General features: G+C 43.5%; 1 protein-coding gene and 1 long non-coding RNA gene across 2 annotated transcripts; one reads left to right on the top strand and one right to left on the bottom strand.

The window, feature by feature from the left end:
- The first annotated feature begins 18,339 nt into the window (after positions 1 to 18,339).
- LOC130367901 (uncharacterized) lies at positions 18,340 to 38,814 on the top strand. Its single transcript, XR_008892211.1, has 3 exons — positions 18,340 to 18,419; positions 30,078 to 30,185; positions 38,724 to 38,814. It is a non-coding gene; the product is annotated as an uncharacterized LOC130367901 (long non-coding RNA).
- NOTCH3 (notch receptor 3) lies at positions 38,048 to 114,852 on the bottom strand. The gene is made up of 34 exons (XM_056570865.1): positions 114,679 to 114,852; positions 82,711 to 82,792; positions 74,511 to 74,653; positions 74,088 to 74,423; positions 73,873 to 73,995; positions 70,684 to 70,917; positions 70,271 to 70,426; positions 69,953 to 70,138; positions 69,548 to 69,661; positions 68,285 to 68,398; positions 67,584 to 67,817; positions 67,264 to 67,374; positions 54,337 to 54,529; positions 53,761 to 53,912; positions 53,454 to 53,567; positions 52,736 to 52,855; positions 52,172 to 52,324; positions 51,851 to 52,079; positions 50,004 to 50,205; positions 48,847 to 49,000; positions 48,570 to 48,754; positions 48,354 to 48,486; positions 47,548 to 47,799; positions 46,591 to 46,703; positions 45,181 to 45,737; positions 44,298 to 44,630; positions 44,047 to 44,210; positions 43,740 to 43,947; positions 43,575 to 43,659; positions 42,654 to 42,816; positions 42,108 to 42,406; positions 41,839 to 41,986; positions 41,637 to 41,734; positions 38,048 to 41,188 (listed from the first exon to the last, which is right to left on the bottom strand). The coding sequence occupies exons 1-34, from the start codon at positions 114,749 to 114,751 to the stop codon at positions 39,920 to 39,922; spliced, it is 7,230 nt and encodes a 2,409-aa protein (XP_056426840.1). The 5' UTR covers positions 114,752 to 114,852; the 3' UTR covers positions 38,048 to 39,919.
- Positions 114,853 to 137,194: the final 22,342 nt, after the last annotated feature.

Here is a 137,194-nt window from a genome sequence, read left to right as displayed (position 1 = left end):
AGCAGAATAGTGAGTACAGCTCTGGAGTATAATACAGGATATAACTCAGGATCAGTACAGGATAAGTAATGTAATGTATGTACACAGTGACTCCACCAGCAGAATAGTGAGTACAGCTCTGGAGTATAATACAGGATATAACTAAGGATCAGTACAGGATAAGTAATGTAATGTATGTACACAGTGACTCCATCAGCAGAATAGTGAGTGCAGCTCTGGAGTATAATAGAGGATATAACTCAGGATCAGTACAGGATAAGTGTCACGATGCCGGCTGGCAGGAGGTGGATCCTCTGTGCCAGAGAGGGATAGCGAGGACCGTGCTAGTGGACCGGTTCTAAGACACTACAGGTTTTCACCAGAGCCCGCCGCAAAGCGGGATGGTCTTGCTGCGGCGGTAGTGACCAGGTCGTATCCACTAGCAACGGCTCACCTCTCTGGCTGCTGAAGATAGGCGAGGTACAAGGGAGTAGGCAGAAGCAAAGTCGGACGTAGCAGAAGGTCGGGGGCAGGCGGCAAGGTTCGTAGTCAGGGGAGATAGCAAAGTTCTGGTACACAGGGTATAAACACACAAAAACGCTTTCACTAGGCTCTAGGGCAACAAGATCCGGCAAGGAAGTGCAAGGGAGGAGACTAGATATAGCCAGGAAACAGATGGGAACCAATTAAGCTAATTGGGCCAGGCACCAATCATTGGTGCACTGGCCCTTTAAGTCTCAGGGAGCTGGCGCGCGCGCGCCCTAGAGAGCGGAGCCGCGCGCGCCAGCACATGACCGCAGGAGACGGGAACGGGTAAGTGACCTGGGATGCGATTCGCGAGCGGGCGCGTCCCGCTGTGCGAATCGCATCCCCAACGGCCATGACAGGGCAGCGCTCCCGGTCAGCGCTGACCGGGGAGCTGCAGGGAGAAAGGCGCCGTGAGCGCTCCGGGGAGGAGCGGGGACCCGGAGCGCTAGGCGTAACAGTACCCCCCCCCTTAGGTCTCCCCTTCTCTTTATCGGGTAACTGCCTCCCCTGGGATGAGGACACCGGGAAAGGAAGGAGGGATTCCTCAACGGCAGGCAGAACCGCAGGAGTAGGAATGGGGAGAGAGGGCAGAGGGCGAGACCTGGCACGGGGCAGTGTGACACCAGGACGGGGGCCATGGGGTGGCACAGAGGCTTGCCTGACGGGACTGGGAGGGGGGGAGGGGCATTTCCTGTGGCAGGCAGAGTCCTTAATGACCTTAGGGGGACCGGAAACAGGAGGAACCACAGGGTCACGGCAGGGAGTACTGGGAACCGGTTTTAGACAGTTCTTGGAACAAGAGGACCCCCAACTCCTGATCTCCCCAGTGGACCAATCCAGGGTAGGGGAATGAAGTTGAAGCCAGGGAAGTCCAAGGAGAATTTCCGAGGTGCAATTGGGGAGGACCAAAAGTTCAATCCTCTCATGATGAGATCCGATGCTCATAAGAAGGGGCTCCGTGCGGAAACGTATGGTGCAATCCAACTTGGCTCCGTTGACCGCGGAAACGTGGAGTGGCTTGACAAGACGGGTCACCGGAATGCGAAATTTATTCACTAGGGACTCTCGAATAAAATTTCCAGAAGCTCCAGAGTCCAGGCAGGCCACGGCTGAGAGAGAAGAGCTGGCTGAAGCAGAAATCCGCACGGGTACCGTGAGACGTGGAGGAGCAGACTTGGAACCAAGAGACGCCACACCCACGTGAGCTGGGTGCGTGCGTGCGTTTCCCAGGCGTGGAGGACGGATAGGGCAATCCACCAAGAAATGCTCGGTACTGGCACAGTACAGACAAAGATTCTCTTCCTTACGGCGATTCCTCTCTTCCTGGGTCAGGCGAGACTTATCCACTTGCATGGCCTCCTCGGCGGGAGGCCCAGGCGTAGATTGCAACGGATACTGTGGGAGAGGTGCCCAGAGATCTAAGTCTTTTTCCTGGCGGAGCTCTTGGTGTCGCTCAGAAAAACGCATGTCAATGCGGGTAGCTAGATGGATGAGTTCTTGCAGATTGGCAGGAATCTCTCGTGCGGCCAGCACATCCTTGATGCGACTGGATAGGCCTTTTTTGAAGGTCGCGCAGAGTGCCTCATTATTCCAGGATAATTCTGAAGCAAGGGTACGGAACTGTACGGCATACTCGCCAACGGAAGAATTACCCTGGACCAGGTTCAACAGGGCAGTCTCAGCAGAAGAGGCTCGGGCAGGTTCCTCAAAGACACTTCGGATTTCCGAGAAGAAGGAGTGTACGGAGGCAGTGACGGGGTCATTGCGGTCCCAGAGCGGTGTGGCCCAAGACAGAGCTTTTCCAGACAGAAGGCTGACTACGAAAGCCACCTTAGACCTTTCAGTGGGAAACAGGTCCGACATCATCTCCAGGTGCAATGAACATTGCGAAAGAAAGCCACGGCAAAACTTAGAGTCCCCATTAAATTTGTCCGGCAAGGACAGGTGGAGGCTAGGAGTGGCCACTCGCAGCGGAGGAGGTGCAGGAGCTGGCGAAGGAGATGATTGCTGAAGAAGTTGCGAATGTTGGCGCACAATGGTGGACACTTCCGACAGCTGGTGGGTTAGATGGGCGATCTGTCGGGCGATATCAGAGACAACTGGCAGGGGAACCTCAGCGGGATCCATGGCCGGATCTACTGTCACGATGCCGGCTGGCAGGAGGTGGATCCTCTGTGCCAGAGAGGGATAGCGAGGACCGTGCTAGTGGACCGGTTCTAAGACACTACAGGTTTTCACCAGAGCCCGCCGCAAAGCGGGATGGTCTTGCTGCGGCGGTAGTGACCAGGTCGTATCCACTAGCAACGGCTCACCTCTCTGGCTGCTGAAGATAGGCGAGGTACAAGGGAGTAGGCAGAAGCAAAGTCGGACGTAGCAGAAGGTCGGGGGCAGGCGGCAAGGTTCGTAGTCAGGGGAGATAGCAAAGTTCTGGTACACAGGGTATAAACACACAAAAACGCTTTCACTAGGCTCTAGGGCAACAAGATCCGGCAAGGAAGTGCAAGGGAGGAGACTAGATATAGCCAGGAAACAGATGGGAACCAATTAAGCTAATTGGGCCAGGCACCAATCATTGGTGCACTGGCCCTTTAAGTCTCAGGGAGCTGGCGCGCGCGCGCCCTAGAGAGCGGAGCCGCGCGCGCCAGCACATGACCGCAGGAGACGGGAACGGGTAAGTGACCTGGGATGCGATTCGCGAGCGGGCGCGTCCCGCTGTGCGAATCGCATCCCCAACGGCCATGACAGGGCAGCGCTCCCGGTCAGCGCTGACCGGGGAGCTGCAGGGAGAAAGGCGCCGTGAGCGCTCCGGGGAGGAGCGGGGACCCGGAGCGCTAGGCGTAACAATAAGTAATGTAATGTATGTACGCAGTGACCTCACCAGCAGAATAGTGAGTACAGCTCTGGAGTATAATACAGGATATAACTCAGGATCAGTGCAGGATAAGTAATGTAATGTATGTACACAGTGACTGCACCAGCAGAATAGTGAGTACAGCTCTGGAGTATAATACAGGATATAACTCAGGATCAGTAGAGGATAAGTAATGTAATGTATGTACACAGTGACTTCACCAGCAGAATAGTGAGTACAGCTCTGGAGTATAATACAGGATATAACTCAGGATCAGTACAGGATAAGTAATGTAATGTATGTACACAGTGATCTCACCAGCAGAATAGTGAGTACAGCTCTGGAGTATAATACAGGATATAACTCAGGATCAGTACAGGATAAGTACTGTGACAGAGAGGTGATATCAGCTGACGTCACAGACATCAGCAGCGGAACCCCCTGGCATGCTGGGATTTGTAGTTTTGCAACATCTGAGACCACTGGTCTAAGTGACACATTTTTTTTCTGCAGCACATTGTACTGCTGTGGGGGTCTAAGTCAGTGGTCTCCAAACTGCGGCCTTCCAGATGTTGCAAAACTACAAAACTTTTTTTTCACTTTTTTTGTGGGGCCACTTGCAGTCTGTGGATGTTAAGTGCTCTGCAGGCGCACTACATTGCTCAAAAGAGAGGGAGCGCCATTGGGCTTTTGGAGAGAGAATATGGCTGGAATTGAAGGCCATGTGCGTTCACAAATCCCCCATGGTGCCAGAACAGTGGACCCTCCACATGTGACCCTATTTTGATGCCAGTCGGGTGTAAATACTCACTGCACCCCTTGTTAAATTCTGTAAGGGGTGTAGTTTCCGAAATGGCATCACATGTGGGGGGTCCACTGTTCTGGCAGCACGGGGGCTTTGTAAACACACATGGTCACTGACTTCTATTCCAACCGAATTCTCTCTCCAAAAGCCCAATGGTGCTCCATCTCTTCTAAAGCCCTGTAGTGCGCCCGTAGAACACTTTACATCCACATATGGGGTATTTCCATACTCATAAGAAATGGGGTTACAAATTTTTTTTGGGGGGGATATTTCTCCTATTCCCTTATAAAAATGAAAAATTTGGGGTAACACCAGTATTTTAGTGAAAAAAAGCTAATTTTTCATTTTCATGTCCTACTTTAACAAAAGTTTGTCAATCACCTGTAGGGTGTTAAGGCTCACTATACACCTTGTTACGTTCCTTGAGGGGTGTAGTTTCCCAAATAGTGTGCCATGTTTTTTTTTTTTGCTGTATGACACCATGGGGGCTTTCTAAATGCGACATGCCCCCAAAAAACATTTCAGTAAAATTCGCTCTCCAAAATCCCATTGTTGCTTCTTCCCTTCCCTTCTGAGCCCTGTAGTACGCTTGCAGACCACTTTACATTCACATATGAGGTATTTCCTTACTCAAGAGAAATTAGGTTACAAATTTTGGGGGGCTTTTTCTCCTTTAACCCTTTGTAAAAATGAAAAAAATGGGTCTACAAGAACATGTTAGTGTAAACATTTTCTCCTTCAACTTTGCTGCTATTCCTGTGAAACACCTAAAGGGTAAAAAAAACTTTCTGAATGTCATTTTGAATACTTTGAGGACTGCAATTTTCATGGGGTATTTCTAACATAAAGACCCTCAAATTCACTTCAAAACTGAACTGGTCCCTGAAAAATTAAGATTTTGACATTTTCGTTAAAAATTGGAAAATTGCTGCTGAACTTTGAAGCCCTCTGATGTCTTCAAAAAATAAAAATATGTCAACTTTATGATACAAACATAAAGAAGACCTATTGTATATGTGAATCAACATATTTATTTGGTATGTCCATTTTCCTTACAAGCAGAGAGCTTCAAAGTTAGAAAAATTTAAAAATGTCAAATTTTTCATGACATTTTGGAATTTTTCACCAAGAAATGTTGCACGTATTGACGAAAATTTACAACTAACATAAAGAAGAATATGTCACAAAAAAACAATCTCTGAATCAATTCATAAATAAAATCATCCCAGAGTAATTAATGCATAAAGTGACGGTAAGATTTGCAAAAAATGCTCTGGTCCTAAAGGTCAAAATGGGTTTGGTCCTTAAGGGGTTAAGTGAGTTCTTGAATACTGAACCAACCAGAATACACGCATCCACAGTGCCCATCTCAATGCAGTATTGTACCATGGTGCCAAATGGGCATTTACAGGGTTCTATTCCTTATAATTGAGCAGCCATACTTATATAAAGGATGCCAAGTTGTTCACATTGGGAATCCGTATGGGGGAAAGGAAAACCGAGCTCTCTAGTACCCAAGCCGGACCGGCCTCCTTCTCATTTATTTGAATTAGCCAACCTGAGTCACTGTTTGACTCCAGTCGGCTCATTCAAATGAATGTGAAGGGGTCCGGGTCCGGCTGGGGTACGGGAGAGCCTCGTTTTCCTGTCCCCCAGCCTGAGCCGGCAGCCATAGGCTGCAATCGGGATGTGAATGTAGCCTAATGTTGTACTTATTTGGTGGAAGTTTCTAAAACGTTACGACAGTAGACAGTGGGGGAATATGGATGAGGCTTCGGCTGCCGTAGAACAAAGCGGAATCAACACTACTCAAGCATAGTGCCACTTTGTCCCTTGGACTGTTGCATTGTCCACAAGTGACTATAAGGGCCAAACACGTGGCCTCCAGAAAAAGTTGACCACTGTGCCCCCCACCCCCCAACTATCAGACATTGATGCGATTTCCTATTTTCATGCTGCTAATGTCAGTCCTAAGATAACCTTTAGAGAAGAATGGAAAGTAATAATATATTCCTGGATCAAAGCCATAAGGGAATAAACTAGGTTCCTGTACTGAGTATGCAATACCAATCTCCATAACAATTATACACTGCTATGAACAAAACAATAATAACTTCACAGCGAATTCCAGAAATAATAACTGTATAATAAAAGATGAGACATGATATGTGAATAACCACGTGTCAGCAGACAGCTCAGTTGTCAGCCATCATTGACTAATATTCATGAATGTAACACAAAACAGCCAAGGCACCAGAATGCCATTCCATGTATCGGGGAACAGAATAAGCCATTGAGGGGCAACAAGTAATCAAGGGGATCTATCACCAAATGTAATGAGGGGCCCATCCGCCATTAAAGAAGGGAGTGAGTTCATGGTCCAATACACACACAAATGTGGTGGCCCAGTACAGAAGTGGCCCTTCTGAACACTATTGGTCCTATCAGGTGGACTCAGTCCCAGTCCCCGGGCCACCACACTCCTCAGGACTCTCATCACCCAGTCTGTCATGTAAAGATTTAGAAGGAGATTTATCAAGCTCCGTAGTAGATTTTTTTTGCGTAAAAAAGTTGCACGTACTTGCGAACGTGCGCCTTTTCCATACATGCTGTAACTTTTTAATTTTTTGATTATTCCAAAGCACATTTCTGAAATCTGCTCACATAGTAATTTTTTTTTTTACAGAAAGTACATCTCCAGAAAAGGACATTAACACACTTTAAAGGGGTAGTCCAGTGGTGAAAAACTTATCCCCTATCCTAAGGATAGGGGATAAGTTTGAGATCGCGGGGGGTCCGACCGCTGGGGCCCCCTGCGATCTCTCTGTACGGGGCCCCGGCTCTCCGCCGAGATAGCGGGTGTCGACCCCCGCACGAGGCGGCGGCCGACACGCCCCCTCAATACATCTCTATGGCAGAGCCGGAGATTGCCGAAGGCAGCGCTTCGGCTCTGCCATAGAGTTGTATTGAGAGGGCGTGTCGGCCGCCGCCTCGTGCGGAGGTCGACACGCCCCCTTCCAGCGGGCTGTCGGGGCTCCGTACAGGAGATCGCGGGGGGCCCCAGGGGTCGGACCCCCCGCGATCTGCAACTTATCCCCTATCCTTAGGATAGGGGATAAGTTGCTCACCACTGAATCACCACTGGACTACTCCTTTAACAACTGTTCTTGTTCTGCATCATGAAACAAAGCTACTACATTAATGTTAAAGGAGATCTGTAGTGCTCTAAACTTATCCCCTATCTGAAGGATAGGGGATAAGTTATAGATCACGGGGGGTCCGAGCACTGAGGCCCCCCGCGATCTCCTGTACGGGGCCGTGGCAATGTGCAGGAAAGGGGGCGTTCCATCCCCGCATGACGCGGCAGCTGGCATGCCCCTCCATGAATCCCATAGAGATACATGGAGGGGGCGTGCCGGCTGCCGCGTCATGCGGGGATGGAACGCCCCCTTTCCTGTACATTGCCGCAGCCCCATACAGGAGATTGCGGAAGACCCCAGCGCTCGGACCCCCCCTGCGCGATCTATAACTTATCCCCTTCAGATAGGGGATGAGTTCAGAGCACTACAGATCTCCTTTAATTATAGAAAAAATTTATTATACAACTAATAACTCTATAAATTTTAAGGTTCAAAATACACACTGCACACCTTGTTAATTTTGGAACACGGCATACCCACTAAATTTTAAAATTTTTGTTGTGTTAAAATAGGTGTGTAAAAATAATTGTGTAAGATTTTTTACAGACTACGTAAATAACCCATATGTGGCACTATAATTTTTCCTTAAAAAAAAGAAACATCCATACTAATATAGCTTAATGCACATTTTTGGGTGGGTAACGTACTGAGCCTCCAGAGTCCGGATATTCATGGTGTGGCAATGGCATAGTATGTTTTTAATATTTTTTAATTTCTGAGGAGGGTGGATGGGTTGTTGCAGGATAGTTGGAGTGCAGCTATTTAGTGCCAGGCAGGCCAATCAGGGTGTCACCCGATGCGGTATTCCCCCCCTTCCCTGTCACTCTCTAGCAACGCTACTGGTAATAAAGGGTAGGTAAAGAACTTCGGCTAGTAACATAAAGAAAAACTTTTCTGCTTTAAAAAAAATGCTTTTGTAAGCGGGCTTCCCGGGTTTTGCTTACGTGCAATTTATTTATCAAGGTCGTGTGACTATTTGATAAATAGGTCGCACGTAAGCAAAAGTACGTTAAAAAAAAATTGTCATATAAAAGCCATACTTTTGAAAAGAATGATAAATCTCCTTCTTAATGTATTATATTCATGTTAATGGGCCTTTAAATATTGTTGCTAAGCCTGTGTAACCAGGGAAGGTGTCAGTGACCAGGGGACTTGACTTATGGGAACCCTCCAAATTGCTCCCTTATATAGCAGGGAGGAGCTACCTTGTTCAGATGAGTTTTAGCTGAGCTACAGTCAAGTGAAGACCTGAGAGTGTCTGCTGTTCCTGGGGGAGACCAAGGCCTAACCACGCAGCCACACAGCCACTTTCTGTGGAAACCCATACAGGGTAAAGTCAAAGCCTGGTAAGCCTAAACACAGGGGAGAAGTGTAGTCAGCATAGTCAAGTCTGTCAAGTCTAAAGTCAGCGTGGGACTGCATAATCATGTCAGCGGCATCAGGAACCAGCGGCCATACCTCAGGTGGTGTGGAGGATAACCACTCCCTTGCATCACAAATACCAAGGGTTAACAACATCTGCCCTTCATCACACCCTGCACCACAACTTTTGGCGTCCTACGAACAGGATACAGGTGTGCCTCTTATGCGAGAAATCCACCAAGTCTGAACTGTGTCTGTATTGCCAAAAATTCACACGTCCATGCGAAAAGAAATTGCGCCAAAATTGTATGGGACTTTGTCTACGAAAACTTGTATGTTGAGAGGCGCTTGAGAAATAGAGGTAGAGGTGAAGAAACATTTATTGTCTGCCATTGTGAACAGTGTTGAAGTTGTGCCCGCCATGTGTAAGATCCGTACTGAAGCTATGATACGTTGTCAAAATATTTGCCGTACCTGAAGGGGTTAAAGCTGTAGAAGAAAAACGCGCGCAAAAAGTCCCGCGCAGGTCAGCATCCTGCCCTGGGCGTGGAAGTCAAGCTGCAGTTTTGAACCCGGAGTGGAACCAGAAAGGTCCGCCCCCTGTTGTCGGGGGAGCGGAAGTAAGGGACGCACCACTGGCGTACTTCCTACCAGTGGCCATCTTGCCGAAGCCAATATAAAAGGAGCATCGCCGTTGGACCTCTTCAGTCTGCAGGAAGTTGGAGAGCAGAGCAAGATGACGGAAGCACAGGAGAGTGCGAGGTCTGTGAGTCCCAAGATGGCACCCAGCGCCCGCAAAGTAGCAGCAGCTCAAGTGTTTCAAGAGCTGGCGGACCGGCTGCAGAAGTTATCGATCAGGGCTGAAGAGGCTTGCTTAAAAGTCCCACTGCTGGAAGATGATGAACAGTGGCCAGCGACTCCTGAGGGCGGAACGCCCACGTCATCCAGAGGAGCGTTGCCGGTGAGACTGTCTCCACACTATCCATCCTGGGGTTCCTGGGCCGAGATACCATCAGAGGAGTCTGATGTGAGTACTCTGGCGGAAGCCGCATTTTCTACCCCTTCCAGCCAGTCCAGCCCAGAGTCCACCCCCCAGGCCCAGAAGTCTATTGTATGCCTCAGATCACCCCCACTCCCAGAGTGGATGTTCAGCGATGAGCCGCAACTAGTAAGGTACATGCATCAGTACCTACTCCCTCTGCCCGGAAAAGAACACCCCCCTATCCCAGTCCGAGAGGGCCAGGTAGGAGGCCCAGATAGCTGCAGTCGTAGAAGAGATGAGGGCGCAGAGGAAGCATGAATATGGGCCAAAAGAGATGCAATATGAGGTGCAACAGGCACAGCAATCAGAGTGGTCCAACAAATTTGCATGTTGGACCACCCCAGAGCAGGAGAACCACCCCTTGAGAGGCGAAGAGCCACAGTAATTAAATTCGACAGAGTCCGGGGGTTCAGAACCTTAATGGACTGCTATCATTGGGGCACTGTCCTTGTGAATGATCGGGCAGTCAAGAGAAACTACCTCCATACGCCTTTACACTCCTTGGAGTCCGCACTGCAAGAAGAGAATGGGAGTCGGATCCCTTTGGCCTACGACCTCCACAAGTCAAAGGTCAAGTCATGGAGGAAGAGTTCCTGCCCGAGGTGCCCGTCATGGCACCCAAATACCATCCAGAAACAAAGAAGAAGCCATCTACAGTGGTTCCCAGGCCCACTCCTGGCATTGAGGTGGTTTGGCCTGCTCAACAGGCACCAACTAAAGTGCCTCAGCATACTCCTGTTGAGGAGGAGGTTTGGCCAGCCTAGCAGGCACCAACACTTTATCCCCCAGTGGCGCAAGATGCTGCAGTACAGATGGTGGTAAAAGTGAGCCCCACCAGCACTGATTCCAAGCTATCCAGGTGTCTTGGAACACCCGAGTCAGTACCTTGGAGGAGGCAGAGTCACGTGGTCCCCGCTACATGTCTCAGCCTAGAAAGAACCCTGATAGGTGAGGCTGAGATGGAAAGTTTCCAGGATGAGCTCACCTGTTCTATTATTGTTTTCCTACTATTCAGTTGTGATACTAACATTGTTTTGTGGAGTACCACTATTGTTTTGCAGGTTTCACTATAACGTTTAAGTGATGTGCCTGGTGGACTAGCCAAGAACTTCCTGTAACCAAAATGCGTAAGCTTATGTGCCCGGCTTAAGCCATGATCCTTTACTACAGACTCTTGAGTACCAGAACTGTAGGGCGGTACTATATATTGTTTACTGTTGTTGCACCAGTGTATGCAATACTAAATATAGATGTTAAGTTGATCTACTGGAACCACATAGTAATAAAGTGTACATAAGATGTTCGCACAATTGCCTATAGTGTCTAATGTTTTCTTCTAGCCATGGCAGTTGTACAGGAGGTATCCTGAACACTTCAGGAAAAGCATATCTATTTACCTCATTGCCATGAAATACACTAAGTTAGAGAAAATACAACCTGTATATGATAGTCAGTAGTCAAAAACGTATTGTTATTGTCTAGTGTTCAGCAATTGTTGTCCATTGTAGTTTCATATACAGATGGAAAGTCAGTATATATGTACACTGCTAAGTAATGTAAATATTGCATTTAATGTACAGAAGATAGTCATGTATAATATTCAGTTAGGACTGTAGCCTTATAGTTAGTGTATACTCAGTCCATAATAGTCTATAAAAATGTGGCATGTCTAATGCCTACTGTTTTCCTGCCCACTGTGCACAGGTCTCTTCTGTGGCCAGAGAGAGCACATGGAGAGTGTAAGTAGCACATCAAAGTGGCAGAGCTATTGTGTGTATATAAATTGTGGTAAAAAAAAATTTTCAATCTAACTGCTTGTCCATTGTTGCGGGGAGAAGTAGCACTCGATGGGCCTGTGAGCACAGGCATCAGGGTAGAGAGCCTCTGGCAGCCTGATTCACACTTACCTCCACTGAAGAAGTTGTAAAGTTGAAAGATATTATTCAGATTTTTGTTGATTTCACCTCAGTTTCAATACCCTGGTTATCTGGGTATGCAGGGATGTTGTTCAAAATGCCACATGAACTCTTTTCCCTAGTTATCAGCCCTGTGAAGGACATTGGTACAATGCCCCAGGAACTGTTAACCCTCATCTTGGGCCAGTGGCCTTGTTGTTCGTCCACCCTCAAGGACTGTACGCCGGGGACGGTTTTATTTAAGAGGGGAAGTTTGTGGTGGCCCAGTACAGAAGTGGCCCTTCTGTACACTATTGGTCCTATCAGGTGGACTCAGTCCCAGTCCCCTGGCCTCAACACTCCTCAGGACTCTCATCATCCAGTCTGTCATGTAAAGCGTTAATGTATTATATTCATATTAATGTGTCTTTATGTATTGTTGCTAAGCCTGTGTAACCAGGAAATGTGCGAGTGACCAGGTGACTTGCTGGTGACCTATGGGACCCCTCCAAATTGCTTAAGCAAATTGCTTAACCACGCAGCCATGCAACCAATATCTGTGGAACACCCTACAGGGGAAAGTCAAAGCCTGGTAAGCCTAAATACATGGGAGAAATGTAGTCAGCATAGTCAAGTCTAAAGTCAGCGTGTGACTGCATAATCAAGTCCAAGTCCAATACAAGTCCCAGTGAGCACACAAGTCTCCTAAAGTCACTGGTCATCTCCTTGGGTCTAAACTGAGCTGTAAAGACTTTAACATCTGTCTGCCTCAGTAAAGTTGCTGTTGTTCCATAACCTTGCATTGGCGTAATTATTTGCCCCGCTCCTGGTCCAGGAACCAGCGGCCATACCTCAGGTGGTGTAAAGGATAACCACACCTTGGCGTCACAAATACCAAGGGTTAACAACATCTGCCCTAAAGGTAATAACATCTCCCCATCATCACACCCCACATAACACAAACATGTACATATGTAAAAAATTTCTTGGTGGAGGATCAGAACAAATGCTTTGTTTCCTAAACTTACAATGGCCTCAGGTTACAATATTTTCAGCATGCAATAGTCTTTTCTGGACCATTATAACTTGAAACCAGACTCGGCATACAATGCTACAGACAGTCCAGATCTGTGAAACATGTCAATGGATGGAAGAACTGACCAATCAGAATGAGCATTCAATGGTAAACCCTGTATTGCTATAGTGCATTGTTACGCCGAGCGCTCCGGGTCCCCGCTCCTCCCCGGAGCGCTCGCAGCGTTTACCTGCTCGCAGCGCCCCGATCAGACCCGCTGACCGGGAGCGCTGCGATAGTCTCTCTAGCAGGCATGCGATCCGCGATGCGGGACGCGCCCGCTCACGGTTCGCATACCAGCCTGCTTACCAGTCCTGTCCTCTGTCCGTCCAGTCCCGGCGCGCGCGGCCCCGCTCCCTAGGGCGCGTGCGCGCCGGCTCGCTGCGATTTAAAGGGCCAGTGCGCCGCTGATTGGCGCCTGGTCCAAATTAGTGTTTTCACCTGTGCACTGGTCTATATTACCTCACTTCCCCTTCCCTATATTGCCGGATCTTGTTGCCATTGTGCCAGTGAAAGCGTTCCTTGTATGTCCCAAGGCAGTGTTCCAGACCTCCTGCCGTTGCCCCTGACTACGATCCTTGCTGCCTGCCCTGACCTTCTGCTACGTCCGACCTTGCTCTTGCCTAATCCCTTGTACCGCGCCTATCTCAGCAGTCATTCGGGGTTGAGTCGCTATCGGGTGGAACGACCTGGGGGTTACCTGTCGCAGCAAGTCCATCCCGCTTTGCGGCAGGCTCTGGTGAATACCAGTAACCCCTTAGACTCCGTTCCCCTGGTATGGCCCACGTCATCACCCCACTGACACAGAGGATCCACCACCAGTATCCTCTCAGTACCCGGATCCTGACATGCATGCATGCACTGACTGGTGTCTGGTGTCTGGTACCAGGGTTAGCTGCTCCTTTGGACACTAGGTGAGGGCGGCTCCATTTTACTTTTTTGGGACACTGTGTGTACTGTACAGGACCCTGAAGAAGCTCCTGTCCTCTACATAGACAGTGATTACAGCTCCCAGCAGATCTTTATTACTTTTATATGTAAGTACTGGCTTTTTCTTTAATCCTCCCTTTTTCCTATTTTTTGGATGATATTTGGGGGGCTTCAGAACCAGTTACCAGATTTTCATAGAGTTATGGTCTCAACATACACTGGTCGTCCTGGAACCGATTAATATTGTAACTTGAGGGACGACTGTATAGTGATCAAAAACAACATCTGGAATTGGTGTTTGGTTTTGAATGAAGGACTCCTGCTGGGAAGACTAAGACATACTTACAAAACAAAGAAGCTGCTGGTGTCTTCAGAACAATGGACCGCCCACCGAGGAGCCCAGACCTCATTGTAGATATTTGGGATTACTTGGCGCATGAGAAGAAAAAACTCCCAAAAAAACCTAAAGGGGTTTTTACATTATGAAGTGTCATCTTCCATGATTGTTTCGTTAGCTTTCTTAAAGGTTTATTTCCAACTCACAAAGTTATACCCAATCTTATATCTGAATGCAATTGTCAAACTGCTGGGCCCTCAAACAAGGCAAAAATCTTAGGGGGCTGCTCCATTCTTTCTTTATGTGAACCGTCAGAGATAGCCAAGTCGCCAAACTGAAAGCGGTCATCAGCGGTCAGGCTGGGACAGTCTCTTTTTAAAGAAGTGTAGCTATAAGGGATTTAGCCAGGGGTAGCAGTTGGCCCTGGAAACTGGGGGTCATAAACTCCCCTGCAACATAGGAATACACAGTATTGTAAATGGCACATGATAGGTAAGGAGGCCTTTGAGCTTCAAGATAAGCCTCTGGGAGGACATTGTTGTGGAACAGGGTTCACTGACACTTGTAGTCCCACTACGTCACTGATGAGTCACGGGTGACTAGAGTGGTTCAGTGAATCCCAGTGCCCCCTAAGAGTCCCTGCAAAATTATCAAGGGTGAGGGGCAGCACTGAGTATATAGTTTATATTTCCTGGGGCACTTCCTAGTGACGATATCCTGGCTGGCGGTGTGTGGAAGGCCTGTGATGTTATGTGAACCATATAAACCAAAACACCAGAGTATTTGGAGTTCTCTATGTAGAAGTTTGTACTGGTAAATGGGATCCTGATAAGCTTTAGCATCTATGTTCCGACTCCAGACAGTAAGGGTCTATTCACACGGCAAAATTTCCGCTTGTGGAATTCCGCCCTAAAATTAAAGCCCATAGACAACTATGGGATTCCGCACTCCCATTCACACTTCTGAATTTCTGCTTGCGGAATTCCGCTAGCAGAATTCCACAAGCAGAAATTCAGAAGTGTGAATGGGAGTGCGGAATTCCATAGAAGTCTGTGGGCTTTAATTTGAGGAGGATTTCTGCACCAATTCCGTTTACGCTTCCTTGGGTGGTTTCTGGCTTGTGCGGAACTGGTGCGGAAATTCTGCATGCGGAAATTCAGAAGTGTGAACAGGAGTGCGGAATCCCATAGAAGTCTCTGGGCTTTCATTTGAGGCGTAATTCCACAAGTGTAAATTCTGCTGTGTGAATATACCCTAAGACAAACAACATCAAATCAAATCTGTGGCCTAGAGACAAGGGCCCAGATTTATCAATCTGCGCAAGAGAAAAACTTTCTAGTTTTACCCATAACATCCAATCACAGCTTAGCTTTCATATCTTTACAAGCTCTGCTGAGGGGTGTGTGTGTAGCCTTATCCAATCATAGCTCAATTCACACTGAACTGCTCTGGGCTGTGAGAAGCAGAGTGAGGGAGGAAGTTCTCCCCTGTATGGCTTCAAATGATGTCACGCCTGCTGGGGAACGCCCCTTCCCAGTCTGTGATTCTAACTGAGACTGAGCAGAAAATTCCGAGCAATATCAAGGTAGAAAACTAAAAATTATAAAAATAAAGGCAGGGGGTGGTTTATCATGATGGGGGCAGTGAACGGGGAGGATTATAAATTTAACAACATCATGAGAGGTACTCTTTAAGTACAGTAATACTGTGCACCAGAGGGGGCAAAAGAGAGCTGAAAGTGGATGCAGATTAATGGGATTAACCCTATCTGCCATGATCTGGTAACATAGAAAAAGGGCTTAACAGTGTATTTTGCATAGAGTACAATTACTTCAAGGGATACTTCATATACTAGTGATGACTGGTAGGACTCACAACAACAAGATCCCTCCAAATTAATTCAAAGTAAAAAATTTAATTATCCAAAAGCATAGCTATAGGGGTCCAGGAGAAGCAGTGGCACCAGGGCCTGGTCTCTGAGGAGGCCCAAAGACATGAGTTAATAATTAGAATGGCATCTGGAGGACCCTGGTACAGATATTGCACTGGGGCCTGTAACACTGTTTATGTGAAGAGCAGGACTTAAGTGATATCCCCCTGGGCCTGTGATGTCACTTAATGTGAGATGCTAAACTGGCCGACCAGCTGAATGTCAAAAGCTGTCAGTGTAATGTGTTCTGCTCACAGCTCCAGGCCGAGGTCTAGTGCGAGGTTCAATGCCGGAGGAGAGACCCCGATCCCCCGGAGCTTAGGGCCTTAGGGAATTGCTCGATTGCCTGACCACACAGCCCATCCCTAGCTTCACCTTTAGCATCATCTAAATGCAGTGTTTTCTATGTCATATTCCATCTGAGCAGAAGAGAAGTGAAGGAACACTCTGGGCAAATCTGAGACACTTCTATACCTAAAACAAATAATAAGGAGGCGTTCATGACAGCAGGGTTCTCACTTTGGTGTGCTTTGTCTATTTGTGTCACGCTCCATATCTCAGACCCTGCACTAGGTATAACACAGTATAAATGTTTTATTCAGAGTAAAATATTTTGCCTTTCTACATCTCCAGACTATGATTTTATCTGGCATACTGAAGCTATAGCACTGAGTGCCCAAATGGCATGCTGTAAATGGCATGGGGATGGTGCAGGCACAGAAGCAGCGGATGTATTGTAATATACAGTATCTGAAACTCTGCGGCTACTGCCAGGATGGGAAAGAAGTTGGATCCTGGAGGTTTAACCACTGAGATGTCATAGTAAATAGTGACCTTGGCATCTAACAGTTAGAGAGGATAAGTGGGCATCAGCTTTCACTCCATTGGTGCAATATTGCTGATTGTGAGTGCACTGCTGATGACCTAACACTGGCCCACTGGGAAGAGAGTGGGTCTATGTTGGACCATGGCCTTTCATCCCCAGCGCATGTGCCACAATCCCGATGCACAGGATTCTGCCGGGCTCGGAGTACTCCATTATAGAGGAAGAGGGCTAGGAAAGAGAGTAGGGAGAGGTGTTGTAGCCTGGAGCTTGCAGCTAGTGCTGCCCCCCGGAAGGTGCCACCATAGGCAATGGCCCTCCAGCCCCTAGTGGTAAATACAGCCCTATGTGTGGGGGCACTGAGCATTGGGGTAGCATCATGATGGAGAGTTTGTGTGAAGAGATGAGTCATGACTGGAAAAGTGTTTATAATGGTCCATATAGAGAAGTAAAGGAGGAATAAACTACTCCTATCAAACAGGATGCCTCCCTTGTCAGAGCTTTATTGTATTCCCTTTTTACTGGAGTAGAACTAATATCTGACCATCATATGGTACTGAATTATTTAGAGTTATATTATCATTCATAGATCTGAGACATAAAGGTTGTTATATATATATATATATATATATATATATATATATATATATATACAGTGACCCCCCCGACCTACGATGGCCCCGACATACGATCCTTTCAAGATACGATGGCCTCTCAGAGGCATCAACATGAGATGCTTTTGAATGTCGGGGTAATCGCATAAACTGCTATCCGGCAGCGCAGACTGCTTCTGCCGTTTACGGTGCCCCGTGTGGTCCGCTGACGATCACTTACCTGTCCTCTGGGCTCCGGCGTGTCCTCTTCGGGATCCCCTCCATTGTCAGCGCTCTCCATCGTCGTCATCACGTCACGCTGTGCACGCCATCCCGTCATCCAATAGGAGCGGCATGCGTAGCGACGTGATGGCGGCGACAGAGAGTGAGGATGCCGGGGAAGCAGAGCGGCGACGGAGAGCGAGGATGCCGGGGAAGCAGAGCGGCGACGGAGAGCGAGGATGCCGGGGAAGCAGAGGCCTTGCCGGAGCGTCGGGGACACCCCTGGGACGCGGCGACAGCGATGGAAGGCGACATCCCAGGCAGCGGTGACGGTCCAGAGCGGCGGGGACAGGTGAGTACAACTTCCTCTACCAGTGGTCTTCAACCTGCGGACCTCCAGATGTTGCAAAACTACAACTCCCAGCATGCCCGGCTGAGTATAATTTCCAATACTAGCCAACGGCTGTCTGGGCATGCTGGGTGTTGTAGTTTTGCAACATCTGGAGGTCCGCAGGTTGTAGACCACTGTCCTATACTTTACACTGCACGGATCCCTCAACATACGATGGTTTCAACAAACGATGGTCCATTTGGAATGGATTACCATTGTATGTTGAGGGACCACTGTATATATGTGTATATATATATATATATATATATATATACACACACACATATATTTTATTTATTTATCTATCTGTGTGTGTGGTCATGCTGTCTCACATACCTACCTATATGTTGTATTTTATTTTTAAGAGAAGGGGGCACATGTGCCTCAGTCTTTTGAGGCTGATGAGTGGTCTTTTGACCAAAGCATGTGATGAAGATCCTAGTCTGAGCATAAAAGGTAAATGTTACTAAGTGTTACATTTTATATGCTTATGTGAGTGATGTGAGTGATGTGTATATGGTTGTATGTACAGTATATATAATCTGCATTGTGTGTATGAATGTATATGTGCTCATGCTTACATGTTTCATAATATAATTAATAAAATTTATATTATGAATACCATAATCATAATAAAATAAAAAATGTAATTGTCACATTTTGCAGTTATAATCATTTAACCTCTTAAGTACTTTTAAGGGTTTTTCCACTTTCGTTTTTTCCTCCTTACCTCTTAAAAATCATAATTCTTTCAATTTTGCACATAAAAATCCATATGATGGCTTATTTTTTGCGCCACCAATTCTACTTTGCAGTGACATCAGTCATTTTACCCAAATATCTACTGCAAACAGAAAAAAAAATAATTGTGCGACAAAATTGAAGAAAAAACGCCATTTTGTAACTTTTGGGGGCTTCCGTTTGTACGCAGTACATTTTTCGGTAAAAATTACACTTTATTTTTATTCTGTAGGTCCATACGATTAAAATGATACCCTACTTATATAGGTTTGATTTTGTTGTACTTCTGGAAAAAATCATAACTAAATGCACGAAAATGTATACATTTAAAATTGTCACTTTCTGACCCCTATAACTTTTTTATTTTTCCGCGTATGGGGTGGTATGAGGGTTCATTTTTTTACAAGTTTTTAGCGATACCATTTTGGGTTGGTGTCACCCGGTGCGGTAGAAAATGGTGTCACCCCCATACCTCCCCCCTCCCCCAGTAAGTTTTTAGCCTGTTGTGACAGACACCACTGTTGTAGCGCATTGTGAGAAATTCCAGTATAATAATCAGATATACCAGTTGCCACAGAATGGGAAAGTGTTAAAGAAGTTTTCACCATTTAAATATACAGCTCCCAGAATTACTTAAAGGGGTACTCCACTGGAAAACATTTACTTTTATATCAACTGGTGCCAGAAAGTTAAACAGATTTTTAAATTACTTCTATTTAAAATCTTAATCCTTACAGTACTTATAAGCTGGTGTATGCTCCACAGGAAGTTGCGTAGTTCTTTCCAATCTGACCACAGTGCTATTTGCTGACACAACTGTCCAGAGCAGGATAGGTTTGCTATGGGGATTTGCTCCTACTATGGACAGTTCTTGACATGGACAGAGGTGTCAGCACAGAGCACTGTGGTCAGACAGAAAATAAATTAAAAAAGAAAATAACTTCCTGTGAATCGCTTATACAGCAGCTAATAGGTACTGGAAGGATTAAGATTTTTAAATAGAAGTAATTTACAAATCTGTTTAACTTTGTAGCACCAGTTGATTAAAAAAATGTTTTCCAGTAGAGTACCCCTTTATGCAGTGGTGAGGTTATGCTGGGAGTTGTAGTTTCACTGACCATAACTGTAGAACTGACAAGCGACTACAGCTCTGATAGGACATAAAGAGGAGAATACACAATGATATCAGTGACTACAGGTGACGTCTTCTCTATAGTCTTCCCTTATCTAATTCAGATGATACATACCTCCAGGACTTGTTCCAGCTAAAACTTCTGTCTGTAGAATGTGACGCCCAGACATCTCCTCACTATGTCAGCGCATTCTCATCCTCTATATGAAAACAATTATTATTATAAACCTGCCAGACACTTTATCCTCTAAATATAATACTACTATACACTATACTCTTTGATTATAAACCTTCCATACACCATACCCACTGAATATAATACTACCACACACTGTACATTCTGAATATAATACCAACACATACTGTACCCTCTGAATATAAATCTGCCACATACTGTACCCCTGAATATAATACTATCACATACTGTACCCTCTGAATATAATACCAACACATACTGTACACTCTGAATATATTACTACCACCCACTGCGCCCTCTGAATATAATACTTAGAGATGAGCAAACTACAGTAAATTCAACTCGTCACAAACTTCTTGGCTCGGCAGTTGATGGCTTTTCCTGCATAAATTAGTTCAGCTTTCAGGTGCTCCCGTGGGCTGGAAAAGGTGGATATTGTCCTAGGAGAATCTTTCCTATGAATGTATCCACCTTTTCCAGCCCACCGGAGCACCTGAAGGCTGAACTAATTTACGCAGGATAAGTCATCAACTGCTGAGCCGACAAGTTCGTGACGAATCGAATTTACTGTAAGTTCGCTCATCTCTAATAATACTACCACAAACTGCGCCCTCTGAATATAATACTACCACCCACTGTGCCCTCTGAATATAACACTACCACAAACTGCGCCCTCTGAATATAACGTTGCCATACAGTGCACCCTCTGAATACAATACCACAACCGCAGTAACACCCCTCAACATCCGTTAGCTGATGCTATTACCACGGGAGGGGGGTATTGGTGGTGTTGCTAGTGGATGATCGGGGTGCTACTACTGGGGGGGGGGGGGTGTTGCTGAAGGATGATGAGGGTGCTACTGGCCATCCCCCCTGGCAGTATCACCCCCATCATCCATCGGCAGGATCATCCTCCTGGCAGGAGCACCGCCATCATCCACCATCAGGATCTGCTGATGGAGGTGCCGCTGGGGGGGGGGGGTAGTTGCTGGCGGATGATGAGGGTGCTACTGCCAGGGGGGGAGCATTAGGTAGGCAGCAGTTCCCCCACATTAGGTAGGTAGCAGTTTCCCCACATTAGGTAGCATCTTTTCCCCACATTAGGCAGCATAGATTCCCCACATTTGGTACCAGTTTCCCCACATTAGGTAGGTACCAGTTACCCCACATTAGGTAGCAATTTCCCCATATTAGGTAGCACAGATTCCCCACATTAGGTAGCAGTTTCCCCACATTCGGTAGTACAGATTCCCCACATTAGCTAGCATAGACCCCCACATTAGGTAGCATAGACTCCGCACATTAGGTATCATAGACTCCGCACATTAGGTAGCATATACTCCGCACATTAGGTAGCATAGACTCCCCACATTAGGTAGCATAGACTCCCCACATTAGGTAGCATAGGCTCCCCACATTAGGCCGCAGGTTCCCTTGCAGGTTCCCCACAATGCGTCAAAGTCTCCCCACACACACACACACGCACACACACACGCACACACACACAAAAAAAAAAACACATACAACACAACACAGAGAGACACACACACAAACACACACAGTCAGAGAGACACACACTCACAGACAGACACACAGAGTCACACAGTCACACACACACACTGAGTCACACACACACACACACACACACACACACGCACAGTCACACAAACACACAGTCACACACAGTCACACAAATACACAGAGTCACACACACACTCAGAGAGTCATACAAACACACACAGTCACACACACAAACATAGATAGAGACAGACATACACACTCACCCATCCAGCGCAGCGATCCTTCTCACCCGGCGCAATGCGAGTGACGTAACTGACGTCCCCCTGCACGGCCATGCGGTATGACGTCAGGCCGGCGCAGACGTGGGAGCGGAGGCCGGGCACAGTACTGGTGAAGGTGAGAGGGGGGGGGGGGGCATGATGACGGACGGGCGCACTGAAAGGGGGGGGTGGGGTTGCTAATGGACGGGCGCACCGCACACACAGCACAGGGGGGGTGTGCTGACGGATGGGAGGCCGGTCGGGCACATAGGGGGGTGTCAGTGTAGCTGGGGAGGGGGTGTGGGTGCTGCGGAGCGTCTTGGTGTCACCCGGTGCGGGCCGCACCCCCCGCACCCGGGTCGCAACGCACTGTGCCATAGGATAACATTGATCAATGATTCTGCCGCTTGACTGCTCATGCCTGGATCTCAGGCACTGAGCAGTCATTCGGCGATCGGACACATAGGAGGAAGGTATGGGCCCTTCTTGTGTGCTCCAGCTGTTCGGGATGCCGCAATTTCACCACGGTGGTCCCGAACAGCCCACTGAGCTAGCCGGGAGTAGTTTACTTTTTCCCTTTAGACGTGGCGATCAACTTTGAATGCCGCGTCTAAAGGGTTAATAGCATGCGGCACCACAATCAGTGCCGCATGCTATTAGCCACGGGTCCGACCCACTATGACACGGAACCACGCCGTGGCCCAGCGTTATAGAAAGGGAGCTGACTCAGGGCGTACAGGTACGCCCTGTGTCCTTAAGAGGTTAAAGTAATATATAATTATTTAAGTGTTTTGTATTATATTTTTGTGCCTTTTATATTACTCTATAGCAGCAGCCAGAGGGGTAGAGGGAGTTCTCAGATGTTCAAAGCTCTGCATATCAATCAAGGGAGGGCCGGGAGGTGAGGGCAGGTGGGGAGACATGCAGGCAGTGGCACTTGAGCAGCTTGCCTCCGCCTCCCAGACACTTGGCTGAGAAATAAGAAGGCGATATTATAAGTTTGTCAACCACCATCTGTTCCTATGAAAGGTACAGTTTGCTTTCCTACCCTAACAGATTCCGTTTAAGGGTCTATTCACACATACAGTATTCTGCGTAGATTTGATGCGCAGTATTTGAAGCTGTGTTAAGTCATTTAGTTTACAATGAAATGTGCAGCAGAAAATCCTGCGCATCAAATCTGCGCAGAATACTATATGTGTGAATAGACCATAAAATAAGTAATTTTTTTTCCAGCAACATTCCCATTCTGCCCCTTATCTAAAAAAAAAAAAAAAAAAAAAACTTATCTACTTACCTCCTGCCGCACACGGGTTCCTCCATTGTCCTGCTGTTGTGGTCTACGATGCTCTCCTCTTCCTGGTTTTCTTTGGTCAATACATCATTCTGCGGCTCAGTGAATTACCGGGCACAGTGATGTCAGGCCTCGCCCAGTGATAGAGCAGCAATGTGACGTATTGGCCACAGGGAACACGGAAGAGGAGGCCACAGCGGAGTGCAGCGGCACAACAGAGGCACCAGGGGAATGATGGGAGTTGTTATTATAACAGAATGGGAATGCTGCTGAAACACATGCCCCCATCTCAGAGAACTCCTTTAAAAAGTTCTTTCTCAGAAAGTAGTGATATAAAGTAAAAAATAGCCATAAAATAACTGCATCTTTGAGGGGTTTAATGTTTTTCCGTGAAAGAACATAATGCCTATTTTTACTACAAGTGTTACTTTGTGTTTCTCACACAAGTGGAGGAATGTGTGATTCTGTGCACTTTGTGACTGTTCACTGTGGATCCCATAAGGGTTTGTCTTTGGTCTGATTCCAGTAATTTACAATAAGTCATCATCCTCCAGAGCAAATAACTGGGTAATGATGACTAAATGAGCAACATCTCAAGGAGGGATCATTGCGCATACATTTCAATTCTGGCATGGTGTAGCATTTTTTTAATTTTATTTTGACCAAAACTAAGCTCAGATGGCTTTCCTCAGGTGTCAGATCTGTTGATCAAAAGAGACATTTGAAGACCAAAAAGGGGCAAAGGGGTTTGGGTCAAAAACCAAGAGACTATGCTCTCAAAAATAGTACATTGGGAACTCATACTTGATGGGGCCTGCTTGGGCCCATAGTGGTGCCGATACATACTTGCCAACATTTTCATTGTAAAAATAAGAAAAACCTTAATAAGAAAATGACCTACCCCCAGGAGATACTTAAACTGTCCACTTTGGGGCAGAGTTCACATAATCCTGCCCGTTTGGTAATCCAGTTAATGGGATTGTTCTGAGAAATAAGGACAGTTTTCCAGAGACACAGGTGAGATATATACCACAAGGATACTCTAACCTGTAAATTACAGAACCTACTTGCAGTCCCCAGTTGATCGATTTTTAGTGGAGCCACTGATCAGATTGTGAGCTACAGAGTCACTGTCTTCCCATTAGGCTACAAACATAAGTAAGGCCTTATAAGAAGATCGGAATATGGAATCTTTTTGGTATGGTTTTCCTCTTCTGGATCTCCTCCTTTGGGATTAGCTGCACTTTGTGTAGAATGTAAATTAAAGGGATAATTTCTCCTTAATAATTGGTCAATTTCCATTGACAAACATTGGTTTGGAATAAAAATTATAATCAAGGACATATGTATCATTTGTGGTGACAATTTGGTGCCTGAAGTTATAGACCCAGTCTGGGCCTACTGGAATTTAATGGTGAACTAATGGAGAAGCGTAGAGGTAAGGCCTCTTTCACATTGCAGTTGGACTCCACTATATGTAGCTCTGTCTGCAATTCTATCGTAATGATGGAAGTTTAGCAGAGAAAAATGGGATTCGTCAGGACCCAGTTGTGATCTGGTGGAGTAAGTCGTGCTCTGACCCATTTTGTGACTGTTTGGCACAAAAAAAGAGGCAAGCAGGACTAAGCACAATGGCAATCTAAACATAGCTAAACATTATTTCTATTTAAATTATTATGTAAATTATTTATATTTAAAAATCTTAATCCTTCCAGTACTTATCAGCTGATGAATACTACAGAGAAACTTCTTTTCTTTTTGAATTTCTTTTCTGTCTGACCACAGTGCTCTCTGCTGACACCTCTGTCTATGTCAGGAACTGTCCAGAGTACGAGAAAATCTCCATATCAAACTTCTCCTGCTCCGGACAGTTGCTGGCATGGACAGAGGTGTCAGCAGAGAGCACTGTGGACAGACAGAAAAGAAATTCAAAAAGAAAAGAACTTCCTCTGGAGTATACAGCAGCTGATAAGTGCTGGAAGCATTAAGATTTTTATATAGAAGTAATTTACAAATCTGTTTAACTTTCTGGCACCAGTTGATTTAAAAAAAAGAAAAGAAATTCCACCGGAGTACCCCTTTAAAGCCCTGGGTTGGGTGATGACAGCCTGTCCACATAAGGTGAGGCCACCTCAGCACTAGTTGCGAATTTAGCCCCACAGTATATGCAGGAGGTGGTGGTGTGTATTTACTCATGAGTAAGATATAACCAGGTCATCTGTAGTGATATACTCCCTCTGCTGGAAGCTGTGATATGTAGAAGAGCAGATGGAGAAATTCTGAAGCCGAAATAAAGAGCAGGGACTCATGAGTGATGAAGCTTCTGATATGGCAAGGATCCATTAAACCTAAAGTCCACATCCTATAAAAATGTGCGTTGTAGGACAAGTTGCTAGTAGTACACAGATGTATTTGCGGTGGCCCAGTACGGGAGATGTTACCCCATACCCTTGTTGCCCTGTCCGACAGCCTCCATTCAGTGTCCCAGGGCCCCTTGCACCTGTTTCCCCCTGTACATATGTTCTACAGTGTATTGTATTATAAAATGTGTTGTATCTGTAAGAGTTATGTCATGTGATTGTTACCCATGAGGTATCAGTGACCAGGTGATCCCAAAACTGACCTATGGGCTCCCTGCTAGTCTCCCCCATTTAAGTCCTGGGTGGAGCTTCTCTCTCTTGCTTCCTGCTGAGGTCCAGTGCAGTCGCCTAGTGTTTGTGTCCAGAGTGTTAGATGCCTCAAAGTCCAGTCCTGCAGCCACCATCAATTCAAGTAAGATAAAGTCTCAGCTTTATGAGTCAAGTCAAGTCAGTCCCTGCCATCTGTCAAGTCAACGTGGTCTGCATTCAATTGTCCAGTCCTACTACAACTCCCAGCAAGCCCTTAAGGTCTGAGTCACTGGTCACCTCCTTGGGCCCTGGCTGAACTGTATAGACTTTACCATCTGTCTACCCTCAGTAAAGCTACCGTTGTCCGTAACTTGGCATCAGAGTCTTTATTGCCCCCGTGCCTAGCCCAGGATCCAGCGGTATACCTTTGGGTGGTTTTTGGCTAAACCATGCCCTGGCATCACGAATACAAGGGGTTAATGCCATCTGCCCCTAGGGTAACAACATCTGCTCTCATCACACCCCGCTACCACATATTGAACAATGTTAAGCTGGCCATACACTTTGGAGAGCCGACTGCCGAATTCTTGTTCCACCAGTAGCTATCTCTTCTCTGAACACACTTGGCTGGTTAAGTTTGCAATGTGTTCCTAATGGGGGAAAAGATGCTGCCAGAATCCTAAGAGTTCTTCTTGAGAACACTAGGAACTGGTTAAAATCGAATGTGTCGCTCGTGACATCACGGCCATGCCCCCTCCCATAGACTTGCATTGTGATGTCACGAGCCTCAGGCGCTGCACCTGCTGCTCTAAACAAACACAAGGTGCAGCAGGGAGATTGCAGGCATTCCCAGCGGTGGGACCCCCGCGATCAGACATCTTATCCCCTATCATATGGATAGGGGATAAGATGTCTAGCGGTGGAGTACCCCTTTAAGGTGGATATGTAGGTAGACCATTGGAGGCAGCAGTAAACCACCAATAGTGATACAACTCTACCAGGTAAACAGAAGAAGAAAAAAAAACAATGGTCACTGTTACTAGTCTGGAGACACTGCAGCCAGAAATGTTATATTTCCAAAAGCATAAGGGTGGGGGTGTAAGTTTAAACAAATCCATTGTGGACATGGATCAGAGCACAGGAAGTCACCTCAGTTATTATTTTTACAATACCCTTGGTTCCAGGCCACTGTATATATGATAACTTGTGACAGTCTCCACCTTCTCCCCAGCGTCGGTTCACGTCAGCTTTTTACAGGCGACTATGGGACCAGCCACTTAAAAGGGAAATAAAATCTCGGTTCGTATATTTGCCAGGAAGTAATATCAGGTATAGGACAATAAGGGGAAACTAGTTGTAATAAGTAGGGACGCTGACAGGAAGTTATATTCTGGATGAAGGAAACAACAGGAACTAATAAAAAAAGGGGACAGGAAAAATTACAGGGACAGTGAAGCGGCGGCAACACAAGTCCGGAGAGAGCTCAGTGCTACGGGAAGAAGCTGTGTCTAGAATAGTTACAGAATACATTTCAATCCCTGGTAGGTTTCAACACAGAATCATGTCATAATTTTGCGTTTTTTTTCCCCACTTTGGATAATCCCTACTTTTTAAAAGTTTTACTAAATAATATGCAAAGCAAATAGAACCACCATACTGGGACCCCCTGTAGTCAGCCGTGATCTTTGGCAATAACTCTCAGTAAGTGTTTTATTTCTCAGAAGCTCCACCGCATAAAATCCATTTGAAACAATGGTCTGTCTATGTAATCCAGTACAAGCCCTTCAGAGAGAGATTTATGCTCTTCATAACCACTCTGGCTAAGAATAATGAACAGAGGACCCCCTCCTTACTATCACAGAATTGCATTATACAGCAATATGGCAATTATTTAATCTGGGAAAACCCCTTTAGGCCATGTTGACACGTACAGGATCTTGCCCAGATTTGATGCGCAGGATTTTTAACTGCAGATTAGAAGCTGTTTTTAGTCATTTAGTTTACATTGAAATCTGCAGCAGAAAATCCTGTGCATCAAATCTGCGTATGTGTGAATGTTCCCTTAAGAGGAATATATTGCCTAGATTTTTTTTTTCTGATTAAAAGTCAGTTACTAAAACATGACTTTTTTCTAATCTGTCACTATTTTCTGATTGACAGGAGCACTCCCATTGACATGAATGGGAAAGGTGTCTGGACATGCTCTGTGACCTTTACAGAGCTTATTCTAGAGGGAGGGGGAGGCGGAGCCGTGAGCAACAGCTATAGTGTGTACCCCTGTTATCTGCTACAGATCACCTGCTGGAAAGTGATCTGTACAGAACAGGAAGTTTACGCTTAGATTTAGGCCTAGTGGCCAGAATAAAAACTGCAGGATTTCAGGTTTTAAATTTTTTTTAATAAGCACACAATAAAAAATAAATAGTAAAATAAAAAAAAGTGTCAAATATGCTGCAGATGTGCCCTGTGAGACCCTGCCCTTTAAGGTGAACTCCAGCCAAATGAAATTACCTTTATATAGATAGCTGCACATGGTAAAGTTATATAACTTTGCAATGTTAAGTGTAATCTTTGAGCATATACCCTGTTTCTCTCCAGGCAGGAAGTCCAGGAGATCTTATCACATTGAGGACTTGTGTCTACTGTAGACAACACTTCACACTCCCTTCTCCCCAGTTCGGAGAGTGTGCAGTGTTTGAGTGTCTCTGATTGGCTAGAGTGCAACACCGCCCCCCCCCCCTGCTCACTCTCACACCAGCCCCTCCATGAAACAAGCCCAGTGTGTGGAATTATTATTTTTTTTACAGACACAGCAGGATTTTCAAAGGCTGTTTATGGGGGCTATGGGGTCTGATTTTTAAACAAATCAGCTGGGATGCCTTGTGGAGTCATTGTGAGCATATATATGTATGTATTGACTCCATCTGTGAAGCTATAATGCTAATTCTTAATAATATTTATTTTTTGCTTTGAAGATCAATGGTACTGGCAAAAATCCGGCTGTGCCATGGGCTCACCTATGTCGTGCACTTATGCGAATCTGTTTCTGGTGATTATGGAAAAAGAATATATCTACACTATCAAGAATCATTTTGTGTGTAAAATCTAAACTTATCATCGCTATATAGATGACGTGCTAATTGTCTGGGAAGGATCTCAGCAAGATTTCATTCTTTTTGTTGATTCAACAGAGAAAATAAAGTGAATATGATTTTTACCTATGTCTATGGGAATAAAGAATTAGAGTTTCTCAATTTAAAGCTAATAGCAGAAGATCATTATTTATTAATTCAGGGCTATAGAAAGCCTATACAAAAAACTGCTACTACATTATTCGAGCTCACATCCCCTACATGTTCGTAATGGAATTCCTCTTAGCCAATTTCTCCGCCTGAAAAGAAATAACAGTAACAATGAGCAGTATTTAATCCAAGCCAAAAATGTAAAAGAACGTTTGAAACAGAGAGGAGATCCTTTATATGTAATTGATGCTGCCAATGATAAAGTTAATAAAATGTCAAGGTTAGATTTATTGAAGGGTTCGAAGAGGAAGCAGAAAAAGTTCGAAAAAAGGTTTGTCTTCTCGTTTAAGAACACACAAATGAATGCCTGTGTGAATGCAGCCATTAGAAAACATTGTATATGATCCTGAATTGAAGGAAGTAGCAGATAGGAAGCCTATAGTAACCTACAGAAGAAATAAAACGATTGAAGACTACATAAATAAATAAAAAAACTCAAAAAGAAAATTGGTTAACCAAAGGTTTTCCTAAAGGAAACAAAAAATGTGGTCACTGCAAATGTTGCCGCTTTAATGTGAACGAGAAAATATGCACCTTAGGGGGTTACCACCATGAAGTCCGGGAACTTATCACTTGCAAGTCTACTTCATATGCCCATGTCAAAGATATTATATTGTAAAAACTAATTAGCAGTTCGATTCAGAGAACACATGTATTCTGTTAAGACAGGCAGCGGTGCAGTAAGACTTATCGATCACATCCGAAATGAACATGGCGGTAACACTGATGTTATGAAGTTCGGTGGCTTGGAGAGAGTTAGAGTGCCCCCTAGTGGTGATCGGCATAGCCTCCTGCTAGAACGGGAGGAGCTGGATCCTACAGGTGGATGCACAGGGCCCCGCAGGTCTTAACGATAGGATTGACCTTATGCCTTTTCTTTAACTCTCCTGTCCTAGGAGATTCAGCATGATTTTGCTTTTTTATATATTTTTTTTAGTGTTTTTCTTTATATATATATATATATATATATATATATACATATTTAATAAAGTTTTTTTTCTCCCATTTTTTGACCTGGATGATGATTGCTCCAAACCGGATATATTCGACGAAGCGCAGTGATGCAAGTGAGGCCTGAAGAAGCACACGGCTGTTTGCCTCTGAGCACTCTCATCTAATGTCTCCCTGCCACACAGAGGACCCGTGATTTCTTTGAATACATGGACGGTGAGTGCAGGTTCACCCCCTGTCTCTTTCATTTTTTGTGTGTATATATATATATATATATATATATATATATATATATATGCATAGGGTAACCTCTAGATGATGCTTAAGGATTAGGGGTGCAAGCAGAAAAATGCGGGGTCCCACGTCCATAGATATAATGCAAATAGAGGCAGCAGCACACCCAAGCAGTATTCAGGGAAAATCTCAGAGCTTTATTTGCCCATGTTCATAGTGCAACGCTTCTTGATAAAGACGGTGGGATATCGTTGAAGCGTTGCATTGTGAACATGGGCAAATAAAGCTCTGAGATTTTCCCTGAATACTGCTTGAGTGTGCTGCTGCCTCTTTTTGCATTATATATATACTAGCTGAATACCTGCGTTGCCCGGTTTTTCCTTCCTAATCCTTGTTGGGGAGGAAAATAAACAAAGGAGGAAGCTTTTGACTTCATATCCCGTCGTCATATATTGTTGTCATATCCCAACCCCATATCCTGTCCTCATATCCTGACCTCTTATCCCGTCATCATATCCCAACCCCATATCTCGTCCTCATATCCTGACCTCCTATCCCGAACTCTTATCCCGACCTCCTATCCCGTCCTCCTATCTTGACCTCCTATCCCGTCCTCCTATCTCGATCCCCTATCCCGTCCTCCTATCTCGACCCCCTATCCCGTCCTCCTATCTCGACCCCCTATCCCGTCCTCCTATCTCGACCCCCTATCCCGTCCTCCTATCTCGACCCCCTATCCCGACCTCCTATCTCGACCCCCCTATCCCGACCTCCTATCTCCACCTCTTATCCCGTCCTCCTATCTTGACCTCCTATCCCGACCCGTAATATGTGTACCAGGTAATGAAATATCTCCGGCCGTACAGAAGTTATGTGGGAACATACATTTCCCAATGATCTGCATGGGACTTTAAACAAAAACCCCGACCCTCACAAATGGGAGTAGTTAAGGGTTAAATTAACAATCCTATATTTTAAGTGGACATATAAGTAACATGTGACCAAGTATTATCGAAATATCTCCAGCCGTTTGGAAGTTATGCAGTAACATATATTTCCCATAGACTTGTATAGGACTTTAAACATAAACCCCGCCCCTGGCAAATGGGGGTGAGTAAGGGTTAAATCACCTATCCCATGTTTGTTGTTGACATATAAGTAACATGTGTGCCAAGTTTCATGTTAATATCTTTAGATGTTTGGAAGTTTTTGTGGAACATACACACACCCGTTGAGTTTATATATATATTACACACACACACACACAGTATAACTAAAGTGTTTGTTTTTTTTCTAATCACTTTTGGCTGGATATCGCCTTTAGTATCCACTCACACATACAGGATCCTGCGCAGATTTGATGCGCAGGATTTGTAACTGCAGATTTGAAGCTGTGCTCAGTCATTTAGTTTACATTGAAACCTGCAGCAGAAAATCCTCTGCATCAAATCTGTGTACGTGTGAACGTACCCTTAATAGGATTTCTTGTTAAGGTTCCTTTGTATAGCATCACGCAGAAGATATATCAATGAGGATTATGTAATACATAGAAGAATAATAATCTACTATAAGGGGGGGGTGGTACAAGCTTGGCACATTACTGGCTGACATAGACCTCCATCTGTATACAGTCATCCATCATCTGCGTATGGTATAATGTAGGTTTATCTGAATGAGCTAATACTACATTTTCTGTATATTGGCGACATCCAGCTATGAACGTTTTCATATCCTACCACTATAATTTATATATATAAAGCTTCTAGGGGCTTCTATAGGTCTTTTCTTCTTACTAGCAGGGTGCAAAAGTGCACAAACGTTTTAAAAGGGAATCGGACAGCACTGAACCATATACACAGGGTTATGGTGCAGGTGAACAGGAGTAAAAAAATGTACACTCACCCAGATCGGTGGTCCCATTAGAAAGCTCCATTGCTAACATGCAAATTAGCTCTTTCACACAATTGATGCGGGAATAGGGGAGAAGAGGGGACAGAAGCAGGGATGCTCTCAAGGCCAACTCCCGTCTCAATTGCGCAAAAGAGCTCATTTGCTTATTAGCAATGGGGGGTCTCTTACTAACAGGACCACTGATCGAGGTGAATAAAGCATAGTTTTAATCATGTTAGCAAACAAGAAGTAGCTGGGGCGGCGGCAATACTTCGGATATAACTGAATACACACCTCCTGCCTGCCAGTTGAGACCACCTCTTTTTTGTTGACTGAATACACACTGCTAGGACTTCACTGCCGACAGACCCGTTTCCTGATATGGGGTGCGGAGAGACAGATCTAGTGTAGCATAAATACATGAAGAAGGAAGAACTGCACTCACCAATCCGGGGAACACAAGCAGCTTTATTCTGGAAAATGCAGACATCATGCAGGAATCATTCCAAACAGCGCTGGGTCAGGAAAGCGGGCAAGTGCAACACAGGTGTGGGGCGTGTGCAGTAGGGCAACGTATCGTTTCACGTCATAGTTGACGCTTCATCCAGCCTCCAGGCCGGATGAAGCGTCACCTATGACGTGAAACGATTCGTACTCCAGAGAAACACATTTTTCTAAATCAACTGGTGCCAGAAAGTTAAACGGATTTGTAAATTACTTCTATTTAAAAATCTTAACCCTTCCAGTACTTAGCTGCTGTATTCTCCAGAGGAAGTTGTGTAGTTCTTTCCAGTCTGACCACAGTGCTCTCTGCTGACACCTCTGTGCCAGAAACTTCCAAATCCCCATAGCAAACCTCTCCTGCTCTGGACAGTTCCTGACATGGACAAAGGTGGCAGTAGAGAGCACTGTGGTCAGACTTTAAAGAACTACACAACTTTCTCTGGAGAATACAGCAGCTGATAAATACTGGAAGGCTTCATATTTTTAGATAGAAGTAATTAGCAAATCTGCATAGGTTTCTGAAACCTGTTGGATTACATAGGATATAAACCCTAGTGGGAAAGGACTTACTCCATAGTAGAGAGAGCCTGTATGGGGAGAAAAAAAAAAGAGACCAGAGAGGGCGCCTCGTGTGATACCGTTGGGTGGTAGAGGGAAGAGGAAGGGAAGTAGGTGCGGGGCTTGCAGGCCCCTTAGGCAGTAATTGCTCACCTTAGAGTAAGTATTAAACTTGCATATCAACCCAATGTACGGGTTACAAGATAGCCGGAACCGCTGCTGAGCCTGAGGTAACAGGTGAGGTAAAACAGTCTCCTGGAAAGAGTAGGTGATCATAAAAGAGCAAAATGACCTCGCAAATGGCGCTGCTGGTTCCGTGGGGATGTAGGAATAAACCAAAATCCAAGGTAGAATATTGTAAAAGCTTGTGGATTTTATTGCAAATGAATAAAATCAATAAAAAGCGATACAAGTTGAGATTACGCGTTTCGGGGGAGCCACCCCCTTCTTCAGATGAGTATCAGTATCTGAAGGGGGGTGGCTCCCCCGAAATGCGTAATCTCAATTTGTATCGCCTTTTTATTGCTTTTATTGATTTTATTCATTTGCAATAAAATCCACAAGCTTTTACAATATTCTACCTTGGATTTTGGTTTATTCCTACATCCCCACGGAACCATTTACCATTCCTACATCCCCACAGCACCATTTGCGAGGTCATTTTATTCCATAGTGAGCTCCAAATGGTATGGTCATCTGCTGGATCTTTGGTGGGAGTCACTTTTTATGGCAGAACCTGGACCCACCTAAGGCTTCTCTGCTTACCCAGTCCAAGAATGTTGACATTGTATTATAAAAAAAAACCTGACCCAGACAGTCAAGTAGGACCACCTAAATATACAATGATTGTGTTGATCCTCATCATAAACATGAAATTTGGACTGATTAATCTTACTGCTTTTGGACAAACTCATGTCTATGAGGACAGCCTGCTTGACCATAGATGTCTGCTGAAATGGTATCTGACAGGTTGACTCTAAACTTGGCCCATGCTACCATTTTCCTTACAAAGCTAAGAGACTGTACCCACTGTATAAGGTGGGGAGCGGCATATACAGTGGCCTCAGATTATAATAGTTTCATCATACAATGGTCTTTTCTGGACCAATGTAACTTGAAACCAGACTCAACATACAATGCTACAGACAGTCCAGATCTGTGAAACGTGTCAATGGCTGGAAGAACCGACCAATCAGAATGGACATTCACTGGTAAACCCCTGTATTACTGTAGCGCATGCACTGACTGGTGTCTGGTAGCGCCCCCTACAGTACAGGGAGGTATTACATATTCTGTCCTCTTTACCTGTGCCAGGGTTAGCTGCTCCTTTGGACACCAGGTGAGGGCGGCTCCATGTTACTTTTTTAGGGCATTGTGTGTATTGTACAAGACCCTGAAGAAGCTCCTGTCCTCTACATAGACAGTGATTACAGCTCCCAGAAGATCTTTCTTACTATTATATGTAAGGTCTTGCCTTATCTGTATTAGTCATCTATTTATTTTTCGTTAATCCACTTCTTCCTATTTTTGAATGAGATTTTGGAGCTTGAGAACCAGTTTCCAGGTTTCTATGAGTTATGGTCTCAGCAGACAATGGTTTCAACATACAATGGTCGTCCTGGAACCGATTAATATTGTAACCTGAGGAACTACTATGTGGCCTACACTTACAGTCATGGCCATAAGTGTTGGCACCCCTGAAATTTTGCAAGTATTTCTCACAGAAAAGGATTGCAGTAACACATGTTTTTCTATACACATGTTTATTCCCTTTGTGTGTATTGGAACTAAACCCAAAAAAAAAGGGAGGAAAAAAAAGCAAATTGGACATTATGTCACACCAAACTCCAGAAATGGGCTGGACAAAATTGGCACCCTTAATTTAATATTTGGTTGCACACCCTTTGGAAAAAATAACTGAAAATCAGTCACTTCCTATAATCATCAACAAGCTTCTTACGCCTCTCAGCCGGAATGTTGGACCACTCTTCCTTTGCAAACTGCTCCAGGTCTCTCTTATTGGAACACGCCTTTTCCCAACAGCAATTTTAAGATCTCTCCACAGGTGTTCAATGGGATTTAGATCTGGACTCATTGCTGCCACTTTAGAACTCTCCAGCACTTTGTTGCCATCCATTTCTGGGTGCTTTTTAACGTATGTTTGGGGTCATTGTCCTGCTGGAAGACTCAAGATCTTGGACACAAACCCAGCTTTCTGACACTGGTCTGTACAGTGCGACCCAAAATCCGTTGGTAATCCTCAGATTTCATGATGCTTTGTACACATTCAAGGCACCCAGTGCCAGCAAAACAACCCCAAATCATCATTGAACCTCTGCCATATTTCACTGTAGGTACTGGATTTTCTTTGTAGGAATCATTCTGTTTTCGGTAAACCGTAGAATGATTTGCTTTACCAAAAAGCTCTATCTTGGTCTCATCTGTCCACAAGACGTTTTCCCAGAAGGGTTTTGGCTTACTCAAGTTCATTTTGGCAAAATGCAGTCTTGCTTTTTTTTTATGTGTGTCAGCAGTGGGGTCCTCCTGGATCTCCGGGGATAGCGTTTCGTATCATTTAAATGTCGACGGATAGTTCGCGCTGACACTGATGCTCCCTGAGCCTGCAGGACAGCTTGAATATCTTTGGAACTTGTTTGGGGCTGCTTATCCACCATCCGGACTATCCTGCGTTGACACCTTTCATCAATTTTTCTCTTCTGTCCATGCCCAGGAAGATTAGCTACAGTGCCATGGGTTGTAAACTTCTTGATAATGTTGCGCACTGTGGACAAAGGCAAATCTAGAACTCTGGAGATGGACTTGTAACCTTGAGATTGTTGATATTTTTCCACAATTTTGGTTCTCAAGTCCTCAGACAGTTCTCTTCTCCTCTTTCTGTTGTCCATGCTTAGTGTGGCACACACAGACAATGCAAAGACTAAGTGAACTTCTCTCCTTTTTATCTGCTTTCAGGTGTGATTTGTATATTGCCCACACCTGTTACTTGCTCCATGTGAGTTTAAAGAAGCATCACATGCTTGAAACAATATTATTTATCCACAATTTTGAAAGGGTGCCAATAATTTTGTCCAGCCCATTTTTGGAGTTTGGTGTGACATTATGTCCAATTAGCTTTTTTTCTCACCCTTATTTGGTTTAGTTCCAATACACACAAAAGGTATAAACATGTGTATAGCAAAATAGGTGTTACTGCAATCCTTTTCTGTGAGAAATACTTAATTTTCTTGAAATTTCAGGGGTGCCAACAGTTACGGCCATGACTGTATATGGGCAACAACACAGTATAATAGCTGCTAACTGAGGGTACTTATAGCTTCTGAATGACAGCTATTATGCCCCACTAGGCAAAAAGATGACAACCTCTGGTCTTTAATTTGTTATAGTCACAAGTCTGTGTGCTGAAATATTAAAAGGGAACCTGTAACTATGAAAATGCAATCCAAGTTGCAGGCATCATATTCTAGAGCAGGAGGAGCTGAGCAGATTTATATATAGTTTAGGGTGAAAATATTCAGGATAACTTATTTTATTCATGTATATCTCTGCTCATCCTGGGCTATGTAGTCATGTGGGCGGTCCTAATCAGTGATTAACAGCTATCTGTGTAGAAGCATGTAGTGCTGTGTAATTAATTTAGCCTGTAACTTTTCTATCAAAACTATATATCAATATACTCTACTCATCTTGCTTGATGACATGATGCTAATAGATTAGACAGTATTTTCAATACGACAAGTTTACTGGTGTATTATGGCTTTGTTTAATTTAGAGCTTGGTCCCTCTGAGGCCTTAGCTGCAACATAGGTGGGCAGAAGTCGACGTATTAGTTAAACTCATTTCTTAAAAAAACACCTACCGTATTTATCAGGGTATACCACGCACCGGCCTATAACACGCACCCTCATTTTTCCAAGGATATTTAGGTAAAAAAAGTTTACCCAAATATCCTTGGTAAAATGAGGGTCTGTGTGTGTGTGCACATGTGTATACCCTGATAAACTGTTTCTGACCCCGCAGAAGCCCCCAGGAAAGGCAGGGGGAGAGAGGCCATCGCTGCCCGCTTCTCTCCCCCTGCCTTTCCTGGGGTCTAGAGCCCTGCTGCTGCCGCTTCTCCCCCCCCCCGGCTATCCACAGACTGCAGCCGCCACTGCCCCATTACCTCCCCCATCCCCGGTTTTATAATTACCTGTTCCCGGGGTCGGCTCCACGCTGCTTCTGGCTCCGGAGGCTTCCTTAGCTGTCCCTGTGCGCCGGGCCACTGACTGACGTCGCGTTTAAGACGTCACTCGTAATTGTGCAGCGCATAGCAACGACGCAGGAGATTCCGGAGCCGGAAGCAGCGCGGACCCTGGGAACAGGCAATTATAAAACCGGGGATTGGGGAGGCAATGGGGCAGTGGCGGCGGCGGGCTCTGAACCCCAGGACAGAGAATCGGTCAGCGACGGCAGGTCTCTGGACCTGCAAAAGCCGCTGCATAAGCGCTTCGGAATCTGTAGGCGCTATATAAAAAAAAATTAAATCATTGAACTGCAGCGGCTTATCAGCGTATAACACGCAGATATAGTTACATAGTTAGTACGGTCGAAAAAAGACATATGTCCATCAAGTTCAACCAGGGAATTAAGGGGGTAGGGGTGTGAAATGTGTGAAAGATAGACTTTAGGCTAAAAATTTTTGCCTAAAAAATGCGTGTTATATGCCGATAAATACGGTAATTATATGGTTAAAAGTTTTTCACATTTCAAACAATTTTAATTATATCAATAAAAGCGGGAAAAAAAAGGATATTTTGATGACTACATTATTTCATTTTTATTGAATTAGGCACTTTACATGAAAAAAAAAAAAAAAATTCTGTACCAGTATATTTACAAAGTATAAAGCTACATTTTTTTTAATAACTTTTATTATTTCTTAAAAAAAGGGACATTATGTCAAGAGTAATAAAATATACATATTGATTATTAATAAAAAATATCTAACATGTTCTATTTATTAAAATGAGAAAAAAAAGTGTATAAAAAAAAAACTCCCTCAATGTTTTTCCGTAAAAATAAAAAAAATGCATATTTTTTTGGTCATGAAATATTTAAGACTGAGTGGTTATATAAAAAAAAAAAAATGAAAATAAAAAAAGGTAACCGGTGTTAGTGCACAACCCACATTTGCTCTGTAGCCTATGGTTTGCTGGCAGTGCCTGAATCGGTTAGCTGTCAAAATGACTTACTGGTTGTCATACCCTGGCATCAACTATTCCAATTTTTTAATTCATGGGCATCATGCTTTGAAATTTGTAAAATAAAAAAAAAATATATAAAAAATTCTGAAGAGGAACAACCCCCCCAGCGTCAAATGGTGCAGGCAGTTAGACTGTACTTAATGCATAAAAAAACAAAACAAAAACCATTCATAAGGCAGTGTAAAAAAAATTATACACAAATCATGACCTAGATGTGTGCATATTTATATATATATGTATTTATACCACAGTATAAATAATGTACAATTTTGTATATTAATAATATCCTCCTTGCTTGATTCAACAGGTTCCTTTACCGTGTCTATATCGCACATTTGCAAAAACAAAGAAAAAAAAGGTTAATTTCTTCTATGTATACCCAGTACACAAAAAATATATATATATATTTAAATATATATATATATATATATATATAGACATATATATGTGGCTACAGCCTAACATTATACAATTTAAGTATTACAATCTTGGTAACACCAAAAAGTCTTCTTTCCCCTATTAACCACAGGGCATTGTAAGCAAAAATGCATAAAAAAAATAAAAAATAAAATAAAATAAAAAAAGCTTCAGAGTGAAATTTGAAGCAATTCTTAAAAAATTTGAAAGCTGGCCAATATTAAAAAAAAAAAATTTTCTTTCAATTTCCTCCATTCCAACTTCCTTATAATTTTATTCTCATACGAGAACAACTACTTACAAATTAGGAGGAAACTACATTAGACCGATTTAAAACTGATGGCAAGCAAAAGCAATTTGCAGCCTTTACGCCCTTATGTTCAGAAGTTGTCAAAAATGTATATAGAATTTTTTTTCTTTTTCAACATCGAATAGTAAATTAGGTGGCAATTTTATTCTGACAAGAGAAGTAAAAGCTTAAAATCTTTTCTACAGACACTTCTTGCTAAATTCCGTACCGTTTTCATCTTTCGGACACAGTCCACAAGGATTTCTTTAAAAAAATAAAAATAAAAACCAGGGGAATTAAAAATAAAAATCTTGTATATTAAAAGTCCATCTAAAGTCAAAATTAACCCCCAAAAGTGGAGCAGCATAGGGCAGTGACAATAGCTTTTTTTTTTTCTTTAAAAAGGGGTAAGGAATCGCCCTCCTTAAAAATTGTAACATTGTTTTTTTTCCTTGCACTTAATACATTTTATATCAGCGGATAGAACAAAGTTTGTCTTTTCTCCTTCCCATAACAACAAAAAAAAGTTTACTGTTACGAAATAGTCTTTACAAAAAATACAAATATATATAATGGTCCCCCTTGTAGAGAAGTTTTCGTTTTTTTTCTTCATGGTCCCGTCATAAAACATTCTTACAGAGTCACTTGAGACTTCATTTTTTTTGTAGAGTAAGAAAGAGCAAACTGGCAGGAAGGGCACCGCCGTAAGGTGGCGTATAGAGAGTGGAACGCCAAAGAGTCTAAGTGAAGGCAAGATGTGAAGGCACCTACAGAACATTTAGGAAGTACGTGGCAGGTCAGGCAAACACCTGCATGTTGGTGGCTTGCTCAGGTAGGTGCGATGTCTGGCCTTGTGTACCTCCAACTACCACAGGGCTCGGGGTGGCGTCGGACCACTCGGATACTGAGTGAGGTGATGGGCTGGACCATTGCTCTGGTGACTCTGGAGAAGGTGTCAGATATGGGTGCTCACTTGGGATGTGCAGGTAGTGTTTAGGGGTTTCTTCTTGAGAAGGAGCGAAGGTCTGCTGAGACGGGGCTGGCACCGTTGGTGGCGTCTGTATGCTGCCTTCATTAGGAACACTTTGCTGCTTAAAGAAGTTTCCTTCATTAGGGGTGAGAGGCTGAGCAGACCTGTCGGCTACATGTGGCATGCTCTGCTGCCTTAGATGGGTTGTGTTAGGTGGCATCTGGCACTGCTCCATTGGAATCTTCACGGGACTTTGCATGGCCATCTGGTTCTGTAACATCAAGACCTGCTGGGCATGGAGCTGATGTAAGTTAGGGACAGACCCTGCAGGAGCCCCTGCCATTACATTGCGTACCTGGTGTTGCGGATTCACAGGGCCTTGCCAGGCAAAGGGCATATTGTTTGGGTTTATCATGCCCAGGTTTAACCCATTGACAACACAGCTTGGTGCTCGCTGCAGTGGCACTCTTCCTTGCAGAGCCAGTATTGCGTTTCCTTGAGATTCTCCTATCTCATTTAATCGTGCCAGGGACACGGCAAAAGGCCCTTCCATGAGCCCGTTCACAAGAGGGGTGGAAGGCACAGATATGGAGCCAAGGTGAAATGTGCCACCAGCCTGCATAGCTGGAGATCCAGGATTAGCACTGTAAGCACGGGGTGAATCAAGGGAATCTACTGGTGAGAGGGTAACCGAGCTCTCCATCAGTCCTCCGCTCCCTGGGGGGCAGTCAAGAGACAGCTTCTTGTTTCTATTTTTGGCTTCCTTTGCCTCTCCCCGATTTAGACTTGCTCCAGATTTGGTGCCCGACCGGCGATTCTTCTTTCCTTGCGGCATTTGCTTGATGTTTCCCATGAAGCCATTGGGAGGGCAGAGCAGTGGTGACATGGTGTGCCCTCCCATTGTCCCCTGTGACCCCCTGACTGTGTTGTGTTCCTCCAGGAGTTGAACAATATCATGGTGTAGTCTCTCCTGTGCTATGTCGCGGGGAAGTCTGTCCATGTGGTCTGTTATTTCACGGTTGGCGTAGTGGTCGAGAAGAACTTTTGCGGCTTCGTAACTTCCCTCTCTGGCAGCCAGGAACAATGGCGTTTCCTCCTGAAAAGTAAAGAAGAGATAATATTATAATATAACTTCAATGCTTGTCAAACTATTAAAAGATAACCATATAACTTCAATAGCTATTTGTCCCATTTCCTCTATACACATGCATGTTTGGCCTGGCCAAGTGCGCATGTGTTTTCAATAGGAAAAGGAGGGCAGCCACTGCCAGACACCTCTGGGGATGTTGAAATCAAACATGCTCAATCCTTTAGTTGAGGGAGAGTTGGGAGGCCTCCATACACGCATTAGACCAGTGTTTTCCAACAGGAGTGCCTCCAATTGTTGTAAAACTAACTCCCAGCATGCCCGCACAGGCAAAGGCTGCTGAGAGTTGTAGTTTTATAACAGCTGGAGGCACCCCTGTTGGAAAACACTGCATTAGACAATAATCAGGCCTTACATTTTTTTTAATCTACAAATATATGTACTCCTACACACTCACCTTGCTGTCCTGCATATCTTTATTGGCGCCATTCTTAAGCAGAGCCACAGCAGCTTCAATATTGTTGACAGCCGCTGCCCAGTGGAGAGCGGATTTACCTGTTGAGATAGAGGGGAACCATCATATATTGCTCTGAAGAAAATGAAAAAGCTACCACAATAATAACTAAAATGAATGAATATAATTAAATGTCAATACTAACCAAGTTCATCGACGGCATTGACATCGGCATGGCAGGCTATCAGCTCTTCCACCATACCCTCCACTGCTAGTCGGGCAGCCAAGATTAGCGCTGTGGAACCATCGCCCATTCGAGCATCCAGATCTGTGGAGCGGTTCCTGATCAGAATCTGCAATGCCGAAGAAAATAAAAAACTGCTATGAGATTGGTTACAGTAGGTATTTTTCCCCCCAAACCAAGTCAGAAACAATAAAATCGAAATCTAGTTTTGGCCTCTGTTTCGGACTTGCCTGGAAAACTCCTTGTGCGTCAGCAGCCACAGCTGCATGCAGCGGGGTGCGGCCTGTGTTGTCTTGTGCATTGGGGTCTGCACCGGCATCCAGCAACCTCTTGGCAGCATCTGCCCGGGCATACCGAGCCGCAAGGTGCAGCGCTGTCTCACCAGTCCGATCTGTCTGAGCCCCGAGAGAAGCTCCTTGGCAAATCAGGTCAGCGATAGCCGAAACCTCCCCTTCTTCCTCCTCTTCTTGTGATTCAGGCTCCAGGCCACCTCCAAGGAAGGAAGCCAGCATAAGTGGGGTGAATCCGTCTAGAACATGTGAAAAACAAGACAGTCAGCATAATACTATAAGATAACAAGGGCTTGAGGAGATATTGACTACTGCCCCCTACTGATCTATATATGATAGGAAGGAGTGGATGATATAGTATGTCTTTTTTCTACAAACTTTACCAGCAGGTGAAAATTGATTCACTGAAGTCTAGATCGATAAAAGCGTTAAATGTTACAAGTCAGGAAGAGTCTATGTAAAGAAATGAGTCTATTGCATCCTCACCCGGCCCTCTAACATTGACGTCCATGCCATCGCTCTCATAGTCACCCTGAGGTGGTGTCAACGCTGTAGCTGGGGGAAGGCGAATATCTGCAGCCGCCAAGTGGTGCTGGGTCCAGGGACGTGGATCAACGGGGTCCTGGCGACACGGTGAAAGCTCCTCAGTCTGAAAGTAAAACAGAACGAGTTATATTTACATTTTCTCAAGTAAATATATATATTTTTTTTAATTGTCTAAGCGAATAAAAACATGGCAAATTTCTTTAAAAAACAGCACCACACCCATCCACAGGTCAGATATGCTATTGAAGCTCAGTTACAATTACTTCAGTTGAGTGAAGTTGCAGTACTCCGCCCCTAGACATCTTATCCCCTATCCAAAGGATAGGTGATAAGATGTCTGATCGCGGGGGTTCTGCAGCTGGGAACCCCTGCGATCTTGGCTGCGGCACCCCAGACATCCGGTGCACCAAGCGAACATTGCTCCGTGCCAGATGACTGGCGATGCGGAGGCTCATGACGTCACGGTCACAACCAGCTCGTGACGTCACAGCTACGCCCCTCAATGCAAGTCTATGGGAGTCACGCCCCCTCCCATAGACTTGCATTGAGCAGGCGTGGCTATGACGTCACGAGCCTCCAGCGTTGTACCAGACGCTCTAAAAGGAATGCCTGGTGCAGTAGGGAGATCATGGGGATCCCAAGCGGCGGGACCCCCGCGATGAGACATCTATCCTTTGAATATGGGACAAGATGTCTAAGGGGGGGGGGGGGTGGGGGAGTACCCCTTTAAACAACCCATGGACAGAAGTGGGGCCATTTTTTGGAGAGAAAAAAAAAAAAGCAACCATGTTTTTGTAATCATGGATAGTCCCCTTTAATACTTGGTGGAGTAAAAGGGTCCAGTGAGCTGTACTGACTTACCTTGAGTCTCTTAGTCTCAGGGCAGTCTGTCTCCGTCCAGTCTTCAGATAGATCTTCCATGAGACGTTCAGCTTTGGCAATGTTCCTGGAAAGACATTGACAAGATGAGAATAGTAACATAACTGACCATGGACACAAGATAGCAACATTTAGGCCTGTCCTTACTTGAGTCCAAGTGCATCTTGACCAACAGGCTCCCTGCGGTCTCTTTCCTTCTTCAAGATGAATCCTTCAGGAAACCAAAGAGTGCTATGGTTTCTTTTTCTACGAGACACCAGGACACCCAACACGGCCACAACTAAAACCAGTAGTCCTGCCACTGCTACTAGTGGCAGCAGATGGAAAGCAGAAGACTCTTCTTTCGTTTTATCACCTGATAACAAATATGGACAATTGTGTAAGAAATACCAACCCTGTAATGCATCTAGGTTTGTGCCCTCATGTCCAGCCCCTCTCTGTTTACATGACTTACTTATTATAGATTTCAGTGGGTATGGGAAATGTAGCATGTCTACTGCATTAAGTGCCGCCAAGTAGTCCGCCGCACTGTCTGTATCAGGGAAGCATTCAGACATCTCCTTTTCATCCACTTGTTTCTTACATAAACGATTATCAATTTCCAGGGAAACCTCAGACCTGTACACAAAAGGTAATATAAACGGGGCTGCACCTTTATTTCCTCCCGAGATCATAACTATATACATAGCCTAGCACTGTACTCACCCTATAATATCATGATCTAGCTCCCTCCTCACACGTCGTTCTGATGTCTGGCTTTTCCGGTAGGGTTTAATCATGTACTGCCCGTTTTCGTCCACACGGAATCGCAGTGTGGTCCTCAGGATGGCACTCAGCCTCTGCAGGAATGACTTGCTTTCCTTCATGAGCTGCTCAGGTGGAAGTAGAACCACTATGACCAGCACTCCATTTGCTAGCTGTTCTCCATCTCGCCCTCCGGCACAGTCAAGACCGTCCCAGCCACATTCCTCAGAGTTGCATCCTTGATCGCAGCGGCCATCTCCATAATGGTCTCTGCAGTATTGTTCATAGACTGGGCTAAAAGCAAAAAATAAACATATATATATAAAAAATAAGATTATATGGATCAACATTGAGGTTGTGTGTTCTAGATTGCAAGTCATTGGTCACCTATCGATCCCTCCTTCAACCAAACCTTTGCCATCCCAATCATACATCGCTCCTCCACCCAGCTTCACATCCATGACTGACTTGCAACTGCGTTTACTTCCACCTCCCTGCTCTGCCTCCTCTTTCTTCTACGCCTAAGTGCTCCTCCACCCAGCTTCAAGTCAATGATTTCCACCTCCCTTGCCTCGCCTCCTCCTACGGCTCCCTGCTCCGCCTCCCAGTTCCAAGTCAATGACTTACATGCAGCTGCGTTCACTTCCTCCTCCCTGCTCCGCCTCCCTGCTCCGCCTCCTCCCTGTCCTTGCTCCGCCTCCTCCCTGTCCTTGCTCCTCCTCCCAGCTTCAAGTCAATGACTTACATGCAGCTGCGTTCATTTCCACCTCCCACCTCCCTGCTCCGCCTCCTCCCCCTTCCTGCTACACCTCCTCCACCTCCCTGCTTCAAGTCAATGACTTACTTGCAGCTGCGTTCGCTTCCACCTCGACAGTCAAAGTTATCATAGAGGCATTCAGCCGTGGTACACTGGGGATCACACTGCGAGTTGTTGAAGCGGGCCCTGCAGTCTTGTCGGGGACAGTTCTTCCACGGGTCATCTCTTTTAAAGATGCAATCTCCACCGTCGTATTGACACTCCTTAGAACTGCATTCCTTATCACAATGGCCATCACCAATTTTATTAAGGCATTGAGGCGGGCTACATTCTGGAGCCGGGGGTGGGAAATTGACTATCGGAGCTTTTCTATCGCACCGTGCGCCTAAGAAGCCTGGGGGACAAATGCAACTGAAGTAGGGAAAGCTGGGAGAATGCACGCATTGGGCGTTGTTTTGACACGGAGAAGGGGAACAAGAGGCTAGTCGAGGAGTCATCATGGTGGCATTGAGAAGACGGCAATCAATTCCAGGCGGGCAAACACAGCGAGGGCCCTGAGGTGAAGGGACACAAGTGTAGCCAGATGGACAGGTCAGGTCTCTGCAGGACTTCACTGGGTGCTCACAAGAGGAACCAGTAAAACCCTAAAAAATGAGAAGAGAAAAAAATATTAAGTCTGTTGAACTTGTAATAGTAGAAAGAGGTTTGCACCATCTTGTATTATCTGAGTGTTAAGGTGCCCATACACCTTAGACCTGTGTTTCCCAACCAGGAAGCCTCCAGCTGTTGCAAAACTACAACGTCCAGCATGCTGAGTTGTAGTTTTGCAACAGATGGAGGCACCATGGTTGGGAAACACTGCCTTAGACTAAAGTCGGCCAAGCCCGCCATTTTCAGTGGGTGCTGACAACTGTCTAAAGCCGTATTTTTTCAACCAGTGTACCTCAGCGGTTGAAAAATTACAATTTGTAGTTGAAGTTTTGCAACAGCTGGAGGCACACTGGTTGGGAAACACTGGTCTATGGCGGCCTACCACCTCCCCAACAGATAATGTCAATTGAGAAAAGGGTCAGGAGTGTTGGATTTCCGACCCTATGTAAGCTGCTGCCTCCCATTTAGCAGACATAGATTTAAAGCCTAAAGGTGGCCATACACTATGTCAATGCAGGGGATTTGGAGCCTTGTATCAGAAGAAAATAAGTTTGGGAGAAAACAAAAAATGGACGCTTGATATTTCATAGAATGATGCACATTGGAGGAGATTTATCAAAACCTGTGTAGAGGGAAAAGTGGTGCAGGTGCCCATAGCAACCAATCAGATCGCTTCTTTCATTTTCACAGGTCTCTCAAATGAAAGAAGCGATCTGATTGGTTGCTATGGGAAACTGCATCCTTCTTCCTTTGCACAGTTTTTGATAAATCTCCCCCATAATGTTCAGCAATAAAACATACATAGAGTACAGCATACAGATGGCTATAAAAGGGAAATGTACTTACTGAGGTGCAGCGACAAATGTAGCCAAGAGGGGTATTTACAGTCACCCGACAAACTCCGCCGTTATGACAAGGACGGGACTCGCAGGTATTCACCACACTCTGGCATCGGCGACCTGAAAGACGACACATACAGCTTAGTTATACTAGCATATAGCCTACAACATTGCTGCCAGTATAAGCGAACTTACACTTTCAATATCGGCTGATTATTTCAACATAAAGCTGTTTCTCCCGACTACCATGCATGTGCACACTCCTCTTAGCAGAGCGTGCATGTGTTTATAATGGAGAGAGAGAGAGAGGAGTAAACTGGTGTCAGGCAACCTCAGGTGGTGGCTTATCTTTCAAAACTCGCCCCTGATAGAGCCAGCAGACTTCCATACACAAAATGGATTCAAACAGGTTCAACCAACCTCTCTAAAGTGTATAGGTGGCCTTAATGTGGTTATCCCTACCCATATGATAGGGGATAACTAGCCGATTGGTGGGGGTCTGAGCACTGGTAATCCTCATAGAAAATAAATAAACTCTGGCCATGCATGGTGTACTGTTCATTCCAGGGGACATTTTACCTTTTTTTCTTGTGATCGGTGGGAATCTTAGTCGGCCCCACACCAAATAGCCAATTATGGGATAACCTCTAAACGCAACTAGTCCATGTCTATGACACAATATGATGTAATTACAATACAACTCCCTTAATCTGGGACCCAACTAGTGACAGATAAAGGGGGGGGGGGGGGGGGTCCATAGAAATTACTATAAGTGTATTAGTAAAAACCCTCTATATTTGAAGAAGTAAAAGCCTTCTACACACTTCCTATATTAAATATTAATCTACATGCCGCCATGATTATTCTCTCCGGAACCATCACAATACTGCCAAGACGTGAGGATGTCATTCAGATTAACAGATGCTGGATTAAAGAATTTTACAGCACATCTCTTATTTCTTACCAGTGTAGCCATTCTTGCATATGCACTGATAGTCATTGGCCATCTGGACGCAGTCACGGGTGTTGTGGGTAACACAAGGCCCAGACAGGCACTCATTGATGTCGCCCTCACACCTCTCGCCAGTGTAACCCGGAGGACAATTGCAACGGTAGCCACCGACTTTATCCACGCAGGTCCCGTTGTTCAGGCACTTCGGCTGTCCTGTATTGGTGAGGGTGGAGCAGTCGTCCTCATTGATCTCGCAAAGCACTCCTGTAAAATATGATGAGACGGGGAGGATTTTAGGAGAGAATCCAGAGCCTCATACAGACAAGTATTTACGTGGCTATGAACACAAGGTCCCATAGCAATAGTATGCCTGGTGCTTAAAGGAAATCTGCAGCAAAAAACATATCCCCTATCCACAGGATAGGTGATTAGTGTCTGAGCTGGGACTCCCTGCGATCTCCTGCACGGGGCCACGGCATTGCAGCAGCTCTCCCATGCAGGAGGAGTGTCTGCCGCAGCATGACGTTGTGGCCGACACGCCCACTCCATTTATCTCTATGGGAGAGGTGGGATGCAGAGTTCGTGCCTCCCCCATAGAACTGTATGGAGGGGGGACGAGTCCGCCGAGCTCAGTGAATTCTACACTACGCACATTAGCCAACACACAGCGCGTCAATGCCAGGGCCCCCCCTTTCGGGAGATCACAGGGGGTCCCAGCGGTCGGAACACCCCACGATCAGACACTTATCCCCTATCCTGTGGATACGTTTTTCACTACAGATGTCCTTCAAGGGGTTTTAGAGGCAAACTGTCCTTACCGAGGGTGCCAGGAGGACAGGAGCAGATATAGCGCCCAATCAAGTCAATGCAGGACCCTCCATTTTGGCAGGGATGGGACTGGCACTCATCTATGTCAATCTCGCAGTTCTTTCCTTCAAATCCAGCTGGGCACTAAACAGGAAAAGATGGCAGAATAAGTTATGGTAACTCATACTGTATACAAGTAGTAAGCCAAGCATGTCAGCTCCACTCACTTCACACACGTATCCACCCAGGTAGCTATGACACGAGCCTCTATTCTGACAGGGGTCCGGGTCGCACTGATTGATGGGGGTCTCACAATAGCTTCCGGTGTAGCCCACTCTGCAGTAACACTTGTGAGAGTTGCCAGTAGTTCTACAGGTTCCTCCCGAGAGACAAAGCTGATCCACACGGACACCTAAGATACCAATACAAAAAGAGAATTGCAAGGATGTACTAGATGCACCAACGCCACGCTCGACCACGAATGCCGACATCTCTCAGTCTTACCTTTTTTACTGGCTGCCGCTTCACAAGAGACACGGGGCACGTCACAGTAAATTCCTGCCCATCCTGGAGGGCAGTCGCATTGGATAGAAGCACCATTCTGTGCACAACGACCACCGTTTTTGCATGGAAAACTCTGACACAGATCCACTAGACTCTGAAACCGTAAAGCAAATTGATAAGTTAGAAAAATTCTGCAGTGCTCAGTATTATGCTCTCATCTATAGGGGGCAGTATTACAGCACTTGGTGTGCTCTAAGATCAGTGCATTCCAACCAGTGTACCTCCAGCTGTTGCAAAACTACAACTCTCAGCATGCACGGACAGCCAAAGGCTGTCCGGGCATGCTGGGAGCTGTAGTTTTGCAACAGATTGAGGCACCCTGGTTTGGAAAAACAGTCCTAGAGACTCATGTACAACGCGTTCTGGAGCATTTTTCATTTCTCTCCCTACCAATTCACTAACAGGAAGCCCCTGTCATTGCACCCCACATTTCACAAATAAAACAAAACTGTAACCTGGTATATTATATTGTTTCTATAAGCCTTCTGGTTCACTTTATACTTGTCTATCCTCCCCTTCACCCATCAGAAACACTTCTACATACATGCAGAGGCTGCTGTAATCACAGGACTTTATTAGCCAGCATGTTCCCACTGCAGACCACACCTTTTAATCCCCATTTGGGTAAAATATTCAAACTATATTAGCAAGCTCTTGGAATCTATCATTCTTTACCTTCCACACCTATTGTGAGCAGGGAGGAAGTACAGGACCTGAGTAATTCAAGTCTTCTCCTATTCTGCGCCATACAGCAATGAATGGAGTATGTCTAGAAGTGAAGCTAACAGCATTTATATTCTAGAATAGACATGTGAAACATATCTTAAGAGATCTTTACAATGATCACTTAAAAGCCCCTTGAAAGATATCCCTTTGTAAAAAATGGCTGCATAGAGATAAGGGATAGGAACTTCCTTTCCCTTACTCATTCATAGTTAGTTGAAAGAAGAAAGCTCCAAGAAAAAAAGCATCAGAGAATGTATTTAAAAATTTAAAATACATAAAATGATCCGAGTTTCTGATCCAGTTCCCAAATAAACCCCCAGCATATACAATGCCCAAGACTGTGCCCACACATACGGTGTATAATGTCTCACCTGACACTGTGTCCCCGTGTATCCATTAGGACAGATGCAGCGATAGGACTCCACCTTGTCCACACACGTGGCTCCGTTCTGGCAGGGGTGGGAGTCACACTCATTTACTTCATGCTGGCAGTGAGATCCCGTGAAGCCGGGGCGGCAGATACAGGTGTAGGTGTTGACGCCATCCACACACGTACCACCATTGAAGCATGAACTGCGGGCAGAAGACGGAACAGAGAATTAAACAAAGAACGCGTCGAGAAATTGACAAAATGAAGTAACAGTGAGTGCCAAGGAATCTTATTTTAGCCACAAGTGTGAAATTTAACATCTAAAACTACCAAAATTTTTTTTATTTTATATTAAAAAAAAGACGCAGAGACTAAACCGTTTCAGTGCATTATGATGGATCCCATCCGGTTAGATGCCAGATTATTTATCTAGCCTTTGGTTAAGATGGCCATACACATATGATGCAAATGCAAAATTAGGTTGACTGGTCATTAGCTATGTTGCCCATTTGTCTCATATAAATGTATGCTTGACCAAGTGTGGATGCGTTTTGAATGGAAGGAAGGAGGGAGGGTAGGCCACTGTCAGACTCCTCTGGCAGCAGCTTACCTCCTCATGAACAGGTAGGTGAAATCAAACATGGCATGTTGGAAAAGAGCGGTAAACCGACTTCACTAGATTAGATGCTGGTCCAGGCCCACCAGATTTTATAGGTGATGCAGCGCTGACTCAGGCTAGGCCTTCCAGTGACTGGGGGTCTGAGCTATTACCATTTACAGCCCATGCACAAAAGCAAAGGCGTTCTTAATAACATAGCAAAGGGCTGGGCACATGGCCTATTAGAACGAGCAGCAGCTTTTGCTCTGGACAGCCTGGTCCAGACAAATCACATGCAGTGTCATTTACTTTAAAGGGGTACTCCCCTGAAAAAAGTTACAGATTTGTAAATTACTTCTATTTAAAAATCTTGATCCTTCCAGTACTTATCAGCTGTTGTATACTCCACAGGAAGTTCTTCTCTTTTTGAATTTCCTTTCTGTCTGACCCCAGTGCTCTCTGCAGACACCTCTGTCCATGTCAGGAACTGTCCAGAGTAGGAGCAAATCCCCATAGCAAGCATCTCCTGCTTTGGACAGTTCCTAAAATGAGCAGAGGCGTCAGCAGAGAGCACTGTGGTCAGACAGAAAGGAACTATTCAAAAAGAGAAGAACTTCATGTGGAGCATACAGCAGCTAAGTACTGGAAGGATCAAGATGTTTTAAATAGAAGTAATTTACAAATCTGTTTAACTTTCAGGCACCAGTTGATTTAAAAAAAACAAAAAATGTTTTCCACTGGAGTATCCCTTTAATAGCTACATGTAATACTGCATTTCCCCTGAGGTAGGTGCTGCTGATGAAGGGCACCTGCGAGCAGACTCATCAAGAAAATTAAAAGATTTTACAGTTTTTCTGGTGGCAAACCATAGTGGCTTTTATATCAAAAGGGATTGCCTGTGATGTGACACCTTGTATAACTAAAGTACAAAACATGTGAATACGTGAGCAAAGACGGAAGCGGGAAATCAAGAGTGCGAAAGCAAGCAAGAAAACATAACGGGGAGCAAGCAAGAAAGCAAACAAGGAAAAATGCAAACAAGTGAGAAAGCAAGCAAGGGAGAGAGCAAGCCAACAAACTAAGAGGAAGAAAGAGTAAGCAAAACTGACAGAAAAAAGTACACAAGCAAGAGGGGGAAAAAGCAAGCAAAAAAGTGAGTAAGAAAGCAAGAAATAAATAAAGCAGCTATTGTATACTATAAAAATAATGATGTAGGATAAGAAGTAAATAAGACCCGGCGTGTGGATTACCTATCTGTGCAGTCCTGTACATTGTTCTCACAGAATGGTCCGGTGTAGCCAGGTGCACAAATACACACATAGCTATTTACGTAGTCCAGGCAGCTCGCTCCGTTGCGACAAGGGTTACTTATACATTCATTAACTTCATTCGTGCATCTTGATCCTGTGAATCCGGGAAGACAGGTGCAGGAAAAGGAGTTTATCCCATCTCTGCAGGAGCCGCCATTAAGACAGGGATCTAGGAGGAAAAGACAAAAGAGAGCTTAGCGTCTGCCAGGAGGACTAAAGGCCTCCGTCTGTAGCACGCTGCAGGATGAACGAGTGACTCACTGGGTGCACAGTCATTGATATCCGTCTCACAGTCCGTCCCGGTGTAGCCTGGTCTGCAGCCACAGTTGTAGGACCCTGGAAGGTTGGTGCACTGGCCGCCATTTTGGCAAGGGTTTTGATTGCATTCGTTCACATCATTGTCGCAAGAATCACCTATACCAAGAGATATTGGGACACTTTATACTACACATGTGTTACCCTTCAGTTCCCTTATGTACATCAGTGTATGAGTGTATAACTGGATAGGGGAGGAATCTACATGATAAGAAATCCCATTGAGGTCTTTACTATAATAGAGTCTGCTATTTGTGTGGAGGAATGGAATAGACAAGGCCTATGCATGGACTATTACAGAACAGAAAACTAGCCAGGAACTGAAATGGTTGGGGACTATACCTTTTCTCAGTAAATGACTAAAGGAGCAATTTTACTTTTTTTTAGGTGTACTTTTTATAGTCTATATTTTTACAGCATTTGTATTATATTTATGCAGAGTAAAACATGAGATAGGTAGTAAGAATTATTACTTTTTAAAATGATATCTTTGTCCTACATTTCACTTACCATTCCAGCCAGGGGGACATGTGCAGGTGAAGCTCTCATAGTCTGGGGTCGGTGTACAGATTCCACCATTATGGCAGGGCTCATGCCTGCAGGGGGCAAGCAGGGTCTCACAGGTCTGACCTTTAAAAGAAAAAGAAAGAGTTAAAGGGAGCCCAGATCTCTGAAAATAGGGACCAAAATGTTTTTATTTTATAATAATGATTTTTATTATTACTTTAATTATATTTATTTTATTAAAATTATTATAATTAATGTAATTATTCTACATTGGTAATATATAAATTATAATTACATTATAATTAGCATGATTATCCATAATAAAATATATAAGTTAATATATATTAAAAAAAAATAAAACAAAACAAGAACAACAACAATAATAATGTAACGTTTGGTTTTATCAGCACACATGAAATTGCCCTTCCAGCCCAACAGTTTCAAAGTGGCTGTGTAATACTTAATTTCTCCAGAGGTGGCGCTGCAGGACTACTGAACACTTACTGCCAGGGTTTCCCTCAGATTAGAGCTGATCACTGGGGTTCAAACAGTGGGACCTTTTTCCCTATATGTTAAACCAGTGTATCTCCAGCTGTTACCAAACTACACCTCTCAGCATGCTGGACGTTGTAGTTTGGCAACAGCTGGAGGCATCCTGGTTGGGAAACATAGTGAGAAGTTAATGGGGTGATCAGTCCAATGAAGATTAACCAAATCATACCTGTGTATGGCAGTGTACACAAACAGCTGTATCCCGCAATGCCGTCCACACACGTCCCTTGATTCAGACAGGGGGCCGGGGCGCACTCATTGATATTGGTCTCACACAAATTTCCTGGAAAATAGAAAAATATAAGAATAAAGAGCCTGATCTGAATACAGACTGAGAAAGTTGGGCGACCACAATTTAGTGCTATATTTAGCATTATAATCTACCGCCATGTACTAGTCTCCGTGCCTTACATAATTTAGAAGTCCTTACAAAATCTGCATTCTGGAATAGAAAGCATCATAGATGGTGACATTACCTATAAACCCATCACGGCAGCGGCAGACAGGCACTCCGGTGTGGTCCACCATGCAGGTTCCACCGTTCTGGCAAAAAGTGCCGAAACAGCTGTCTGTGCTTCGCCTGTCACATGACCTGCCATGCCAGCCTGGGTGGCAGTCACAAGCATACCTGAGATTAAAAGAACAAAAAAAAAAAAAAAAAAAAAGTTTATTCATTACTAAAATGATTAAAAACGTTAAATACGTTTTTTCCCTTCAATTTCTTACAGTTTTGAAAAGCACTGCTTGCTGTCAGGGAATGGAACTTTCTTGTTGACTACACACACCGATAAGGCTATTAACGCAATGTGGACTGGACATCAAATATGACGACCATCCACATGACATGAAACAGTGTTTGCCAACCAGGGTGCCTCCAGCTGTTGCAAATCTACAACTCCCAGCATGCCCAAACAGCCAAAGGCTGTCCAGGCATGCTGGGAGTTGTAGTTTAACAACAGCTGGAGGCACCCTGGTTGGGAAGCACTGATCTAATCAATGCTTACACAGTACTTTTCAGGAAAGCTCTAGGGCTCACATGACACCATCCTTACCCGTCGTTGGATTTTCGGCACGTCCCGTGACTGCACCTGGGTACACACGGTTGAGTGGGGTTGCACAGGGAATCGCGAGGCCCTCCGTCCTCAGGGCAGACACATCGGAAGCCACTGTCCATAACCTGGCAGATACCTCCGGCTTGGCAAGGGTTAGATGCACAGGGCGACACCTTTACATTACAGAGGGGACCTGGAAGGCAAATTGGAAAATCACTATTAGGGGTTAAATTTCTTTAGGTTAACCTTAAATACCTAATATGATCCATTTACATACATCTCTGAGATTACGTCACTTTTGGCGCCATTCATGAGGGCATAGCATACATATAACTGAAGGAGCCCCAACATACACTATTGTATGCCCATATTGGAACATAATCTGGATTTCTTAAAAGGAGACACCACATATTTCCAATTTACAGGACAACAGCAGCAGTCGGACCCCCGACTACCTCAAGAATGGGTGTCACGATTCTTCTCTGAATGGAGCAGCATTGTGCGCACATGACCACCATTCTGTACCTTGTCTATAGTACTAATGAAGGCAGCCAAGCACTGTCCCATAATGGCAGTGTGCATACATGACTGCCACACTGCACCTTGTCTATGGCACTACTGGAGGCAGCCAAGCACTATCCCATAATGGCAGTGTGCATACATGACTGCCACACTGCACCTTGTCTATGGCACTACTGAAGGCAGCCAAGCACTGTCCCATAATGGCAGTGTGTATACATGACTGCCACACTGCACCTTGTCTATGGCACTACTGGAGGCAGCCAAGCACTGTCCCATAATGGCAGTGTGCATACATGACTGCCACACTGAACCTTGTCTATGGCACTACTGGAGGTAGCCAAGCACTGTCCCATAATGGCAGTGTGTATACATGACTGCCACACTGCACCTTGTCTATGGCACTACTGAAGGCAGCCAAGCACTGTCCCATAATGGCAGTGTGTATACATGACTGCCACACTGCACCTCGTCTATGGCACTACTGGAGGCATCCAAGCACTGTCCCATAATGGCAGTGTGTATACATGACTGCCACACTGCACCTCGTCTATGGCACTACTGGAGGCATCCAAGCACTGTCCCATAATGGCAGTGTGCATACATGACCGCCACACTGCACCTTGTCTATGGCACTACTGAAGGCAGCCAAGCACTGTCCCATAATGGCAGTGTGCATACATGAATGACACTATTGCATCAGATACTCAGGACCACTGTTTTTGGAATCATTGGGGGTCCCAGCAGTTGGACCCCCAGCAATCATACCATGTAGATAAGAAGAGTGTTGTTGGTGGGATAGCCCCTTTAATATTTGGTCTATGAGCCGTACCTGGTATTGCACATATTCCCAGGGCTGGGCTGCAATTCCAGACACTGCCATGAGTAAGGGCCGGTTCACAGTACATTTGTCAGAATCCCATTCATTTCAACGAGCCGACCAGAGTTAACGTTTGACTCCGGTCGGCTCATTGAAACGAATGAGGTTCTGAGAAACGTGTGAACCGGCCCTTACTGATGGCAGTGTCTGGAATTGCAGCCCAGCCCTGGGAATATGTGCATTTTTGCCATGTATACAGTTCTCTAACCAGACCTAAAACTATGATATACTACAGTTTTAGGTTCAGTGGGAAAACTGTATACGTGTCAAAAATGAGCCAACCGGAGTCGGCGTTTGACTCCGGTCGGCTCACTGAATTGAATGGGGTTCCGGACAGATCCGGCTGGGGTACGGGAGCGGCACCAGTACACTACAAATGTAGTGTGAACCGAGCATAAGAGTGGTGCAGTCTCTTTAGTCAAATTGTTTTTAACAGTTCTATCTGGTTTTGGAAAGTGAGGTAAAATCCAATAGGAAACAACACAACTTTTCAAAGCTCCTATAAAAGAGAATCTCTTCGTACTTGACCTAAGAACATTTTGGCATCTGCAATTCAGGGCTATGGAAAAGCTGAGGACTTCCATATTGATGGGAAAACCTGAGTTTTTTTTTTATTTTTAGGAAAAGAACACGATGGGACAAGAGGATGAGTCAGTGACTTCCCATAGCCAACATACATTTCTCTAAGTCCTTGCCCTCTTGTGCCCCTTGACTATTCAGCTTCTTCTATGTTCTCTCTCCCAGATACCGCCGCCATCTGCTCTCAGTTAGGGTCGATCCACGATATTTGTTGACCATTTATGGTCCCAAGTGAAGGCTATGGTCATGGGAGAGAGAAAGGAATCCTCCTCAACTCATCCAAAAATAGACAGAAAAAAAAACATAAAATTTAGTAATGTCCTGAAAAAACAAACAGATACAGGGACGTTGACGATCGGCCTGAAATAGCCAGCGTGGGTCAGCAGTGCCAGCTGTCTTTGTGTGTATCATCTTTACGAGTGGCTACCCTGGGGGCTATATAAAGCCCACTCCTCCCCTAACACTACAAGGGGCAGTAAGTGTGGACAGTACTGATGGCGGACGATGGGCACAGATGGGCATTCTGTGGGCAACGAGTCTTATTTATCTTATTTAGCTTTCTATGATAAAAATTTAATTTCGGGAACAGCTACTGTATAGATCGTACATGTAGGGTTATTTCAGGCACCCTGCTATTTAATGTATGACCACACAGACCAGGGGAACGCCAACAGGAAACTGCAGAACTATTTATACGCTCACCACGAGCTGAAATCAACTATAAACCCATCAGGCTGCATTCACGGCTAGTTTTTTCATGTCTTTTTATTGGATGTATACAGAGGCCATGATGCACGCCGAACAGTGGTATCGTCCCCCATAGACTATAATGACATCTAGGGCTTGTAAAACCCAGCAGAGACGTTAAGTGGGCATGATGGGGAGTTGTTCCTGGTGCAAAATGTAATGAAAAACATGACAGAGGAATATTCTATTAATAGCAGCAGATTATTCTGTTATTATTGGCCCACTATTAATATACCGCTAATAGTATAAAATTGTATTGTTTGTCGCAGTAGACTTTATTCCTAAGACAATTAATTATTATTTTAGTATTTTTATTATTATTTTTTTTTATAATTTTTATTATAATAAATAAAATTAATAATATCAATAAAATAAAATAAAATTATATATTTTATTTATATATATTTATTTTATTATATTATACATTTTTATTTTTATACATTTTTATTTTCTATTATTTACTTTTTATCCTTTTTATTAGTAGGAGTAGTTTATTCTATTAGACTTTAGATTTAGATTTTTCCATTTGAAAAAAAAAAAAAAAAAAAGTGGCTTATCTGCATCAGAAATCTGATTCTTGATGCAGATTTTCAATCTCTGCATCATAGATTTTGCCATGGTTTCGGCTATGGATTAGCCCAACGTCCTAGTGACCTAATACTGTTTTCTATAGGAAACACAGTAAGTTACATGTAACTATGCGTCCCACAAATGTGAAATTTTCATATCAGGGTTGGAAGAATCTGTACACTATAAACCAGTGTTTTCCTCAGTGTGTCTCAAACTGTTGCAAAACTACAACTCCCAGCATGCCCAGACAGCCTTTGGCTGTCTGGGCATGCTGGGAGTTGTAGTTTTGCAACAGCTGGAGACACACTGCTGGAAAACACTGCTGTTAACCATGGCTTGGATTCCCGATAAAAAGATAATGACATAATAGTCTGTGCTGAAAGCAGGGCATAAAAGTGTTCTATTGTTACTATACTAGTAATATTATACAATTCGTATTGTTATATTCTCTATTAGTATACTGTAGTACAAGTGACAGCAGTAGTGCCAATAGTACAGGTACAGTAGTAGTAGTGAAACAAACAGGATGGTCCAATGTGTTGGTAAAACAGCGAGGATTTTATTCAACAGATACAGGTACAAACATTGTGACGCGTTTCGGGTGCTAGTTTACAGCCTTAGTCATACAAAAAAGATAAACACACTAAAATTTCTTAAATAGGGAAGGAAGAGGAGGGGTTATCAACTAAATAACAAATTCCACCTGTTCTAGGTGTGTAACCTCCTCCACTTCTCAACCCTCTCACGTGACACTCCTACTCAGGAATACTACAGAAAGAGTACACACTCAATATAACATCATTCACACACAGAAAGAAAAACGCATAAGGTTAACAGATGAAATCCCGGAGTTAAATTCAACCTTATGTTAGAGGACGGCATCACTCTCTGAATAATAATGAACGTAGGCATAAAAAAAGATATAATAATATGCGTTCAAAAACAGAGAGTGATGTCAGTCTCCAACAAAACACAGATTTCAGCTGTAATTACTAACAACTAGAAAAGGTGAATTTAACCAGCTCCATTGTAAAGAATATTATATATATATATATTTTTTTTTATTATAATATATACATAATAATTTTAATATATAAATATATACATAATAATTTTAATATATAAATATATACATAATAATTTTAATATATATACATAATAATTTTAATATATATATATATATATATATATATATATATACACACACACACATTATAATTTTAATATATATATTTTTTTTATAATATATTTATTGATATATATATATATTGTATTCAAAAATAGTAATTTAACATAGCTTCAAGAGACACTGGGAAAAACAGTACATGCACTGTATATACACAAGACCCAATTCAGCAAAGTATCAAAAAAATTTCTATATACTGGAACGTTCCTGTAATTCACACTCAACGGACACCCTGTATAAAATACTAATGTCCAACAAGCTTCTCTTTTCAACAAAATTCGAAAATTTGTTGAAAAGAGAAGCTTGTTGGACATTAGTATTTTATACAGGGTGTCCGTTGAGTGTGAATTACAGGTACGTTCCAGTATAAATTTTTTTGATACTTTGCTGAATTGGGTCTTGTGTATATACAGTGCATGTACTGTTTTTCCCAGTGTCTCTTGAAGCTATGTTAAATTACTATTTTTGAATACAATTTAAGTTCGCTTTCTTCTGGGATAATTTGTTACAAGCCTTTCCAGCCAGAAGAAGCTCCACCTGCAGTAGATGGAGCTATGTTTGTATGAGGGTGAACACCTCAGTATATAAAAACCATGCACAGTGTGAGGGTCTCATGCCATGACTAAGAACATTATTGTTCGAAACGCGTCGGTTGATGTGGGTTCCTAACTCACCAGAGCACATTATGTTTGTCTTTGTCCTTTTTGGATTTTAAAGCATTATGGATTCAAAATTAGAATTTTTTAACTCCCATTTTTTGTGGATCTGGAGCCCTTGAATTTCGTTTCTGGATTGCATTTATTTGCTCTATCACTGAATAAACCTGGTGAGATTCTCTGCTCTATTGTTCTGGCTCCTCTAGATACACATTTCTATCCACCTTCAAATACTCCCGTGTAGGCAGGATCATGTAATACCATGGGCAAACATGTTTGTATAATAGAAAATATATGTTTAAACTCCCGACTATAGGGTGTAGAAAAAAAACAATGGGTTTTATTTTATGTTCATTCACTTTAGGGCTCTGTTTCCCATAAATCTTTTTTTCCCATTGCCAGGAATTACAATTAAACAGGGTGTTCACCATGATAAATGAACAATATATTGGTAATACACACACACACATACATATACACATATATATATATATATATATATATATATACACATACATACATATATTTATCTCTCTCTATATAATATATCTATCTATATACCGTATATATACACACACACACACACACACACACACACACACACATTCTTTTACAATGGAGCTGGTTAAATTCACCTTTTCTAGTTGTTAGTAATTACAGCTGAAATCTGTGTTTTGTTGGAGACTGACATCACTCTCTGTTTTTGAACGCATATTATTATATCTTTTTTTATGCCTACGTTCATTATTATTCAGAGAGTGATGCCGTCCTCTAACATAAGGTTGAATTTAACTCCGGGATTTCATCCGTTAACCTTATGCGTTTTTCTTTGTGTGTGTGAATGAGGTTATAGAGTGTGTACTCTTTCTGTAGTATTCCTGAGTAGGAGTGTCACGTGAGAGGGTTGAGAAGTGGAGGAGGTTACACACCTAGAACAGGTGGAATTTGTTATTTAGTTGATAACCCCTCCTCTTCCTTTCCTATTTAAGAAACGTTAGTGTGTTTTATCTGTTTGTATGACTAAGGCTGTAAACTAGCAGCTGAAACGCGTCACGATGTTTGTACCTGTATCTGTTAAATAAAAGCCTCTCTATTTTACCAACACAAGCGCTGGACCATCCTGTTTGTTTTAATATTGTATGGAAGTGGTTCAGTCCGTTCTGAGACGCTTTGGGCTACATAGGGAGAGCTGGACATTGTTTCACATTGGATTTAGTAGCGGCGGCGGCAATAGCGGCGGCAGTAGCGGCGGCGGCAGTATCAGTGTAGCAGTGTGGCGGCAGTAGTAGTAGTAGTAGTACGGCAGTGTGGCGGCAGTAGTAGTAGTAGTACGGCAGTGTGGCGGCAGTAGTAGTAGTAGTACGGCAGTGTGGCGGCAGTAGTAGTAGTAGTACGGCAGTGTGGCGGCAGTAGTAGTAGTACGGCAGTGTGGCGGCAGTAGTAGTAGTACGGCAGTGTGGCGGCAGTAGTAGTAGTAGTACGGCAGTGTGGCGGCAGTAGTAGTAGTAGTACGGCAGTGTGGCGGCAGTAGTAGTAGTAGTACGGCAGTGTGGCGGCAGTAGTAGTAGTAGTACAGCAGTGTGGCAGCAGTAGTAGTAGTAGTACAGCAGTGTGGCAGCAGTAGTAGTAGTAGTACAGCAGTGTGGCAGCAGTAGTAGTAGTAGTAGTACAGCAGTGTGGCAGCAGTAGTAGTAGTAGTACAGCAGTGTGGCGGCAGTAGTAGTACAGCAGTGTGGCAGCAGTAGTAGTAGTACAGCAGTGTGGCAGCAGTAGTAGTAGTACAGCAGTGTGGCAGCAGCAGTAGTAGTACAGCAGTGTGGCAGCAGCAGTAGTAGTACAGCAGTGTGGCAGCAGCAGTAGTAGTACAGCAGTGTGGCAGCAGCAGTAGTAGTACAGCAGTGTGGCAGCAGCAGTAGTAGTACAGCAGTGTGGCAGCAGCAGTAGTAGTACAGCAGTGTGGCAGCAGCAGTAGTAGTACAGCAGTGTGGCAGCAGCAGTAGTAGTACAGCAGTGTGGCAGCAGCAGTAGTAGTACAGCAGTGTGGCAGCAGCAGTAGTAGTACAGCAGTGTGGCAGCAGCAGTAGTAGTACAGCAGTGTGGCAGCAGCAGTAGTAGTACAGCAGTGTGGCAGCAGCAGCAGTAGTACAGCAGTGTGGCAGCAGCAGCAGTAGTACAGCAGTGTGGCAGCAGCAGTAGTAGTACAGCAGTGTGGCAGCAGTAGTAGTACAGCAGTGTGGCAGCAGTAGTAGTACAACAGTGTGGCAGTAGTAGTACAGCAGTGTGGCAGTAGTAGTACAGCAGTGTGGCAGTAGTAGTACAGCAGTGTGGCAGTAGTAGTAGTACAACAGTGTGGCAGTAGTAGTAGTACAACAGTGTGGCAGTAGTAGTAGTACAACAGTGTGGCAGTAGTAGTAGTACAACAGTGTGGCAGTAGTAGTAGTACAGCAGTGTGGCAGTAGTAGTAGTACAGCAGTGTGGCAGTAGTAGTAGTACAGCAGTGTGGCAGTAGTAGTAGTGGCAGTAGTAGTACAGCAGTGTAGCAGTAGTAGTACAGCAGTGTGGCAGTAGTAGTAGTACAACAGTGTGGCAGTAGTAGTAGTACAACAGTGTGGCAGTAGTAGTAGTGGCAGTAGCAGTAGTAGTACAGCAGTGTGGCAGTAGTAGTACAGCAGTGTGGCAGTAGTAGTACAGCAGTGTGGCAGTAGTAGTAGTAGTAGTACAGCAGTGTGGCAGTAGTAGTAGTAGTAGTACAACAGTGTGGCAGTAGTAGTAGTACAACAGTGTGGCAGTAGTAGTAGTACAGCAGTGTGGCAGTAGTAGTAGTACAGCAGTGTGGCAGTAGTAGTAGTACAGCAGTGTGGCAGTAGTAGTAGTACAGCAGTGTGGCAGTAGTAGTAGTACAGCAGTGTGGCAGTAGTAGTAGTACAACAGTGTGGCAGTAGTAGTAGTACAGCAGTGTGGCAGTAGTAGTAGTACAGCAGTGTGGCAGTAGTAGTAGTGGCAGTAGTAGTACAGCAGTGTAGCAGTAGTAGTACAGCAGTGTGGCAGTAGTAGTAGTACAACAGTGTGGCAGTAGTAGTAGTACAACAGTGTGGCAGTAGTAGTAGTGGCAGTAGCAGTAGTAGTACAGCAGTGTGGCAGTAGTAGTACAGCAGTGTGGCAGTAGTAGTACAGCAGTGTGGCAGTAGTAGTAGTAGTACAGCAGTGTGGCAGTAGTAGTAGTAGTAGTAGTACAACAGTGTGGCAGTAGTAGTAGTAGTACAACAGTGTGGCAGTAGTAGTAGTACAGCAGTGTGGCAGTAGTAGTAGTACAGCAGTGTGGCAGTAGTAGTAGTACAGCAGTGTGGCAGTAGTAGTAGTACAGCAGTGTGGCAGTAGTAGTAGTACAACAGTGTGGCAGTAGTAGTAGTACAACAGTGTGGCAGTAGTAGTAGTACAACAGTGTGGCAGTAGTAGTAGTAGTGGCAGTAGTAGTACAGCAGTGTGGCAGTAGTAGTACAGCAGTGTGGCAGTAGTAGTACAGCAGTGTGGCAGTAGTAGTACAGCAGTGTGGCAGTAGTAGTACAGCAGTGTGGCAGTAGTAGTACAGCAGTGTGGCAGTAGTAGTAGTGGCAGTAGTAGTAGTACAGCAGTGTGGCAGTAGTAGTAGTAGTACAGCAGTGTAGCAGTAGTAGTACAGCAGTGTGGCAGTAGTAGTACAGCAGTGTGGCAGTAGTAGTAGTGGCAGTAGTAGTAGTACAGCAGTGTGGCAGTAGTAGTAGTAGTACAGCAGTGTAGCAGTAGTAGTACAGCAGTGTGGCAGTAGTAGTACAGCAGTTTGGCAGTAGTAGTAGTACAGCAGTGTGGCAGCAGTAGTAGTAGTAGTAGTAGTAGTAGTAGTAGTAGTAGTAGTAGTAGTAGTAGTAGTAGTAGTAGTAGTAGTAGTACAGCAGAGTAGTATTCGTAGTACAGCAGTGTGGCAGTAGTAGTCCAGTCACAGAAAATCTAGTCTGGGTAAGAGGGTGTTTTTTTTCAAATGTTTTTGGAGAGGATTCTCTAATTCTACGTTTTCATTTTTAGTATATTTCACAGTATTAGTAGTAATAAAGTAGTAGTACAATAGTAGATTATTCGATGAGCTTATATAAATATTACTAATTAGTATATTATTTTTTACTAATTAAACTTTGCTCATAGTAGATTTTACTATTTTTAGTAATACATTATTTTTAGTATTGAAATATTCTAATATAATTACTATGATTTCTACCTAGTAGATTATTCTAGGTAGGAACATTTAAAAGGTTTCACACTTATTTATTAAAAAAATTTATACATAAAAATTATATTTATTAATACATATAACTGTTTATGTCCCTTGTATTACTAACATATTAGTATAATAGATAAATAGCGGAAATGGAATATATTTTTATATTTAATATATCATTTGTAGATTTTATTGTTTATATTGTTTTCTGAATAAAATCCATTATTATTAGTAGTATGAAGTAGATTATTCTATTACTGTATTAGGTCGCTTATCTGCATCAGAAATTCGAGGGCATACCTCGGAATTTCTGTTGCGGATTTTCAATCTCATGATAGATTTTGGATGTGGATTAGCCCCACGCCATAGTGACCTAATACTGTTTCCCTGAGTAGTTTTAGCTTGTTTGAATAAGATTCGCATGCTTTCCATTTAACAGTAGATGACTTTATTACTGTTGTAATGGCATATTACTGTGGGGTTATTGGTATTCTTTTACAAGAGGAAGTACATTATTCTTAGCATTCTTTTTCCTTATAGGACAGTATTCCATTATTATTCAGTATTTTATTATTCTATTACCTGTCCTGGCAGATTTTTTTTTTTAGTAGTCTACTATGGGTAGGAAGTATTTGCTAGAATTTCAAAGGAACATCAACAAACCATAAATTAAAGTTGGTTTCCCAATTCTAAGAGCCATGATATTTTAAGCGGCTGCCATATACAGCTTATTTTTTATTGTTTTAAATAAAATTAACCCCTTAAGGACTTAAAATTAACCCCTTAAGCCCATTTGGACCTTAAGGACTAAGACAATTTTATTTTTACGTTTTCGTTTTTTCCTCCTCCCCTTCAAAAAAATCATAACTCTTTTATATTTTCATCCACAGACTAGTATGAGGGCTTGTTTTTTGCTCGACCAGTTGTCTGTTGTAATGCCATCACTCACTTTACCATAAAATGTATGGCGCAACCAAAAAAATACTATTTGTATATTCTCTGGGTCAATACAATTAAAATGATACCCATGATTATACACTTTTCTATTACTGTTGCGCTTAAAAAAAAAAAAAAAAAAAAACACGCAAACTTTTTAACCAAATTAGTACGTTTAAAATCCCCCTATTTTGAAGACCTATAACTTTTAAATTTTTCCATATAAGCGGTGGTAGGAGGGCTCATTTTTTGCGACGTGATCTGTACTTTTTATTGATACCATATTTGCTTATACAAGACTTTTATTAAATTTTTTATTAATTTTTTTGGGAATAAAATGTTATAAAAAAAGCAGCTATTTTGGACTTTTTTTACGTTCCCGCCGTTCACCGTACGGGATAATTTACATTTTATTTTAATAGTTGGTATATTTACGCACGCGGCGATACCAAATATGTATATAAAATATTTTTTATTTTATTTTTTACACTTTTTGGGGGTAAAATAGGGAAAATGGGACAATTTAAATTTTTATTGGGGGAGGAGGTTTTTCACATTTTTTTACTTAATTTTTTTAACTTTTATTTTTACACTGTTATAGTCTCCATAGGGGACTATTTATAGCAACCATTCGATTGCTAATGCTGTTCTGTGCTATGTATAGGACACAGCACTGATCAGGGTTATCGGTCATCTTCTGCTCTGGTCTGCGGGAAGGCAGATCAGAGCAGAAGGCAGCGGAGGCAGGTGAGGGGACCTCCGTCTGCCGTGCAGGATGATCGGATCGCTGCGGGCGATCCGATCATCCTGTTAAGTGACCGCGATGCTGCAGATGGTTAATGAGGGGTTAATGGCAGACATCCGCTGGATCGCGGGTGTCCGCCATTACCGGCGGGTCCCTGGCTGCGAACCACAGCCGGGACCTGCCGCGCATTATGCCGTCATCGCTCCGATGCCCGCGGTTATGCTCAGGACGTAAATGTACGTCCTGGTGCGTTAAGTACCACATCACCAGGACGTACATTTACGTCCTGCGTCGTTAAGGGGTTAAAATAAATATAAATTGTCAGAAATTGTACTTGAGTTCCCACCAGGCTCATCTTCATAGACTTGAGATTGTCTGCAGGGCCTGGTACAATTTGAGGGACCTCCTGACAATCTCAGGCCCCCAGGCTCTTGTGTATGGCCGGCCTTACATACAGGATTTTTCTACATATACAGCGTAAACTCCTTAGTAAGTGGACATAGATTTACAAATCCAGCTTCTGCAATACTTCATGCTGGGGCTGTAGAAATCCCGGCTGCATGAACGTGCTTGTAAAGAGCTTTGTCGCCATCTGTTTCCAGCTGGACAGAGATGTCCGGGCTCCACCTCTTCAAAGGTCTCATTGTATTCCATCAGCCGTAAATTCACATTGGACTATTGCAGACATTCCTTACGTGTTTCTGAAGCTCCAAAGTCTACTACTAGGTATGTCCAATACACAGGCCGTGTAACACCAAACCAAAAAATAAACCTGCTTGGTAGAGATATTTAAATACCAGTCCCAGGAAATAATCTTTTTTTATTTTACTTAAATTTGTTATTACATTTTTTTTATTTTTATTTATTTTTTTTACATCTCCCACCACCCACGTACATACATAACTACAAAACTGGTTATGTGGTTATGCAATGATTAATGATGTTGTACAGGACTACAAAATCATTGCTTCTTTCTTCCAAAAACAGCACCTCGCCTGTCCACAGGTTGGATGTGGTATTGCAGCTCTGCTTCACTCTCTAATAGAGCAAGCTGCAACGCTACATACAAAACCCTGGACAGATGTGGCGCTGTTTCTTTAGCAGTCAATAGTAAAGAATTGTAATCCTTAATCTGTGTTTCCCAACCAGGGTGCCTCCAGCTGCTGCAAAACTACAACTTCCAGCAGGCTTGCTGGGAGTTGTAGTTTTGCAACAGCTGGAGGCACCCTGGCTGGGAAAACACCATCCTAAATGCTCATTAACTTTATGATGCTTTTGCCCTAGTTATACATAGCAATAATTATCCCTTATATTTATTATTCTTTATCATAAGGACAAGTTAATATGTATGCGTCGGTGTGTATGTGAGATATATATATATATAGATAGAAGATTTTTTATTTATTTTTTTATTTAATTTATTTACTTTTTAAATAATCCATGACAAACCCACAAACATTTCTAATTCTGATATTTGGGTGGAAAAGTTGCTGCAGTCACCATGTAGCAATAGATGCCACTAGGTTTAACAGGTGCCTAAGCATGACTTGTATGACTAAAGGGATTGTTTGAGATAAGAAAAAGTTTCTGCCCCACTAGAAACAGCGCTACTCTATGGCAGTGGTTGGTACTGCAACATCCACCTAACGGCTAGCCTGTATTACTTTCAGGCTGGGTATAAGGAGAGATCAATCAATGCTGCAGATGGGAGCCACAGGGACCACCCCAATGACTCGTGGTTCAGGCAGCATGAAACTGAAGACAGGTTCCCTTTAATAGGAGGCTTAGCTGGAATACCAAACAAGATGCCTTTCATACAACCTGTTATTGTTTAACCCCTTAAGCAGTACAGCTCTTTACCTGTAAATCCTGGTTTGCACACACAGTCATATCTGTTTATCCCGTCTTTGCATTCACCGTATTCACATGGGTTGCTGGAACATTCATCGAAATTGTATTCGCAGTTAACACCTACGAAGCAAAACATAAGATTATTTACTAGGCAAACACGTCTTGTGACTTGGTCTTGCAAAACAGAGCTCCTACTGCTGAGGGAGAAGAACGAGACGTGGTGTCTGGAAGGTGTTAGCAAAACAAAGAAACAGATGGGTGGAACAAAGATGGCATGCAACCCCCAAGATACTTTTAAGTGGACCATATGAGGATCCCCGATTTCTAACCTGAAGTCCCCGGCTGACAGTAACACAAGTACTTGTTGACCAGGTCAATGCATTTTCCTCCATGCAGACAAGGGCTACTGTGGCATTCATTGATCTGGTTCTCGCAGCGATAGCCGGTGTACCCAGGATCACAAGTGCAGGTGAAGCTGGCGATGCCGTCGCGGCACTTTCCATGGTGACAAGGGTCAGGAGAACACTCATTTATATTACGTTCACAGAGAGGTCCTTCAAAGCCTGAAATGGGAAAAGAGTATAAATGAAAACGGGGTCAAAGAGGAAGAGAGAAGCAGGCAAGGGGTGAAGGAAGCACAAACAAGCAGCACATGCCAATGGTGGAGCCAAAACACAAGGGATGGCTTTCATGAGCCATCAGCAGAAGAGGACTCTCAAAAGAGTAAAAAACTGAGTAGGCCATGGGGAAAAAAAGCCAAAAAAAAGTCAAGCACGGCCATTGGAGAAGCACAAGATGAAGAAGCATGAAGCACAACAAGTCAGGTCCAGTTAGGCCAACAGGATTGGAGAAGCGAGAATACAGCAGGCAGATGAGAAAAGGATGGAAATCTAGAGACAGCGCAAGACTTACCTCCCTGAATATATAAAGAGACATCCAGAGAGCGTGAGAGAGAACAGGATACTGCATCAGAGACAGACCCCAGGAGTAAGGCTACCCTCAGTCAGTTAACCTGGACCGAAGAACTCACCCTCCGCACACCGACATTCGTAACCGTTGGGTCTATCCACACATTTGGCTCCGTTCTTGCAGGGCGTACTGGCGCACTCGTCTATGTCAATCTGACACATTGAGCCCGTAAATCCTGATGGGACAATCACAACATTACTTAGAAGTATAAATTTTATTTTACTTTTCAATGTTAAATTCAGAACTTTGCGGCTAATCCTCTCCTGGGATATGAAGTATGCAACGAGAGGTCATCAAGTTGGACACAGGCTAGAATTCATTTGGACGCTATTGTTTTTGGTAGTGACCCAACTTTTATAGGACATCTGTTTGTGCTGCAGATAAAACGGCTTGGAATGCAGCATGTGGTTCATTTGTTCATAAATGGAAATGAAGAAAATGGACTGAAACAAATGGATCCTATTCATCCACTTAGACTTGTATTTCTGAGTTCTTCCTCTAAGCTGGAAGACAATTTGCTTTAAGGGGTACTATGGTGTAAAACAACTGTGTTCAAATCAATTGGTGCCCGAAAGTTATACAGATTTGTAAATTACTTCTATTTAATAATCTTAATCCTTCCAGTACTTATCAGCTGCTGTATACTACAGAGAAAGTTGTGTAGTTCTTTCCAGTCTGACCACAGCGCTCTCTGCTGACACCTCGGTCCGTGTCAGCAAACCTATCCTGCTCTGGACAGTTCCTATCGGGATTTGCTCCTACTCTGAACAGTTCCTGACATGGACAGAGGTGTCAGCAGAGAGCACTGTGGTCAGACTGGAAACAACTACACAACATCCTCTGTAGTATACAGCAGCTGAGAAGTTCTGGCAGAATTAAGATTATTACATTGAAGTAATTTACAAATCTGTTTAACTTTCTGGCACCAGTTGATTTGAACACATTTGTTTTCCCCCGGATTACCCCTTTACCATTGCCAGACAACCAGCCTAAGTACTCATGAAGTTTGTGTCTGGAACAATCTTTTTAGTATCATCTATTCTTCTCATCCCTATGAATACATGCAGCTATTCTCTATAGCAGTGTTTCCCAACCCAGTCCTCAAGGCACACCAACATTCCGGGTTTTTTCAGTTACTCCATTGGAATAGAACAGGGAAAAATTAAAATCCTGGACTGTTGGTGTGCCGTGAGGACTGGGTTGGGAAACACTGCTCTAATGTACAGCTATAAGACCACCATATGTGGCCGACAGCTTTAAGCCAATACACAAACCCAGATATGCATACAGACATGATATATAACATCTAAATAACAATACTTACCAGCCGGACAGCTACAGGTAAATCCGTTCACCACATCTTTACAGACCCCGCCATTAACACATGGACTGCTGTCACACTCATTGATGTTGAGCTCGCAGAACGTACCGGTAAATCCTGACAGAATAAGCCTAAGTTTTACACACCCAATAAAAGCATATACCACATGGATAAACAAAAAATAAAAGCACGAGGAGGGAGATTTATCAAAACCCGTTCAGAGAAAAAGTTGCCGACTTGCCCATATAGCAACCAATCAGATTGCTTCTTTCATTTTTCAGAGGACTTTTAAAAAAAAATGAAAGAAGCGATCTGATGGTTGCTATGGGCAACTCAGCAACTTTTCCTTGAGAGGTTTTGATAAATCTCCCCCTAGGTCTTTGTTAGAAATGCTACAGAGCTACTCACCAGCCATGCAGATACAAGTGAACTCTCCAATACGGTCCAAGCAGGTGGCATCGTTCTGGCAAGGGGTGGACAGACACTCATTCACATCCGTTTCGCAGCGAGGCCCGGTGTAGCCCCGACCGCACTGACACTGAAAAGAACCCTGAGTGTTCACACAGCGCCCGAAGTGTTCACAAGGGTTGGCACCTTGAAGAAGAGACCGGTAGCTCAATTTCATTTTGTTATATATACACACTTGTCCCTCTATGCCTACCCCAACCAATCCAACAAGCCTCCATTCATGGTCAGCCCTCCATTAATCATAGTGCTTTCCATTACCTATTGAGCATTCATCCACATCTTGATCACAAGCTCCCCCTGTAAAACCAGGAGGGCATGTACAGATGGCACGTCCATTCACCGGGTTAGTGTCGCACATTGCGTCCTTGTGGCATGGGTTGCTTACACACGCGTCCTCCAAATGACATAGGAGACCTGGCAAAAACAACAAAAAAAGTCAGAAATCCAAAATTTACTAATCTTTACAAGAACTGAGGGTTTATCAATGATTACGATTCTAGGACATGACAGAAAAAGGGCTGCCATGATGGTCATTTACTTATGTGGACAAGGCCTCCTGCAATGCTCAAGTTCCCCCATGCCAGGCCAACCCAGCTGACCCCAATAATTAAGCTAAGGTTCTGCAACTCTATTCCAGTATGACATGGGTTGGATCCACTGTCCACACTTACCCGTTTTGCCCATGGGACATTCACAGTAGAAGGAAGCCACCCGATCATGGCAGGTGGCTCCATTGAAACAGACAGCAGTAGCGCAGTCGTCGATGTTCTCGCTGCAGCTTTCTCCCGTCCAGCCATTGACGCAAACGCACGTGTGCCCGCCCAGGGTGTTGAAACAGGTCCCTCCGTTGTGGCAGGCATTGGGTTGGAGTTGACATTCATCCACGTCTTCTGTACAGAACTGACCTGTGGTGCAAAAAAGGTCACAATTTAGGATATTCAATAGTGCCATAATAGCCATGTGGGAGAGATGAGATATGGCCATCATCGTCAATGGTGCTACCTCATAATTCAGTGTTTCCCATCCAGTGTGCCTCCAGCTGTTGCAAAACTACCACTCCCAGCATGCCCGGACAGCACCCTGATTGGGAACCACTGCCTTAAGGGTTTGCTGTGGAATTCCTTGCAGCAGGAGGTGAAAATGGCTAATCCAGTAATAGGATTTATGAAAAGGAATGGATGCCTATCAGGATACAATCTCTTTAGTCGTAATTGGAAATTGGATGTGATGAGGGTCTACAAAGTCCATCTAATTGTATCTGCCACAAAAGAATTTCACCCTCAGGTAGAATTAGCAATTCCTATGCCTAACCTTTCATTATGTCAGCCATAAAGGGGCTCTGTCAGGTCTCTCCTAAGCTACCAAATCTGAGTGCAGAATAGAATAGAGGAGAAGACATTAAGCTTGAGGATATATCATTTTCTATGGTTTCAGGCTACGTTTCCATGCATCTTATATTTGGAGTTTTTGCGGGTTTTAGTCTTGGCGTTTTTTTTTGGGGGGGGGGGGGGGGGGTGGGGTTTCATGCATTTTTCTTTTATAGCATGTTCATTCATCAGGCGACTCAAGGATTTTTTTTAACTAAAGAATTGGGGACAAGTTTATTTTTTCTCCCAAAAAACGGCAAGATTCCCTGATAAAACTGCACACTCATAATGCTGCCATTTTAGAAAACTGCAAAAAAATAAAAAAATGCAATAAAAAATAAATGAATGAAAAATTAAAGGAAAGCAAAGCCATGGGGCAAATTTGCCATTTTTAAGGCTATAGCTTCTAACTTGCAAAAAACGTAGTTAAGTTGTTCATGAAAAAAAATAAAATTAAAAAATTAAAATAAAAAATAAAAACTTTAAATGCTGTTGAAACTCCTACAAGAAGGGCTCCAATCCTGCTAACACCTCCCTCTTCATCATAATGAGAAAAGCTTGTGAGTCTTGCTGCTTCTGCCTACACAGGGAAAGCCTGCGAGTCCTGCTACACCCATCCACACAGTGAACGATAGTGGGGGAGATTTATCAAAACCTGTCCAGAGGAAAAGTTGCTGAGTTGCCCATAGCAACCAATCAGATCACTGCTTTCATTATTAACAAGGCCTCTGCAAAATGAAAGAAGTGATCTGATTGGTTGCTATGGGCAACTTTTCCTTTGCACAGGTTTTAATAAATCTCCCCCTGTGAGTCCTGGTTCCCCACCCAAAGCCTGTGAGTCCTGCTTCCATTCCCATACAGAGAGAAAGCCTGTGGGTCCGGCTTCCCTCACCAACACAGTGAAAGCCTGTGAGTCCTGCTTCTCTCATCCAAATTGAGAAAGCCTGCGAGTCCTGCTTCCCCCACCCACACATAGCCTGCAGGGATGTGGAATTCCTAACGCACGACACCCGGGACACGCAGTTCTGGGTGCCGGGCAGGTGAATTTTTCCGGGCCTAAGCAGGGCCGGACCTGACAAGCGTGGCGGCGCTCAGCAGTCTGTTTGGAGGGGCTCCCGATTCGTGCCCACTCTATACTCTGCAGCCCCTGGCTGTTCTCAGTAGCTGGGGGCCGCCGCTAATAGCCAGCATGCGGCGATCGCCGTGGCTGGCTATTAACCCTTTAGGTCGCCGCTGTCAAAGCCGACAGCGGCATCTAAAGGGACTTGCGAATGCTCCCTGGTGGGCTAGATCGCCCCCCACAGGAGGGCGATCACAAGGGAGCGATCCACTATAGAGGTGGCCTGTCCTGCTGTCTCATGGCTCTGTCTTTGATAGAGCCTGGCTGGACTAGGCTCTATCAATGGAGCGCAGAGCACACAGATCAGTGGAGTTCAATAGAACTCTATTGATCTGTATGAGGAATCTAATGATTCCTCCTAAAAGTCAAAATAAAAAGTGCAGAAAAAAAAAAGTTTAATAAAAGTTTAAGACACACATTAACCCCTTCCATGTTAAAAGTTCAAATCCCCCCCTTTTCCTATATAAAAACATATAAACATAATAAAAATAAACATATTTGGTATCGATGCGTGCGTAATTGTACGAATTATTTAAACATAACATTATGTATCCCATACAGTAAATGTAAAAAAAAATAAAAAATACCAAACCACAGAATTGCAATTTTATAATATCCCAGAAAAGAAGTTAAAAAGCCATTAAAAAGTCAGATCAATACCAAAATGGTACCAATTCAAAACACAAATTATGGTGCAAAAAATTAGCTCTCATACAGCCTGGTATGCGAAAAGAAGCTACAGGGGTCAAAAAAATGGCAATTTAAAAAAAAATTGAAAATTTTCTGAATTTTTAAAAAAATTAGTAAAACATGACAAACTATACAAATCTGGTATTGCTGTTATCAGGTGACCTAAAGTATAAAAAAAAAAACATGTCAGCTCAACCACAAGGTAAATGGCGTAGAAAAGAAAACCACCAAATTTGCAAAATTATATTTTACTATTTCAATTTCACTTCATTTTCATTCATATATATATATATATATATATATATATATATATATATATATATATATATATTTATTTTTTTGGAGAATATGTTATTGAAAAATTAAAAAGGTATCATTATATTAGGTAGTTATGGCTATTATAGGGCGAGGAGGAAACGAAAGTGTAAAAACGAAAATTGGCCCGGACAAGTGGATCGTCATGAGGGACAAGTAGATTTTGCTCTGTTTTAGTCCAGTGGACAGGTAGTTTTTTATTAAATTTCCACACCCCTGGCCTGTGAGTCCTGTCCTGTTCCCCCAGCAACACACAAAGCCTGTGAGTCCTGCCCCACCACCCTCCCATCTAGGAAAATCAGTTAATAACTATGCTTGGCCGTGTCACCACCTGGGTGCTTGAGGATGATAGACATATTGGTCCTTACCTGTCCATTCCGGGGGACACTGGCAGTTATAGGTGTTCACGCCATCCACACACGTGCCACCATTCATACATCTGTGGTCAGGGCAGTCGTCAACATTTATCTCACAGTTTGGACCTTCAAAACCTGTAGGACAAAGAACATTAATAATGAATTGAACACAGGTCAAGTTCAATGACTCCATTACTAGGACGGCAGGTTCAGAATCATCTCCTTACCTGGTAGGCAAACACACTGGTATGTGAGGTCCCCAGTTGGTCGGCAGGTGCCTCCATTTTGGCATTGTGAAGGTGAACATGGAACGTAAGGGACTTCACATAACTGGCCGGTGAAGCTGCTAGGGCAGCGGCAGCGAAACGAACCAGCAGTGTTAATACATTGGCCTCCATTTTGACAAAGGCCAGGAGTTCGGCATTCATCAATATCCACTCTGCAACTTCGTCCTTGGTATCCTGGGGGGCATGTACAGTTGTATCGCCCATTCCAGTTGGTACAACGAGCCCCGTTCTCACATGGGTTGGATGCACAGGCATCGATGAGAGAGCAATCTTGTCCTTAGAAGAGCAAAATTATTAAGATGGACAAATTAACAAATGGACTTCCAACCCAAGGAGAGAACCTGTGGTGTTATAACTGCTCACCTCTGAAACCCTTGGGGCAGCTACATTCATATTGTACAGTTCCTCCTTTAATAGAACTCTGGCAGACGCCACCATTGACACAAGGAGTTGGCACACATGGATCTTTAAATTGGCATTGTTCCCCAATCCAACCAGTAAGACATCTAAAATAAATAAATAAACCCTTTTAAATGTAGACATGGCACAGATGCCAACCAACAGGCTTCCCAAAATGTCCACATCAGGTATGTACAACATATAAAATATGGCACTATATCTGGGGATTCTGAACTGCCCTAAGGTGGGCTGTTCTTCACAACAGTTCACTTTACTGCAGGCCACTAGCTTCAAAAGATCCCTATAACTATAAAAATGCATCAGTCTCAAAGTACAACACCAGCTAATGGTGGCGGCTGTACAACTGAGATGACACACTGAAAAAACATGCGAAAACGGAGATCAGTGACCAAAGGTGCACAGATTTCAACCCAGTAAAAGGTTAAAGGGTTGTTTTCTGTAGGAATGTCTATACTCAAAGCAAACAAAGTGAACAAACAGAAAAACATGGGGAAAAAAATGAAACAAAAAAAGGAAAAGAAAAAAAAAAAAACAGCGGGAAAATTCATAAAATGCATAAATGAAAAAAATAAAAAAAATGTGTGAAAAAGACAGATTTGAGTAAACAGGAAAGAAGGAGACAAAAGGGAGGGTGGGAGGATTCAAGAACCAGACATGAAACAGCTGGGATGTGTTAGAGCACATACTGTAACCCTTTCCAAGTTTTAAGATGGAGGCTTGGATGATACTACACAGAGAAAACCCAGGAGGGCAATATAATGTACGGGTGGAAAGATCGTGTGCCAAAAATAGAGGGTTAAGGCTGGTTTTAAAATTTAGGAACTATCGCAACCTCAGAATTTCCCTATAGATGAAAAATGTATGTGACTATTGGAATTTTTGCAATATGATTTAAAATGTCATTGTTGCCCACAACTTTAACCATCATAAAGGGAACACAACATATGGGTGTTCAGCCGACAGCTCTCTCACCACGGTTGGGCCTAACTCCCCAAGAACAAAATTAATCAGTCCTGCCCGATCACTTGGAAAGAACCAACTGCCCCAAAAGAATGTGGTTGGATCTTCATTATTCTCAACCCACCAATAGCTACTTTAAAAAGGAGGATGTGGACAGCCATTACTTGTTGGAAGGACAATAGGCTGATCACAAAGTGTCCTCATGCTTGCCTCCCAGCAATTGGCAGTAAAATGTTGGGAAACGAACAGTGCGGCCACACGTGAAGCTGGATGTCGCACAATGCTCCTACAAATCAATGGGCTGTCTAAGTAATGCAGGACAGGATGGGTCCTCCACTACAAAAGACACTCTTTGTAACCACTCTCTACATTGGCCAAGAGATTTGGATCCTGAACACTGGTCCCCTCCTCTAATTACTCGGAAATCACTAAGGGTCTATTCACACGTCAGAGTTTCCGCTTGCATAATTCCGCCTCAAATTAAAGTCCATAGACTTCTATGGGATTCCGCACTCCCATTCACACTTCTGAATTCCCGCTTGCAGAATTCTGCAAGCGGGAATTCAGAAGTGTGAATGGGAGTGCGGAATCCCATAGAAGTCTATGGGCTTTAATTTGAGGCCGAACTCTGCCGTGTGAATAGACCCTAATAGAGTGTGTGAAAATTACTTTTCTACAGTGGACAATTCCATAAAGAACATACGATATAAAATTCACAGTTAATTCAATTACGGGTAATGTATCAAAAGGGCAATAAAAAACTAATGAAACCGACATAACACAGAAAGAATGCGCTGCAGCCCTTTTATATCATGAGAGATGTCTAATTAAAAACTAGAGAAACTGGGTAAAAGAACGCCAAGAAAAACTGCTGCCAAAACCTCAAATACAGAATACAGTGTAAGCTTAGAACTGCTAAGATTTGGTTTCTTAGCTTGGGGCCTGGGGGTAACAACGAATGTAACGGGTGAGTAGGAAAAGGACAATACACAGACTGGCAAGGACAGGTGGATATATTAATCCAGATGAAAACCAGATGTCCCAGCTCTATCCCAATTTCCCACGATCCCCCTGCTCGCCCCCTGCTTCGTGAGACAGCTGGACTTGAGCATAATTGTACGAGAGGGGGATAAATATTTTAGTTTCACCCCGCTCTCTGTTCTGCCTTCTTTCCAGGAGACAACACACATCCGGAAGGAACAAAAAAATAAATAAGAAAAAAAACATTTTTAATAAATCATCTCTGCTGCCTTGAGATGCTTATGTCAGCGCCTAGGGCCAAGCATGGCATCATTACAGCTTAGCGTGGGCTGCTGAAACATGACCCAACTATGATACATCACCAAAAAACATCGAAGAAAAACTCATCTTGCCGAATAAAGTCATAAAAAGGCTGACAGGACGGGACCGTATCTATAAATAACATGGGCACCGCAGCAGTTCATTCTATAGGAAGAGGCCCGGGTGGCGTTAGGAGACATTGGTGTACTAAATAGTATGGCATATAAAATCAGTCTATCTGTGCTGGCATGTGTACAGCACTCCGCCCCACGCTCTAGTTCTCTCGCACCCCTCAGCTACTAGCCAGACCCGTTCAGCAAGTTCTGTCTGACGCTCGATTCCCACGATAGGCTGTTTTTTTTTCAGGCCGCCTCATACGGGTCTTTAAACGCTGAGATTTGTGTTTGAGCATTTGCAAACATTGACAGTGTTTTAGGATCATAGGGTCCTCGGCGAGCAGTCATACAGACAAAAGGAACGTAACTCCTTAATATATAGATAGACAAGAATAAGTCCTGCTCCCACGCTCTTATCCATGTACTGGGTGGAAAAAACAACAATTGGTCATAGGCAAAGAAACACAAAAAAGGTCACTTCGCAAAATGTAATATTTTACTCAACTCCATTGGTTGTGGTTGTTCCATTGGTTTAGGCAAATACGCTACTGAAAATGGGTGGTAAATGCTTGATTTCTTCAACTGCTCCAGTTAGGATATCCATGGTTTACACACATTCAGGTCCCAACCCTGGTAATAACCCCCAAGGATACCCAACAACTAAAAGGATATTCGTCCAAAAGGAGTGGCCAAAGCTGTAGTCTACTTTGCTACGATATGACATTGTGTATCCATTGTCTACTACAAAAAAAAATGTACGAGCCGTACATTGACATATAGGTGAATAATGGTAGACCCATTGAGTTTACTGGTTATCTTATAATACAGTCAAATGGACCAGCTGTAGAAGACCACGCCCCCAAAAATTCGGAAAGATCCTCCATCATCGGCCTGGCTTTCTACTATTAATCGCCCCTCCTAGGGGTCAAGTCCTGGGAAAAAAAAAAAAAAAGTGTGGGAACTCACCCAAGATTTTCACTTAAAGGGGTACTCCGCCCCCTAGACATCTTATCCAAAGGATAGGGGATAAGATGTCTGATCGTGGGGGTCCCGCCGCTGGGGACCCCCGCATTCTCCCTGCTGCACCCGGTGTTCGTTTAGAGCGTTGGGTGATGCACCGAAGGCTCGTAACATCACAGCCACGGCCCTTCAATGCAAGTCTATGGGATGGAGCGTGATGGCCATCACGTCAGGAGCCTCTGGTCCTCCTTCGCCAGTCGTTCGGCACTGAGCAAAGTTCGCTCTGTGCACCGAATGTCTGGGGTGCTGCAGCTGAGATCACGGGGGTCCCCAGTGGCAGGACACCTGCGATCAGATATCTTATCCCCTATCCTTTGGATAGGGGATAAGATGTCTAGGGGCAGAGTACCCTTTAAGGGCTGGTCCTGCAGGACTCCAACTAATGTGTTCCTGCTGAGGAAAAAGTGCAGGAACTCCGTTTCCATGAGTTCCTGCAGGACTTGAGCCCTGCATCCCCCCCCCCTTTTGGAATCTAATTGATTGGACATGTATTGCCCTGTTATCTATTTGATTCTCGTGGTGGGTTAGGAGGCACTTGTTTTGTTATGGTTTGTTTTTCTTTTGTTCTTTGCATTTGTGGTTGTGTTATTTATTGACACTGTATGATACCAAACTCGCCACATTTATGTGTGTGTATTTTTTTTTCTGTTGATAACTGATATTTTCAGAGTTCTGTCTTTTGGGCAGGTTGCATTTGTGTGTATTGCAATTCCTACATATTTGTAAAATACTTCTATTAAAAAAAATCTTAATCCTTCCAGTACTTTTTAGGGGCTGTATACGACAGAGGAAATGCTTTTATTTTTGGATTTCTCTTCTATCACGACCACAGTGCTCTCTGCTGACCTCTGCTGTCCATTTTAGGAACTGTCCAGAGCAGGAGAAAATCCCCATAGCAAACATATGTTGCTCTGGACAGTTCCTAAAATGGACAGCAGAGGTCAGCAGAGAGCACTGTGGTCGTGATAGAAGAGAAATCCAAAAAGAAAAGCATTTCCTCTGTAGTATACAGCCCATAAAAAGTACAGGAAGTTAACCCTTTAATAGAAGTAATTTACAAATCTGTTTAACTTTCTGGCACCAGTTGATTTAAAAAAAAAACAAAAAACAAAAAAAAAAAAAGTTTTCCACGGGAGTACCCCTTTAAAGGGGTACTCCACTGGCCAGCGTGGAACCAAAATGTTCCCAATTCTGTTTTCGCTATGAGGGGGCATCGTCACAAGGGGACATGGGCAACCCCCGCAGCGTGAATACAGCGTTCGGAACATTTAGTTCCACGCTGGCCAGTGGAGTACCCCTTTAATATCAGTTGTACACCGTGTTTGGTCCATGGAACCCAGTGGGCTATCCAATGAGAACACAACAACTTTTTTTTCAATATGCTGACATATACCCCAATTGTATGGCTTGAATGTAATGTAAAATGTGGTAAGAAGTTTAATGCTGCAGCAGCTTAACCATTGCATGTCAGAGGCAGCCGTCTAACTCAAATAGCTTTAATCTCTTAAATCTGGAATTAGATAATCCAAAACTCAAACCTAGAATCCACGAAAGATCAGAAGCTGGTGGTTGATAAAGTAACATCTTAATAATCCAGCATATCCAGACAATATAAAAAAAAGGGTATGGCAGCAGCACCTTATGGTTATAGAGAAGGTTAAAGGGGTATGAAAACTTTTTTTATATCAACTGGCTCCAGAAAGTTAAACAAATTTGTAAGTTACTTCTATTAAAAAATCTTAATCCTTCCAATAATTATCAGCTGCTGAAGTTGAGTTGTTCTCTTCTGTCTGACAACAGTGCTCTCTGCTGACATCTCTGCTTGTCTCAGGAACTGCACAGAGTAGAAGAGGTTTGCTATGGGGATTTGCTTCTAAACTGGGCAGTCCCCCAGACAGGTGTCATTAGAGAGCACTTAGGCAGAAAACAACAACTCAACTTCAGCAGCTCGTAATTACTGAAAGGATTAAGATTTTTTTTAATAGAAGTAATTTACAAATCTGTTTAACTTTCTGGAACCAGTTTATATATGGAAAAAAAAAGTTTTTTTCTGGATAACCCCTTTAACCTGGAGGCCAAAGGGTGATTCAGTGCAGGATATAAATGGTGAAGAACGCATGCCAGACATTGCTTAATGCAGCTTGTGTTACAGAGGTGGAGTCCTATTGTCAGGTCATGCCTGAAAACAGGCTACATTATGTGCTCACTATTCTCCCCGATGTACCAAAAACATGAAGCTGGCTATTGCATGTAAGGTTGCGGAGGTCCCGAAGTGCTGTCGCCATTTTTAATACACTTTACGCATAGATATTCTACATCTTGCAGCCAAACGCTGGACTAGGATTACTAATATTATATATATATATATATATATATATATATATATATATATATATATATACACATATATACATATATACATATATATATATATATATATATATACATATACACTATATACATACACACACACACACACACACATCCAGTAAGCAGAAGAAAGAAATGGAAGTCCAGCATGGTATAATCAAAGCAGATCGTGCGGTTTATTGTATCAAGCACGCAGTACAATGTAGATGCATGATTGTGACGCGTTTCGGCCCGTGGCCGAAACGCGTCATCATGCATCTACATTGTACTGCGTGCTTGATACAATAACCCGCACGATCGATCTGCTTTGATTATACCGCCCTGGGCTTCCATTTCTTCTGTTTTGCCTCCGGCGAGGTCCACATCTGTCCATGTTGCGGTTGGTTGTCCTGGGTGAGCTGACCACTACTCTCCTCGGGCATCTAGTAAGCACATATAGCAAGACAACCTGGACTATAGTATTTTGTAGATGAGTATGGGGATAGCGATGCTATCTTGATAAAATGCCGGGGTACGAGGCGCAGTCTACTTGAATATAATCCAGTACACGGTAAGTATTGTGCAAGGTTTCTTTATTGAGCATAAATCAGACGCGTTTCGGGACAGCACATCCCCCTTTCTCAATGAACAAATGGGTTACTTCTTCTTAGTACTTCATCCAGTATTTTGTAGATGTTAGAGCGTCAGCTCCTATGGCTTTGCACATACACAACCTATATACCTGCAGACTGCTCCCCGCACCTTCACAGCTCTACACAGGTTCTTTCAGCCTTTGTTCGCTGCACCTGTCAGGCACTCCCTGGTACTTAACTTTCCTCCCCGAACGCACACACCCTGAGAATATAACCTGTTCTTCTACATCGGCAGAGGTTTGCCCTGCGGTGTGATTGGGACCCATCACTTCTTAACAGGAATACAGAGAACAATCAGTGTCTGTGCCAGTCACAGGGCCGGCCGCCCCCTTCTCACTACATATTAGGTAAGCAGCACACCGTATACCACTGTGCTCGTGTACAGCTATAAACCGCATATATACATACACTACACTGCTAGCATTCTCCTCATATACTAATCAACACCTCATATAGAGCCATATATTGTGTATACAGAATATTCCGTCAAACAAATCACACTTCCAGTAACTCCCACATATACATACATAAAATTCCCCCAACATTTACCTCATACACTTACTATATAACATGCACAGTGGATACCGCCAACATCCTTCTGTGTCACAAAACGGAGTGTGGAGATAAATTGCCAGTTTCTGTATAATATATACATATACATACATATACATACATATACATACATATACTATATATATTATATATATATATATATATATATATATATATATATATATATATATACACACACACGATACAGAAACTGGCAATTTATCTCCACACTCCGTTTTGAAGGGTACGTGTACTTGTGATTTTTTAAAGGGGTTATCCAGGAGAAGAAAAAAAAAAAATGTTATATCTCAACTGGCTGCAGAAAGTTAAACAGATTTGTAAATTACTTCTATTAAAAATCTTAATCCTTTTAGTACTTATGAGCTGCTGAAGTTGAGTTGTTCTTTTCTGTCTAAGTGCACTCTGATGACACGTGTCTCGGGAACCGCCAAGTTTAGAAGCAAATCCCCATAGCAGAACTCTTCTAAACTGGGCGGTTCCCGAGACGAGCAGAGATGTCAGCAGAGAGCACTGTTGCCAGACAGAAAACAACAACTCAACATCAGCAGCTGATAATTATTGGAAGGATTAAGATTTTTTTAATAGAAGTAATTTACAAATTTGTTTAACTTTCTGGAGCCAGTTGATATAAAGAATTTTTTTTTTTCCTGGAATACCCCTTTAATCCTAAAGTCAGAAAATGGCACAGACAAATTACGAAATATCTACACCCGATTATGGGAGATATAGATTTAAAACAACTTATTAAAAACAACTTATTTCCTATCCACCAGGGGATAAGGGTCTTATTACCTTTGAGCAATATGGCCCCCACTTTCCGAGACATACTATTCTAGGCCCTGGCAGAACGTTCAGCCATTCATGAGCCACAGCGGTGTCTCTCCTCAGCGGGTAATTGGCTGAGCAGCAATCACTGCCAAGGTGAGTTTGTCTGGAAAGGTGGGGGCCAGAGCATTCAAAAGATAAGAGATGGACCCCTTTCTGTTAATTTCAGGGGGTCTCAGTTGTCAGATGACCACCCCCCATGACTATGTTCGGGGCACTTAAATGACGCCTGTGCCTGTCCGAGCACGGAAACATTGGCATGTCATTTTGACAGTTTCCCAACATATCCATGCCTCGAAGGAACAAACTGGTGTGAACTTAGCCTTACATTTCTAAAAACAGTCTACCGCCAACTTTACTACTTACACGCAGGAAGCTTCTCCATTAGAATACATTGTACACTTAGCGCCATTGAGACACGGTCTGTAGGTATCAAGACACTGGAAACCTGTAAATAAGAATAAAAAACTAATTTAGAAAAAAAAATTAAAAATCTTTTTTTTATTTAGCATAAATCTTTCAAAAGAACAAAATTAAATGAAATACTAAACAGTCCAAAAGTGTAAAATGGAATGCTATACAAGTATTGCATCTTAATTTTTCTTAACTACTACAATGAAAACATTAAATTTCATTAGACATTAGAATTGTTTAAATTAGAAAAATTGTATTTAAAAAAAAAAAAGTAAAAAAAAAAATCCTTGGTTTAATCTCGCATTAGCCTCTGTGGCCTTATTACTGAATATAAGTCATTCGATGTGCTCACTCTCAGTTGACTATAACTTCTGTCATCATGGCTGACACCAATTGGCCATGCCAAATTGCTCTACAGTCCCAGTGTTCAAAACATTGTTCCGAACGCCCGATGCGGGGGTTGTGAAGCCACAATCATGCCCCTTGTGTCATAATACCACGCCCCCTCCACCCAAGTCTATGGGAGGGGGCATGGCTCCCATAGACCTGCGTGTCCGTGATGTCAAGACCCCCGCAGCCTGCACCCAAATGTGCTGAACACTGGGGCAGTGGAGTACCCCTTTAAAAAGGTGGTAATTACTGTGCCTAACCAGCTGTCAGCCTTTAAAGGGGTACTCCACCCCTAGACATTGGGAACCCCTGCAATATAGCATGCAGCACCCACCTGTTACTGCTCCGGAAGCGCTGGAGGGTCTGGCTCCCGACCACGGGGACGGAAGATCGTGATGTCACAACTCCGCCCCCTCAATACAAGTCTATGGGAGGGGGCGTGACGGCCATCACGCCCCCTCCCATGGACTTGCATTGAGGGGGTGGGGCGTGACGTCACAAGGGGGCGGAGTAGTGACGTCACAATCTTCCGTCCCTGTGGTCGGGAGCCAGACCCTCCACCGCTACCGGAGCAGTAACAGGTGGGTGCTGCATGCTAAATTGCGGGGGTCCCCAGTGGCGGGACCCCCGCGATCAGACAACTTATCCCTTGGATAGGGGATAATATGTCTAGGGGTGGAGTACCCCTTTAACATAAAATCACTCTAATCCAATCAGAACATGGACGCACTTAGACAATACATGTCCCACTTACTAAAAGCTAAACACAAGTTTATCTGACTACAAAGATTTGAGTTACTATGGTAGACGGTCTTCCTCCCTACAGAAGACATCAGATCTGATTGACTAATCTGGAAGAAATCCCAAGGTCTACGAAGCGAGAGTATCCAAAAAGTCCCTGTTCCAAAAAATTCTTGTTTCATTTTGCCCTCTATGCAATGTGCCCGGACAAATTTTGGTCAAACTCACGGGGCAGAAGATCACAACGTGACTATACATCTGTTTGTTTCTAAATTTCTTTGAGACTCAAGTGATAAACCAGAACAGAAACCAGTTACGGGTGGTTAAAAAAAATTAAATAAAAAATTATTTAGATAAATGGGCCAATGAAAACCTGTCTAACCAAGTGGACACCGATGAGCAGCATAAATAAAAAATTAAAAAATAAAAAAGTACAGTAAAAACCCCTCCCACCCATGATAATAATGGCCAATACACTTTAAGCAGCTGTCAGCACTAATAAAACTGCAGTAAGTCGTGCCGGGACAGGGTTAATGGGACAATACAGTAATCATTTTTTTTTCTTGTTTTGTTTTCGGGTGGGGAACCGTGGGAATGTTACACCTCCTCAGATTATTTACGGGGATACAAAAATTGCGGGTGGGGTTTCGTTTTGTGGTTTGTGTTAACCTGAAATCCTAGACACATACCTACTATTGAGACGGGACAAAGGCTGCGTCAAGCCTATTGTGATCCTATTAGAGAGGGGTGGTGTTACTCTATCCATAGGTTTTTCTTGACACTGGGTTGTACTTTTAGGACTGGCCTCTAGCACAAGCAAAACACAATCTTACTACAAGGGACACCCAACACCGCCGCTTGCTTAATAGCACCGCAGCGCGCCAGTAATACAAACCGTCAATACAATAAAACTTTATGCCACACGACACGGAGGCTTAAGTAAATAACTTTCCCACAAAATTTTGCTACATTAGGTGAAGATTGTTTTTATTGTTTTCAGATTTTATTTATTTTTATATATACCGTATTTTTCGCCGTATAAGACGCACTTTTTCGGAAAGTTGGTGCATTTTATACGGCAAATACACATTAAAACCTGTCCTAACGTGGCGGTCCATCAACGGCCGGGACCCGCGGCTAATACAGGACATCACCGATCGTGGTGATGCCCTGTATTAACCCTTCAGACGCACCGATCAAAGCTGACCGCCGCGTCTGAAGCGAAAGTGACACTAACCCGGCTGCTCAGTCGGGCTGTTCGCGGTGAAATCGCGGCGTCCCGAACAGCTTACCGGACACCGTGAAGGGGCCTTACCTGCCTCCTCTGTGTCCGATCAGGTGAATGACTGCTCCGTGCCGGGACCCCTTAGTCATCATCATGTCGTCGCGCACGCCGTCCCGTCATCCAATAGGAGCAGCGTGCGTAGCGAGGTGATGGCGGCGACGGAGAGTGCCGGCCATGCAGGGGATCCCGGCAAGGAGCAGTCATTCACCGATTGGACACCGAGGATACTGGGCAGCAGACGCGTTCGGGGACGGGACACGACGACCGCGATGGAGGGCGACATCCAGGGCAGCGGTGACGGGTCCGGAGCGGCGGGGACACGCGAGCATTACCTCCTATACCAGTGGTCTTCAAACTGCGGACCTCCAGATGTTGCAAAACTACAACTCCTGGCATGCCCGGACAGCCGTTGGCTGTCCGGGCATGCCGGGAGTTGTAGTTTTGCAACATCTGGAGGTCCGCAGGTTGAAGATCACTGTCCTATACTTTACATTGTATTTGGTTCAAAAACATTTTTTTCTAGATTTTCCTCCTTTAAAATTGGGTGCGTCTAATATGCCGGAGCATCTTATATGGCAAAAAATACGGTATATATATTTAACAGTTTATAGTAAAAAAATAAATAAATAAAAAACACAAATACATGTGTGTTTTCTATATTGTTCGGCACACAAAATAAAAAAAAAGAAAAAGAAACAGAAAAAAAAACCTCAAGGTGAGGTGTGTAGTGAAGTTTAAAAAAAATAAAATAAAAGACGAAACATGATACAAGCAAGAGGTATAGGTGTGAACATGTTTATGTGCATTGATGTGTGGCAAGAAGTTGCTGAGATAAATATAAGGTACAACGCACCTTGTGAAGTGCTTTTCATGCTTCCAACATAGTCTTAAAGGGGTATTCCAGGCAAAAACTTTATTTTTATTTTTTTTTATATATCAACTGGCTCCGGAAAGTTAAACAGATTTGTAAATGACTTCTATTAAAAAATCTTAATCCTTCCAATAGTTATTAGCTTCTGAAGTCTTCTGTCTAACTGCTCAATGATGATGTCACGTCCCGGGAGCTGTGCATGATGGGAGAATATCCCCATAGGAGCTGGACAGCTCCCGGGACGTGAGTCATCAGAAAGCAGTTCGACAGAAAACAGCAACTCAACTTCAGAAGCTAATAACTATTGGAAGGATTAAGATTTTTTAATAGAAGTAATTTACAAATCTGTTTAACTTTCCAGAGCCAGTTGATATATAAAAAAACGTTTTGGCCTGGAATACCCCTTTAACCATTAAAGGAGTTCTACACGATTAGAAAAACAGATAATTTCTTCCAAAAAAAAAAAAAAAAAAACAGTACCACATCTGTTCTTGGTTTTGTGCAGTACTGCAGCTTAGTTCCCTTAAAGTGAATGGAGCCAAGTTGTAATACCACACAGAACCTGAGGACAGGTGTGGTGCTGTTTTTAGCAGCAAGCTATGCATTTCTATTCCTGTATAACTCCTTGAAAGAAAATTATTAAAGGGGTCTTCCAGGAAAATTTTTTTTTTTTTTTATAGATCAACTGGCTCCAGAAAGTTAAACAGATTTGTAAATTACTTCTATTAAAAAAATCTTAATCCTTTCAGTACTTATGAGCTTCTGAAGTTAAGGTTGTTCTTTTCTGTCTAAATACTCTCTGATGACACCTGATGTCTCGGGAAACACTCAGTTTAGAAAAGGTTTGCTATGGGGATTTGCTTCCAAACTGGGCGTTTCCCGAGACAGATGTCATCAGAGAGGATTTAGACAGAAAAGAACAACCTTAACTTCAGAAGCTCATAAGTACTGAAAGGATTAAGATTTTTTAATAGAAGTAATTTACAAATCTGTTTAACTTTCTGGAGCCAGTTGATTTATATATAAAAAAAGTTTTTTCCTGGATAACCCATTTAAAAAAGATGTTATCTGCTTTGGAAAATCTTTTTGAAAGAAGGGTCTCCCCCGATCACAAGTAAATTAGAGTGTCCTATAGGTTGGATTTTCAGCAGTATTCAAGTGTTTAATATCCTCACAGCGCCATCACAGGGGCAAGTGAAGCATTACAACAGTTCTTATTAAAAATAAATGGGCTGACCACGTAAAGTATTAATGTGCCAAGTCCTCCAGTGTGAGAGAGGTTCTTTGTAATACAAGAGAGTCCTAGTTAGACAACAAAATCACAACAAAGCGCACATATTACCACTGTTCTAAGGCGGCCATACATGTTCCATAGAAGAAGGTTCATGGTTGAATAATCCGTGGTCTTCGCAGACACAGCCATCCACATTTTAGGCCATTTTGGCTGTTACAGTTGTTTACACTCAATGACAGTGAAAGAAAGATGCACGATCATTAATAATAATAATAATGAAACTATTTAAGAAGACTCTCTCCAAAAAGACAGTTCATGGACAAAACATTTACGGTATCCAACTCTTAGCCGAAAATTACAAAAACATGGCCGACTTTTCAAATTATGACCGTCAGCTATGAGGAGGCTAAAACAGTCATTTATCATTACATTGCACCCGACGAGCGATTTTATTTGTTGAAGTTGTCCTTTTGTCGTCATTAGAGATTAGCGAGCTTACAGTAAATTCGATTCGTCACGAACTTCTCGGCTCGGCAGTTGATGTCTTTTCCTGCATAAATTAGTTCAGTTTTCAGGTGCTCCGGTGGGCTGGAGACTCTCTCCTAGGACTGTAGCCACCTTTTCCAGCCCACCGGAGCCCCTGAAAGCTGAACTAATTTATGCAGGAAAAGACATCAACTGCCGAGCCGAGAAGTTCGTGACAAATCGAATTTACTGTAAGTTCGCTCATCTCTAGTCGTCATCTTTAATATAATGTTTATGGCCACCTAGTAACCAATAAGAGTTTGGATATAAAAAAAATTCTACACTATTTGCCCTCTAAGAGGTTTAAGGGGTACTCCGGTGAAAACCTTTTTTCTTTTAGAGCAACTGGTGGCAGAAAGTTAAACATATTTGTAAATTACTTGTATTAAAAAAAATCTTAATCCTTCCTGTACTTATTAGCTGCTGAATACTACAGAGGAAATTCTTTTCTTTTTGGAATGCTCTCTGATGACATCACGAGCACAGTTCTCTCTGCTGACGTTATTATAATAATAACGCTTTTTTTATTGTTGTCCTTAGTGGGATTTGAACCCAAGTCCCCAGCACTGCAAGGCAGCAGTGCTAACCACTGAGCCACCATGCTGCCCTTAGCATACATCTGCTATGCATGGTTGCTAAAATGGACAGAGATGTCAGCAGAGAGCACTGTGCTCGTGATGGCATCAGTGTTCCAAAAAGAAAGGAATTTCCTCTGTAGCATTCAGCAGCTAATAAGTACTGGAAGGATTAAGATTTTTTAATAGAAGTAATTTACACATATGTTTAACTTTCTGCCACCAGTTGATTTAAAAGAAAAAAGGTTTTCACTGGAGTACCCCTTTAAGCAGTTAAGTGAGTACACCCCTTTTTTCATGAATGCAGCATATTGAAGAGTATACAGCCAATGATGCCTTTCTATGCCAACGGTCCTGATAAAAAGAACAGACAGAGCAGGTGGAAAAAAAATAGATGAACACAAAAACTATAGTTTTACAAGGCCAAAAAAACTTAATATTGGTCAAAGGACTTAGGGGTCCGGGCTCTTTAAAATTGACCGCTTTAGAAAAGTTGTTCATATATTAATATATAATATGTATTTTTACACTGAATTATGTGAATTTCTTCACAATTTGTAGATTATTGCCCGATCCATATTATGATCAGAATGTTTTATAAGTAATAGAAGGTAGGTCCTGATGAGTCGACTGTCCTATCCAACTCAAGAGTATAGTCCCTATGGTCCCTCATACCTGAATGAAAGGACAAACTCAGAAGTTATAGAAAACATTTCTATTACTTCAACCATAAAAGAGAAAAAAAAAAAGAAAAAAAAAAGGAATATGTGAGGACCAGCCTCATAACCGAGAATACAAAGACACAAGTGATCATAAAGATCAAAAGGGCTGAGGAGGAGGATGAGGGACAGAAGGTAAATGCGCAGGTGGAGGAAACAGGAAATTTAGAGAAAAATTAAAACCTATCAAAAGGAAAACAGAATGAATAAAATAAATACACTGAAAATTCAAACATGATCAATAATACTGGAAACGCAAAAAAAAAAAAAAAAAAAAAAAAAAAAAAACATTTACTGACGTGTCATTTTTTTACGGTCTAAAATTAGAAAATTATAAACCTGTGGGGTTGTTTGAATAAGAGCCGCAGAGTTAATACACATGGAAAATATGTTGACTTTTCTCTTTAAAAACTCCATGTTGGAGGCAAACCTAGCGTTTACTCGATCATCGGCCAATCGCTGTCCCCATTACTTATTGGCCCATATTATCCACCTAAATAACAGAGTCATAAGTCAATAGTGATGGGGAAATAAACCGCTGCCAGGGGCCTACATACCACAAGTGTTAAAGGGGAACTCAGGCACTAAGACATCTTATCCTCTATCCAAAGAATAGGGGATAAGATGCCTGATCGCGGGAGTCCCACCGCTGGGGTCCCCCGTGATCTTCCACGCCACACCCAGTTAGAATCAGCCCCCGGAGCGTGCTCACTCCGGGTCTGATTACTAGCGATCACAGGGACGTAGCATAGGGACGTCACGGTTCCGCCCCCCCCGTGTGAAGTCACGCTCCGCCCCCTCAATGCAAGCCCATGGAGGGGGCGGAGCGTGAAGTCACACGGGGCAGAGCCGTGACGTTACTATGCTCCATCCCTGTGATTGCTAGTAATCAGACCCGGAGCGAGCACGCTCCGGGGGCTGATTCTAACTGGGTGCGGCGTGGAAGATCACGGGGGACCCCAGCGATCAGGCATCTTATCCCCTATCCTTTGGATAGAGGATAAGATGTCTTAGCGCCGGAGTACCCCTTTAGAATTGCATTAGAATTGTTGGCCAGTGCTGCCAACACGTGTGGGTTCAGCTAACGCCCTTAGGTGTATGGCCATCCTAATTTTCTGGGTACATATGTTCCCCACCGTCTATTGCTCACATGAACCCATCATAAAAAGGATTATCCTACAATAGCCAATAAGGGCATAAAAAGAGTGAAAAACTGCTAGGCTCTAGCCTTAAAGAGGTACTCCGCTGCTCAGTGTTTGGAACAAACTGTTCCGAAAGCTGGAGCCGGGAGCTTGTGACGTCATAGCACCAGCCCCTCACGACATCAGGCCCCGCCCCCTCAATTCAAGTCTATGGGAGGGGCGTGACAGCCGTCACACCCCTCCCATAGACTTGCATTGAGGGGGCGGAGCGCGACATCATGAAGGGGCAGTACTATGACGTCACGAGCTCCCCATGCCGGCTCCAGCGTTCAGAACAGTTTGTTCCAAACGCTGAGCAGCGGAGTACCTCTTTAATAATGCAACTCTATACTGTACGTGCCACAAATGGCAAGTTTTATTACATATTCCCATTGATTCTTTAAAGGGGTACTCCCGTGGGGAGAAAAAAAAAAAAAATGTAATCAACTCGTGCCAGAAAGTTAAACAGATTTTTAAATTACTTCTATTAAAAAAATCTTAATCCTTCCAGTACTTATTAGCTGCTGAATACTACAGAGGAAATTGTTTTCTTTTTGGAACACAGAGCTCTCTGCTGACATCATGACCACAGTGCTCTCTGCCGACATCTCTGTCCATTTCAAGAACTGTCCAGAGTAGGAGAAAATCCCCATAGCAAACATATGCTGCTCTGGACAGTTCCTAAAATGGACAGAGATGTCAGCAGAGAGCTCTGTGTTCCAAAAAGAAAACCATTTCATCTGTAGTATTCAGCAGCTAATAAGTACTGGAAGGATTAAGATTTTTTTTAATAGAAGTAATTTACAAATATGTTTAACTTTCTGGCACCAGTTGATTTAAAATAAATAAAAAAGTTTTCCATGGGAGTATGCCTTTAACCCCAACATTTTTCGCAGAGATTGCCATCAAGCACACCACTGCTTGTGGCCAGCCGAAGCACCTCTACACCTTTATGGCCACTTGGACTTCGTAGACTGTGAGAACTATGGAGTCACCGTTCTGGAGAAAGAAATGGCGATGAACATCTCTTTCTTCGTTCAATAGAAAGCAAATATGCCTAGGTGATCACTTCTACACCAAGGGTGGAACCATTTCATTCTTTGAACTGGTTGGGGGTTCTAGTGGGGGGAGGGAGTCTTGTGGGGTAGAAAAATTTGAGATTTTAGATTTGGAAACCCCACATTTAAACCTGGCTCAGCAGTCTAATCGGGCTACCTCTGTTCTAACCAATATCAGTCAGAAGATTCAGATTCGAGTCTTATAAATGTATAATTCAAGGAGACATCATACAGGATTTACCATTTCATGTGTAAGATTCTTCCAACGGAGTTAAGAATCCAGTATAAGAATCCAATGTAAATAGAGTCCACAGGGTCAGAAGCTGCTTTACATTTTGGGAGAGTTACCACGTTCTCGAGCATGCTCAGTACACTCCTTTGTATTCCATACTTTGTATTGCATTACAAGATCATTGTATTTATTACTGATTGTTATTACTGATACAAGTTTTTCTTTGTTTGCCGATGAAGTAAACTGAGCACGAAAGGGAGAACACCCCCAAAACGTAAGTAAACCAAGCTTTGTGCTTGTGGCTGCTTCTGGCTAAATGGACTCTGTTCACATTGGATTTTTTCCTTGCACTGGCTTTTTTTTGCACTTTAGCTACTAAAATGGCAATTATATTGTACGTTGTCGCCTTGAATAATTAAAAAATAAATACTGTATTTGTCGCTGTATAAGATGCACTTTTTCTTCCCCAACACTGGGGGGGGGGGGGGAAGTTGGTGCGTCCTCTAAGGCAAATACACATTAAAACCCTGTCCTATCGTGGCTACCGACACCATCAACGGCCGAGATCCGCGGCTAATACAGGACATCACCGATCGCGGTAATGCCCTGTATTAACCCTTCAGACACGGCGATCAAAGCGGACCGCCACGCCTGAGACGAAAGTGACACTAACCTGGCTGCTCAGCCAGGCTGTTCGGGACCATCACGGTGAAATCGCGGCGTCCCGAACAGCTTACAGGACACCGGGAGGGACCTTACCTGCCTCCTCGTCTGCTCCGTGCCGGGATCCCCTGCATGGCCGGCGCTCTCCGTCGTCATCACCTCATCGTGCACCCCGTCCCGTCATCCAATAGGAGCGGCGTGCGTAGCGACGTGATGGCGGCGACAGAGAGCGAGGATACCCGGCAGCAGAGACGTTCCGGAGCGACGGGGACACGGCGACAGCGATGGAGGGCGACATCCAGGGCAGCGGTGACGGGGACACGTGAGTATTACCTCCTATGCAGTGGTCTTCAACCTGCAGACCTTCAGATGTTGCAAAACTACAACTCCCGGTATGCTGGGAGTTGTAGTTTTGCAACATCTGGAGGTCCGCAGGTTGAAGATCACTGTCCTATACTTTACATCGTATTTGGTTCAGAATCTTTTTTTTTTCTAGATTTTCCTCCTTTAAAATTGGGTGCGTCTTATATACCGGAGCGTCTTATATGGCGAAAAATACGGTATGTCTGTCTGTATTTTCTAACTAATGGGAAAGGAGAAAAAATAAAATAAAGAAATAGAAATAAAATTGGTCACGTCACATAGAAGTGGTTTGGCATCAGCTTTTACACTTTGAAAAAACAAACACTCGGAACACTTGACCAAGATCTTTATGTGGGATTTTGGAAGGATTTATCTCAAGGGGGATTTCCTGTACTGACTCAAGGGGCTATGACTCCATTTTGTAGTAACCAAAGCTCAGTTCCATTCACGTTAAAAAGGGAAGAAGAATGCAAATACAAAAAGGAGATTTCTTCTAGAAACAGCGCCACTCTTGTCCTCAGTTTGTGTGCGGTATCACAGCTCAGTTCCAGTGAGGTGAATGGAACAGAGTTGTAATCCCACACAAATGAATTAGACAGAAATAGGTTGACGGCTGAACAGTTGAACAAACAATTGTCAGGCAAATGCTCCTTACACTGATAGAGCCAGAAACATTATAGACCATACTGGTAGGTACAGAATGATAACTGGCCAATGTCCAATGAGATCGGGCGTAGGGTAAAAGATCTCTTGCTCACGAAAGATCTTAAAGGGGTACTCCAGTGGAAGAGTTTTTTTTTTAGAACAACGGGCACCAAAAAGTTGATATGGTTTGTAAATTACTTCTTTAAAAATTTTAATCCTTCCAGTACTTATCAGATGCTGTATGCTCCACAGGAAGTTATTTTCTTTTTGAATTTCCTTTTATCTGCTCTCTGCTGACACCTCTGTCCATGTCAGGAACTGTCCAGTGCAGGATAGGTTTTATATGGGGATTTGCTCTTACTCTGGACAGTTCCTGACTTGGACAGAAGTGTCAGCAGAGATCACTGTGGTCAAACAGTAAAGAAATTCAAAAAGAAAAGCAGTTTTTGAAGTAATTTACAAATCTGTTTAACTTTTTGGCGTCAAAATAAATAATTAAAAATGTTGTTTCCCCCACCGGAGTACCCCTTTACGATTACCTATTGACCAAAAACTTAAAGGACATCTGTAGTGCAATATAACTTATCCCCTATCCAAAGGGCGGCCGACCCGCCCCCTCCATGTACCCACATAGAGAAACATGGAGGGGGCGTGTCTGCCGCGGCTTTCTGCTGGGGACGAAACTTCACTTCCTGCAGACTGCCGCAGCCCCGTCCAGGAGATCCCAGGGGGCCCCTAGTGACCCCCCCGCAGTCTATAACAGTCTATATCCTTTGGATAGGGGATATGTTATTTTGCGCTGGAATACTCCTTTAAACAGCCGATTTCTTTCCAGACATTGACAGTCTGTCAAAGGAGCCCATAGCCCTTCAATAGCTGTCTCCTGAACATTAGTCACCTCTCCAGATCACATCCAAAGAAAAATTGTGCGATACTCCAGCTCCCAAAAATAAAAGTCCAAATTTTATTTCACATGATTAAAAAGGAACAAAAATCCAAATGCGTGTATTAAAAGCAATACTGTAATGCCGACGCGTTTCGAACCACCTGGTTCTTAGTCATGGCACACTCACTTGGATTTTTGTTTCTTTTAATCATGTGAAATAAAATTTGGACTTATTTTTGGGAGCTGGAGTATCACACTATTTTTCTTTGGTTCTGTTCACACCAGGATTCGGCTTGGTCCTTTGCTCGGTACTTCATATATTATCCCCGGATCCCCTGGACTTTAATCAATGTATGGCGGTGGGCTTTTTTTTTTTTTCTTTTCGATTTTTGTTTACTCTCCAGATCACGACATACTTGAATGTTTGGCTCTGTGTGGCAGGGGATTATCTCCCAAAAAATAAATTGTTCGGCAGCAAAAAAGGCCTTCACCCTCCATGCACATTAGATGGCCCACCAGCCTAGTTGAAAATGGTATACTCGACCAGCTTTTTACTAACATGTTCGAGGGGGGGGGGGGGGGACCTTAAAACAGTTAAAAGGGTATACTAGTGTCCTCAAAAACGTGATATAATGCCTATGGGGGGAAAAAATGATACTTACCTACCCTCTACTCCCCCACAGCTCCTATCAGTCCCTTGGTCTTTGTCTCTACTGCCTGCTTCCGAGACGAGAGTTCAGAGCAGTGCTTGCCTGCTCAGCCAATGACTGGCAGACGGTGATTGGTTAAGTAGGCAGGTGGTGATCTGTACTCATCCTTGAAGCAGCAGTGGGACCAAAAGAGCTGTAACAGGAGTTGGAGACTAAGGTAGGAAGGTATTTTTTTTCCCTTTCCATTTTCTTCTACAACCCCAGCATTATATGATGCTTTTGGGGAAACCTATTTAACCCTTAAAATTACAACCAACTTATGTTTGTTTTGGTCGAGATTGCACATTTTTATCAACTTTAGTCTAAATGTGTATGGGCACCTTAAAGGGGTACTCTGGTGGAAAACAAATGTTTTCATATCAGTTGGTGCCAAAAAATTTAAACAGATTTGTAAATTATTTCTATTTAAAAATCTTAACCCTTCCAGTACTTAACTACTGTATGCTCCAGAGGAAGTTGTGTAATTCTTTCCAGTCTGACCACAGTGCTCTCTGCTGACACCTCTGTCCGTGTCAAACACTGTCCAGAGCAGGAGCAAATCCCCATAGCAAACCTCTCCTGCTCTGGACAGTTCCTGACATGGACAGAGGTGTCAGCAGAGAGCACTGTGGTCAGACCAAAAAGAACTACTCAACTTCCTCTAGTAGACAGCAGCTGATAAGTACTGGAAGGATTAAGATTTTTATATAGAAGTAATTTACAAATCAGGTTCTTTGTTTTCCACCGGAGTACCCCTTTATTATTTGCATATACTGCCCCAGTTTATCAGCCATTTGAGGCAAAGGAGAGGTGGATCGTGTTATTTATTATAAGCTCTTTCTATAAGGCATCTCTTTTTGGGCTCTTTTAAGAAAAGCACATGTTCAATTTTATTTTTTATACTTTTACAAGCCAACAATTCTCCCGGGATTTCCACCCTCAAAATTCACAGCGTAACCTTCACCATTTGAATTTCTCTCAGTCTCTGATTATTTCTCCTCTCCAGGATCACGTTACACTGCCCCCTAAAATGTAGTCTTGGCTCTTCGGGATAATTGTTTTTAAACTGTGAAAGTAATAATGATGAATGTGTACGGCGTGGAGGGGAACGGCGCAGAGTGAAGGGTGGTGTCTGGGAAGAAAGGGAAGTGAAGCTCGTGTAAGTGGAGGAGAGTGTAGAGAGCGCAGAAAGAAGAGAATCATTTTTATACTACGAAGAAAGCTCAAGTGAAAGGGAAAAAATTCTTAGGCAATTTATTTAGGTATGCTTTAAAAAAAAAAATCTAAACCTTTAAATGAATAAAAAAAAATATATAAAAATAAAAAACATGGAAATTCCAGATTTTTTTTTTTTACTACAATATGGCAGCCATCTTAGATGATGCAATTGTGATGGTCAGAAGCTATGAGATGGCCTCAGAACAAAAAATAAAAAAAAATAAAAAAAAAAAAGCTGAGTTTAGCAGCTTTTTGTCGTCTTGTAATGATGCCAAAAGGAAAACGAGAAAAGAAAAAAGAAAAAAACAAAAAAACAAAAGAAAAGGGAGGGGCGGGGGCAGAATTAAAAGAAAAAAAACAGAAAAAAGTACAAGACGGTAAAAATGAAAGTCCTTTTTGCTGCCCTCCCTCCCTCCCTCCACCGCCATGCAACAAGAAGTCCTGTGGTTTTAGTAGCTCTGGTTCTGCCTTTCTAATATGATTTTGTGGGTTTCAGGCCAGCCATTGAAGCCGTACAAAAAGTTTCTCTTTTACAGAATAAAAAAGAAAACGTATCGCACGTCTAGGCTTTTTTATTTGTTTCCATGAAGAGACTCCAAAATCGACTACGTTGTCCATCCCCAAGTGCAAAATGGGGTGGGTGAAGATGGAATAAATATTTTTTTAAAAAAATTAAATTTAAATCCGATCCCATATTCCCGCCACCTTCTAAGATTCATTACCTCAGAAGATTATACTAGTCTCAGCTATAGGATTTAGCTTTTACGGGTTTTTTCCTCCTCGACCTTTGCCGCCTCATCTTGTAGATGCAGCTTGCTGCAAAGCTCCTATTCCATCTTGATTTTTTTCTCCCCTCCTCTCTCCCACATCTTTCAATAGGGTCTTTTCTCTCCCCCCCCCCCCCCCCCCCTATACCCAAGGTCCTCATTAAAATGCCAGAAGGGGAGAAAAGGGGGAAAAAAAGCCATATATAAAAAAAAAAACATCAACTACTCCATGAGAAATTTGAGCCCCTCTCTCCCCTCCTCCTGCTTTCCCAGACAGGGCTTTTATAGGGGAGGGAAACATTCCCATAGAAGACGGACGTGTGTATTGTTCCCTATCAGACTATAGAGAGGGGGGTTGGAATTAATAAGGGAATACAACTCAGAATTATTTAACTCTATGTCTGCCAGACGGATCCCACCAGGAATTTAAAGGAATGCGTTACTGGGGAGGGGGTGAAGTCAAGACAAATCTAATTTGGAAAGATTTTTTTCCCCTGCCGTGTAAGACAAAGAGATTTTCTTTTTAAAAGAGTGTTCAATGGATGGGAAAAAAAGGAAAACATAATATATATACACCGTACATACACACACACTTCCCGTGAAGGTATAAGCTCACAACGTATTTGTCCGGCGGAAGCTTTGCTATACTCTGGCATTCATCACCCATAGGGTTACAACAAAAAAAACCTTTAAAAAAATGTTATGTTTTTGTTTTTCCTCGTTTTGTTTCCTAAGGAAAAGGGTCAGTATGCCGGAAAAATATAAAAAAAATTTATTAAAAAGTATGCTGGACTGATTAAGGCCAAATGGACACCACTTGTAAGATACATTAGTAAAAAAAAAAAAAAAAAAAAAAAAAGTTGTCCAAACCCAGTGATTTCATCAGGAACAGCCAACTGTCTAGAGCAGGGTTTCTGAACCAGGGCACCTTAAAATGTTGCCAAACTACAACTCCCAGCATTCTTGGACAGCTGGGAATTGTAGTTTTACTAAAGCTGGAGGCGCTTTGGTTGGGAAATGCTGCACTAATGTGTATGAGGGACTTTCAACTTTCCCCGGAAGGATTGGGCAGGTTTGGATTCAATAGCTCGATCCTGATGAGTTGAACATTCATATGTATGGGTGAATCGGTAGAGACCGCTATCGAACAAACAGAACATTTGGCCTATAACTTTCCCATGTGAATGGCCACCTTTTGTTTCCATCTGGTAAACGGGGGCTTATGAATACCTTTTACATATACCCTGGAAGGTTTTCCAGCCATATACACTAGACAGAGCGCACAAACACAGTATGCACTTGACCTAAGATTTCTCTATTAATAGATCTATTATAGAGGTACCTTGTGATAATTTTACATTAATTTATCAAATAGAAATTAAGGTTTATTCTGGACCAATGATCATAGCTGTAGCTGGTTCATGTGAACCAAAGAGCTCAATGGCATGACCCTACCTCGTCAATACAAACATAAAAATTTAGCCCACCAATGTAGGCATCACCAACATGAGCAAATTTTTTTGTACATGCAGGTAGTCAGATAGGGATTTCTATTACTGAATTACAGGTAAGAGGTCAACTACTGGTGCTTAAAAGGGAAAATAAAAAAAGTTTAATAAAATGGCCCACTCAATGGGGACACTCAACTGACAAAAATTTTGATAAGGATCAAGTGAACATACAAATCTTGGACTGATAAGGACACCATTATGGGTAGGATGAAGGACACCACTATGGATGGGATGAAGGATTAATAGGGGTTATAAAGGAGCAAAAAGGTCACAAGGGCACAGGGGTAAGGTGAGGAGCGGCATGGAAAGAAAGAGCTGAGGTGTAAGAAAGTTCAGAGGCAGGATGGAATTTATTTATTGACCATTAACATAACAATCGCAACAGTGACAGAAGGGTAATGGCAAACATTGGGCCAAAGGAACAAAGGTAGAACAGAGTCAATAAATGAAGACGCTACTGACCAATTATCACACAAACAATATCTATCTATATATTCACACAGTGAGAAAGAGAAGAAAAAAAAAAATCACACCAAAAGTTAAAAAGATTAAAAATAAAAAAAGTATGTAATACAGCCTCAAAAATACACATTCTGTTAAACTGTTTACCTGTATAAATAAGGGGTTCCTACCCCCAATCAAAGGCCACATACTCAACCCTTAAAGCGGTACTCCGATGGAAAACTATTTTTTTACATCAACTGGTGCCAGAAAGTTAAACATATTTTTAAATTACTTCTATTTAAAAATCTTAATCCTTCCAGTACTTATCTGCTACTGTATGCTAGAGAGGAAGTTCTTTTCTTTTTGGAACACAGTGCTCTCTGCTGACATCTCTGTCCATTTTAGGAACTGACCAGAGCAGCATATGTTTGCTATGGGGCTTTTCTCCTACTCTGGACAGTTCTTTAAATGGACAGAGAGGTCAGCAGAGAGCACTGTCCTCGTGATTCAGCAGAGAGCTCTGTGTTCCAAAAAGAAAACCATTAAGCAGCTAATAAGTACTGAAAGAATTAAGATTTTTTTAATAGAAGTCATTTACAAGTCTGTTTAACTTTCTGGCACCAGTAAAAAAAAAAAAAAATAAAAAAAAAAAAGTTTTCCACCGGAGTACCCCTTTAACAACGAAGGGTAAATCATTTCATCATATACACTTACACAGGGGTCCGTTCTAAATTTTGCTTGTTAAGCATGAACAGTATTCATAGCGTATGGTGACGCAAAGGTGAAGCATGGCAGGTAGTAGGGCTAAGAATAACCACAACACAGCAATCATTTTTCTGCCTAGAAACACAGTTCTAAGAACGGAATCCAACAATCCAGACTACGGAACTGGAACATGGAGATATTCAGCAAACCACCAATCCCACCCCCCTCTTCCACTGTTCATTGGCCTTTAGGGCTCAAAAACAAAGATGCTGCACAGCCTCCTTACATCCAATGTTTTACAAAATGGTGTCATACTATGACCAAGTGAAACTGAGACCCCGATAGATCTTTACAGGTCTTTTCTGTTTCCACTTTCATTGATGAATTTATACAGTAATTAACGCAGGGCGGTGACCACTATAATGAGCCAACAGGTGACTCACGGCTCTATTGAGACATAAAGCTCAGCAGCTTGGGATTGAGAACACTGCAAAACGTGCTTGTACACATCAGCAAAGTTGGCTAAATCCATCAATTCTGGCAGAGTTGGCCAACGATCTTATGGGAATGAATCGACTCTTCATCAGATGTTGAGGAAAAGCCGGACGAGGCATATAAAATGTTTTATACCTCGTACTTCAGTGATTGATCTCCTTCCCATTGTTTGGCAGAGCATGCATGTGTAGGGAGGATGGGAGAAATAGTCATTGGCAACTTTAAGGTGGCCATACAGCTTCAATAAACATCAACCGATAGATGATGGCCATTTGTTCGGCCAACAGTTACCTCTCCAGATCTTCCCATATATTTGAATGTTCAGAATGGCCAAGCATTTACATGTCCTCTATGAGGACAACTTTAGTCTAAAGTATATGGTTAAACTGTTAAACCTCCACAAGATTGATCATCTTGAAGTCTAAACCAATATTCCCGATTGCTATACTACACAGGTATTTTAATGGTTTTCTTATCCTAAACAGGGGAAAAACAAAACAAAAAAACATCTGTTTAATAAAAGCACTAAGGGGGAGATTTACCAAAACCTGTGCACAGGAAGAGTGGTGCAGTTGCCCATAGCAACCAATCAGATCACTTTCATTTATCACAGGCCTCTTTAAAAATGAAAGAAGCGATCTAATTGGTTGCTATGGGCAACTGCACCCCTCTTCCTCTACACTGGGTTTGATAAATCTCCCCCTAAGAGAATAGAATAGGAAAGAAAAAATAAGTTGTGCGAGTACAGGTCAACCACTTTGCACTTTGTGCCTGACAAACCTTTTTATTAGGCTGTAGTAAGGCGGTGTATTCATAGCAACCGGATTACAATACACAGTTAAAATCAGGACTGGTACTATGTGGACAGCAGAGGAGGGCAAGGCAGACTGGCAGTAGTCCTTACTGGCTAGCCCCATTTCTGCCATATTAGTCAGGATTTTTCTAAAATGGAGATGAAACTTAATTCTTGCCTCAGTGAATTGTCTGCATTCCCTTACATACTAGGACAGTTGGCAATATGATTGCCTGAAAGGCGTGTGTAGGTGACGAATGTCCTGTAATGTCATCCACCCATATTAAGTCTCTCTGGTGAATCAGCAAAAAAAATAAAAACATTTTTATAAATAATTCATCACGTATACAAAACAACAATGGTGTCTAGAATCTCAAAAGAACAAAAAAAACAAACAATAAAATAAAAAAAAAATGTATAAAATAAAAAGGATAGGATGCCATAAAGACTAATTTTACATATTTTTGCTCTTTAATTTTGTATGGTCTCTATCCCTCCACGAAAATTCCATATACTGTTCTATTAGGCTCCGATAATCCAGAAATATCCGTAGCTTTAACTGTATTCTTCTCCCTATGAAGAGTAGGCATTTTGCATTCTTGTAGTGTTCACGGCTTCACAAAAAATAGGCCTGTGTCTCCTACTCAATGCGAATTGTTCTTTTCTGCTCAGCTGTAAAACACCAGTCTGGCATCACCCTCGCCCCCAGACCCGCCCTCCTCCATCTTCAGGCTGACGGCTTAAAGGAGAACCAACGCCGCACTGGTCCCCCAATGCCCAGGGAATGCCAGTGTCACAGCAAGAGGATAATATATGCGATCTCATGTAATAAATTGCTTGCAGGGCTATTACACAATGAGGACACACTGTAACAGGAAGGCAGCTGTTACTCAATTTTCAGGAGGCCCTCCCCCCCCCCCCCCCTCTCGGTGACAGTCGCTGTCATGTATTGATGGGGAGCGATTATAATTAAATATGATGACTGGATTTCCTGAAACGCCGGCTCAAAGCCATTACTACGCACGGACGGCCTATTTCCTCTAAAGGCAGCAAGCAGGTTGCTAAGTATATAGGAAGTGGTGATAAGCAGCGCAGAGGCCCGAGGCAACTCGCACAACTCATCTAAGATAGACTTACCTACGGCCATAAAGTAACCTGATCTACAGTGAAAAAAATTGTAACAAAAAATGGTCAACTTCAATCCTCAATCCTAACAGGCCAGGAATAAAGAGTATCCTATAGAGAGACAAGTGCCGCAATGACTAATGTTCTAACAAAAAGGTTTATCACCTATGCGATAGTAAGGAAATCCTAAAGACATCACCAGTCTGGGACAACTAAGGACTGAATAATCCCTTCTCTAGAGGGATAGTAGATTGCCAATATACAGAGAATTTAAGATCAATCACAGGAAAAAACCTGGTCCAGTTGAAGGGTGGTCTTCTCAAAGAGGTGGCCTTTAGAGGACATCCTTGACTGTAATGTTTTTATTACCTACCCCTATAAAGCACACACTAAACACTTATTTCCCTATATGTCCTCTGATAAACCCCATCACTTAGTCTTTTTGAGAAGTGTAGACCTGATCTCATCCAGATTCTTCTATGAAGGACCTTTTTTAACTGCAACTTTTGGAGGTCGTTTCAAACATGGAGAAATAAGGAGAAAAGGTATCAAAAGACTAGAGGTCAGGGAACATGGACATACTGAAGAACTACTATTTACTATGTTGGGGCATTGAAAGTGCTGCCAGCGTCTTATCAAGGACAGCTATTACATCCCAGCTTAGGGTGGAGAATAGGACAAGCCTTAGGAACAATATCTTTGACCCATACGTATTTTCAACTCTAGTGTTGCCGATTTTTACTGGAGGGCTGGACATTTGATGGACCCCCCCCCCCACAGGTATCTTTAGGATCTACTACTTGGACCTTTACCTGGTGTACCTAACTTGCACCTCATCCAGGTGTTTGATTCTAACTGAATATGGACAATCATGTCTAGATTATATAAACTTAAAGAAAAATTCCCTCAAAACCTCTTTCGCGAAGTTCTAAAAACACAAGGAGTCAACCAATATGGCAGTCAATATATCTTTAACTTTGGACTTCACCAAGATTTTCTAAGTAAACTATAAAACCAAAAATCTTAAGCATGGAAAGGACATGACAAGTTGGAGGGAACATCTCTTAAAAAAGGTAGACAAAGACCATTTTGGTGATCTGAAGATTTAACAATCCAGTTTTGAAAAACAGTGTCTTCATTTCGTTTTGGACTCTTCATCTAAACTGAGCCACTATTTTGTTAAAGAAATCTACTGGTGACCTCCTGGTTTCCCCACCAAGTTTCAAGCAAGTGTGAAGACAACTAGAGCAGCTCTAAGGTCCCCGTCAAATAACTTCTGATATCTCAGCTTCCTAAACCCCAAGTTGTGACATAGAAAGAGAGGGATATTGGGGTTAACTGTAGTAAAGGCAAAATTTTTCAATTTTGAGTGAAGTTAGTCTTTAAAACCAGCAACCATATAGATCCAAGAAGTAGTCAGTCAATTAATACGTTTATTCATGCATGTTATTGATGTTTTCAGAATGACTAGCGGGAAGTAAGATTGAGTTGCCCTAGAAGAGGCCAAGAAGAGTAGTCATGGCAACTAATGCTTAACGGAGCGCTCACTGAACAAAACCAAAACGTGAGGCGCCCATGCTACATCAGATGAGTTGGCACCGGGCAACAATATGGATCCCAGCCAAGATGGTCGAATACATTACTTTTGTTCCATCAAAAAGAAAGGTTGGGGGGTTGGGGAGATGTTGCACAAAACAACCTTTCCTCTGGCACATTCTGATCAATGACTGAGACGACAGCCCATAGGGCGCTTTTATGGGGGCCCCACCATACGCCTACAGAAATTAGTAGCCAGAACATCGAAACCGATCCTCTCAGGAAACAGGCCAGCTGCTCCTTGGCATAAAAGAAGTACCTTAGAGAAAATGCGCTCATCAAAATGCTGACGATTTCACCAATGGGATAAGGAGCCACTATTACCACAAAAAATGTCCTTAAAGGGGTAGCTCAGCACAGACATTGTTGGACATGCCACCAACTTTTGAGCAGAGGTCCTACTACTGTAATCCCCAACGATGCTAGTTTCATCTTTCATCAGTCAACTAATACTATTGGGATAACTATATAACCTCCAAAAGAAATCCAAGCAAGGACAATGTGGCATGGAGTCTTGTTGTCACCATTTCATTCTAGTGGATACAATCATCTAACTTCGCCAGTCAGACCCTTATGGCACATCCTTACATGCCACCAATGCCCGTCTTCACCTTGACCTCTATTCACCAATTTCTGCAATGGTTTTGAGACAACAATTATGGCATGACATTACAGCTCCCAAAGAAGTAGACACCAAGCTTTTCTATGGTCTCATCTAGACGGTCTACTTAGAATCCTGAGAACCACTAGTGTTTGCCCTTTGGGTGTCTCCAGTCTCAGAGTGACAAGCTCAGTGAAAAAAATACTAATGCAATTATATAATACATTGGTTGTCATCCAACTAGAATAGAAACTTAAACACCTCAAGTAAATGTAAAAAGTATAACAAAAAATAAAAATCAAAGCTTTCATAAAGTCTTTATGTGACAGCTCGTCCAATGTCCAAGTACCTATTAGATATTAAACTTCTAAAGCTTACGAAACCCAGCAGTGACTTTACTAGCTTGGCTGCTTTAAGGCAGTTCTGCTTTTTCATAATTTACCTGTAATATATCTGTCAGTCACGACCAGGCAAAACATATGTATAAAAAGCCAAAATAAAATATTATTACCCATTTATTGTATTTACCAAACCAAAAGGGGAAGTACCATTGCCCAACTGTTTTTCTTTTTTTTCCCTATGCGAAACTAACAATATTTGTGTATACAGAGCAGAGGGTAGTTTCAGAAATGTAACCAAATATAATTATTATAATTATATATAGCAAATGTTCAGGATTATTGGATGAAAACATTTCTTCAAGAGGACTATGACAGCCTCCCCCCCCCCCCCCCCCCCCCCCCCCCCAACAAACCCATAGTTTCTGGTGTGCTTGAACTTAACTATCAACGTGGCCAGAAATAAGAACTTCAGTAGAAAACCCAAATTGATGTTGTATACCGAGGCACAACAATAAGCTCGGAGAATACCAGCATTCTACAGCAGCCCATTAGTATTCTATTACAGTCAACAAGAAAGTAGGACAGCATCTGCCAGCTTACCATTGTGTCACCACCAGCCAGGAATTTGTATATTCATACATGTAGATACCAAAGCTGAAGAGATTCACCATTGTTCGGACATATTTAGATACTTGTTGAAAATGGGAAACTACATGACCATACTATTTTCTTCCACCATAGATATATCAGTTATGGCTAACAAATTGATCCATTTGGGAAATCCATCTGTAAGCTCTGCAAGGGCATTGGGCCCATTTTTGTACCGGGATACAGCAGCGTTCACTTTTTAAATTCTCACACCGGATCCGGCTGCTGTATAGCCAAAACGTGGTGTTCATGCACCAGAGTACTACATTTGGATTGTACCAGTGTTGTTAAGTCCATTTAGAAAAAGACATGGGCTGTTAATTACATCTATGGACCACTTAGCACAAACTCAGTGAACATAGTACGGTAACATGTAACCCTCCAATTTTACAAACTCATGGCTGCCTTCTCATAGGACCAGTCCAACAACAGTCTATAGGTGGTTTAAGGTGTTGCAGGTCAACAAGGCTATTACCAGTACTGGTGGAGACCTCAACCAACAGTATAAGAGGTATGATCAAGTTAACATCTGCCTCTACTTGTATGGCGCTACACATCACTAAAAAAAAGTACTTGAGCGCCATAAAATAATTTACTCGAATAATATACTCTCCAAAGACAGACAAGTCAGGTTGGATGGTGGACAGAAGTTACTGAGTCGCCCATAGCAACCAATCAGATCTCTTCTTTCATCATTGAAAAGGCCTCTGCAAAATGAAAGAAGCGATCTGATTGGTTCCTATGGGCAACTCAGCAACTTTTCCTCTGGACAGGTTTTGATAAATCTCCCCATTGTGTTCACCAGATATGTAGCAAGCTATCCTACCAGTTTGAGTACACACTTAGGGTACGTTCCCACCTGGCGTATTTTGCTGCGTATTTTCTAACCCATTGACTTCAATGGGAAATAAAATACGCAGCAGCAAATACGCAGCAAAATACGCCAGGTGGGAATGCACCCTAAAAGGGGTTCAACACAGACATGTGACCACTGTGGCCAATCACTGGTTGCAGAAATCCTGAATGCATAGAGGCTCGTGGGGACTAAAGCACCGGAGGAGCGGTGGGGGAATCAATAGGTGGAGTATGACTACTTCTGTTAATTTAAACCAGTGTTTCCCAACTCCAATTCTCAAGATGCCCCCAACAGGTCATGATCTGAGGATTTCCCAGACAGAGAACACATGTAGGGATTCCCTATGTACCGACCAGAATGCTATCACTGGAGAAATACTAAGGAAATCCAAAAAGCCTGACCTGTTCGGCAGAATCTAGAGGACCTAAAGGGGTACTCCGGTGGAAAAAACTTTTTTTAAATGAACTGGTGCCAGAAAGTTAAACAGATTTGTAAATTACTTGTATTAAAAAAATCCTTATCCTTCCAGTACTTAGCAGCTGTATGCTACAGAGGAAATTCTTTGCTTTTTGACATTCTTTTATGTCTTGTCCACAGTGCTCTCTGCTGACACCTCTGTCCGTGTCAGGAACTGTCCAGAGTAGCATAGGCTTGCTATAAGGATTTTCTCCTGCTCTAGACAGTTTCTGATACGGGCATCAGCTGTCAGCAGAGAGCACTGTGGACAAGACCAAAAAGAAAAGAATTTCCTCAGTAGCATACAGCTGCTAAAAAGTACCGGAAGGATAAATATTTTTTAATAGAAGTAATTTACAAATCTGTTTAACTTTCTGGCACCAGTTGATTTAAAAAATAAAAAAATGTTTTCCACCGGAGTACCCCTTTAAATTGAAAAACACTGGTTTAAAAAAAAAATAAGTAAGTGATAATCACAGATCAAAAAATAAAAAATACTGCTCAACAAAAAAAAATAAAAAGGAACAGTTTACAACATACATAAAATTCCCCTGAACTGACCTAAAAATGTCCTTTCCCTCCCTTCCCGTTTAAAAGCTCCTCCCAATTATTTTTAAGCCCATAAGGGAAGAGCAACTTTAGCAATATTTCGGTCTAGTTTTTACATAGAAAAAGGGAAAGCAAACTTTCCACAACATCATAGAGTAAAAAAAAATAAAAAAAAAATAAAAAATACAAAAACATACTGAAAAGCTTTGAAAAGTCTTTGAGTTATAGGGTGTTTTCTCATTCATTTGCATTTAATAATTTCTGGTTTGGTTAGCTGAGAGCAATACACTGTGGGAGCTCATGTCACTGTTACAACAGGAAGGTGGCGCTAAAACAAGTAGAAGACAGAAAGCAACAACAACAAAAAAAATTCTATAAAATAAAAAAAAATACAAAACAATGCTGATTTACTGTACAATTGGGAGGGAGATTAGACATTCCGTCGAGGAGGTGCAGCACTGGAAAAGTACTTGAAGTTATATTAGGAAGATGTCACTTGTGGAATGTAGACTAGATTACAGAAACTTATCTGGTTCTGAGGTCAGATATAAAGGGAGGAGCAGAAGAGAAGAAAAAAAAAAAAAAAAGAGGATCTGTAGGCAATAGAGGGGTAATATCAGAGAAACGCCTAAAGTGCCTTTATTTTTAGAGTTCCTTTCTTAAAAATCGGTAAAAATAAAAATAACACACCATAAGCTTGCTGATCTATCTTCTGGATAGGTGTGGTGTGTTTTTTTGAGGAAACCAACCAAGTAAAAATAATTGAAAAACATTTCAGAAATGTATTGTTAAAGAGTAGCTCCCACCATCCTATTTTTTTTTTCTGTCCCTGCCTATTGCCCATCTATCCCTAACCCCCCTCCTTGCTTTTAATTTTTCTTTTTACTATATTAAAAATGCCTTTTTGTCTGCCTGGTAGTGTGCTCACTATCAGGCAGACTTGCCCAGCAGGCACCATGTCACTGATGCCTGCTGGGGCCGACACTTCCGCCCTTAGTTCATCTACACAGGGTGCCTCCAGCTGTTTCACCACTACAACTCCCAGCTTGCCCTGACGTCTATTGTCTGTCAGGGCATGCTGGGAGTTGTATAGTAGTGAAACAACTGGAGGCACCCTGTGTAGATAAACTATAAGTTAGTGCCGTGCGGCGCTACCCTGTTCCCTCCGTCACCCCCCCCCCCAGCATACCCCCTTCCCTCTGACACAACCCACCCCCCCCCCCCCCCGCCCCGCATACCCCGTTCTCTCCATACTGATGCTTACTGATACTGCAGAGTCCAGCAGTGGGCGTGCAGGGGCAGCAGTGAGCGACATGTGCGGGAGGAGTGACAGGCAGGGAGCGAGCGCAGTGTAAATGAATTAGGACCGATTGCCCGGCCGCAATCAGTCCGAATTCAGGCGTGACGTCACGCCATGAAGCAGCCGGCCACTAGGAGGGAGACCCCTAGTGGCCGGTTTTCAAACTTAAAATTCACCTATAAAATTAAAAAAAATATATATTAATTAAAATATATTACAGATATGTTGTAGTACATAAGTACTACAACATATCAAAAAAATAAAGTTGGTGACAGTGCCCATTTAACTTGAGGCATGTCATTGAAAGTCAAACCCATAAACTGCTACCTAGGAAGTGAGATGATAGAACGGAATGAATATTAGTGGAAATAAAATTCCAATCTGAATAAGAAATCTCTTAAATGGAAGAGAAAAAAAAAAAAAAAAAAAGAGGACTTGTGGTTATGTTTATGGAAAGTAGAATAGAATATTTGTATTGAGGTCTATGAAAAGGTAATAAGGTTATACAGGCTCCCAGGGTATTGAAGTTACAAGGTTTTCAACCTTAGAGGGTGTCCACCATGTGTTTAGAGCAGTGATCTCCAAATGTTGCAAAACTACAACCTCCACCATGCCCGGACAGCCAAAGGCTGTCCGGGCATGGTGGAGGTTGTAGTTTTGCTACATCTGCAGGTCCACGGTTCTGAGATCACTGCTCTAAACACATGGTGGACACCCTCTAGGTTGAGAACTTTGTCCCTACAGATGTCTCCTTTTCTACCACCGGATCAAAAATGTTGAAGCCGGAAGCCTGGTGACCACCAAACTTGATGGTCAGCCAATCACACCAAATTCAAGAAGTTTGGCCAACATTTATCCAACATATATATGGGCACCTTTAGAACCTTTGAAGGAACCATGGTCTGGGTTGTTCATTGCTAATCTATGAGGAGTTTCATGCTAAGGCTAATAATAGCCACAAGAAATGCACACAGCAGAGCCCTCTACAGTGTCAAAAAAGTCCACAAGGGTCCCTATTCTAGGCCAACCCTAACAAATGAAGACCAACTCTCACGTTATGGTTGCACACTAACATTTTTCTTTGGGGTGGTCAAATGTTTGAAACAGAAACGTGATGGCAAAGCCATCATGTATTCCTACGCAACGTAGCGTTGGTGGATTCACACCTCTCTTCTAGTCCTTACCAATAAACAAGGATAAGCTTTTATAGGGAAAAAGCCAATACTGATCAATTTTTGACATGACTTCTTCAGGACATCATCAAAAGGAAGAACGAATATGGGCACAAGGGAGAGGAAAAAGACTCTCCATAGTGAGTGGGTCACCGCTCTATTGCATCAAGAATGATGTTCGGAACCTTATGGGGAAGGGGGTTCTAGTATATTGTTTGGCTGAACCTGAGGGTCTTTGGGTGCTTGGGCAACATTATGGTATAAGTAATCTAGCCAAACTTCAAGGACCTTTTTACACCGGCCGGCGGGCTAAAGGAAAGCAGCATCGATTACAGTGATTGGCACTCGATTACGGAGCATTTACAAGAGGCAAGATCACCCCACATATTAGATTATTGGCCGACCCCACCACGTTGGCCAACATTAATCTAAAGTGTAAAGCTAACATTGCACAATTTCAGCAGAACGCAATGAATTGCTGATATGAGCCAATAATATAGTCACCCAGGATCTCAGAACCGCAAGCTACACTGGCACCTGCAGACTGAAAAAGGACTTTCTACAGAGAAGAACATGCACGGGGATCAAACATCCTTTATTCCAGGATTACAAATGACCATTTCAGCCTTGTCTGCTTATGCAAACCTATGAGTGATAAGCCTAATGTATGCGGTCTTTTAAGTAAACAGACAAATACAAGATAAGAAGTGCTGGGAAAAGAAAAGCAACAATCAGAGTCACAAGGAAGATCTGCTCCGTGATTTATCAGTCGCTTATTATAAAAAAATCCCTAATGGCTCAAACAGCGACAGGAATTGCCACAGGGTCAACATTCAGAGGAAAGAAAACAAAAAAAAAATCATAGGAATCAAGGGGCCTAACTTATCTTGGTCAACTTAAAATTACATTCTTTGCTTATACGATGAGTTAACTGGGGTGGAAGTGGAGAAGCATAACATTCCGTTACACACTTCTACAAGCAGATATGATCTAATGCGGCTGGACAAGGGGGGGGGGGGGGCAGTGATCGATAAAACCTATGGGAACGTGAAATAGTGGGGGGAACCCATCTAGAACAGATCACAACACGGGATTGATGACTGGAGGTGTTGGCCAAAACCTACTGATCTCGGTTAATGTGACTAGCCATATAATGTGTATAAGTGCCTTCTGGACTCTACCAAATGAAGTCTGGGGACAATGGAACCGGTATTTTTCAAATTCAACCTACCACAACCCTTCATTCTAATCACATGAAAGCTTAGCCATGTTAATGTGAGGAATGGGAAAAGATAGCCATCATCAGCGCTCTTCTGTATATGGCTACTTACAGGCTCCATATACAGTTCGAAGAAGTCGGCTCAAACCCTTGGTTTTCGGCAGCATTAGCTGTCTAGTGTATGGAGACCTCCTGATTCTCCCCCAACAGATGATGTTGGGTAAAGAAGGATCAGGCATGTTGGATCTCAACCGCTCAATCCTTTTGTTTTTGGGAAGCTAAGCCAACAAGTGTATGGGGTGAACAGCAGAGATTGCTGTAGGCCGCCCAAATATTCTGCCAACAGCTACTGATAGCTTATGGGCACCTTCAAGGAAAAGCTTGGAAATTGTTTGACCAGACTCTTCCCATTTCTCAAAGATAGGGAAAGATCAGGTCAATATGTGGTGGGTACAAGAACACAGGCAGATGGTATTTGGTTGAAGAAACATCTACCAATGGAATGACTGCCAGCAGACTAGATTCATGGCTCACCCAATATTCTGTTCTTCCACAGCATTTCTATAACAAACTTATCTGATATTTAGTTCAGCCATATGTGTTGGGTTGGACAAAAAGGAGGCGGAAAAGAACACGAGAAGACCAACTGGACACAGTATAGGCACATGAGAAGGGCTGAGGAGATAAAGGATAAGACCAAGTGGGCACAGCCATGAGAGGGCAGGGTGAGAATAGTGGAGGGGGTCAGGGAAAGCGAGAGGAGAACCAAGAGGGTACGAAATAATGAGAAGCCAAAAGAAGGGACAAGAAAGAGACAGAGTCAGAATAAGGAGGGAGGAGAGAAAGGGAAAGTGCGAGAGGATAGAGAATAGACAAGAGGAGGCCAGCGAGGGTGAGACAAGAGGGGGAGCTACTGGGTGCATACTGATAGATACAGACAGTACTGGAGGAAGGAGGGGGAGTAATGAAGATAAGAGAGACTCAGTGGGAGCGGGCAACTTTAAAAGGTCAAAGGGCATGAAGACAGAGGCTGTGAAATGGTTAAAGGCAGCAACAGAGGAGTCTGTGTAACCTGGTTGAATGGGGGAGGGCGGCACTCACTAAGGCATGGAGAAAAGTAGACAGATTGACATGAGGGTCCTGAGTGCCTGGTGACAATACAAAGTGGATGTGGATAAGAGGTGGAGGGTCAAGAAGACTGGATCTGGTCTGATGGGACCAAGGGGACTGATATGGTGGATCTAGACTGGATCTGGTCTGATGGGACCAAGGGAACTGATATGGTGGATCAAGACTGGATCTGGTCTGATGGGACCAAGGGGACTGATATGGTGGATCTAGACTGGATCTGGTCTGATGGGACCAAGGGGACTGATATGGTGGATCAAGACTGGATCTGGTCTGATGGGACCAAGGGAACTGATATGGTGGATCAAGACTGGATCTGGTCTGATGGGACCAAGGGAACTGATATGGTGGATCTGGTCTGATGGGACCAAGGGGACTGATATGGTGGATCTGGTCTGATGGGACCAAGGGAACTGATATGGTAGATCTAGACTAGATATACTCTGATGGGACTAAGGGAACTGATGGTGGATCTTTTATTTTACAACTTCCCAAGGATCAGGAATTTAGAATTTGAGAACAGTAAAGTTTGCACAGAAAATAAGAAACCACAACCACGGCCAAGGAGAGCAGATGGGTAGTGAGGATAGTGGGGGTACGGTGGGAGGGGGTGAGGGGAACCAGAGAAGAAAACTCTGCAAAGAAAAATGGGGTCAGAGAGGAGGCAGAGACACAAGATAGACAGGCGGGCAGACAAGTATCGAGCAGCTGAGAGAGAACAAATAGGTGAGAGATGTGGGGGAGAAGCGAGCGGCAGGAGGTAGCAGACAGATTTGTGGGGGCAGTTTGGGAAGCGTCTACCCCCCTCCCCCTTATCCCAATTGTAATCACACAAGAAAAGTCCTTGCTCTCTCTGACTATGCTCTGCCCTCCCTCCCTCCCCCTCTCTCCTTCCCTCTGCCCTGAGGGAGAAAGAGAGAGGAGGAGGGAGAGAAAGAGAGAGAGGAGAACCAGAGAGGGGGATGGGTGGGAAAATTTGGAAAATGGGATTGAAGAGGGAAAAAAAAAAAAAAAAAAAGTACCCACAGAGGAGCAGCCCTCAGTATAGAGCACAAAGGATCACACACATCCAGCTGCATCCAAACCGAGACCAAAGTCCACCACCAAAAACTACATGGAAAAACAGGAGCGGAATCATCCGCTGGCACCCGCTCCGGATCGATTAGTGGAATTAACAATGTAGCAGAGCTGAGCAGGCTTACACTGCGCCATTCTGACATAGGATCGCAAGTAACACGTATACATGGGAACATATATAGCTCTGCTACATCTGTGCATCAATCCCATATGACAGAATTCCTCTACGCAAACTCCCCTCCAGATGTGGCAACACTACAACTCCCAGCATGCCCGGGCATGCTGGGAGTTGCAGATGTGCCACATCTGGGGGTCCACAATTTGGAGACCACTGCTCTATACCGAGACCGTAAGAGTTAGACGTGACCATTGATCGTGCACGCCAGACACTATAACCAGTAGGATACATTATATATATATATATATATATATATATATATATATATATATATATATATATATATATATAATATAATTTTTTTTTTTTTTTTTTATTTTTTTTTTTATTATTTTTATTTATTTATTATTTCTATTTATTTATTTTTTCTATTTATTAATTTTTTTCTTTTATATATTTTTTCTTTCTATAGAATAGTATCCATATAAAATTCTATTCCCAGAGTATGCTTAAAGAACATTAACTTTTTTTTTTATTTAATTTTTCTTCAACAAAATCAGTAACCTCCAAACTTTCTGAAAAAGTGAAAAATTCCAACACCGATGGGTTAAAACAATAGACTAAATAAAGAAGATACATTGTATCAAGAATAAAATAATAAATAAAAAGATACATTATATAAATGGGAACCTAACAGGATAAAGTCACAGCCCTAGTGCATCCAGCGTTGTTTCGGAACTACAACTCCCAGCATGCCCTGACAGCCTTCGGCTGTCAGGGCATGCTGGGAGTTGTAGTTCCACAAGAGTCGCTGCCACCAAAATTAATGATAGACAATGATAACAGGAGTATATATCATCCAGCGGAGATTATAATGGACTATTTGATCAGACACAGGGGATATACACAGCGGCCCCCTTATATACAAACGCTTTAATGACTTCCTGCCCATGGGGACCTGCAGAATCTCTGCACCCTGTCATGTGTGGGAAACTTAAAACCCTTGACACAGCGGAGAAGGTCACCCGCATCGCAACGTACAAGGGGGGCAAAGGGGGGGGGGCACTTTGTAACAATATAGATGCAAACTGTGCAAAACTCAACCGAATCTAGGCAACATTTAAATTTTTTTTTTTTAAATGCAATTTTTTTTATTCCCTCAATATTTTTGCACTGTTTGCATTTATTTACATTTTTTCCCTTCCCCCAATTCTTTTGCGAATTTTTTTTTTGTTCATTATTTTATTTGCATTCATTTTCTTACATTTTTCTCTGCAAATTACAAGTAAATTATGAGCAAATTATGGGGAAAAAAAATCTCAAATTATTTGCCCAAAAAATAAAAACAAAAAATTTCACATAAGTTAAAAAAAAAAAGAATTTGCTAAACAATAATTATGAACAATTTTTCTTTACATTATAATTTTTTTTAAATATATTTTTTCTTTTTGCAAATGTGTTTGAGGGGGCAATTTTTTTAAGCAAATTATTATTATTATTTTTGGTGGTGGTCGGGGGGGGGGGGGGGTGCACATAGTTGTAATTTATAGAGATTCTATAGACATTCCCCACAATTTGGAGTATGAAGTAGTGCCGGCACCGTGGCGCAGCAGAGACGACTATGCAGTGTGACAAGCCCCATAGTAATAATACATCCTCCCCATACACAGTGCACGGGGAGCGCAGGAATACCAACACATGATGCTGCTGACTACGTGGATAGTGAAGCTCCACATATACTCACCATAGATCCCTCCGCCTCGGCTGAGCAGCACCGCAGTGACCCACATGAATCCGTACATCCCCGGCCGCCCCATGCTGCAGTCCTGCCCGGGGGAGCCCTCCAAAACCCGGAGCTCTTCTATCGTCCGGTGACTGAGCCACACTAACGTGAAGGCAGTGCTAGAATCCGCCGAGCGGAGCCGAAACCACGCCCCGTCAGGAACTCTAAACCAATCAGCGAGCACCCAGGGGAGACGTTTACCCAATGGCTGCGTTCGAAGACCGGTTAGATCACGCCCACTTGCTTTACTTCACATCAGCAGGCCCCGCCCCCTTTGTTTATAACCTTTCTATCAATTTTACGCATATTTTTCCCAGTAACTTACAGGGGGCGGAGTTGCGAATCACAGCTTGGAAACGCCCCCTTAGAGTTGACTGTCCAATGGGAGCGTTTAGATGCTACTTCGGAATGCGGTCGGGGAAGGGGGATAGCGTCTCCTAGCAACGTTGGAGGAGGGAGCTGAGATTCCAGCACAGCACCACGTGGGGCGGCTAGTCAGTGCTATGGATCAGTCTGGGCCCTATTGTCCGCTGGTCGAGGCCCGGACATTAGGCTTTCCCGCCATGGTTGGTCACAGGAGAAGATTTGTTACAATGTGTTTTAAGATAATAGCAGGGTTATATTCATCTATTAGTGTCAGGCAGCCCCCAGATTACATTGTAATAGTCATCTCCTGACCCTATATGTCAGTGTTTACCAACCTGTGATTGTCCAGCTGTTGCAGCACTACAACTCCCATCATGCCCAGTCAGCTGAAGGCTGCTCAGATATGATGGGAGTTGAAGCTAAAAGTAGTACAGGTTGGGGAACAGCGTAAGAGAGCAAAGAATTAGATAAAGGTTGTCAGGGATGATGGGAGTTGTAGTTTTGCAGCAGGTGGAGAAGCACAGGTTTGGGAACAGCCTAAGGCTCTGTTCATACTGCGTTATTCTCTGTGGGACGTATCCGTCTACAACCTGCTGAGAATAGGATGCTAACGTATACTATGGCGGAGAGCAGGGGATGACATTCATTTCAATGGCCCAAACAGATTCCCCTAGTGACTCAGTTCACACTGTATACCAGGGTTTCCCAACCAGGGTGCCTCAAGGTGTTGCAAAACTACAACTCCCAGCATGCCTGGACAACCAAAGGTTGTCCAGGCATGCTGGGAGTTGTAGTTTTGCAACATCTGGAGGCACCCTGGTTGGGAAACACTGCTGTATACACCAGGGTCGGATCATCATTGGCGCAGGGGGCCCCCGTCACACTTGGGAGATCCCTGTGTCCCGAAAAATCTTTTCAGGACACATGGATGTCCCGGCGGTTACCTCTCGGATGTACCGGCGGTTACCACGTTAACTTTAAAAACGCAGGGGCTGCTGGGAAGCAGAGAGGAGTGGAGCAGCGAGGAGGACGCGTGCGCATTGTAAGTGACCAGCGGCAAATCATCTTCAGTGTTCTGACCTCCTCTCTCGGGACCTACTGCTATGGCCCATAGGCCATAGCAGTAGATCGTGACCCCGGACCGGGGGGGGGGCGGTAGTCGGAACACTGAAGTGGGGCAGTACACAGACATACACTGTATATGGCTGAAGGCTGTATGTCTGTGGGGGAACTGTACTGCGCCTAATGTGGGGGAACTGTACTGCGCCTAATGTGGGGGAACTGTACTGCGCCTAATGTGGGGGAACTGTACTGCGCCTAATGTGGGGGAACTGTACTGCGCCCAATGTGGGGGAACTGTACTTCGCCCAATGTGGGGGAACTGTACTGCACCTAATGTGGGGGAACTATACTGCACCTAATGTGGGGGAACTGTACTGCGCCCAATGTGGGGGAACTGTACTGCGCCCAATGTGGGGGAACTGTACTGCGCCCAATGTGGGGGAACTGTACTGCGCCCAATGTGGGGGAACTGTACTGCGCCCAATGTGGGGGAACTGTACTGCGCCCAATGTGGGGGAACTGTACTGCGCCCAATGTGGGGGAACTGTACTGCGCCCAATGTGGGGGAACTGTACTGCGCCCAATGTGGGGGAACCGTACTGCGCCCAATGTGGGGGAACCGTACTGTGCCCAATGTGGGGGAACCGTACTGCGCCCAATGTGGGGGAACCGTACTGCGCCCAATGTGGGGGAACCGTACTGCGCCCAATGTGGGGGAACCGTACTGCGCCTAATGTGGGGAGAACTGTACTGCGTCTAATGTGGGGGGACTGTCGGAGCAACATAATGAAGTGCTCCGTCTTCCAGGCAGCCTTAATCTGGCCCTGGTATACACTATCTTTTTAACCCTACTCAAAAGTCTGTTCTGCAGAGTTGTCCAGTCCAGTCAGGCTGGGTTCACGTCACGTTTTTGCCATACTGTTTTCAATCCGTTTTTCTAAAGAAAACCATATGGCAAAATAAGTATGGGAAAAAGTAAACGTATGCGTTTTTAAACTGTATACATAGTTACATAGTTAGTACGGTCGAAAAAAGACATATGTCCATCAAGTTCAACCAGGGAATTAAGGGGTAGGGGTGTGGCGCGATATTGGGGAAGGGATGAGATTTTATATTTCTTCATAAGCATTAATGTTATTTTGTTCCATAAATGTATCTAATCCTGTTTTAAAGCTGTTAATTGTTCCTGCTGTGACCAGTTCCTGAGGTAGACCGTTCCATAAATTCACAGTCCTCACGGTAAAGAAGGCGTGTCGCCCCTTGAGACTAAACTTTTTCTTCTCCAGACGGAGGGAGTGCCCCCTCGTCCTTTGGGGGGGTTTAACCTGGAACAGTTTTTCTCCATATTTTTTGTATGGGCCATTAATATACTTATATACGTTTATCATATCCCCCCTTAAACGTCTCTTCTCAAGACTAAACAATTGTAACTCCTTTAATCGCTCCTCATAGCTAAGATGATCCATGCCCCATATTAGTTTAGTCGCGCGTCTCTGCACCCTTTCCAACTCCGCAATGTCCCTTTTATGGACAGGTGCCCAAAACTGAACAGCATATTCCAGGTGAGGCCGTACCAATGGTTTATAAAGGGGGAGTATTATGTCCCTGTCCCTCGAGTCCATGCCTCTCTTTATACATGACAATATCCTGCCGGCTTTGGAAGCAGCAGCCTGACATTGCATGCTATTCTGTAGTCTGTGATCTACAAGTACACCCAGATCCTTCTCTACCAGTGACTCTGCCAGTTTAATCCCCCCTAAGACATACGATGCATGCAGGTTATTAGTACCCAGATGCATAACTTTACATTTATCCACATTGAACCTCATTTGCCAAGTGGATGCCCAGACACTTAGTCTATCCAAGTCATCCTGTAACTTATACACCTTCTCTATAGACTGTACCGTGCTACAAAGCTTGGTGTCATCTGCAAAGATAGAAACAGAGCTGTTAATACCATCCTCTATATCATTGATAAATAAATTAAACAACAGCGGTCCCAGTACTGAACCTTGGGGTACACCACTAATAACCGGGGACCAATCAGAGTACGAATACTGTTTTAAAATTAAAAAAAAGCATAAGTTTTTGAAAATTTTGTCAATTTTTAATGGGAGGGGTGTTCGGTGGAGACTTTAGGATGCAAATGCGCATGTGCAAAGAAAAAACCGTATACGGTTTCCCGTATGGAACCGTATACATGTGCGTTTCCCATTGACATCCATGTTAAAAAAAATGTATGCGGTTGCAGTACGGTTTTTAAACCGGAGACAAAACCGTGGTCAACCATGGTTTTGAGTACGGGAGAAAACCGTATTGCAAGCAAACCATACGCAATCGGGTGCATACAGTTTACAATTATTTGTCTATGTATACGGTTTTCAATACGGTTCCATACAATAATGAAAATGTATACAGGAAACATACTCGAAAAAACGTGGTGTGAACCCAGCCTTAGAATATTGTATATGGTCCAAACTTAGTCGCTAGGGGGGAGATTTATCAAAACCTGTGCAGAAGAAAAGTTGACCAGTTGCCCATAGCAACCAATCAGATCGCTTCTTTTATTTTGCAGAGGCCTTGTTAAAAATGAAAGAAGTGATCTGATTGGTTGCTATGGGCAACTGGGCAACTTTTCCTCTCGACAGCTTTTGATAAATCTCCCCCTAGGTGACTCTGTTCAGGCCATTGATATGAATGGCACCAGCTGCTCTCCGCCACAGTATATGTTGTTGTCCCTTTCCCAGCTGAATTCTGACAGATGGATGTGGTGAGCCACGGTGAATGGCGGGACCACGGGGTGTATCGGTGTAGGTGGATGGGGCAGATGGTATTAACCCCAGGGGCAAGGTGCTATTAACCCCTAATGTTCGTGATGCCAGAGTAGTTTTTGGTTATCGGGAACCACCCAAACGGTATCTCCACTATTCCAATGGCTAGGCAGTGAAATGGGAGTTCACGGCCAGGTTATGGTTTATCGGAGGCTTTACTGAGGTCAGACAGTTGTTATAGTCTCTACAGCTCGGCCAGAATCCCAGAGAGGTGGCCAGGAACACAGAAGGACCTCGCAGCTTGCAGGGACTAGTAATAGACTTTAGATCAGCCATGCAGACTAGGATAGACATGACTTTGGAATGGACTTTAGGCTTGGCTGGACTGTAGGCAGTGACAGCAGACATAGACTTGACTTACTGGAAGAGACTGTAGATTTGAAGCTTTCCAGGTAGCTGCACACTAGCTCTGAGACATCTGGTCTCCACTGTTCCTCAGCAGCAAAAGATCCAAAGAGAAAGATTGCAGCACCTTCCTTCCTTATAAAGGGGGCTGTACTAGAAGCCCATAGGTCAAGCTGTGGGTCATGTGTTAAGCTGGTGCTCTCTGGGTAACATGTGATAACATCATGTGAACATATCACAGGTCCTTAACACCTTATATACAAAATACATAACTTTATACTGACTATACATATAGTACATAACCTTGTACTGGCTAGACATAGTAATGCCAACTTCATTATGGGGGAGACACTGCAGGAGAGCCCCCAGGACACTGAGGGACTCAACCTGACAGGGCCTAAGTTTATTGTACAGGATTGCAGCCTGTACTGGGACATTACCTGGAAAAATGGAAACCCTAAACTAAACGTGAACCTAGCCTTAGGCCTTGTGCTCATTCTTCCCAAAACAGGTTGAAGCACAACTGACACCACAGGGTCTCGATGGATCTCGTTGACTTGAATGGGGTCCACCAGGGATCCGCTAGTTTGGCAAATGAAAATAAAAAATAGTGCATACACTATTTTGCACTATTGTTTTTTTTTCTCCAGTAAACTCCAGTTGTTACGACGGACTTGCCGACGGAGCTCTACATAATGGAGCCCGACAGCAATGTGAACCTAGCCATGGACAGCAAATGACCCTTAGATCAATACCCCCTATTCCTGTATATGTTTCCTACCCATAGCAAAAAGACTGGGACCAACCAGGCCTGGACCCCCTTTTATGGGGACCCCCATATAGGAGCCACGAAGTCTGCCACTATGATACATACGCCCTTGGCTAACTGCATTAAAAAGCCGTTTTTTGCTCCTCCGCCACTACTGGTATCAACAAGGAGGCCAGAGGGGGTCGAGGGTTCTAAAGGTGGGATTCATATCTATCATTTATTCAAAGAATATACTGTGCCTATATCATACATTTCTAGATGGGAATAAACCTTTAAAGGGGTATTCCAGGAAAAAAACTTTTTTTATATATCAACTGGCTCCAGAAAGTTAAACAGATTTGTAAATTACTTCTATTAAAAAATCTTAATCCTTTCAGTACTTATGAACTTCTGAAGTTAAGGTTGTCCTTTTCTGTCTAAGTCCTCTCTGATGACACGTGTCTCGGAAAACGCCCAGTTTAGAAGAGGTTTGCTATGGGTATTTGCTTCTAAACTGGGCGTTTCCCGAGACAGGTGTCATCAGAGAGCACTTAGACAGAAAAGAACAACCTTAACTTCAGAAGCTCATAAGTACTGAAAGGATTAAGATTTTTTAATAGAAGTCATTTACAAATCTGTTTAACTTTCTGGAGCCAGTTGATGTATAAAAAAAAAGTTATTTCCTGGATAACCCCTTTAAATACGTGTTTAAGACCATGTCTGGGTATGGCCTAAAGCACATTCTTGCCAAAACACTGTAAAGAGCTGTCCATAGACTTCAAGGGGTTTCCTACTAATGTACATTTATGGTCTGTCACCAAAGTGTGAGCAGTGTGTAAAGGTGGGGGGTGGGGGGGGGGGGGGGGGTTCCGTCTGGAGGACTTTTTTGCATTCCACTGTAAAGTGACTTCATATGCCTGGCCACCTAGACCCCCTTATTCTCAGGAATTGGTAGGGTCTTATGCAGCACTGGTGCAAGGATTTTTCTCACCCCAGGCAAAACCTAATTTTCCCGTCCCCTTGGCTGCATCCGGGGCAGCGTAGCCCTCTGCCTGCTTCCTTTGCCTACGCTATTTACATACTTGGGCTCTGGATTTACTTTTCGGGATGCAGGTCATGGCTGTGAGAAGAGGGCTCACAAAATCCCAGGTGACAGCATGAAATTCTTAGTTCCCTTGGCGACCTGGTGCCTTGGATTTGTCGAGCCCTGCAATATGCACATGGCATGCTTACTGCATACATTATATCCACACACTGCAAGCACCCTGCAAACATTATATACATAGCATGTACTATATACTGTACACACAGCATGCACACTGCAACAATGATATACACACAGTATGCACACTGCATATACACTAGATATATACTGTATATTCAGTACATACGCTGAACACTTACAGTATGTTTCGCTTTTCCTAATTTCAGGGATGTCACAGATGACATGTTTTTGAAAAATGGCAAAACTATAATATGTGATAAAATACAGGGCTGATTTTCTGGTCCTGATGAAGGTCCCATAAGTGCCCCTGGATGGGACAGCCACAACTTACCTGTAGCTCTGGTATAGGTAAAACCGTAAGGTCTGTTGCTTCTCTTCACCTGAATTCAGACACTACTGTGGTTGTGGTTGAATTAGGTTGAACCCTCATCCAATGGGCACTCTAGGCCAGTGCCTTTCTTGCCTATAGGTGGCGCCAGCCCTGGTCTTATGGTTTAATTACATCTCAGACATCGTGTTTGAACCAATATATCATTAAAAGTGGACATTGGCAGCTATTGATTATTTTATTACATTGGATCTGTGACCATTGATGGGTTTGACCACTTGGATCCCCAACAATGCCTTGAAATATACATCCAAAGTGATCTATAAAGTCCAGGAACCCCTTCTACTTTTTTCCTAAGACAACATCAGTTCCAAACCAAAGCTGTGTCTGAACTGGAATATAACCCTGTTGGCTTGAATGTATTACTGAGGCTCCCAGATAATGCTTATATATTTTACTTACTAGGTCATGCAGATTCTTTACATGTCTTTTTTATGTGTCTCGCTTCTGTATTTGGCTCATCCCCTCTGTTCTGCTGCTCACGCATTCTGACATCCAATGCTCAGGAAGGGGCATGTCCAAGGCAATCACTGAGCCTGTCTTCACTCACCATACATTCACTTCCTCCCTAAGTCTGCTGTGCTGTGCTGGGTCTCTTTATCCAATCTCTGCAGGCTGCTCTGTAACTCCCTCCTCTCTGTTTTAACGCTGCAGTCTGATAGACAGGACAGGAGTGAGCACAGGGGAGTGCTAGTCCCACCCTCACTTACTGGATTTTGTCCCTGCCTGTGATTCCTCTTCGACAAAGATGATTCTGCAGCTGGACAGCCGGACTTTTTTTTTGTACAAACATAATGGGATTGCCCAAAATGGACATATCTTATTCATAATGGAGGTCAGTTTAATCCAGTGTTAAAATGCACTAATATCAAGATGAACAACACAGTAGTTTTAAAGTCAAATACAACCAGTACTTCAGGTCCTCCAGGTTCCCCCAATACCCTAAACTCTAAGGGTATGTTCACACTGAGGAATCTCCATTTGCAGAAATCCGATCAGGAGTTCTGCTTGGAGAATCCATCTGGTGGGCACAGGTGAAATTCTTCAGCGATTGGACCACACAGACCTGCGCCGTCACCATTGACGCCAATGAAGTGTGCGCGTAATTTCACCGAAAGAATGAACAAGTTTGTTCTTTAGGCGGATCAATTTCAGCGGCAGAATTCTCTGCTGCGGAAATTCTATATAACCCTGTTATAACAGACATCTTATAAAACTGGCCCTTAAACCAACCAGTGGCAGAAAGTTATACAGATTTGTAAATTACTTCTTTTAAAAAATCTTAATCCTTCCCGTACTTAGCTGCTGTATGCTCCAGAGGAAGTTGAGTTGTTCTTTTCAGTCTGGCCACAGTGCTCTCTGCTGACACCTCTGTCCATGTCAGGAACTGTCCAGAGCAGGATAGGTTTGCTATGGGGATTTGCTCCTACTCTAGACAGTTCCTGACATGGACAGAGGTGTCAGCAGAGAGCACTGTGGTCAGACTGAAAAGAACAACTCAACTTCCTGTGGAGCATACAGCAGCTGCTAAGTACTGGAAGGGTAAAGATTTTTATATAGAAGTAACTTACAATTCTGATTTACTTTTCTGGAACCAGTTGATTTGAAAATAATTGTTTTTCACTGGAGTACCCCCTTTAGGTTTTGGAAGACTAAAAAAAACATTGTATATGTTTCTCATATAGCCTTGGCCTTTGTTGTGGTCCTTGGTTTTATGTATGTTTTTATACCTACCATATTTTTACAGTTTTTGTTTTGCATTTCTTTACTGTGTTAATTTTCATAGAGTGGGTATAAGTAAAGAAAAATTCCATCCTTAAGATTAAAGAAAATCATTGGTGATGAGAGAATTCTAAAAAAGAGTCCCGACCACACAGGATGGGGGGCCAGTGGTCTGTCTGACAGTTTTAGAACAGAGGGACTCCACATTGACACATAGTTGTCCAAAATAACAAGCAGATGATCAGGGTTTACCATGCTGGTGGGACAGGTGATGACTGTAATTTGACTTACTGTCTTTATTTCAGAGTACCAAGCCTTGTGTGGACACCAAAGGAACCACAGGAGATCTACAACAGATACATGGTCATGAACTGGTTATATGTATGCTTTTGGCTTTGGAATTAATTTTTACATTTCTGCATATGGTGTGCAGAATAAATGCCCGGCCTCCACTGAGAAGGTTACCGTGTATCTTCCCACATGTGAGCGGAATTAGGCGTGGTGAACTTTAACATCAGTGTGAATGGGTCTTCCGCGACACCCTTTCACACTGGATAATTCCACCGCTGAAATAGTTCCACGCAAAGAAAGAACATTCATTATTTGCGCGGAAGTCTGCAAGCTCTGCATACCCGTCAATGGTGACGGCGCAGGGCTGCGCGGTCCTACCTTCAAAGAATTTCGGTGGTGGCTGGCAGACTGAATATCCGCTCGCTGAATTCAGGGAGCGGAGCTTCAGCGAGATTTCCTCAGTGTGAACGCACCCATACATCAATTTCTCAACTAGAATCGTTTACACTAAAGTGTCTACATATCGCTATTACAAATTTTTGTTCATGGATAGAAAGTGGAAATTCCCAATCTCTAGAACAAGAAGATTGGGAAGATGAAATCCAACATGTCTGATTCTTCTCTTACCCAAAATCTGCCATCAGGAAGAGTTTGGAAGAAGTCATACACATTAGAAGATTGGCCCAGCAAAGGGTTTGGCCAACGCTTATCTAATGTGACCAGAATTGGGCCCTAGATACAGAGGATCCTAGAGTGCACGTAATTTTCCATGAAAGCTTGGTCATAAGAAAAAAGCATCGGGAAATAGTTTTGTCGCAATGGTTTAGAACTTCCTGGGCAGTCACAAGATGGAAAACTATGTGGACTTGGTTGGCACTCTGGTGAAGAACTATGGCACAAAGAGCTGCAGGATGTCCCCCAAAATCCATATCCATGGTGCTAATCTTCATATATTCAAAGAGAACATGGGAGTAAGCAAGACGAGTGCTTCTACCAAAGATAGTATCAGAGAAAACGATGGAAGTCTATATTCGGGGTCTGATTTATGAGATCTACTGGATAGGAGAGCTCTCCAAACTTTTCGTGTTGGTGCACCCATTTTTTAGACACATAGGCCGATATTTATCATTGTTTTTAGACAGTTTTTTGTGTCTAAAAAAGCCGCAAGCCGGGTTTATTTGCGCCTTTTTTGCACTTTTCTGTTTACACATTTCTGCTGATTTTGAGTTGCAATCCACTGATTTTGGCAATACACATGATATAGAAGGGATTTATGAACTGCGCAAAAAAGGCGCAAAGCCACTGAAAAGTCTCTAGAACTTCACCATCCCAGACCTGGCGTAGCTTTTTAGTGTATTTGAAGAGAGAAATTTGAGAAAATGTGACCTGCACAAAACAAATGCTCGGTGAACATTCAATAAATTTGGTTCTCCTACACATTACCAGCACACACAAAAAAGGTGTAAAAAAAATGCTTCACTTACACCTACAATGATAAATGCGGGCCATAGCTTGGTGACACACTCCTTGCCGTAACACCAATTCCCATCCCACAACATACGTGATACCAGTATCCAGTATCAGCATGACAAATGTGGCTGCTTCCTCCCTGTGCCCCTTCATCACCCCCTTCATCACCCCCTTCATCACCCCTGTGCCATTTAAACCCCTTTTTGTCACTTCATTCCCCTTCTTGATCCCTTTCTTGTGCCATATCATCACCCACTCTGCCCATGATCCCTTCCCTGTGCCATTTCTCTTTTCTCTTCATCACCCTGTGTCATTTATTCCCCACTTCATCACCCCTGTGCCATTTCACCCTCTTTGCCACGCCACATCATTATCCCATTTGATCCTCCCCTTTGCCACTTCACCCCCCCCATTGACCACCCCCGATGCCACATTACCCCTCCCTCCCTTGATCCCTTGCTGTGCCATTTCACCATCCCCTGTGCCCATGATCCCTTCCCTGTGCTATTTCTCTCTCCTTCCTTACCCCTTGTCTATTTCATCACCCCCTGTGTCATTTTATTCCCCACTTCATCACCCCCTGTGCCATTTCATCCCACCCTTTGTCACCCCCCTGTGCCATATCATTACCCCCATTTGATCCTCCTCTTTGCCACTTCATCCCAACCCCCTCTTGACCACCCCCAGTGCCACATCACGCCTCCCTCCCTTGATTCCCTGCTGTGCCATTGCATTCTTACCTGGACTGCGTCTCCCGGTGTGCTCTGTCAGGCCCAAGTGGAGGCTCAGCGTTTGACCTGACAGCCACCACAACTCATTGACTTACAGTGACTGCAGCGCCGGCTGCTTTTTTTGAGATCATCAGCAGGGCTGTGCCCACTTAGTAACACCGAACCAGTCTCAGTTACTGGACAGTCCCGCTACACACCTGGAGACTGCCACTGACACACTAATGTGTTGTGTCACCCAGTTTGGAAAGCCCTAGTGTCAAGTCATAAATCTTGCAAAACGACTAACTTTTTTTTATGGTCCATCTTTTCGAGACCTTCTTTATACTTCCTTACAGAAATCTTCCTTTTTATCTTAATATCTACTCATTGTTCTGCACCTGGACCGTGTTTCCCGTCTGCCTTAGAGCCTGAGTGCTGTCCAAACAGGGTTTCTCAATCTTGAGTATGTGTACTGTACCACTTGGAGTTATTTCCGTCAAATTCAACGGATTCTTTACACCGCTGTTCTCATTCCAGAGTCTCCTAGTGTTAAAAACAACAAACGGACAAACATAGAAGTATATGGACCACATGCATAGATTTGTAGTTGAGTACCTTATTGAGTATATTATTTTAACTAATCCTAAATTAAATGATAAAGCACTGCAGAATCTGTTGGCGCTATATAAATAAAATAATTTTGGTGAACTCGTATAATACAGGGGAGCAAGTAAGCTGGCCATAGGTGTCTCAGCCTACACATGTATGCTCAGCTGAACTGAGCCACAACGAATCTCTCAGATATAAAATTTGAAATCAAATCGTAGTTACTGATAATGAGCACCTTAGATGAAATTTAGTACAAGCAAAGTAGTACAATGCATTTATAAAATTACTTATTTTCCTACTCAGCTTAATTCTATATATAAACTGTAGTTCCCATCCTATCATCACTGCACACCCAGATATGCATACAATACATGGAGGTTCTTTTTATAAGCACTGTAGGAAGAGCTAAGTAGATGTTCTTCCTGTAATCATTCTTTCACACCTTATGATAGAGATATATCGTTTAATGGGGTAAGGTTAAGTTTACACAGCCGTTGTGCTCCTACCCTTTACAGGTCCATTCAGCTCTTTTTTTTTTGCTTTCAAAGGACCCTAAATGGGTCGCAGCACAACTGAAACAGCCGGGCATACAATCTCCTCATCACAGTCCAGCCCCACATGATGACGGGATATAAGGACAGGATATGAGGATGGAATATGTGGACAAGATATGAGGATAAGATATGAGGTCTGAATATGAGGACGCGATATGAAGATGGCAATATGAGGAAGGGATATGAGGTTGGGATATGAGGACAAGATATGATGTCAGTATATGAGAACGGGATATGAGGTCTGGGTATGAGGACAGGATAAGAGGATGGAATATGTGGACAAGATATGAGGGCTGGATATGAGGACGCGATATTAAGATGGCAATATTAGGTCGGGATATGAGGCCGGAATATGAAGACGGGATATGAGATATGAGGACAAGATATGAGGTCAGGATATGAGGATGGGATACAAGTATGAGATATGAGGTTGGGACATGAGATCAAGAGCATCATGGTTGCTTTTCCTCTCTCACAAGGCAAACCCGAATACTCTGCTAGAACGAGATAAAAAACAAACATGGCTGCTTTCTTTTAAAAACAGCACCACCCTTTTTCTTGTTTGGTATTGCAACTCAGCTCCAGTTATTTAAACAGGGACTGAGCTTTAATACTATAAAAAGTCCAAAGGTACAAGTGGCACTGTTCCACACATGTTTTTCTAGCCTTGAGTATATTAGCAAATTAAAAGTTCTGTGTGTTATCCTATAAAACCACAGCAATGTAGTGGAAAAATCTCCTGTAAACGTACCGCGAATAGCAGAGATAAAAATACTAATGCCATCGACTTCCCGCTCACATGACCCAATTCCCCCGTAAGGCTTTACATCAGTCTGCCAGTGCCTTATTGCTCCCTGCCCGGTTCACACACTGTTCTCACACTAGTAGACTCAGTTCCCAGACATCTGATGTTCATTTTCCCAAAACAGAATTTTCCATTCCCAAAACATACTCCAAGTGCCTCGCAATGGTTTCCTGCCCGTTGTGCAAGACATTCCCACTACACTTCTAATATGTTCATACAAGTATTTGCCCCTAATTGTCCCCTATTATTACGGCTCCATCACGCTGAACAATTTATTTTCGTTTTACGTAAAGTTTAATCATTTAAAGTTCTGCAGCATTCTATATACATAGAGGGGAATTTATTAATGTTGGTGTGGGTAAACCCTTTTTTTTTCTTTTTTTTCTCTGTGTGTTGGCAATGTGTACTTGCGCCAAACTAATTAAATGGTTTCACAGCCTGTGATTAATATGATGATAGTACACTTTTTTTTTTAAATAACACTTCAGGACACCACTTTATATGGTTCTGCCCCTGCACTAAAATCTGTGACTTTTTAACCTCTTGCGCAAATATCTGCGACTTTTCAAAAATGCCATCTGCAGCCAGCTTTGTAAGCCAGTCTGGACTCGTGTATGTTTGCTGTTATATAGAGGGCATAGCACAAAAATTATTTTTTTTGTAAAGAAAAGTTGCACTGAAACATTTAGCAAGCCACTTAAAAAATAAATAAATAACTTCAGATTTGGAGCTGCTGAAAATCCGCAAATCTTTGCACAACAAAGTCGTTGCACAAAATTTTTAAACTTTTTATATGCCTAGCTTCTTGTTTGTACCTAAAGGATAGGTAACAAATGGCACAACCACAGGAATACCCACTCTCGTTCCTCCCCAACAATTAGACCACAGAAGATTGTATGGAAGGGTTGTTGAGCATTCTTGCTCAGCTGTTTCCCTAGATTTCCTACCACTCCATACATGTCCTTCTTCAGTGAATGGATGACCAGGTACCATGTTGATGGTGGTCCCAGCGCCGAAGATAGTATTTTTTGCTGCTTCATTATAGCTCATAAAAATAAATGGGGTCTCCTTGGCACATGTGGCCATGACCAATAGTCCATCTTTGATGGTTAAATGGTGACTGTCAGTAGTATGGTTGTTGGTGGCAGACGGCTGGTCTGAGGATTTCAGAAACTGTTGATCTACTGGGATTTTCACTTCCAACCATCTCTAGAGTTTACAGGGAATGATCAGTAAAAGAGAAAATCTCAATTGAACCACAGTTGTGTGGCCGAAAAGGCCTTGTTGATGTCAAGAGAATGGGCAGACTGGTTCGGGATGACAAAAAAGACAACAGTAACTCAAATAACCAATGGTTACAACCAAGGTCTGCAGAATACCATCTCTGAATGCAAAACACGTTCAACCTTGAAGCAGATGGGCTACAGCAGCAGAAGACCACACCGGGTGCCACTCCTATCAGCTAAGAACAGGAATATGAGGCTACACTTCACACAGACACCAAAATTGGACTGGAAGAACATGATTAGTCTTGATTCCAGCTGGTACATTCAGATGGCAGGGTCAGAATTTGGCATAAATACAATAAAACCATTGATCCATCCTGCCTTGTATCAATGGTTCAAAGTCACTTCACTCTCCATTCTTTTCCATTCTGATGCTGGGTTTGAACTTCAGCAGGTTGTCTTGACCACTTATACATGCCTATATGCATTGAGTTGCTGCCATGTGATTTTCTGGTTAGCTATTTGTCTTAACAAGAATTAACCAGGTGTACCTAATAAAGTGGCCAGAGAGTGTAGGTTTACTGAATCTGGCATCCAGTAATCCCTTCATTCTGATGGTTCAGCACATATGAACATGAAGAAATAGGAGCAGATTTTATTTGGACTGTCATTGTTGAAATTATTTATCCTTATAAATAGATTTTACATGGAAACGTTCCTTAAATAGCCAATAATCCAAAACAGTCATCTGGTTAATGTGATTTTAACATACTTCCTTTTTTTAAAGGGGTACTCCGTCCCTACACATCTTATCCCCTATCCAAAGAAAAGGGGATAAGATGTCTGATCGCGGGGATCCCACTGCTGGGGACCCCCGCAATCTCCGTGCTGCACTCTGCATTCGTTTAGAGCATCGGGTGCAGCGCCAGAGGCTTGTGACATTACGGCCGTGTCCCGCTCGTGACATCAAGGCCACGCCCCCTCAATGCCAGTCTTTGAGGGGGCATGATGGCAATCACGCCCCCTCCCATAGATTTGCATTGAGGGGCCATGGCCGTGATGTCACAAGCCTCCGCCCCGCATCGCCTGTCATCTGGCACAGAGCGAAGTTCGCTCCAAACACCGGATGTCTGGGGTGCCGCAGCCGAGATCGCGGGGGTCCCCAGCGGCGGGACCCCCATGATCAGATATCTTATCGCCTATCCTTTGGATAGGGGATAAGATTCTTTAGGGGCGGAGTACCCCTTCAATCCTGCTAAAATGTGTAGGGGGCTCATATATATATTTTCCAGCACTGTGCATAATAATCCATGTGTAGCAATATCCATGGCTGTGGTACAGGTGTACATTCCTCCAGCTCTGTGTAATTTACCTTGTCACACCTTTATTACAGGTTCCTGGTCCTTGGAGAACTTCCAGGATGTTTGAGGTTTCTTGTATTTGAAGACATTGACAAGGAAATTAATACCAGGGTGTACATTGTATTGTATACTCTTCTGGAAACTTGTCCGGCACAGCACGGCACAGGACTGGCACTTATACCGACATGTCTACTGGGGGTTGTGGGCAATTCGATGGTATTACTATACTGAATAAAACATCTGCCTAAAATCACAAATATCCTCCGCCTGCTGGGAATATTAAGAGTTGTGAAAGTTGTAATGTAGTTTCCATAACTGGAAGTCGCCCATCGTCTCATATGGTCCTGAATGACAATGCTCATGTTTACAGTAGCAAGGTAGCAGATTTATCAGTGTATCAATGTTGGCACACTGGCAGAATGTTATCCGGGTGTACACCACAACGTACCCGCTCTGGATCAATAGACCAAACATAGTCGTTATTTTTAAGTCCTACAAAAAAAAAAAAATGTATATGCTTAAAAATTTTACAAAAGTAGTCCATAATTTTCTCAGTTCTGTCCATTAAGTTCAATGGATCTGGCATGGTACGTCACAGAATACGTCAGCCTACTGCTCTGCCACCGTATACCATGAATGCAGTGTTAACTTATATGTTATTATAACAAAAGAAAAAGAAGCATAGACCTAAATGGGTAACTCTCATTAAAACAAATTTTTGCTATTGCACTCCTCATGGTAAATAAAAAATCTTTCAAGCGTACTTTGTTTTAAAAAAAAAAATTACATTTTCTATGATTTATTTGCGCTTAAAAAAGCTGTCACTAGGTGTCTCCCTACTTGTCCAGAGCATATTTCCCCCAATCTTTTGCACAAATTTTGGACTCCTGCTGGCCTGGCCGAAGTCCAAACACAGGTAATGCAGTATGGAGCGCTGAGGGTGTGTGTGCAGCCTTAGCCAATCATAGCTCATCTCACACTGAACTGATTTGGGCTGTGTGTAACAGAGTAAGGGAGGAAGTTCTCCCCTGTATGGCTTCAGATGATGTCAAGCCTGCTGGGGAACGCCCCTTCCCAGTCTCTGAATCTGACTGAGCAGAAAATACAGAGCAATATCAAGGTAGAAAACTTAAAAATAATAAAAAAAATAAGGGTAGAGGATGGTTAATCATGATGGGGCAGTGAACTGGGAGGATCATAAAATGTATCAAGTTAATGAGAGATACTCTTTAACATTAATAGATATAAGAGAGATAGATAGATACATAGGAAAGGATCGCAGCACACATAGGAGTTCAAATAAAGTGTGGTGTTTATTGCATCCTCACATAGATAGATATATAGATATGAGATAAATAAATTATAGATAAATAGATAGATTTGAGGTATTTACATAGATACATAAAGGAAGATAGATCAATATGAAATAGATAGATGAATTTATAGATAGATAGATAGATAGACAGATAGATATGTAATGTCCCAGTACAAGACATGGTCCTACACTACACTTAGACCCTGTCAGGTTGAGTCTCTCAGTGACCTGGGGGCTCTCCTGCAGTGTCTCCCCTGCTGTTACTTTAATGTTATTTATTGTACTGTATGTATAGTCAGTATACTAATGTATAGACAGTATAAAGGACCTTTGGAGGACTACTGTAATTGTCTAAAGGACCTGTGAGATGTTACATGATATGTTCACATGATGTTATCACATGTTACCCAGAGAGCACTAGTAAAGCACATGACCTGCAGCTTACCCTATGGGGTGCTTGCTCAGCCCCCCTTTATAATAGGGGGAGCCATAGCAATCTCTCCCTTCTATCATCACTCTTTCTGAGGAAAGCAAAGCACAGACACCTCAGATCCAGCATCCAGTACCCCTGGAGGCCACCAGCCTGCATATGTCAGCCATCTATGTCTACTGTCTCTACCTACAAGCCTAAAGTCAAGTCAACTATAGTCAGTGTGGCTGATCCAAAAGTATTGCAACACCCAGCAAGCTTCAGGGCCCTTTCTGTGCTACTGGCTGGCTGTCTGGGATTATGGCCTAGCTGTAGAGACTATAACAACTGTCTGATCTCAGTAAAGCCTCCATTAAACCATAACCTGGTTGTGGACTCTCATTTTACTGCCTAGCCATTGGGATAGCGGAGATATCGTTTGGGTGGTTCCCGATACCCAAAAACTACTCTGGCATCATGAACATTAGGGGTTAATAACATCTTGCCCCTGGGGTTAATACCATCTGCCCCATCCACCTACACCGCTTCACCCCGTGGTCCCGCCATTTACTGTATCTCACCACAACTTTTGCTTCACAAACAGGATATGGGCGTGTGCCTTAACCACTTAACCACCAAGTCAAGTCACCGTTATCACAATTTTACCAACCGGACTAAACAGGAATTTCCCTGGGCACAGCCATATTGAAGGTTCTGGCGGCTGTGTCCTGCTCAGCAATATATCGACAAGCACCTGCTGCAGCGCAGACTCTGCACAAACCAACGATCCTCCGCAACAAGTCTCCAGCATGGATAACAGTCAGTGTTAAACCCTCACTGCCCAACGAAGTCCATGGGCACTTGCTGCATAGTGGGAGGGGGGCTCTACCCGGAGGGTTCCTGCTAATCAAGAGTTAAACCGCTACAGTCTATTGCCAATCATCTTAAAGAGACAGCGCACTCAAGTGATGGCGCACTCAAATCCTCTTAAAGTGACGGTGCACTCAAATCTTCTTAAAGCGACAGCGCACTCAAATCACCTTAAAGTGACAGCGCACTCAAGGATATCGACAAAATTTCAGCACCCGGCTCTCCAGATCAACTCGGCAAAAGTGCCCCTCCCTCACCAGCAGCAGGAACATCTACACCAGCGGTATGGATTCTGCTGGTCCCGCTTGCAGTCCATGTCAACCATGTGGGTGCCCCAGCAGCAGCACCAGTATTTCTGGGGAATCCTGTTCTTCCTACCTATAATGGAGACCCCTTGACCCTGAGGGATTTCAAGGAGAAGATTCAGAGTTTGTTCATCTTTTACTCTCTCCCTCCTAATCAACAGGTGCCGCTGCTCACAGGACAACTACAAGGACCAGCACTTGAGGAAGTCTGCACCTGGCCTACCTCCGAGAAGGTGACAGTAGAGCAGATCTTCGAGGGGTTATACCAGGTATTTGAGTCACATTCTCCATCAGAGGTATGCCTCCGGTTGTATGAGAGATGGCAGAAGCCAAGTGAGACTCTGAGAGCTTATGCTGTAGCTTTACAAAATGTCCTGTTCAAAAGCTTGATGGTATCACCCCAATCAGGGTAACAAAGTATTGATGGACATGTTTATTGATGGGGCTCATAATAAATGGGACAAAGTTCAGTTGAGGATCTTAGAAGTACAAAATCCCAATTTGTCCTCTGCTTTTAAGAGACTGGCAATTCAGGTTATAGAGCCCGTGACTGAGTCTGAAGAGAGTTATGCCCCTATGCCAGAACCCCTGGGTGTGGCAGCCAGCCCCATACCACCACCACCGGCTCCCACCCCAGTGTCCAATACCCTACCAGCCTCCACATCCTCAAAACTTCAGAGTGTCAAACAGGACATTGAACAATTGACTCATCCTCTAGTTCGAGCAGCAAGAAGTCTGGTCACAGTCATTAACGGGAAAGTTCCAGTCTGACTAGTTAATCTGTCCAGTGTGGCTACAGTCTTACCAAAATACACTCCGGTAGCCCAATTGTATCTTCTAGGTCAAGTGACATTTTATCAGAATTCAAGGTGGCTCGACAACGGGCTGCACAAGCGACTCCGGGTTCTACTGAAAGTCCCTCTGAACCCTGGTGGGCACAACTTCAAATGGGAGACGAGACCACTCCAAAGGATCAAGTCAATAGGGTCATCAATGTCAGCAAGAGGTACCAAGAGGCATTCAGTAAGCATCCAACAGACTTCGGACAGACATCCATGATCCAGCACCGGATCCTGACAGGCAACAGCCCACCTATTAAAGAGAGACACTGCCCGGTAGACATGAAGAACACAGACGTCATTCAGGAAAGTCAGAGTCCCTGGGCGGTGCCATTTGTCCTGGTCAAAAAGAAGGATGGGACCATCTGTTTCTGTGTTGACTATGGGAAACTGAATGATATCACCCATAAGGATGCTCATCCCCTTCCAAGGATCGAGGAGTTACTCACCGAGAGAAGACAGAGAGAACACAGCCTTCGTGACACCCATGGGACTCTTTGAGTTCAAGAGTATGCCGTTCGGGCTGTGCAATGCCCCTGCTACTTTCCAGTGGCTGATGGAAAGATGCCTGGGCCATTTAAACTTCCAGAGTGTCTTGCTGTACCTGGATGATGTCATCGTATACACCAAATCCTACCAGGAGCACCTGGCTCATCTGTCGGACGTCTTCCAAGTTTTGATCAAACATGGATTGAAGATTAAGCGTCCAAGTGCCATCTGCTTAAACCTCATGTACACTACCTAGGTCATTTTGTCTGCATCGAGGGAGTCCAGTCTAATCCCGAGAAGGTGGAAATTGTCAAGAATTGGCCTACCCTACGCACTGTGAAAGCGGTCTGCAGCTTCCTGGGATTTTCTGGCTATTACCGCCTCTTCATTCCTCACTTTGCCCAGATTGCAGAACCCCCCATAGCTCCCTTGCTGGGTACGGCAAAAGAGAAATACAGTGGGAAGCTACCTGTGGGCTGGACCAAGGAGCAAGAGACAGCGTTCCAAGCCCTGAAACACCTGTTGACTGAACCACCCATCCTGGCGTATCCAGACTACACTCAGCCATTCTGGCTGTACGCTGATGCCAGCTTTGAGGGTTTTGGGGTAGTCCTATCCCAAGTCCGGAAAGGACAAGAGCGAGTGATAGCCTATGCCAGTCGTAATCTGCGAGGAGCAGAATAGAACGATGCAAATTACTGCTCCTTCAAGCTGGAACTCCTTGCCATCGTATGGGCTGTGACTGAGAAGTTTAACCACTTAGGGACCACGGGCGTACAGGTACCCCCTTGTTCCCTGGTAATTAAGGACCAAGGGCGTACCTGTATGCCCGTGGGAATTTCGGTCCCCGCCGTGCAGGCATCCCGTGCCAATGCCAAGGGAGATTGCTGCATATCGCTGGTGAATTCACACCGGCGATTTGCTGCAATTCCAGGTCTCCCGTGACCCGGAAAATAAGGGGGATCAGGGTTGTCCAAGACACCCACGATCCCCCTGAAGGATAGGAGTGAGGTGGCAGGGGTGGCTCCCCTCCTATCCCTGCAGATCAGGGGTGGGGGGGGGGGTTAAAGTTCGGTTCCCCTGCTCTGCCCACCCACTGTAGTCCGGGCAGAGCAGGGGGAGGTCCACTTACCATCAGCAATCGGCGGCAGGTGGCAGAGGACGGCAATGCGGCTCCCTGGTGCGGCGATCCAACGGAAGCCAGTGAGTTGTTGCCTAGCAACATCTGGAGGGCTACAGTTTGGAGACCACTATACAGTGGTCTCTAAACTGTGGACTTCCAGATGTTGCAAAGTTACAACTCCCAGCATGCCGAGACAGCTGTTTGCTGTTTGGGCATGCTGGGATTTGCAGTTTTGCAACATCTGGAGAGCCACAGTTTGGAGATCACTGTGCAGTTGTCTCTAAACTGTGGCCCTTCAGATCTTGCAAAACTACAACTCCCAGCATGCCCAAACAGCTGTCTCGGCATACTGGGAGTTGTAGTTGCATACCTCCAGCTGTTGCATAACTACATCTCCCAGCATGCCTTTCGACGATCAGTACATGCGGGGAGTTGTAGTTTTGAAACAGCCGGAGGCACACTTGTTGGAAAATACTAGTTAGGTTAAAGAACCTAACTGAAGGTTTTCCAACCAGTGTGCCTCCAACTGTTGCAAAAGTACAACTCCCAGCATGCACGATCTGTCAGTGCATGCTGGGAGTTGTAGTTTTGAAACAGCTGGAGGTTTGTCCCCCCCATGTGAATGTACAGGGTACACTCACATGGGCGGGTTTACAGTGAGTTTCCTGCTTCAAGTTTGAGCTGCGGCAAGCTCCTTGCAGGAAACTCACCGTAAACCCCTGCCAGTGCCAAAGTACCCTAAAAACATTACACTACACTACCACAAAATAAAGGGTAAAACACTACATATACACCCCGTTACACTCACTTACCCCCCCCCCCCAATGAAAAACGTATCGTACGGCAGTGTTTCCAAAATGGAGCCCCAAGCTGTTGCAAAACAACAACTCCCAGCATTTCCGTACAGCCACTGACTGTCCAGGCATGTCGGGAGTTTAGCAACAGCTGGAGGCTGTTTTGTTTGGGAATCACTGGTATAGAATACCTCTATGTCCACCCCTATTTAGGGTCTACACGAGCCTGTTAGTGTAAATGTTCTTCTGAGCATTGTAGTGCGCCGGCAGAGCACTTGACGTCCACACATGGGGTATTTCCATACTCAGAAGAAATGGGGTTGCAAACTTTGGGGGGCATTTTCTCCTATTACCCCTTGTAAAAATGTAATATTTGGGGAAAAAACTGCATTTTAGTAAAAAAAAATTATTGTTTTCTTTTACGCAACCGACAAAAAGTCGTCAAACACCTGTGGGGTGTTAAGGCTCACTGTACCCATTGTTACGTTCCTTGAGGGGTGTAGTTTCCAAAATAGTATGCCATGGGGGGGGTTGCTGTTTTGGCACAATAGGGGCTTCCTAAATGCCATGTGCCCCCCAAAAAACATTTCAGCAAAATTCACTCTCCAAAATCTCATTGT

Source organism: Hyla sarda, chromosome 4 (genome assembly GCF_029499605.1).
Source record: "Hyla sarda isolate aHylSar1 chromosome 4, aHylSar1.hap1, whole genome shotgun sequence".
NCBI lineage: Eukaryota > Metazoa > Chordata > Amphibia > Anura > Hylidae > Hyla > Hyla sarda.
This window is presented reverse-complemented; position numbering and strand designations above follow the sequence as displayed.

Coding starts and splice junctions, on each gene's coding strand:
- NOTCH3 (XM_056570865.1), bottom strand. CDS start 114,751: ATGGGGCGGCCGGGGATGTACGGATTCATGTGGGTCACTGCGGTGCTG. Junction 73,996..74,087: donor CCAGTGTGTTTGCCTACCAG/GTAAGGAGATGA, acceptor TTTGTCCTACAG/GTTTTGAAGGTCCAAACTGT. Junction 41,189..41,636: donor AAGATATGCAGGACAGCAAG/GTGAGTGTGTAG, acceptor TTTACTTTTCAG/GAGGAAACGCCATTGTTCCT.